This window comes from Gallinula chloropus, assembly GCF_964237585.1.
Source record: "Gallinula chloropus genome assembly, chromosome: 5".
Classification (NCBI taxonomy): domain Eukaryota; kingdom Metazoa; phylum Chordata; class Aves; order Gruiformes; family Rallidae; genus Gallinula; species Gallinula chloropus.
This window is the reverse complement of record NC_140090.1, coordinates 22005828-22125948: the sequence shown is the minus strand read 5'-3', so window position 1 is coordinate 22125948 and position 120121 is coordinate 22005828. Positions and strand designations below refer to the sequence as shown.

The window sequence follows — 120121 nt, the reverse complement described above, 5'->3', positions numbered from 1 at the left end:
GCTGCGGGGGGGTTCGGCGGAGCGTGGAGGGCTCTGCCGCCGCCCCCGCGGGACGCGCTTTGCGGGTGACAGCCTTCAGAGGTCCGTGCTGCTGTGACTGGCCGCCTCGGCCTTGTCCCGCCCTGTGGCGGGATGCGGGGCCATCTTCAGGCGGTGCCCTGACGCTCTGCTGAAGCGCCCTTCCACGTCCTGCCCAGCCCCGTGGCGTGCCCAGCCGGATCGGAGAGCAGGCTTTCTGCCGGAGACCCATCGGGGAGACAGGCGCTTCCCGAAGGGCGCCCGGTCCCAGAGCACCTGCAGCCATGCTGTTCTGTGGGTGCTGCAGCTACCTCATCATTTACCCCTTTAAAAGCACTCAACCAACTTTTTTGTACGTTTGTGAATAAAAAGATGAAATATTCTCTATAAACATTTTTTTCCTGTTACATTTGTTGTAAGGGTTTATGCAGAATCAGAAGTTAAAGCTTGAACATTAAAACTCAAATTATTTTTCATAGAAAAATGTTGATAAAAGCCTTTAAGATCACAGAGTCCATCCATTAACCTAGCACTGCCAAGCCCACCATGAAACCATTGTCCCTGTTACGCACCATACCTACACCTCCCTTAAATACCTCCAAGGATGGTGATGCAGCCCCTTCCCTGGGCAGCCTGTTCCAATGCCTGACAACCCTTTTGGTGCAGAATTTTTTCAATGTTGATTTTTTTATGTGCAGAATTTTTTCCGTGTTAGGAAAATCTAAACCTCCCCTGGCACAACCTGGGGCCATTTCTACTTGTCCCATTGCTTCTTAGTTGGGTGAATGACCCCACCTGGCTACAACCTCCTTTCAGGTACTTGTAGAGGGTGAGGTCTCCCTTCAGCCCCTTTTCTGCAGTACTTGTGGTGAGGGGCCCGACACTGAACAGACAACTCGAGGTGCAGCCTCTAGCAGGAGGAGGTTTTCTAGTTATCCTGCAGCCTCTAGCAGGAGCAGGTTTTCTAGTTATTTCTAGTTTCATTATTTCATCTGCACAGCCAGACTTCATACATTTAAGATCTAAAAGAGCAAACTTTTCAGTAGAGCAGCGTCTTTCCAACATTTTGTGGTACAGGTATCACCTTAAATAAGTATGAAATTAAAATTCTGAAAATTGGTTAATGGTATAACAAAATGCAGGACCAGGAGGCAGTACTCGTTATGCTGCTACCAGCTTTGTAATCACCTGGTTCCTAAGTGCTGGGTTCTTTCACAGACACTTGTAGGTACGTGCCAGTGGTAAGGCTGGAGCGATTCCTTTTGCGTATCAGAAACCAAGAGGGGATCAACTGGATTATGATCGATTGCACTTCAAGAGAACAACTGTGTAATTTTTGCAGCCTCTGGATGACTGCTAAGGTCTACAAACAGTCAACATTCAGTAGTCTCTACTTCATGCTTAGATGCAGGTTTTCTCCTTTTACAAAGAAATACAGGTTTGTTTGGAGCTTTATACCTGTAAAACTGGGATGAGTACCTCAGAAGAGATACACCATATCCTAACACAGCAACCCTGAAAAATCATGCTCTGCCGTGTTTGAGTACTGTCACCAGAAGAATATGTCACTTTTACCTCATGTATATAGTTGTCTTCTGTTCACATTTGGCAATTCCTCTGCAGTGTTCAAGACGAACAGCGATGTCTCAAATTGTCCTGAGCTTCAGGTTCAGAGGCAGCTTTGGTGAAATCACTTCTTTTTTTTAAACACATCTGTGTGTTAACATTCTTCAAGGAGTCTTGCACTTCCCATCTCACTTAGACTGGCTCTGTGCTGCCAGAGTCAGCAGGTTCTACATACCGAATCTCAACTTTGTTTCCTTCCAAGATATTGCACAGGCTGATATTAAAATAGGCAACGGATGTGCTAAGGAAGACATAACACTGGGCTTTTAAATGCAAGTTTGAAAGCAGTCTGCAACAGCCTATAAAAACAACAGAGTTATGCCTTATGTACACATAAAATCTTATATAAAGCAATATAGATACATGCTTCTAGTTTGATTATAGCAGCTGGATACTTCTGGGGTCAGGCTTAGAATGCTCAGACTTTTCTAGCTAAGATTGTCTTGAAATATGATTTAGTTCCATGGCAGATTTTGCTGATAAGGCTGGTGGTATTTGGGTCCCACTCTAATCACAAGTAGGTGTCCTTTTTTCAGCACTGGTGTTCATCTGATCCACAGCGAGACAGTTTGGAGTCCTGAACTTGCCAAAGCCCAAAGCTCTTCTACATAATCGGTACAGAATATATATAACCAGACAGTGCTGCACAATCACATCACAGCTGTGGGGAAAGCAAAACAACATCTTCACGGTCCCGATCATACTGAACTCCTTCCAGGCAAAGATTTCATTTTTCCATGAAAGATTTTTAGAAATATGAACATCCCATAGAGTTCTGAGAAAGGCTTAACTGGATGACTGGCAAGCGTCTAAAAATAGCAGCTACTGAACATAGAATACCTCCTTTATTGCCAGACCATTTGGAAACAAAAAGGGGATGTCAAGCTCTTCCCATTGATCTAGATTTCTTTTACATTGTCTCTCTCCAGCTCAAACTGTGCAGCAGCCATAAATGGAGCCTGTACCTCCTGTATGAGGAATGGTTACAGCGTTTCATTTCTCTAGTTACTGAAGAAAGAAGCTAGTGCTACTATTGGGAAAAAAATGTGCACACTACTGCTCCTGCTATCTGGATTTATTTTTTTTTTTTTTGTAAAAGCAAAGAGGGAATTCTGAAGTGATCTTCCCAAGGCTTTGTCTTCATCATGTTGTTACCTGAGATTCCTTCAGTGTGGGTGGGAGCTTTATATCTGAAATGAGCTGTGAATGGTAGAAGGAGGATGTTTTTCCCCCCTTTTCTCTTTGCTTCTCTAGTCTGGAAATTTTAAAATGTTTTGAACATGGAAATCTGGAAATTGTTAGATTAATCATCCTTTTTATGCTTGCTTGTACTATTACAGGTCTAAAAGGAAGCTCAGATATAAAGCCTGTAGTCTCGTTTCGTGCAGTGCCTGTTACTGAATGCTTTAGCGCAAGGAACAAAGAGCCTGTGTAGTTTTGAGGAAGAAACTGGAATTTGCATTATTTTTCTTTTACATTGTAAAAAAGATTTGAGTGATAGGGAGGCAAGCCCATTCCTACAATTTTCCCTCTGTAGATGTGAGCCAGTATGATGGCAGATAGCATGCCCTGCCTGAGCTGAGCCTGCATCTGTTTGTATCGCTTTGTGTAATAGCCAGCCTTTTTTACTGGTTGCACTAAATTTGTACCCTCACAATTCCAAATACTGCCACTGGTGTGACTAATAGCCTTTTGTAAATGAAACATTTTAATAGATAGCACTCAGGGTTCAATTGAAGTCCTCCTGATCATCAGAGGAAGAACTAGCAGTGTACAATGGCTGGAAATACTGATGGCATGGGAAAAATGTTTCCTGTGACTTTGATTTTTTTTGAGAAAACAGAAATATCTGCAACAGATACTTGCTTGTGAGACACAGATTTTAATATTTTACCATGCTGTCTCTTTGTCAACTTCAAGTCCAAATTATCCTAGCAAGGAATGTTTCACAAAGCAGTAGCATTAGAGAATAGTAATTTTCAATTTGAAAGCTGAGATTCCAAGCTTTTAGGCGATAGGCTTACAAATGTAACAGGTATTTCCAGCTCTAACAGTTTGATACTGATGAAATCAGGTCAGAACTGACACTGGGAGAAAAGGTAAAACGGCAAAATATGCAACCTAAGATTTTCAAGCCTTCTAGCGTCTGACAGTCATACAATATGATAAAGGAAAAGCATAAAGAGCAACAAAGTCTCAGTGAGAGACAAAAAAGGAATTGAAAAAATGATCTATATAAGCAGACGTAAATCCTTCCTATAGACATTATGGGGCTGCTTACCCTCCTGCCGACATTGTGGAGAGAGACAATAGGTCAGTCTGGAATTGCCTAAGTGCCACATAGCAGCTTTGTGTGTTTGTTCATAGGAGGCACAGACATTTACTGCCCAAGATACTGCTTTGGCTACATAGCAGCTGAAGTGTCCAAGTCCTGCAGGTTCAGGTAGCTTGTGTTCTCAGTTCTGAAACTGCAGGTATTCGGTTTTATTTCTTCAGATTATTACTTGTTGGGCTACAAGTTGTTTCCTAGGATCTGCAGTAGGTAACTTTCATGTTTAAAGATATACAAGGGAACAGTTTGACCCAGGTTTCTAAACATACACATTTTTCAGAGCTTGATTTAACTTGTGGGACAAAATCTTGGATTCACACCATTAATAATAGCTTTGCATGGAAAGAACATTTGTCTCTACTGGTTGAACTAAATTCACCATTTTAGATACTCCACTGAATTTTCTTGAAGTAGATTCACCATCGCTGTGACTGGACTAGTAAGTGATGGAAGGGCAAACCAGCTGCCTGATGGCAGCAACATCTATAATGGAAAACTTTAAATATACTTGGAGACCTTATGTACATACTAAAAACAATATTCAAATGCACAACACTTTTAAATGCTGTATTAGTATGTTGTGCAAAGTTTCACTTTATGTTGAAATGACTGAAGAATCTGGATTTAATCTAAATGCAGAGAAGTTAAATTAAATCACATAAACCCATTATTAGTGTTTGCTCTGAGTTCCTTTTAGTATGCAATAACTCAAAAGAAGAACAATAGCAGTTTAAGATAAGAAGCCTAGGATAAGATTATATGTTTGCACAAAAACAATTTTTATCCAGGATTACTTCAGTGTCCTATTGTGCCCAGAATAGCAGAGGGCTCTACCAGCATTCAGCCGCAGCTATCCAATTCCTACTCTCCTAACACCTAGAGATGAAAAGTTCCTACTAAGCCTCAGTGTTCATTTGTCAGCTCACAAATACCACAAAATGAGATCCCGCCAGTACCTAATTGCAATTCTATATAGACAGCTGATACTTGTTCACACGTCCTCACTCAGCATGCAGAAGTCAGACAATACAGTGATAGCTATGCTATTTTCTGTACTACACCGAGAAATATTTGTTTAAACACAGGAGGAGGTCCCTGTTCTTAATTTCCTTAACACAGGTATATAAACAGGATTTACACAAAACTTTAGTACTAAACTTTTATAAACAGCATTAAACTTTTTTATTTCATTGATGTGACTTGCTGAAAAGCTGGAATTGCTGCTGCATTTGAGACTGGAAACCTGCAGTTCACTGGTAGGTGAAATCCGTTACCCTGTTGGAAACCACAGAGCAACATATCCAGACTGGCACGTCAGAAAGCCTGGAGTTTGTCTGGTAGCATCTGCTGAAAGCTGAGTGCTTAGTCAGCTTTGCCATTAACGATTAGGCTGTAAAACGTTTGGTCAAACAGACGGCCCAAGAGCCTGCTGAGCTGCACGGGCACACGCACCCCAAGGAGTTGTGCCAGTTGAACTACACTGTTCTTGAGCTGTCATGGAAGAGATTATTACCTCTTTCTCTCTGCCAAGGGGAAGGATAGCCTGGTCTTAGAACACTTCAGGCAAAGTCAGCAGGGCTAGTTTAATTTGCTGATGAAGGTTGTTTCAGATAATTGGCTTAATTAACTGTAATGGATTAGGGAGCAGTCACATGGTATTTCCTGGCAGCAGTGCTGCAGAAGCTGTAATCTGTTACAGGATGGCAGGATCTCCAGGAAGGACAGAAAGGTTTGTGTTGGAAGGAACCTCAAAGATCAGCCCCTCCCATGGTCAGGGACATATCCCCCAGCTCAGGCTGCCCAAAGCCCCATCCAACCTAGCCTTGCACATTACCAGGGAGGGGGCAGACACAGCTTGTGCCAGTGTCTATTCATAGCTTTTGTGCCAAGAATTAGTAACAAGGTGGTTCCTGTAAACCAGGTTGCAAGTTTTGCTGTCCAACAGCAGTAATCCCAGCCCATTATAGAATGAGAAACCATGTGCAGCCCAAGGACAAGATATCCTAGCCAGAATAGTCAAAACTTCTAAAGAATTTAATAGAAAAATGTAAAAAACACACAATACAGTTTTGAAACATATGAAAAGTTACTACTTCCCAGGCCTTCTGTTAGTTCTTAAAGTTACTTTTTCTCCCAATCATATGGTAGTAGAGAACTGTCAATCTACAAACTCCAGTTTTTAAAGCTGGACCTGTGTCCCTTTAGGACCATGAAATATAGTTAATAAATGATCTGTATTCAGATTAAGCCCTCTTGATGACAGGCCAAGACAAGCAGTTGTTAAGCCTGAAATACAAGAACAGATAGTGTGGTTTAAGAACTAACAGAAGGCCTGGGAATTAGTAGATAGCAGAATAGTCTCAAACTATAAAGGCATTTGCTTCTTTCAGATAGGCATGTTTCTTACACTAGTACAAGTGCTTGCAGAGTCCTTTAGAGTGTCTTGACTATTCCCCTCAAATCATGAATCTGAAAATTTGGGAGTTTTAAGAAGAATATACTCAAGGCCCTTTAGAGGCTTACGTAGAATGCGTGCAGGATCCACTTTTTGGAAGGGCAAAGAGCCTGTGCTCAGGAAGCATGCCAGCCAGACCCTGGAACCAGTCTTCTAACCTACTCATACGACATAAAACCAGAGTACACAGGCCCTACCTACACAGTAGAAGAGGATCCAAGTAGAACAGGCAGAGGAGGATTAAGTTAGGAGAAATGTAAGAGAGATGCATTATTTATATTGCTTGAATTTATGTATTAACTTGCTATTCAGGTACCTATTAAGTCTCAAGGCAAAACAGAAGGGGAAAAGAAAATCCATACAATTGAAGTGATACTCTGTCTGAGAATCTACATCGTTTATTTCAGCAGTAAGTGCCCCCAACTTAGAGTACAACACTTGAAAAAACCACAAGACAAAAATAGAAAATATTCAAAATGCACAGAAACACAAGTCACCTTTAATGTGATTAAAACGTCACATGAGATTTTTTTTGCAGTTAAGTAGCAATTAAGGATGTGCTTTACAACACTGTATAGAAATTTGCAAGTTTCCTGTACAGGCAGGACCCTCATGCTTGTGCAAGTCGTTCTAGGACTCTCCGGTAATCTGTAACCAGTTGTTGGAAGCTCTCTTCTAACTGTTCATGTTGCATGTTTAGGTCTATTTGGTTCAACTGATTCGTCAGTTCCTCTGGTCTTAGGCATCTTCTCATCTTGGCAAGTTCTCTCTGCTTTTTCTAAGCAAACAAACAGTAGTTTGAACACAACCAATCATCATTGAGAATATGGCATTTAAAATTAAATATATCTAGTTCTTTAAGATGTCCCTAACCCTGAGAAAAATGGTAACAGCATCTGACTAGGACATCTGTTCTGTTAAAACCCCCTAGTTCCTGTATTACCAACAAACCAGAGAAGTGACAAACTGTTTCAAAGTTTTTCCTTAACCAAACAAAACCAGTCCCATGGTGCTTGTAATACTGAAGATGTATGGCATGAAAAAGTAGACCTTATCACACTGCTACCCCATTATGTGGCTCTTCAGCCAACTAATTTCCCCATAACTCAAAAAATTAAATCTTAAGGCTCCCATACAAAGAAAAGACTTCACAAGTTAAGAGATATTCACCAGTTACCAGGGATTAGCAGTAACAGCACTGAAATGCAACAAGGTCATTTACAAGCATAAACACACTTACACAGCACAAAGATGAAGAGCTCCCCTTGCAGATACGGTATTTTTGTTTCTTAAATGCAAAAGTATTGAGGTGATTCTCCTTTCCCCAGATACGCTTCTATATAATAGGTGATACCCATTTCTGAACTGCTCAGTTCCTTAGTTACTTTCTATTATTCAGTCTTCCCCCACTTTGTCATTCAAATTTCATTAAAAAAATACATGCATTATGTATGCCTAACAACTTATCAATAAATCTCTGCATTGCCAATAGGATCACAGACTTTGTTGAAACAAAAGTTTTCCCAAACTATTTCTACCAGTCTCAATTAAAACTTGCTGTACTGGATTTAATTTTACACTTATCTCAATGAAAAATTTGTTCTCTTTCTAGGATTGATGCTGAGGGTCAGGAGGAAGAAATGGAGACTGCAGTAAACTATAAATGAGTAAGATCAGAAAAGTATTTATAATCTCCTACAAAGAGGCAAAGTTTGGTTCAGAAAAGGAGGTTCTGTATTGGGAGTCCTGATGAGGCACCCAGGAACACTTCTGGTCAATAATCAAGAAACATATCCTTGTAGTAAGGGAAGAGCAGCAAAGCTGCTCAAATTTTAGATGCATGTTAGACTTCACTAGTAGAAATTACTAGGATACTCAAGGAGGTGATGAATTGCCCAAATGAAGAGAGATGAGTACCTTCTGTCAGTAGAAAAATGAATTCTAAAATTAATGCAAAGTCTGCTTAATTAACAGTAATATTTGTTATGATTACAAATACTAGCTCTGAAAAAAAGGTGCCAGCTTTAAATGTCCATTATGTCTGATACTGTAGCATTAGGCCATCTTCAAGTTTCAGATTTCAGGTAAAAAGGAAACTCCCTCCACCTGTTTCAGACAACCAGTTGTTTCAATCTCCATTTCCCTTGAAATATACTACCAGCATATCCAGGTACACAAGATTCTGAAACCTACAGTGACATTCTACCTGGCCAGTTTCAAGATGATTCTTTGGGAGCAAGTTATTTGTCTGGATAGCTACTGGAATAAAGTATACATTTCAAGTGCAAACAAAAGTATTATGATTAAGAAAAGCAGCATAGCAGAGGTGTTTACTTCCAAAAGGGATGACATGAACAACACAGACATGGTCAAGGAGACATGACCACTGAGCATAAAAAGCAGGTTTCTTCAAGAAGTGGCAAAGCCCCAGCGAAGCTGAAATTTCACGAGCTGCTTGCCCTTTGAAATACCTTAAGAGCGATGTCCTGTTCACTAAGATACCAAGTCCCTTACTTCCTCTATTAGTAGTACTCACACAGAGAGCATTATAGTTGGCTTATCAGTCATTCCAATCTCGTGCCACTCTATACATAAAAATATCACTATTTTTAGCAACAGTCTTCCAGCAAATGTGAAGACTTCAAGAGGAATAGATGTATTAGCTGTTTTGATCTTGGGTTTCTGCACACAGTTTTATTTCTGCTGCTGTTAGCCAGGAAAGAGCTGTAAGATGCAATACCTCTTTTACTAAATTAAGTTAGTGGTAATTCTACATCTGTAAAAATGAAGCCATCAACTGTTTTATATTAAATATACCACATTAGAATAAGATGTAATATTCCCCCCCTCCAAATGACACACTCTCACTCTCTCTCTCTATATATATACATAAGCAATTAAACTGCAATTCTACAAGTCTTGGAGAACAGCACTAAGACTAAAATTCATTGGAAATACCGTTTTAAAGTAGTGTATGAGTAGGCTGTTTAATAGGTAAAGCTACCATAAATAAGATGCCTGTATTTCAGCTATCGTTGTAAAATGTACAATCAGGGAAAAGGTGTTGGCTGCTTTAAGGATTCTCTTGAATCCCCATTGAAATAACGGAAAAAAATTCTATCTCAGTATTCTGAAGCAGCGATATTACATATCTAGCAATACAAAATCCATTCATTATTAATGCATTTATTGCATGCAAAGACTGGTGTGGAAACAACTACTAGAGGCATTAGAAATGAAGCTGCTTATGGGATTTTGTGTTTCCCCCACATGACTTCAGTGATGAATGAACGAAATGAAACCATCTAACAGTCCTGTTAGCTGAAAAATCATGGCCTTATTTGTAGTGGACACTGAGTGAAATTTAGCAAATGAGACAAGACACTCATGAAAGAATAGGGAGTGTTTTGATTAAGGTCCTGCTGCTCAGCATGACATGGAGTTATCTCCAGATCAGGCAAGTATTTAATACAGTGCCAGGTTCTTATTTCTGCTAACAGCCCCCACAAAGTCCAACATGAGTACAATCAGAGCTTTCCTATTTTGGTGTAACCGGGTATATGCTGCTTTAGGAAGCCTGTCAAGCTAATCAAGGTATTCCTTACTCTTTGTGAAACTTTCCCAACAGTGTTTCGGGTTCCTTAGCAAGTATTTGTTCGAAGAGAGTAGCTAACATGCTAGTTATAGCAATAAGCCTGGATTTATTTGTGGTCTTTTGATTCTTAATACAAAGACTGATGCCATTAGCAATAGCTAAATATTTTAATCTGTATCAAAGGGTCAGTTTGAGATATGGACCAACTATACTGAAGATCCTGAGAAACATATTAAATAGGAATTATGATAATTACTTTGCACCAAGTTTAATACTAGCTTGAACTTTACTGCTGAAATTCTTTTATATTCCAACAGCACAGAGTTATATGTTGACATGGCTCAATTAGTTCTAGCAAGCTGTTCTGTTAAGACCTAGCTAACGAGTAGAACAAGAATATAAACTATACCTAGTCTGCAATATAAGTTTATTACAGCATTTACCTCTCCAAATTTTTGGCTTGTCTCTTTGAAATTTTAACCTTTTTGACAAGTTGATGTTTTTTCTCCTTAAGCCTACCTGGGCATAAAGCCCCTTGCAGCTAGATAACATAAGCTCAGTAGTAACTTCCTGCTGGAATTGGGCAGGAAACAGGAGCCAAACACAGGATCTTCAGCGCTGCTATGTATGAATGTTCTCTGCATCTGTATGTGCCAGTTGAACACTGCATAACTAATAGCTGATTGGCAGCATAATTGGCATCAACTACATTTATGGAAATGAAAGTAAAATCAAGTATAATTAGCCTTGAAATAAGTATTAAATGATACTTAAGTCATATACACCTTATAGGGGCCAATCAGTCTTCTTTTAACGTCCAACCGAAAGCTTCTGGACTGTTCTGCATCGCCCATATCTGTTGCACGCAATCGGAGAATCTCATAAACTCGTCTTGTGTGTTGCTGATGAACAGAAAGGAGAATAAAAACCTTTATATGGACATCAAGTCACTGAACAGAACTCAAAGTGGAGAAATACTGAGGTATTAGGAGTAGTTCCTCAGCCTATCAGCAGAGGCATGAACAAAGCCACCTGGTGGGTTAAGTGAACAAACATTCTTGTTTTTCCTTTAAAACCATTTTCTTCCACACAACCAGTTTCTGCTCTCCTGGAGTGCTGCACCAGCTGTAGAGGTGCTTGAAGGACCCGCTGTAAATAAGCAGCAGAAAGTCCAGAAACCAGAGTCCAAAAATACCTCAAAGAACTGAAGGTCTAGAACTAGAGTGGCATTAAACAATACTTTAATGTATCTACTCCGCTGATCTTAATAATCACCAAATACCTACTGCCCTTCACCATCCCCCCCTGGAAATACGAGAATAAACCAACCACATTTAAAGCTTTCTGTTCACTAGGGAAGAAACTTAGTTAATGGAAAAACTGAAGTGCTTTTGGAACCAGGATCAGATCGTATCATAGCTGGGAAGAAAAAAAAACCATGTTGCTATGATATTACTATTATCTGTTGCATCTGTATGAAAACAGAATTTAAGATGAATTATTCTTTTGCTAAGCAACAGAACAAAATTAAGTGTTTGCTACACTAGCAAATGTTTAGATAGTGTTAAAATAATCCAATTTATTTATCCTTTCAGGTTTAAGATATCAGACACAGAAGGCTGCAGATGTAGTTTCCTTACACAAGCTATACCATTTTCATGAACGCATTTGAATGTGGCTTCACATCCCCAGACCTGAAGTCGCAAAGCTTTCACTAAACCACACTGAAATACATTTTTAATTATGCAATGCTGCCTTTTCACCACCATAGTCACTAATGAGTTTAATCATTTAGTAAGATTACCAGCAAATTTAAATTGTTCAATCTTTTTGGTTCTCCAAGTGTTTAGAGCTGCCTTAGTAGCAGTTGCTTGCTAGCGTTCTGCATTCCCAAAACACTGTATTTGTATAAATATACTTGAAAGAGATTGAAATCATATCAAGTTATACAACATCAGAATCAGTAGACAAAAAAAGCATTTATATCTAAAACCAGAGCTAGATATCTCCCTTCTAGATACATCCTGAAAAATCCCTTGAAATAAGCCAGAGTGTGTAAACTCCAAGTCTCCACCTGTATGTTTAAATTGTTATTCTACTAGCTTGATAAGAATATATCAAACTACAACTGTTCTGTTGTAATACCTTATTTATTTTCAGTTTTTGTTGAGCTTCCATCACCATTTCTTGACTGAAGCCTTGCATTAATTTTCCCGGGGAAAAGCAAAGCAAATCTTGACAGAGCTTTACAAGTACAAAGTCTCTTAGCTTCACATAGTTTTCAGATGGATCTTCAGCTAGAAAGAATAAAAGAAAAGCACATAGTAAATATCAGCATTATTTATTTCCTCACCTCTGGTATGTAATTAACAGAACTATGGAGAAGCATTCACCAGTATATGAACAACTATGTTTAATTTTAAGTACTGCTATCGGTTTTAGATGTGACAGTAGACATTATAAAGCCTGCAGAAAGAAAACCTTCTAGTGTGTTTTGTATTGTACACTACTATATAGACTTTTAAAGAGACTGATAGTAAATATGTTTAATCCAATTTAACATCTTAGGAAAAGGCAGTTACTCTATGTATGAATTTTCTTGAGCGTTCTATCTATTCTATATTTGACAGAGTAGTAGAGCTACTAGGACACTAGTTACGTGGTAGAAGACAGGTGAAACTATCTTACTGCATACAACTAAGCTAGCTGAAGACAAGTATTGACCATGAGTTACACAGTCTTTGTTAGCAAGGTAGACAGGGAAAGCTACAAGGATCAACAGACAAGCTTATCTAAAATTTAAAGGCTGGAAATCACTAAGCAAAAGCAGATCACAATTTTAAGTTACTTCAACTTTGCTTAAAATGGCAGCATAGCTACCAGAACTGTTGTTTTAGGAAAAAACCCCCAACAAAATTGAGAACTACCTCCAATGGACATCAACATGGTCCCACACACAACTTTGTCACCACATAAACTACACAAATCGCTTCCAACATTGTGAATGTACTTCTTCCTTACTTATCTGCAGTAAGCCTGGCTAAACAAGAAGCAGGGCCAAATTCCACTCCAACACTCATTTTTGGTGAACTGCTGAATTTATTCCTCAACAGCTTATATCCCAACTGTGTTTTTCTTTAGCTTTGACCACCACTGTAAAGAGTTGAAACCTGCAGTTTAAGGGTGACCAAAAGCAATCAAGTTACCAAGAAGGATTGAGGTAGAAGTTTTTGCTGTGTCTATGCAACACTGCATAACTGGCAATTTATTTTTTGGGTTAGAAAATGCTTATGACTATCAGTTGAAGTGTTTTGTGCATGAGTGGTCTAACCTTGCATGGTAAGTCTCAGAGCACTTACTCTCCAAAAGAAACAGGAGAAGTTGTACTGGAGTTATTTGATTCCATTCCTTTCTGCTCAGGCTAGAAGGACAAGGCCATTTCTGTACACTAAGCACTATCAGCATAAGATTCACTTGTGTCAGGATGACAAGTTAAACAGAAAAAAATATTTGTTGTAAATGTGAAACTCCAAAGTATTTTTAAGTTTAAAAAATTTACATCTTTCAAAGATGTTAAACAGATCTTTATTCTCTTCAGAAAGGTTAAAGGCTTTACTTCACAATCTTAGATGCTACATAACTAAATATCCTGGCCATATCAAGACTGTCCAGTCTTACTTTCTCCCAAAAAGACCAATAATTTTGCTAAGAGACTTCATTTGTCCCATAAACATCACAAGCTTTCTCCTCCTTTATTCCATGTAGAAATTAAAACTCATTTTAGTGCATATTTGCTGTTTGCTACAACCTTCTATTTAAGGTACTGAACCATAAACATATCATATGATTTAGGTTGCACCATGTTAAGACTTTGCTTATCCTCATCTATGAAAAATTACATAAAGCTTTGTACTATTAAAAGGAAAAAGTAAATGCATGATGCATATGATTTCCAATTGTATAAACAAAGTTGTACTTCCTTAGGTTCCTAGGAACAGGATTAAAATTATGATGCGAATTACTTTGTTAGGATTATCCTGCAGCAGTACAATATGAAAGCAAGTGTTCAATTGTAGTTCAATCAGAACAGGAGAGTTATTTCCAACTGAGATAAGGTCTAAGATAAATGGTCAAGTCATGCATTTGAACCGCATTTCTTCCTATGTTGGACTTGAAACCACTGGACAGATGCCATGTTTGTAGTTCTTTCTGTTACATTTAATGCACAGACTCCCTTTCCCCCCTCTACCATTTCCTAAATATTTTTTTCTTTTTTACGTATTTGTGAACATACTTCTAATGTCATAGGTGCCTTCAGCCAGCAATACGTACTCCTGGAGCAGAAATTCTCTACAGATTTTGACTGTCTGTAAAATTTTGGTTTGTAAGCTAATTAATATGCTATTTTAGTTTGGTGTGTGCCCCGTCCCCCCACCCCGATTTTGAGTTTTGGCTAACAGGAGTAAGTTGAACAAGGAATTTGACAAAGCTTGATCTCTTGGCAAACTCAGCTGTGTATCTCACAATAAAATGGCTAATTAGCTGGTAATCCGTTCATGCTAGGGATTGAATTTTCCTGGTGTGCTGTTCTCTAAGTAAAGGATTTAAGGAGCTACATTATATACAGTTCTTCTGTAAACCAGAGTACTATTAATCCTGAACTGGGCTGAAGCTAAATCTTCAAAAGGCCATTTAATTCTGACAAACGAACATGAAAGTTAGTTTGCAGGCTAACAACCCGTGAATGATGCAAGTTGCTTATTAAACAGGTGAACTGAGTTAAAAATTTAACAAACCTGTTATATCAAGTACTGTAGGAGAAGACATATAGTATCTGTGAACTGTTTCAAGCAGCTGAGCACCATGGCCCTCTCCTTGGAATGGTGGCAAGATCAGCATCTGGCTACAAACAAAGGAATGCACTTTCAGTTCTAATGTGTGCATCTGCAAACATTATAATGTAAAGACATAAAAATGAAATGGTCTTTCATTTGAGATTGGAGTACGTGTGGCAATCTTCATTTCAGAATATAATTTTTAACAGTTAAAATTGTTAAATATTCAAAACTTGTTTGAGATTCCCTCCGTTTCAAGAAGGGAACAATGAAATAAATCAGTGCATAGCCAGCTAATAATGGGGATTTTTTTAAACAAATCAACACCATTATAAACAAGTATTGGGAACTTCAGCAGTTCCCTCTTCTGAAATAAAAGGCAAGGCACGAGTTACGCCGCCAATTACCTTACACGTGGCCGGGTTTTGTCTGGGTACACATAGTAATTATAGACTGTCATGTAGCCTACGGTCGCAAAGAGCGTAGCTCCATCCTTATTATACTTCTCAAATCTGCAGATAAAACAGAAAGCCAAGCAGGTCAATTACAGTCGCGCTCCCATGCAGTGTCCATTTTCTTTTCCATTCTCCAACTGAATTTTCAGTGTCAGCAAGCTACTCTGTGAGGGCCCAATGGGTACACCTGCTATGTTCTGAATGTACAATTCACTTAATTGGTGTGCAGCAACTTGGATAAATCAGGCCTCTTTACAGCACTTCAGTGCACTTGCCTATTATAAAGATGAATAGGTGGCAAGTAAAAGAAAACACAGGCAAAGCTCATTTTACTGTTTAAGCCTACATTCAGGGCTCTAACGGACAACAGCATTTAATTCAGCTCTATTCTCAAGCTTTCCCAAAGCATAATGGAGGAAAACTCAAGCCTCATAAACAATGGTTTTTCTTTCCTGGGAAAAATATCATTATACTGCTCCAATAATTGGCCAGCCACAATTAAAATGCAGGCTTTGTGGAGGTAATAAGGTCCACTGTTGCTTTAGAACTGTACTTACACTAGAAAGTAGTTCCATCTTTCATCATCTACATCAATAAAGCTAGCAGTTTCAATAAACCACATCAAGAACGTCTGAAGCCTTTCATGATATTCTCGAAAGCCTGGACATGTCATGTCAGCCTAGGGAAAAAGCCAGGAGAAGTCAGGTGAACCCTATCACAGATGTAAGAGGAAAAAAAAGTAAAACCTAACTAAATACTCCAGTATGAAAAAGCATCTTTATTAATAAACCGGTAAAATTATAGTACTTTCTATTATAGCTGAAGCATTACCGAAAGTGCAACACTGCAAAATAAAGTTTAATTTGGTTGTTCAAAAGCAGAATTTTAACTTATTTTTTATACCTTGTATATCTGATATGTTATATCTTCACCAGCTTCCTCATTATGGACAGAGTATGTGTGTAGCAGCATTCCAAAGGGCTTGAAGTTGACCTCCTTCTCCAACAGAGACACAAAGTCATCTGTGTTTGTGCAAAAACCAGGAGGAATGATTTCTCGTATTTTACTTTCAACATCGTCTGCCTGGAGATTAGAAAAGGGAGCACAATCCGTGGATCATTAGAAAGAGATAGTGCTGATGTCACTATTGTGCTATAAGAAACGAATAAGGGATGCCATGGCCTAAAGTTATTTAATAAAAAATTAAAAGTAAACATTCCTGTTGTTCAGTAGTGACCTTCCAGTCACCAAAAAGCTCATAGATATGGCTTCTACAGTTCATAACATTTTATGTTTAGACATTGTTACATATGCCCAAGTAAAACCTAAAAGTGTTGATAGCATCTGAATATGCTGCAGTTTCAGAACAGCTAAGACTTTCCAGCTCCACAGCCTTGAAGAACTCAGGTTACCAAACGAGCAGCTTACGAGAGGTATTACATGGTGCAGAACTAAGTGGAAGAAAAGAGACTTATAATGGTTGCTCCCAAACAGGAAAGTGACTGCTAGCAGACTTGTGCACACTTATGTCTCCCTGCCTGAAATGTCTGCCCATAATCAGCTGAGAAACACATTACAAACTCAGAAGACAACACCTCATGTTCTAATCAAACAACATTTTGAAAACAAAGTCTGAAATAATAAAAATATAATTTAAACATACTGTCATCAAGTCTGACCTGTAGTGTAACACACTGGGAAAGATGACACCATGAAAAATGACAGCAAAATTAAATTCAGAGATTAAAATTACTCTTTTCAGATAGCCAAAGTGAAAGTTAGAGACTATCAGCTGAGCAGACTTCATAATCCTTTTCAGACCCCAAAAAGACCACTTGATTGAATACATTTACTACTTCTTTTTAACCATGAATATTTGATGAAGTTTCACAATAACGTATTACTGCTTCTCACCAGGCAATAAAACTTAATGAATTGGTCTCAACTTAACAAAACCGTACTCTTCAATACAACCCCTAAAAGCCTGACATTACATTCAACAAAATGAGCTTACATTCAATTCAAACTTTCTTCTGGACAATGAATCCAGGTTTTTACTTAATGGAGTTTGCCGTGAGTTCAGCTGTAATGTTTGTATTGTATCTATTTCCACAAGGACTGACACAAGAACACTTTGTGTTAACTTACTAAGCAGCTCTTTCACACCGTTTACATGCATGATGGGTATTAGTTCAAAACCAAGACCCTTGCTACTTAGCATTCAAAACAGGGAAATTAAGATGCTTAGAACAAAATACACTACAAAAGGCTAATACAACATGCTACTAATTCCTGTCCTTTCAACCATAGTCCCTTAAGTAGAAGCAATGCACCTGCAAATGAATAGCACTTTATCATTCAGTTACATTTTTAGTAAAGAGAAAGATGGATGTAGTTCAGCACAAACAAGTTTTATTCTTAATGGTGTGGTACTACCAACATTTATATTTATATTTGTAGAGAGAGCTATTAGGCAGTTAAAATATAGCTCTACAATACTTCATGTAAGAACACAGTTAAAATGCATACAATCTTTACATTCATTTCATTCTCAAAACAAAGGAGATGCATTTATTGGAACCTTTGCTATTCTTCTTAAATCAATATTAGTTAAACACTTTCTTTACACTTGCTGATTTAACCGCATTACAGAAAATCAGCCCTTTTTTAAAGTATCTGTATAGAACATTTTAAAAATGATTTTGTTTTTTTTAACTGTGCAAGTGCATTGTTTGCACAGATTTTAAGTCTGTGCTGCCAAAGCTGTAGGGAAACAACTAAGAATATGTAGTGACTTTCATTTTATGTACTTGAAAAAGGCATGTAAAAATAATCTAGAATTAAAACAATACTTCCAAGCATCAGTTCAATAATTCAGACTACATGAAGATACCTAATATGGGTGAACATGTAGTAAGAACTACTATACAAATAAGGTTTGAGTAAGTTTGCTCCCGTCACATTTCTAGAGTTTCTTTATTAGCAGTAAGAGGGAAGACGAACCTGCTGAAAGCATGTAAGTTAATGCAGCCATTGCTGGCTGCCACCACAGAAAAAAGTCTCATTTTCCATAAAATAGAAAGAAGCCAGTTATGAGAATAGAAGTTAAGTAGATAAAGCAGTAGATAGTCCTTCTTAGTTCTGTATGACAACATTTTCACCTACTGCTTTCTAAAATTTCCCTTCCCTTGAAAAGGGGCCTGACTATTTCTGAAAATAAACAATGTGTTTCATTAATACTCATACTTTGCAATGGACACATCAATTACTTGGTAGGCATCTTCCAAACACTTCTCTGATGTACTCATAATTCAAGGGGTTACCAAAATTTGTTCACTGCCTTTCCCTTGTGTATTTCTTTACTACTGGTGAGAGCTTAATTTCTTTATCACAGTAAAGCACTCATACCTTACCAATTGGTATGGATGCATAAGATGACACACAAGTTTCTGTTCAGAAGAACAATCCAGCTGACTACTGCAGCAGTGTTAAACATAGGCAAAGCCACAACATGCACAACCCCCAATGAATCAGCTAAGAGCAGCTGAGTTATTGCCTGTGATCTATTGCCTTCCTAATCAGAGTCACTCAAGGTGGTGATAGGGAACTTGGAATAGGCTTGTAAGTAAACTTGACATGTAGTAGGACTACTTAAGTGGGCACTGCCTCTTTGTACCTTCCATTTGACTCTGGGTGCCTTTAACTGAGATCATTGTTGTACTAACACACAGTAATGACATTTTCATGCCATGCAGATGCTGATTCAAAGTGATTTAATTTAAAACTATAGGAACATACTTGAAAGCTGAATTTCTCTAACTACATGTATTAATTCCAGTGAGGAGCAACGGAGTCATCAGTAGTATTACTTTAAAAAACCCAAACACATCCAATATTGAAATTACAATTTTTCATTAATTGTGTAAAGCAGATATATTAGACCAGCTGCAAAGCAAGAGAAATATATTTACAGTAAAGACTGTATCAGAGGTTAGTGAAATACTTTCCCTAACCCCATCATAAAAATATAGATTAAAAGGAAGATACTTGAAGTACTGCAACCCACAAAGCAGCAAGAAATTTAGAAGTTGATGCTCTTAATATTTACACTAGAAGAAAGCAGCTTCTCTTCAGACATTTGAAAGAATCAATTCCACAAGGATATTTACATTAAATGCAGTGCCAGCCTCTGTTCTAAACTTGATTATACTTTGCTGAGCCTTCCCTACTGATGCGGTTTATATCTATCTTTAGGGACCTGACAAAATTGCACAAATATGACCAGAGTTCTGGTTCCTGACATTTCAGAATCTGATCTTACTTGGTATCGGGTCAAATATTTCTGTCAGTCCCTAGCAGAGACTGCAGCAGCTGCTTTAGCAATAATGGAACCAAATTTAGCATCACAGAATAAAACCAACTGCTGTTGACTAGCCTTCATGAGTATTGAGATATAAAATATTAAACTGAATATTTTGCAGAGCATTAAAACTAGCTTCTTACTTGTAAACAGTTATGTTAAAGGCAGAAACTCTTGTCCTTTCCTGAACCCCATCTATTCACAGCACAATGACTACCTGTCAGGTATGGCAGATAGTCTACATCTTAGTATGATTACCCTGAATGAGCGGAGATCAGCAACCAAACAGTTAACTTCAATAAAGTAAATGTTAATTTGCATTTAAATTAACACACTGCTGTAATGGCAGCTTTCATTTTGATATCTGCAAATGTATTAATATCTTAAGGACTTTAAAGTAATGGCAAATATAAATCATGATGACTGCCCTATCTTCCTCCTACTTAGGTTTAGAAATAGCCTATTTGGATGTACCATGCTAATAACACCAAGGGAAGCACAGGGTAAACTACAACATTCTTCCCATTTAGTCAAAGCCTGTAAATGCTCTGGAAAGTATACAGAAGCCTCAACTGAGAAAGAGCCTCTTTTTTGTCCCCATCTCAATCCCTTATTCAATTGGAGGAATAATTCAACACAGTAAACAGGGCTTGAAGGTCGCAAGGATTCTGAGGGATCAAAAAATTTGCAGACAGTTCTTGCTCATACCTCAAGAAAAATGGCTTTGCCATTTCTACAGAAAACAGGTAAGTGTGAATAAAAAAGTGCTATGGTGTGGACTCTTGTAACTTGATTTTGAAATTATATTGGTGAAAAGTTGGACTGTTTGATTTTAACATGATTACTACTTTGCCAAAAGGCTTCCCTTTTTTCCTTATTTCTAAAAATCTTCTACAGATTGAATAGCATGACCGTTCACTCCTCAGACATGTTGCTCTTGCCTCAGACATGTCCAAGCACATGAACTAAGTATATCCAATACAATTTCAGAACAAGGAAGGCTAAATCTGTAAAATTCATTTAACAGTCATGCCAATGGATTTTTTTCCTTTGCAATAGGCCCTTCCTTAAAAATATTTAAACAAACTCAGATGAATTTTAAATTAGGTACTTAGAATACAACTTGAAATCATAAAGATGTTTACTTGTTCATTTTTTTAAAAAAGCTCAGAGAAATTTGAAGTCAGTGCAAATATATAGTAACTTCACACTACAGGGCATTATGAAGATTCACCAGTAACCATGTGAATGAGTCTTTTCAAAATAAATCAATTATTTTTTTTTCTTCCTTATAGCTAGAAAAACTCAGATGATATTAAGTTTTCTTAACACATCACAGACCACTGAAAAACCGAGTTTTCTAAATATGGGCACTTATGTAAGTATTTAACAGTTTAAAACAATGTTAAAAAGGTACTTCATTCCTATTTCTAAATTCCATATACATTTCTTTAGCTGGCCAAAAGTTTGATTAGCTTAAATTTTGTGGGGTTGTATCAAAAATATTATCAGAGCATATTGGCAGAAAGAGAAGAAAAAAACCAAAGGCTTTCCTAAAAGTACTACATAAGCTTGGAAAACCTGTAGGCAAAAAGAAAAAAAAAAAGTAAAAAGAACCCTAAAAAATTCAAACCCAAACATCCTGCAGTCAACTGTATTCTTTTAAGTAGCATGTAAATATATACCAAACCATAAGTTTCTAATCTCTTTTCTGCCTTACTTTCTCTCCACATCTGCTATTTAGGGAGACATGGTCAAATATCCTACCTCATGAAGTGTTTACAGAAACTTTTTTATACTGAAGAGAATTCAGTAAATCTCACCAACCCTAGTTCTCCTCCCCAAAACAGTTAACACAAATACAGACTTGCTAGGTTGCTGTCTTTTTTCTGTAACTGGTGGTGGTATTAGCACCTCATGTTTGACTGCACTGTTTGACACAATTTTGATGTTACTGCTGTCAAAAGAACAGATGGAAAATGTATAGATTAAATTCAAAGCTTCTTCAGCTTCACAAAGGAAACTGTCCAATTGCTTTCAATTTAAATGTTTGGGTGGGCAATTACTAAGCCTAGAGTTCTCATCCATATTCTGACTAATCTCAATAATATTTTAAGTGCAAGTCTAGTTCTGTCTTTACCTCCACACAGTCAAACTTTTCATTAACTTTAGATGTATATTCGATGCGGAAGAGCGTTGACAGGTTACCAGCAATATAGTACAAGAGGATCTTCAGTCCCTTGTAGCCAAAAGCAACTTCACTGAAGAAGGAGAAAAGAACAATCAGGAACTCTTTACACAGTAAAACATTCACATCACAAAGCTTTCATTTAATATGCTTTGAAGTTCACTTCATGTTTCCCAGTGAGGTATACTAAGCTTCCAAACAGGAAAAGGGATGCTGACTATCTGGACAGAGGTAATGCCATATGCTATTTCTACTGGTTATTTTGCTCCTCTCATGGAGAGAGATGCTCCTGAACTCAAGTCAAGGCAGTGCCTGTGCACCTACTGCGACCACTCAAGAAACAATACTTGAAATGGCTAATACTGCATTGATGTTTTCCAGTATCTTAAGCTCATTAACATTTATTTATCTTAATTGATCAGTAACATTTGTTAAAACTTACTTTGCAGTATGGTACAGTATTTTGGAATACACTACTGCAATTAATTTATACTGTATAAAACATGGATAGATAACCACTTCAGCAATAAATGTAGTTTTGGTGGACAGTTTCTGTCTAGTTATCCAATCTAACTAGAACTGAGTAAATGAAAAAAAAAAAAGAGAAGGGTATGAATACAAATACCTTTTTTACACTCTGAAAATGTGAGTTGCCTGAATGTAAACACTACACTGTTGTGAAGTATAGAGAATTTCTTCTCAGGCAAACAACTGAACCACAAAAAGTGGTTCACAAAGAAACAGGTGCCTTTTTCTGTTTATATAATCTATAGAATGGTTTGGGTTGGAAAGGACCTCAAATGTTGTCTAGTTGCTACCCTGCTGCCATGGGCAGGGACACCCTCCACTAGACCAGGCTGCTCAAAGCCCCATCCAACTTGGCCTTGGACACTTCCAGGTGTTTTGTTTGGTTGGTTGGTTTTTTGGGTGGTTTTTTTTTCTTTTTAAATATGTCCAGATTATTGAATATTCTGATGGAAATATAAAATACTTTGGCACTAGGTCAACTTTCCTACATAATGAAGGGTCAGTATACTTGGAAAAACCACAAAACTGACAAAGAAAAAACCCCATACTTTTCTATGTCTTCTGTATCCCCTGCATGTCCAACTGGATAGAAGTGCACATATTACAGAAAATGAATTGACATGCTGTTTCTTGATACTGTTTTCTGGTACATGTTACTGTGAAAGTTACTAGCAAGAACCAAGAATTCTTTCTTAATCTTAAAAAATACCATGAACACAGTACCAACTTCAGTAATTCTGACTGCAAAATAACGCTTTTCATTCTCTGCTAATCTACCTTAAAAACAGCATATAAAATGACTACAGGATCAAACTCTACAAAGCTAGGCAGAGGCCATTTTAACTATACTGTCCTAAGTGATGCATTGCTGTATCATTTAAAATAGCTTGGCATAGCATGATTTCTTGTTGTCTTAACAATTTGATTCTTTTCATTTGATTCTTATTATTTTCTTATTAATTTGATTCTGGATAGTTTAACTTACTCATCTCCAAACACTTGATGGCTGTACTCTGGATTGAATGTCGTGTTGTCATCCTCCAAATCCTCAGGAAAGCGAACTGAGACACAAGAGGGAAAAAAAACCAAGTCACAACAAAGTAATGAGCTTCCGCTTGAGCCACAGATGCCCTGCTAGATGCTCATGCATTCCTTCACTGCAGAGTCAGACAACTTCAGTTATGAACCCATCCACATTAGGCTGGCATACAAATGAAATAAAGGCATACTGTGCAATTTAGATGCATGCTAACTGAAGAGATCCAATCATTACACAGAATGAACCTGAGAAAATGATACAGATTTATATGTATGTGTGTATATACATATATATATTATAACTACTGAACATTACGGCCTTTAACTTCACCTTGAAGACTGAAGACAGTGCCCAGCTGGCTATTCCTCAGTACGCCAGACTGATCATGTATACAACGCTGCCTTCTCATTGTGCCATTCTACTACATGCAGGTGAGAAGACTTCACTCCAGGGGAGTTTTATGGAGCAAGGAACAGAAAAAGTGTTTCTGTCCATTTATCATCACATCAGGGTTTTAGAGAATCAGTATTGATACATGCAAAACAATTGCTCCAACATTATACTGGTACTTCTGCCAATATTACACAAACAATTAGCAACCCCACTGCTGATTCTTCCTCAAGGCCTAGTATGAAACAAGTAATTTCTGGTAGTGTAAAAATATTTGCTATAATGGTATCTACTCAAACCCAGTAATTTACTGAACATGCATTTTATTCAAGCTTATGGAGTTACAGCAGTTGCTCCACAGTAATTGTGACAGGAGTTCTTTCATCATGAAACTTGGGATTTATAATTAGTGGATGAGATTAGAAATTAAAGTGGGATTTTTCTAGGAGGAAAAATTAAGAGACTGAGATACTTGAATCCCAAACATCCTCTGTGTATTTGCAGTTAAAATTACCTAAAATTAGAAGGCTTATAACTCTTAACTTAGGCATTAAAGCAATAGTTTAGCCATATTAATGAGACATAGGTAGCTCAAGACAACAGCTGCAGTATTTTAATACTGAATGAGTCAACATTGCACGCTCATGCTAATGCAATAGTGTAGAAGTTAATAAAGCTTCTTAAAAAAAAAACGTGGAATATTGAACAGCTTCATTGCTGCTTTGCTCCAGCAAAAGTGAAGAAAATGTTGGGTTTTTTTTTTCTGGTATTGGGAAGGAATTAGTCAAAGAGAAAAATGCAAGTGAGGAGTGTTTTAGTGACAAGTCAGAAGTTCAATCCTTTCTGATGCAAAAAAGAAGTGTTGCTCTTGTCTTCTCAGGTTTAATTCAGAAAGCAACATGGTATGCCTCATTCTTCACGTTATTATTGCCACATGTAAGTTTGAGGCATGAACAAGTCCATCAAGAATTCAGTAATTCACTCTGTATTCTAGGTGTCCTATCAAGCAAATGAACTACAGAGAGCAATAAACAGTTCTTAAGTGACATTTTTGTGCTTCAGATTTTAATGAATTTTCATTAAAAGTGTCTTGTGTAATCCAGATGGGGGAGGAGGGAGGGAAACAAAAACCCAATCCAACAATACTTTTCAGTTTCCTTGTTTTTATTTTTTCCCCACTCAAAGAGGAAAGATGTAAAAAGAAAAGATGTTAAAGAAAACATAACACAATATAATTCCAATGCACTCTGGTAGCATGTTAATAAATTGCTGATGATGTTATTCAACAGACAAGACTGAATTTCTGTATCTGTACTTTGACTGGAATAGACTGAGCAAAACTAGACTATATATTCCTATTCTTGTGCTTGTACATTTACACTAACAAGTACATGCTAACACCTGGGTAATTTTAAGTATTCTTAAGAAGGTACTCAAATACTCCAGTATCAAATGCACAATATTTGCAAAATTACATTACCAAGTTTTAGCTGAATTGCTTCATTTGTATTACACTTGTATTCAGCCAGCTTCTTCTCCACAGCAGTAAGTCCTGAAGAGAAAGATTTTTTTAACAAAAGAGTTAATATATATACAATGTACATGCCACTATTATTCAAGTAACATACTTAGAAAAAAAAAAATCTGAAATCTAGAAACACATACACAACACAAAAGCAACAGAAATACTGAGCAAGTCAGTAAAAAAGCTACAACTTGATAAATCTTTGTTCCTTTTACATGTTTTATCTCATACACTTCTCTGGAACCAGAAAGCAGACCACAGGTACCTCTAATTTCTGACAGTGAAGGGCATTACAATTAAAATATTTACATTTCTAAGTTATTACACATAAAACATATTTGAAAGCTGCAAGTAAAAGTTAAGAATTTCATCTAACATGTTTCTTCTAAAGAACATGTTAAGCTACATGTTTCTGGGCATTTCAAGTGTTTGTATTAAGTCATTTTCACAAACAGGTGCTCATGAACTACAGTGGCATGTTTACCACCAGCAATTACCAGGTTACCACTTCTCTTCCAGAGAGGATGTGGGAAGAAATAACAAACAAATTGTATCTAATCTGTTTTTCAAAACATAATCCAGGCCAGGCACCCATGAAGGTATTTTTAAAGCACTTCACAAACTCAACCATCCCCCCTCCTTCATTCCAGGAGTGCCATCAGAAACTCCTTCTTCTTGCTTCAGATAGTAAGCTTTAAGCAAAAAAAAAGTTTGGGTTTTAGATTCCCACGCTCCCTCTATAAACTAGTGGACGCAGAGGTACAGTCTGTCTTACCACCAATAAGCAGAGAGACCGCAAGCCCGCGGATGCTTGCCTGCCTGCACAGCAGCACGACCACAGCAATAGGAGGGAGCACAAAGTTAGCCGCGCTCCCCACCAAAACATCTGAGTCCTCTGTCGCCCGAGCTCACCGCGATCAGCTCTTGTCGGCACCCCAACCCTGGTACCGCCACGGTCCCGAGCTCATGCTCCGGTTCCTTGCTCCACGTCCCAGCCAGAGTTGCAGCGTTCCCTGTCAGCGCCCGCGCGATCCCGACAGAGGGGCGCAGTGTGGGCCGCCACCAGGGCCCCCGCTCTCCCTCAGAGAGAGGCGCCGGCAGCGCCCAGACCTGTTCCCCCTCAGCACCCCAAGAGCCCCCAAGGGGCCAGACCGCCGCCCCACTCCGCGGTCAAGGCGGCAGGGCGTGCCCTGGCGGCGCTCGGAGCGCAGGCTGGCGGCGCTGGGCAGCGCAGGCCCGAGTTCTTACCCGCCATTTCCGAAGAGCGGCGGCCGAGTCACCCGGGCAGAACGAATCAACCCGCGCGCCCACTCACCGGAAGTGAGCGCACACAAATACACTTCCGCTTCCGCCCGCCGAAAAACGGCGGGGAGCCAATAGCTGTACCGTACAAAGCGACGTAGCTCACGCAAACACCCAACACCACCCCGAGCGGCACACAGAGCCGGCGGGAGCCTTTAAGAAGCGCATCAGCGCGATCCGTAGTTTGCATAGCCCCGCCCCAGCAAGCTGCCGCCGGGGGACCGGCCGGGCTTGCGCACATGCGCAGAGCTGTCTGCCGTGGCCTCTACCCGTTGGCGCGGGGCTGCTCAGCTGTGAGGGGCAGGTGGGGTGCCAAAACCAGGACACTCCGCCAGTGTCCCGCTGCCACACCTATTTCAGATAGCGTGCATTGGGCGTGGGCAGTCTAACCCGGCCCCAGGCAGGCCCTGGGCTGAATTGAGCATTACCCCTTAGCGAAGAGGCCCGAGGTACGACAGGCACCTTTCCCTCCAGCTTTGGAGCGGGCAGAGCAACCTCTTTGCTACTGTTCTTTCTTAAGGTACGGTCTGTACCGTGGCCCAACGCCACCGTTACACTGCAGCTGAGGGAAAGACCGGAGCTTTGTCTTTACGAAGAAAGCAAGCCATACGTTGAACCACTTGTTCCAGCCACTGCTGGAAGGACTGTGAAGATCTCCGCAATTTTAAGGGTCTGTGTGCTGATGCAGTTGTCCTGCAACCTCCTTGTACGTGGACTGGCTGAACAAGGTGGTTTAGGGGTCAGATACTTGGCGAATAGGCAGATGGCAAAACTATTTCTGCTGTCAGCTGGCACATCCGCACATACATAGCGTATGAAGTCCAAGTTATCTGCAGGAAGTTTATGTTGACCCATAGCCAAAAAAACTATTGCTTTCGAGAGAAAATTACTTGGTTTAAACTTCCAGAATTGAGTCATTGTTTTGTGACTGCCATTTATAAACCCTCAACTGCTGTGTTGTAGTTTTATGTCGCAGTGTGTTATCTGAAGTATAACAGAAGCTGTCCTTTTAATGCTTTTCAGCAACACGCAATAAAAGAGATCTCGGGCCCTTGAAATACTACAGCAAGACAAAACATGCATTGTTATTTAAGTCAGGCTTTATATGTACTTACTATGATCGAACTGACCAAATGAAGTATAATTTTCCCCTTTCTTGAGGCTACATCCTGTATGGTTTTCATTTTGAGGTATAAAGCAAGTCACCGTGCTCTACTGCTAAAGTATTAGAAAAGTCTGTCAGAAGCTACTGAATTCCAGTCAGAAGTGATTACCCCATGCTGGAGCAGGTGTATGTGTCTGAAGGAGGCTGTGACCCCATGGGAAGCTCACACTAGAGCAGACTTGTTGGTAGGACTTTTGATCCTGCGGAGGATCCACACTAGAGCAGGGGAAGTGTGAAGAGTCCTCCCCCTGTGGAGGAGGGTGTGGCAGAAAAAAAGTGTGATGAACTGATCACAACCTCATTCCCTGTCACCCTGTGCTGCTGCATGGGGAGCAGGTAGAAACATTGGGAGTGAAGTTAAGGGAAGAAGGGAGGCATGAGGGAAGGTGTTTTGAGATTTGGATTTATTTCTTATTTTCCTACTCTGATTTGATTAGTAATAAATTAAACTGATTTCCCCACATTTAGTTGGTTTTGCCCACGACAGTAATTTGTTGCTGATCTCCTTGTCCTGTCCCAACCTGTAAGCCTTTCACAGTATTTTCTTTTCTACCCCCTGTGCAGCTGAGGGGAGTGATAGAGTGGCATCAGCAGGCACTTGCCGCCCAGTCAGCGTCAACCCACCACATGCAGGATGGTGGTGCTACCAGCAGCCCCCAGTAAGGACCCACAACAGCTGTCCTGGTACTTTTGGTGGGGTGGTTGACATGCCGTCCAAACCGCGCTGATGGGGGTAACCACCATCCCCAGCTGGGTCCGTGTGGCAGCTAACGCGGGGGGGGCGAGGGAGTAAGCAACACCGACACCACTTCTGCCCTGGGTACCGACCGAAAGCCGCCGGAGCAGAGGTAGGGGTCGCGGCCGGCTCACCCTCCGCCTTGTGACGGATCATGGGCAGCGGTGTGAGAGCGCGGCGAGACCCAGGCTGGGGCCGCGGCGGTGCTACTGGACTCCGCTGCTCTCGTGTCTGGAGACCTGCGGCGGGCGCTGCCGCCGCTGAGGGGAGCCCGCCGAGGGGAGAGGGCCGCGCCGGGCGGGGCAGGGCAGGGCGCTCATTACCACAACGCTGCGCTGAGGCGGTGGCTGTTGCGGCGGCGCGGCGGGTGGGTAGCGACGAGCGGCTCCTCCTCCTTCTCGCCGGGAGCAGCATGGCGGTCAAGGTGACTCTACCCCTCCGTCGCTTGTCGCAGGAGGAGGCGGGCGGACCCCTCTCGTCTGCCCGCGCGGGGCGGCCGGGTGGGAGGCAGGGGGAGGCGGCAGCTGCTGCCGGGGGCCAGGAGAAGCCGCCGGTGGGGCGGTGATGCGAGGCAGACCCGGGGAGGGGGTAGCGTAGCTTGCCTTGCTCTGCCTCCTGAGGCGAAGCGGCGGAGATGCGGGGGCAGGAGCCGAAGGCCCGACGGGCGCGGGGCGCCCCGGGGCGGGCGGGAACCGGCGCGCGCGGGCGGTAACGGCCGGGCCCGCCGGCCGGTAACGGCTGCTGTCGTGCGGGGCCGCGCCGCGCCTCTTCCACGCAGCTCGGAGCTTGACAGCTGTCACCGGCACCGGAGGCTGTGGAGTCCCGCAGTGAGCACGGGGGGGTCCTGTTTGAGGTTCGCCCCGTCCGTTAGATGCGGGACCCTGCGTTGCTGCCCTTACGCGTGCAGACGGCGTCTTTTATCTGTGCTGTCAGCAGCCTGGCTAGCGAAGCATTAACTTGTTGTGTTTACAGGTGCAATCGACCAAAAGAGCCGATCCTGCTGAACTACGAAATATTTTTTTGCAGGTAAAGAGCTCTGTCTGATGTTATTTGATTGATAGCCTTGTTTTATTCCCTTTTAGCAGTTTACCGTGGAATCATGCATGTGTCATGCTTGTGGGATGCTTAGAAGTTCTTTTTGCAGGCACACTGTGTTGAGAGGGCCTTTGGGCAGTGAGGAGAAGCTGCTCCTGACACAAATTGGGATTAACCATTTCCAAATGATAATCTGAAATAATTTTCTGAGGTATTTTATAATTTCTCATAAAGCAGATAATGATACTAATAACTAAGTACTGTTAGTTTTTAAATACATGTTTGCAAGATTATAAAAAACTCTTCTTCCTTGGCTGCATATTTTGTCCTTGGGGTTTATGTGTGTTCCTCTTACAGATGGGTGGATGACTGGCAGTGTTTTTAGAACTTAAAATTAATTTCTCTAGATTGATGTATTTCACAATATTATCCCTTGCAGGGGCTTAGAATTAACATACATAAATATCAACCAGAAGTTTTCTCCATTTTCCTTGGTTACAGTGAAGCACATTCTCATAGGAATAGTAAAGTTTGAATTGGGCAGATGGAGTAAGAACAGCTGTGTTTTAGGTCCATAGCCAGGCAACTGATATTTCCATCACTAAAGTACCTTCTTTTCCTTTTATTTTATTACACAGTATATTCAAGTATATTTCCTCTATGAAAAAGGAAAGAATACAAAATTAAGTATTAGAGCTATTACTGTAAATAATCAGTTATTTCTTTTTTCACTATCACTGTTTTTTTTGGTCCTACTGTATTATCTAACTGTTTCCACATATGGTAAGTAGACAGACAAACCTTTTTGCCTGAGAGGGAGAAGTTATATCCTAATCAAAGTTTGACAGATAGTTCTTTTGCATACTGAGCCACATTAGTATCATTGAATGCTAAAACATAGAATGTTGGAATCTAACTGTGAAAGCACAGCATTAAGTTTTTAGTAAAATTCTTCTATCACAGGTTCAGTTATTGTCAACATGACGTTTAGCTTTTGTAGGTAAGGAATACAGTAGAGTATGTTAATAAAATAAGCAACATGAAATTAGATTTTTTTAAATACAAATACCAAGGTGTGGTGTTTTGGAACATCGTAGAACTCTCTTCCAACTTTTGCAAGACACTTCACAAAAAAAGTGACATTGTGTCTCAAAATTCTCTATTCAGCTTGGAAATGTGGACTTCTTGTGATGCTTGACTTCAACCAGTAGAAATGCTTTCTTCGAACAATGTACCTTACTTCCAGAAGTCCTTGGTTGTGGTCATGTAGGGGAAACTGGAGAGGAAGAACATTGTACAACTGGATCTTGAAACTGTCTCTCTTGCCATGCATGTTTTATTGACCTAAAAATCAGTTTGATTTTAAAACAGCTTTTTGGTGTTTTCCATGTCTACCTTATCTTCAAAGAAGCATGCAAATTAACATGTAGATTGTTTAGTGCTCTGAGGAATGAAAAACACAGAAGCTCTCCTATCTCTTGAGTATCTGAGATTTGCAGTAAATAAACCCCCAAACAATGCATATACCTCTGGCAGAGAAAGAGAGTTTATATTTCTGTTGGGTTAGAATTAATTATAATTCAATTTGAAATTGTGGGGTTTTGTTTGATAGATAGCAACCAAACTTTTTCTTTTAATAGGGAACTTACTCTTTCCAAGACCAAGTTGTAGAGAGTCTTGTTCTGACATAATGCTAGAGTTGTGCAGATCAGGGGTCAGATAAGTTGTGCTCTTTGCAGAGGGTGCTGGCCTGTTCTGTGAGCTTCAGCTAAAGGGCGTGCATTCCTTCCTAAATTTGGCTTCCCTTGGAAACAGGCACAAGGGAAGATGTGCACTCTAGGCCTCTTCGTCATCCACCTTATTCATAGAGAGTGTGCTTAAATTTCTTTCTGTTCGTGTGTATCTTCTAATGTGATAGATGTCCTCTGTCCATCCAGTTTACGTTGTATTTTAATGGATGCCTGATAACACATCTTTCTCTCAGAGTTTCTAAAGCTTTCTTTGTATTTATTTTTATTATTTTGAACTGTTAAATATTTTAACTTTGACTTGTATTAAAATATGTGATATTATTTGTATGTAAACCTGTGACTATGAAATGCAGCCTTTGAAACTTCATGTTTGTATGCCATCAAATAAGTTACTTCTCAGGTGTTTGCTAACCACTGAGTTCAGTAACAGCCATAAAAGAACAAAGTAGAAATTCACTGAGGGATAAGAGAGTCACGTAGAACAACAGTTACTAGATTTCTTAGTAAGACTTCATTCTTTTTCTTATGCAACACACAGTCAGACCTCAGTGAATATGACTGAATTATTCCCTGCCCGCTGAAGGCAATTGGAACCTGTTTCAGCAAGGTAGAGAAGGAAACAAAACCAATTTTCCAATTTTAATACAACAATCTCCATGCCCCCCTGCCCTTGGTAAAATCTTCTTGAGTCTCTTGCTCATAGCTTAGCTTAACTGAAAAAAAAGTGTTAAGAGGGCCCACAGGTCTCTTGTTTCAGAAATTACTTCTCCTCTGCCCAGATAAAATAATTGGGATAGAAGACCCCCTTAAATTGAAAACCAACTGATTTTTCAAAGAAAACATTATTTGTGAAAGTGTGGTGATACCTAACACTATATTGTACAAGTGGAGTTTTTGTGTGTTTGTGTTATATGATGTTTAAAAAGAAGTCTCTTGCAAATTCATCAAGTGCTTACCTGAGATGGTCTATACGTGTATAGTAAGATTTTTGTGCTATGGAGTGATAATTGGAGCCTGAGGAAAATAGAGATTCAATCAGTGTGTTATGTTTTATATGCAAATGAAGATATAATTTACAATTCCTTGTTTTGTGCTATAAAGCTGTATGGTGAAAAGGTAACTTGAGGACACATGCATGCCAAAAGGCAATAGCCTGGCTGCTTTTTACCAGGGCTTAATTTATTGGCTGTCTGCCAAGCTCTTTCAAAATACCATGACCTTCTCATATGGAGCACAATCTATCTGACAGTTAATTATTTTTGTCTCAAAATTTTTTAACAAAACTTCCCACACACAGCTTTTTCTTGTAAAGACAATTTGCTATTTGTAGTAAATTCAGATAAATCGGTATCTGAAGGAAAACAGATGATGATGATGGTTAGATTTTGACTCTTTCATACAGACTCATACAGTTGGATTCTGTTATTCTTGAAGATATGCTCAATACTCTGCATGGTGGATGGTTCATCATAACATTTTCTTTGGATTGTATGTCTGCAGCAGAATCGTGCGCTGTAATTCATTTTTTAGTCACTTAGGTATCCAACTGCGAAGACACCCTTTCTGAATTGATTCAATGAAGCCACAGTTTCATTATATTGAAACGTTGGCAGTAGTGCAGAATTAAAGGATTCCTGTCCACTGCTTTGTGTTCCTATTTTTGTGGAAATAATCTATTTTAATTCGGGATTAGTTTAGTAGTCTGGTTTACGGTGCAGTCTTGCAAATGGCTGTTATCATAGCTATAGGATGGAAGAGGAAGAGGTGATGAAGTGATGTGAAGGGCTGGTATGGTGGAAGAAATACAGGAGTTGCTTTAGCAGGCATCGATGCTGATGCAAGCTCCTTCACACTAAAACACTGCCCTGATAGAATTGGTTGGGTTGCATACAACCAAAACAAACACATGATGTGTGAATGATCCCTGTTACCCTAATGGAGCATTACACCTTAACAGGTTATGTGTGTAGGTCTTAGTATTCTAATTCCTGTGGGTCTCTGGCAGAGTAGGGTCCCTCTGTGTTACTCTTTCACATAAAGCTGTGTCAGCTGTGTCAAGATACTGCAGTATATAGTGGAAAAGTTAAAAATGCCAGATAAGGCTGTTAATTGAAGTTTGAATTCTCTAGCATAGATGTTGCACTATAGGCCTTGGGGTCATTGCCATTTCTTTTTCTGCAGAGAACACATATGTAGGCAGCTTTTAATGACGAGAAGCTAGAAAGGTAAATTACATTTTAACAAATGAATTAAAACACACTACTTTTATTGCAAATCAGAATTCTAATTAAACAGCTCTGTAATGTTGTAACTTTGCTTTCTCAGATTGAATACAGTTCTATGTATAGTTTTGAAGGTCTGCATCTAAGTCATCCTGTGTGCAAGTAGACTGTGCAGTAGAGAGTAAACAGAAGAGGTGGATCTTAAACTACTAAATAGGCTTGCTTACAGGTTTTTTGAGGAAAAAATGCTGAGAAACAAACTTGGTCATCAAACTGGGTCAGGTCACAGTAGCTTATGGAACTAGAAATCTTTTTTGATCTACTTTCTTGTGTTCCAGGTTGCAAGCATATTTTAACTTTGCAATCTGAAAAATTAGGTTTTATTTATAAGATTACTGTCAGGTCATGAATAAACTACAAGAAATCTTTCCTGCAACTGTACTGCCATCTTGAAACAAGAACTGAGGGGTATGAACTTCCATCATACATTTCCTTTTTATTCATCACTTGCCGTGCTTTCAACTCCGACCGCTTCACGTTCTCGGTTTATGTTTAGTATTACACAGTAACTGGACAGCTGAGGGTGTGGAATCTACTTTATGCTTTTAATTTCAAGTTGACCCACAGATAAGAACCAGTGATTAATGATTTGAAACAGAAAAGTAATCTGTAAGAATACTGATACAGACATGTGATAGTTGTCTTGGTGTACAAGTTTTTTTTTTATTTTTACTGAAATTATATAATTCTAAAATTTCCCAGTGGTTTTTATTTGATAATTCATTGTTAATAAAACTAAAAGTAAAATATTTCAGTTGATGTAAATACTTTGTGTGTCAATTTTTACTGAAATGAAATATGTCCAAATCATTAGTTTCAGGATAAAAAATAATCTGAAGTTACTTTTCACAAAAAGAGAAAATAAACGATACATATTTTCCAAACTAACTATAGGAATGATCAGGAAGAATTACTCAGAAGGTACCTGCTGCTAGAAGTTTTAAGAAAATTTGTGTGTCATGTTTTCACAGTGTAGCTGCAGTTAGAAAGCTTACAGCATAGCTGCAGTTTTATAAATTTGTGCAATTACTTTACAGTTTTCTGAAAATAGGTAATTGTCTTTTTATTGGAAGACATTGGTCGTTATGTGAACACACCTGCTCTACTGGGATAATCTGTTGTGGTAAGCAACCAGTGCAATGATGTTATTAGTTTAATCAAGCCCTTTAGTATCAGAGCAGTTATGTGCAGACAGTTGTGCACCATCTTAAGTGATAGGATAGATACTAATTTGGTAATCACTGATAATTAGCATCTAAATGTATTCTTTTTTGTTTGTGTGATTTTATTTTGTATTATCACTCTAGTATGCCAGTGTTGAGAAAGATGGTGAGCATTACATGACCCCTGAAGATTTTGTGCAGAAGTACCTTGGACTTTATACAGATCCACGTTACAATCCTAAAACAGTGCAGCTGTTGGCTGGAGTGGCAGATCAAACAAAGGATGGGTGAGAATTTTGCTTTCCATTAGAAGCTTGTAATGCATAGGACTCAGTGATCTCAAAGGTCTTTTCCAATCTAGTGATTCTGTGTGATGCATGAGTTTGATAGTTCCATCTTCTAAAATACATTATTGACTTTATTATACTTCAGGCTCATTTAGATTATAAGTTTTTTTCTCAATTACAATAGACTATAAATTTGTGGAAATTGGGGGGAAAAATGTGTTTAACATGCATTTTAAAAATTAAGATTTGTTTTAATGGAGTTCTAACAAATGCAGAGAAAGTTGAACTGTAAGTAGGTTTAACATAGTGTGATTGCCTTGGAAAAATTCTTTTCTGTATACTCATGTCCGTGATTAGAAACTATATATGGTCTTTAGTACCTGTAATTAAACATGGAAATATGGAAAAGCTGTTTTACTTCTGTAGTGTGCAATTCAAGTCAAACCATGGAGGTCTTTTTTTAAAGACCTGGCTTCTAGGAAACAGAAATGCTAATGGCTCTATGAAGGGTGAGGATGTTTGTCTCATCAAGATAAGGTCAAGCTACATAAACCTTTTCCAACTCTGCTTACAGATTATATTACTTGCTTTTACACTGTTCTCTGAAATTAATTTACCAAATGTTCACTGAGATAGTACCCTCAAACCCACTCATCTTCAAACTCAATTCTCATTTTGGCCTTGGACTGTAGTAGGAAGCGTTGTTAAAGTATAATGAGAAGGTTAAGATGGATCAGACAACAGGTCAAGTATGCAGAAAGGACTGAGTATTTTGTAGAGAAGACAGAAAAAGTTGCTGTTAAGTTATTACACAATATGTTTGTAAATATATAGATAAAACTTACTTTAAATGGAAAGTCCTTGGATTTGTGACTCTCAATCTTCAAAGTCGCTTAAAACCTTTTGTTTTCATATGTTCTGCTTTAGAATTTTTGTTAGTTGGCATAGTATCCCGAGCTCCTTGCACAGTGTTTGTACTTTACAAATGAAATTGTGTATGATGTATACATTTTACACTAAATAGCAAATGTAGGGTCTCCTGGTTGATGTAGTGTTACATGACATTTTTTTAATAAAGCTGCAGCATTTTGAAAATACATTAGATGTATACCCACGTTTGGTAAATAACTTGTCTCTCTGCAATACACAGCTGCAGTTTGTTGCATTTTATGGATTGAAAAAGCTATTTTGTATCTATCTGTTGAAATAATAGTCTAATTGATGACTAGTAAACCAAGATGTTGAATAATCTTGTTTCTCTGAAAGCTGTTGGTTATCTTTTACGGTGTGCATTTCTTCAGAAAATGTCTTATAAAGGATCTTTTTTATAGTAAGAAATCAATAAATTGTTTTATTGCTACAGCAGAGCTTTACATTGAGGCACCAGTTTTTTGTTGCTTTCCCTGTGAATGTAAGGTTTTGTTGTGTTGTTTTTTGTTTTTTAAATGTGGGTAATATTTGAAGTGAGATAATCAAATAATGGTAAATGTGCTTTATCTGCTTCTGTGTGGGAACAGTAGGAGTGGGAATTATTACCAAATGGTCTACAGTGCAAAGTGTGTGGCTGTCTGAATACTTGTCTGAAATGTTTTTCTAAATGCTGAAATGTGTTTTTGTCTCTAATCTGTATTTAATGTGACGTTTTTGTTACACTCCCATCATCATCATCAGTTAATTTATTTACTTTTACATGCTCATTCTTCATTTGTAGTGAGCTGTAATATATCAAAATCCATACTCTAATAATTATATCACCTGCATAGAGAGTTTAATCTGTAGCATGAATAATTATTGTAATCTTCAACTGAATTCCAGATCGCATTACATCTTTCCAAAGACTTAAAGTTACTTTATGAAGTCCAAGGAAGTATCAGCAGTCCTATTACCATACATTTGTAAAGTAAGTGACCGCCCAATGTCACACAGCAAGTCTTTGAGAAGCTTTGGGTTCAGTTACAAAACTTCATTCCTGTATCTGCTATCAAATTCTCTTAGCCTTGCTTGCCCTTCAGATAAATACTGAAAGTACTATTCGTAATAACTTGTTAATACTTCTAAATCTCATGTAGGTTTAAATTTGTCACTTCAGAAAAAAAGTACATTTTGGAATTGGCTGGCTGTAAGCAATTTCTTTTTTACTTTCTTTTTTTCTTTTTTTCTGATGGTAACTTGATCCTTACTTAACTGTTCCACAGTACTGTATTGCCTACTCCAATTACTGTGGTACAAGACTGGATTGCTTTAGAGGAACTCTGTAAGGTAGTTCTTAGAACAGCTCTTCACTTTCACAGTGTTTATTTCTTATTGTTACAATTGCATTTTCTGAGAAATAAATGTGATCAGGTCTAAATTAGAATTTGGCCTAAGGACCCTTGTCTGCTGTCTAATGCAGTGGAATTTCACTGAAGCTGTAAGCATTTCTACATCTTCAGACAACAGGAACCAGTTTTGAGATGAAGATAAATATTCTCTCTGAATAATATATATGTGTGTCAAACCCACCCTCCCAATTACATAAATCAGTTACATTTGGTAGGTACTGCAGTTTTAAAATCAAAATCTCCCTTCATACCTTCAACATTTCACAGTAGTCATTCAAAAAAAAAATCTTCATTTTAGTTGCTTGTTTCTGGGTAATGTTTTTATATGCATGCCATTCTTAAAATTTGGGAATGTGTTCTTAAGTGAAGACCCGAAGAAAGAGTTGCTGTTTCACATAATGAGGAGTCACAGCAGAGCTATATATGTAACGACTAAAAGCTGTGCTGTGTGGGGGGAAAAAAGTTGTTGTAAGGAGAAAGGAAAGAGAGAGAAAATTGTAAATACTTGCTTTGTGTGCTTCTGAAGGGTAACACTACAGAAGAAATAAGGGGAAATTTTTTGAAATGTTACAGATAAAATGAAAGGTGAGTAATTTGATATTGTTATGGTCTCTGTAATGCAGTGGGTTCACTGAATGATACTTGAGGAGTGATTGGGTGGGAAGCTTCATTATTCTGTTTAATCCAGCTCCTGTTATCTCCGCCCTAATGGATAACAGAGGACCACAGGGGATATCCCTGCTATAGTCACTGTGAGTTGAATGTATGGAAAGGAAATTTGAATATGTCTGTCTCCTTTTGCTGTAGGCACTGTAAAAGTGAAACCTCTGAAGACGGCTTCTTTCAGGTTCAGGCTTCAACAAATGCATTCTACAGAGATCGTCACTTGATTCTGTCAGTTAGAAAGCTTCCCTATTAGGAATTCATTTGTATGTCAGGTTTCTGCTTGTATGTGAGGTGTATTTTGAAATTATTTTGAAGGATATTCTGTTTCTCTGATGCTAAACCCTTAGTTATTAAGATTATCCTTTGGATTAAATTGACTTTGCATCTGAAGAACCATTCCCTTGTCTTTGATGTTGTTCTGGTGTGACAAATGAATATAATCATTCTGTATTTGACATATTTTAATTCCTTTCAAAATTATTACATTCTTTCTGTATTTTCCATACAATTCATATATACAAGAATGTTAACATGTATGCTTATTTAAAATATCTCAATTCTGCTTTGCATGTATTTTTGACAGAAAAAGACTAGATAAACTAACGAATAGTGTGGCCTGATTTTTCTTTTCCTCTAAGGAACAGAATTTATACTTTGCTTTTAAGCAGTATTGTGTGAAGTAATTTTTAGGACCTAATGATCTCTTATGAAGAGTACTAAATTCAGATTAATTATGTACGTTTTCTAGGAAAATGTACCAACTACAGTGATATTGTATGTTGTAATAGCATCCATTGAAATAGTAATTTTTTTAAAATGAAAAAAATGTAATTAAAACTCTTATTTCCATTGATAATTTTTGATGCTAAAATAGATACCTAATCATTTATTTCTATAAACTGAACTCAGGAACTTGTAACTGGATTAAATATTCTAAATCCCCGATTTTTACAGGGATGAAGACACATCTATAGTGTTAATAAACCAAGTTTGTTGTTAAAACTGAAGGTTTTTGCTTGCAGTATTCTGGACAGCCCATAGTATATGACAACTCTAAATATCATTATGGATATGTGGTTTTGTTCCTGTGTCAACATTATTCTTTACCTTCTCCTGGCTTAGGGGTTACCTTTCTTAAATAAAGCATGAGGATCCTTTCTGAATGTTTTTCCTGTTAGTCAGAATAAGCTGAGTTCTTCTAGAAAAGTTATGTATGATAATCCTAATTAATTAGCTGTGCATACATTCAAATCTGAGGTTTATGTGTTGAACACAAGGCCTTGGATTTCTATGCAGCATTCCAGAGATGTTGTGGGAACTGTAGCCAGAGATACTGCTGCTTCCTTGACTTGCACGGGAACAGCTTTCCTAATGCTTCCCGAGTTGCATTTTTCTGTATGGTAACTGTCTTGCATGCACAGCTCAGAACCTTGTCATCTGCTGTTGCACTCAAATCCTTCCCTGCCTTGGTCACATGTAAGTCCTTATGTCAAATGTTCTTACAGTTTCTGTCTTTCTTGTCCTCAAGTATATGACTTTACAGTTCATGTTATATTTGAAGTGTAATATTTTTCTCTATATAAATAGTACAGTATACTTTTTAATGAACCTGTTTTTTATGAATGTTTTATATAGTTTTAAGAAAATACATATATTTTATACTACACTTGCATTAAACTTTTCTCTCAGTAGAAATACATATATAAATTAGTATTGTAATGACAGCCCTGTAAATTTAATGGTGGTAGAATTTCTGTTTGTTCTTTTATGTCTTAGTTTTTAAGTGCTGTCTACTTAGATTTGTAATTAAAAGGTAATAAAGTGTAGATATTTACTAGGAATTGTTTATATTTTGTTGTTTGATATGAAGAATTTGGTCCTTTTGTAGAGGAAGAAACTGAGTTGCATAAAGTTTAAGTAACTACTTAAATGTAACATACTTTTCTGTAGAGTTTTAACTTTTTATATTGGAATTTAATTTTAATAATTGGATCATAGTTTTCTAGAGCATCAAACACAATGTCATTGGTATTGTGAAATTTCTTTTAAAATCTTTATAACTTTTATATTTTCCTTTGTAGGTTGATTTCCTATCAAGAATTTTTGGCATTTGAGTCTGTTTTGTGTACTCCAGATGCAATATTCATTGTTGCTTTTCAGTTATTTGACAAGAGTGGCAATGGAGAAGTAACATTTGGTAAGAATATCTAAAGAAAAAAAAAAGTAATTATAATACTATAGGTTGTAATAATGGTTCATCACTGTTGGTGCATAGAAGTACGTATCATGCAGTACTGTATGTATTCCTAAGAGTTTGCATAAGTGAAACACTTCTTTTTCTTTCAAGTGATAAAAGTTTAAGAAGTACACAGAAACATATTTTGCTTTGGCTTGAGTCAAATTTTTTCGTGTTCCTGACGTAGTTAATACAGTCCTGTTTTGTTTAGTGTCATCTTAAGTAAAATTCTGTGTCATGGGCTTTGAACTCCTTCAGCGATGAGGAGTTTTTCAAGTATGTTCTGGATCTCCTAATATCTTTGAAGAATTGTCATTCTATACTGTAACAGCTCAATTTAGAAATGAAGGTGGTCTAATTTTTTTAGTTTCTAATTTAGTGTTCCTTTTCTTGAGGAGCAAATCTTACTTAGCGTGTAACTTCCAACTAGGTCATATATCTCAAAAATTAGGAAGAAAATAGAGCCTTTAATTTTTCTACTTTTTTGTTTATTCCTAATCACATGAATTAGGAATTAGACAAAATTCTTTAGGTTAACTGTAATACTTTATGGTATTGCTCAATAGCTGTTATTAACCTTGCCATTTAAGGAAGACTAAGTGGTGGTTGGGGCTTTTTTAAACTTCATATGTTAATGGAAATTAGATAAATCAATGCTAAGAATTTTAATAAAATGGAATGAGAATAAAATGTTATTTCTATCCAAAAGAATAAAGCTCTTAATAAAGAAAATGCAAACTGTGCTTGGATTTGTAGCCACTTGCTGTTTGTACTATTTTATTCTTATGAAAATTGTTGCAACGTGTTGAAAAAAATATGCAGGGGTCTTTTTATGGAAACAAACTGCTTGACTTAGGTCTGTTAAATTGCATTAACTGAAGGGTCAAATACTAAGCTATTTGGATACACAACATCTTGGAAAGAAAATCTTTTAGAACTTAAGAAAGGTGAATTCAGTAAATGTAGTCATTAGGAAATAGACAAACCACTACAATCAGTGTGATCATGTTAATGATGGTATATCTAATAATCTCAAAAAATGGGGACATGCACTTTGTAGCTCTCATGAACACACTTGAAATAGCTGGTTAGATAAATGAACAAAAACTAATTTCAGATTGGGTACAGATTCCTCAATCAGATTGAGGATTGTTATTTCTAGGAGTACATCATTATATTAAAGGCTAAAAGAACAACACAAACGAGAAACTGTAAAAAGGAAAATTGCATAGATTTTTCCATATTTTTATTGATGCTTTTTTTTTAATAAGGCTGATGAATCTTGAGTAGGAAGCTCTTCTGGGAATTCAAAACTTACTATTGTTTTCTTGGTTTTACAAAAATATATTGCTATTATTACTATATTCAATGCTATGTTGTAACATGTAAATAGTAAATATTTTTGTGCTACAGTTACCACATTTAATGTTGGTTTTTGCTTTTCGTTTCTTATTTTTAACATGGGCTACTTATTTTTACTTCACAGTTATATACAAATGAATGCATGTGGCAGAAATGTGAAGGGTATGTGACGTGGTCAGAATTTGGTAACTCTACAGCCAGTTTCCAAGTCAGTCTTGCGGCCCAGAGAGGCTGGTGTATAAATGAGTCCTGGCGCTCTGTCATTTTCACACTACAGAAACAGGCACAGAGTTTGCTTTCATGTGAAAACAGGAGAATATATAAAATTAGGTCTTAAAGTTGAAAGTACCACTAAATAGCTAGGAATATACTGAAATTGAGTTAATTTAGCCCATTAGTGTCACTATTGCTATCAGATGAATTAAGTGTCTTCTATGACTGTGTAAAGGATCCAGTCCATAGACAAACGATGTTGGTTATGAGAGCAAACATGAGTGAAGATTTTTCTAGCTCAGATGCAGTGCTATGTGAATGTCACTGCATTGATTCTAAAGCTAAATCAAGCCAGCAAGTCTTGCCAGAAGTGACATGGATTTATTGAGGTTTTTTCTGCACTGGGCATCTGGAACAAGGGATGGAAATGCTGGAATGGAATGCAGAATCAACTTGGGTCTGTTAGGCCAGTAACTTGAACCGAACACTGGCCCTGCTGGATGTGAGATAATGTCTCAAAATCATTTGGGTATGACTGTTAAGCATTAAAAAAAAAAATCCAAGAAAATTTTCAGTTATTTGGAAAAAGTTATACTTGATTTTTAGAGCTGGCTCTGTAGTTGAAAGCAAGTTGCTCCATTCAGGTTCACAGTTGCTTTTTAGGATTTATTTACTGTCATGGACTTCGACCATACTTGAGCACTCTAGCTTCTTGTCATCCTTGTGAGCCTCAGTCTGCTTTCTCTTCAAAATTTAGCTTTCTCTGATGAGGAAATTATTAAATTGTATTACATGAGAACCTGTGTGTTACAAGTTGAGAAATGGAAGAGGATGAAGAGTTTATGGTTCTTTAGAAACTTTTTGGTAGAAATACTTGTTTTGCTATGCTAATCAAGGCCTTTGTAGAGTATCATGCACTAATTGGGATTGTTGAAACAGGAACCCTGTGACTTTATTATCATTTATTTTCTTACTGCTTTAGGATATTTTTTCCAAGAGTTTTGGACATCCAGAAATTGCGTATGAATGATGTGTAGATGTGCAGATAGTATGTTACAATATTTGTATAGGAGGTCCATTGCAAGAATATGAAATTGGACCTACTTTGTATTAGCAAACTATACAGCATGCTCAGTACTCTCTACATGTTTCAGCTGCACCAGACTTGCTGTCAGCTTGATGAATAAAAAGGAATAAAATTACTATTTTAATCACCCATTGATAAAAGTGGCCGTAGGGTGTAGTGTAAATGACTTTTTTCCATGGAGAAATAGAAAACATTTTTTTTCCTGATCAAATGCTTGTACTTCTTCATAAGTTATTTTTAGGTGTGTATTTGATAAAAAATGTGTGGCTGAGAGCCCTTACAATATAGCTTTAAACATAAAATATTTAAAAGATAATGGCTAAAACTGATAAAGAGAAGTGTTTCCCCCCAGTTGTCTTTGTTACAGGTTTCTGTCTGTAGTCAGAGAAGACTGATAACCTAGCTTTTTTGATCAGGGGATGTAATTGACTAAAGCTACTTAATTAACATCGGTGAAATATTTAAAAATGCTCCATAAAATTAATGCTTTTGTACTAAGGAAACCTCTTTTTATTGCTGTTCTGTGGAGGTCTTTTGTCCTGAATTCGCTTCAAAGCAAACCTGAATATCAAATAGGCTCAAGGTATTTGGTTTACTTCATTGTTGAAGTAGATAATCATGAAGTCTGTGGTTATCATTGAAACTTCTCTCAAAAATAGGTGGTTTAACTGGAAGTAAAAGGATTCTTTATAATTTATCCCTTTGGCAGACCGACCATACAGTGATCTGGACTGTATCACTTTTAATTGGCATGTACAATTTCAAGGCATTTTCCAGCTGTTTTTCCTGGTAGAGTCACCACAAAGAAAGCCATTCTCTGATAATCAAACTGGAGAATTTCAGAGACACTTTTTCAGTTAAATACCCATGTTGGTATGGATAGATACAGCTAAAATAATGACATTTTGAAGCAGTATTACTGCCTTCATGTTTGCAATTCTTCTGTATTCAGAATTTTTACATTGTTTTGGAGTAATTGGAAAATATTTATGGAACTGAACATAAGGCTTCTAAAAACATCCTGCAGCTCGAAATCTAATTAAAAATATTTTGCGGAGTATAATGGCCTTTTCTTTAAAGGCATGGTGGGTGGAGAGTAAGGGGATTGGATTACCTAGTAATAAAACTATGTGAAAATTACCATGATATTTGGGAACCGAAATGAACATCAGTATAATAGTTTTGGAAGTTGGGTATATAGTGATACTGAAATCTTGTCAATCCATTTTCTTAAATTTTAATCTGGGAGATAAAGTTCAGATGTCCCTTAATCAGGATGTAGAGTTTGAGAACACTGAAAGAAGATAAGTGAGAAGAGAGAGGAGTTGAATATATGTTGTTCCAGTTTTTTGCTTTTGAGTAGTATTTTTCAGGAAACAAGATCACTCCTAGTACTCCCTCCTCCCCCATTTCCAAAAGAGCAATTGGTTTGAAAATTCTAGGATTAGGATTTAGTCTTAAAAGTTCTGCTTTATAAAATATTATTTGCGACCTTAAAGGCTGGACACCTGTTAAAATGTAAACAGGAAAAAAATCTCATAATATCATGGCTACAAGATCTGAGGATACAAGAAAGCCATCATCTTTTTATCAGTTGTATTGTAAATTAAAACTATTTCTTGGCTTCCTGATAGCGACACATTAGTTGTCTGTTTTGAAGATGTCTTTTGCTTAACACATTTAGATAATGCAGGAAACATCACTGTATGTTACGACTTCCCTTTGTCCTCGTGCTTTTTGTTTGTTTCTTTCCTGATGTATGGCTCTTCAGGTTTAAACTGCAGTTTTAAACACTTGTGAGCAGTATAGGATGGTAGCCATTCTTTTGTAGTAATAATAATAATATAGTACTAAGTTTAAAGACATAGTTCAGCAAGAGGGAACAGAAAAGAACTCCACATTAAAATAATGTGTATCAACATTTGTTGTTATGGCTGTCACTAATTTTAACCATAAACAGAATTACTAATTCTTTTAAAATAAGAGTAGAAATACTATGTAGCTATTTTTGGCTTAGTTTTCTTGCTTTTCCTGCCACTTGTCATATTGCCCTCACATGAAAGTAATTGTATTATTTACATTTGGATCACTCTTAATATCCTTCTGTTGCATAACGTACTGAAAAAAGTCTTTTCACCTTTAACTGTGATTTTAAAAAATTTTATACTTGAAAGTGAAAATATGTAAAATTTGCTGTTAGCAAAAGTAGTGAAAAGCAGCAACATAGAATACATTAAATTGAATAATGTACATTAAGGCAGAAATACGTACAAATGGGACTGCAGATCACTGAGAAGATAGATTTAAAAAACCCAAACCTGTTAAACAACAAGCCTTTAGCATGCTTATGCTGGTACTTAGAGGGATCATGTATTTTTGTGTCTCTAACAAGCACAATTGATGTTCCATCACTAGAGGAAATGGAAAACTTAACAGACTGGTGGCACTGGAGTTGTGTAAAGTTTCTGGTCTACTGCTTGGGGAGCTGATAAGTCAAAATAATAGGTACTATCTCAGGGCTTAGTTGGGGTATGGAGCTCATCCCCACCATGGGCTATCAGCAAGACATCACAGTGTTGATAACTTAGTCTTCTGTGAAATTCGGGATTGCCTAAAAACTTTGGTTTACTTATAATTCCTCTGAGCCCGATAGGTAACCGTGTTTGATGGAGGTTGAGCCAGTTGTGTGTATGCTGCCTGCAGATGGCTGCTCCAGGCATCTGTAATTTGTTTAAAATGGTTGGGTGGGGAAATTCTGAAGCAATCTGGAGAGAATGTGTGTCGCCTTGGAGGTAATGTGCTAGTGCACTAGAGTAGTAGGTTTATTGTTCCTGGGGCTGATGGTAAGTTGAATATGTCATCAGGCTGCTGACTTGTATGCCTATCTGGGAATAAAATGCATTGCTGTAAGTCTGGAAAGAAAGTTATCAGCTCAGTAGGAAAGAATTCCACTGCGGAAAGGTGAGCAAAGAGTAGGAGAAGACATTAATAAATGAGCAACATGTATCGATGGGGACAATGAATGCATTCTGTAAAATGTCATACTAAAATGAAAGGGTTTAAAAATAATTTGCTGTTTGCCCCCTGCAGAATAGCTCTGTTGGAAATCTGAGGTAACTTGTAGTTTATCTTCATTTAGAAGCATTACTGGGGTTTGACTGAACGAGATAAAAAAAAAAAAAAAGGCAAACAACCCCCCCCAGCATCTATACCTTAATGTTACCTGTTTTCTTTGTTGTCAGTGCTTTGCTTCTGCTGTGAAAAAAATAAATTAGTAAGACATTTGATCACAATTCAGAGCGGTGAAAGCATAGGTGATGGACACATTATGTATAATTTTTGAAATGTGATTGTCCGTTTGCCGCTTCTCATCACGTGAGTTGTTAGTTGTGGTGATGGCTATTTCCTTTAATGCAAGAGAATAGCCAACAAAATTGGATTAAAAAGGTGTTCTTGATACATTGTGAAGAAAGCATCGCTACTCTTGGGTAGAAGAAGTAAATGTTAGTGCTTATCTAGAGATATTTGAGAATCCCAAATGGCTTTGGAAAATTGTACTTTGAGTTTCAATGGTTTTAACTATGTTGGTTATCCACAATAGGTACATGGTTTTGCTCCTGTGCCAAAATGTCTCATAAACAAAGCCAACATGGAATTAAGCATTAGATGCACTAGCATACCCTTAAGCCCAAACTACTGCAATGTGTACAGTATACATTACTGATGGGCTGTGGAATAAAAGGTGGCACCTCAATTTTCAAAGAAGCAACAGGCCAATCTGGATACCGTTTCTTTATTTAGCTACTGCTGGGATTCTTCAGATACCAATACACTCAACTATTGAGTATAAATTTATTAATTTATTTAGCAGTATTATTTTTACGTGCTAAAGAATCTTGACTTGTGATGTATTGATGACTAGTTGTAAATTATTTTAATGAGGAAGAATCAACGTGAAAACGATTCTTGTACGATTAAATGTTTGAATGAGAGTTATTAAGACCAAGGGCTTAAGTCTCCTTAAAAATTATTGGAAGATCTGTCTACATGAAATTGTATGAATAATTTCTTAAGAGGAAACCCCCCCTTTTTTAACCTTTATCTAAGCTTAAGAGAAGCAATAATTGGAAGCAATGGAAAAGACAATTTCATGTTTTGGCATGTTCTTTCCTAAGTTTTCATTAGGAAAACTCAATGTGTATTAAAGTGCGTTTTACAGATGTTTAAGCAGTCGGTTTGGCACCCTTTTAGTACATGAGTAGACAAGTCAGGTGAATTTAAGCAGTCCCATCTTCTGTTCCTTTCACACTTCACTGATCTGTTTGTGTTTACAGCACACAAAGGCTGAACCAGTGGTAGGTGGGGGATTTAAATTTACTTCTCCTGGTTCTTTGATCTCAAGCAATGATGAATAAATCTACTACAGCAAATCTTCCAATAGAAGTATGGCAAAACAAAATAGTTTAGCACAGTGCGTTGGGGGCTTTATTTCTCATTTTCTTAACCCTCACGCTGATAATGGTGAATAGATCTGCATGGACAGGTACAAGTAGTCATGGTGGGTTTTTAAGTTTCTTTTGTACCTAAACAACTCCTTTAGCCTACCTTGCAGTGGAAGCTGTGGTTTAAATTGCATAATTTTTTTTACCGTAGTCTATGTTTGATGTTTAAGTATGGGCTAAATAACAGTTGAATCGCTGACTAGCCATAATATGCCCTTTGAATATATAATCTCCAGGTAACTGTGAAGCAGGTGATCTAGCCATGGAATCTCGCTTTGTATGTCCCTGTTTTGAGACAGGTTTGTTCTGAACACTCCCCTTTCCTCACTGGAAGGATGAAGCCATATAGTGACTTCCCTAGATCTGATCTAGAACTAGTAGAATGACTATAGAATTGAACTGATGAATGAATCGAGTAGTCCGCTAGCATAGTGAAAGTAATGCCTTTACTGCAAGTAAATAGCTCCTCAATGAGTTACCAAATGGTGTGAAGTTGTTCTCACTGTATGTTGTCATTTAGCAGAAGTGTTTAAACCTAGAAAAGGTGTGTGTCTAGCTAAAATATTTTGTACTTTGTTTTAAATTTAAGCTAAGTTTTATTTTTGTTGTTAGCAGGTTCTGTTAGTTGCTAAAGCAAATTGGGTACTTTGAGGAAGATTTTGAAAAGTATTCCTGTGGTATGGAGAGATGCCCAGTTATACTGTTTATGTTGTTGGATAATCTGCACAAACCCCAGACTTGTATAGTAGCATGACAGTGCTGTATATGAATAATGCATGCCGGTTTTTATCTAGATGAGGTTTTTGACTGAATTCAGATAATACGTTTAGCATAGAGATTTCAGTTGTACAGTATGAAGAATTCCATATTCTGAAATGACAGGTTTTTTTCTTTGCTTCATTTAAAAGAGGACATTTCTATCTTCGCTTATCTTAAAACATTTTAATAACTGAGACTACCAATTATGTTTTATAGGATTTGATTTTTGTGCTAAGGCCTTATCAAAAGCTTTTAATAAGGTGCTTTCTGCTGAGTTAATGATATGTTTTAGATGGCATTTCTTATACCTATCTTCAATAGACATATTCAGACAGTGTGATTGTAATAAGTTTCAATCAAACCATACTTAGTATGACAAATATTGCGTGAGATTGTAATGCAGGTATTCGTGCTCTTGATAAAGGGCTTAATTTGACTCCTAGCAGAGACAGAGAACCACTATTGATTTTCATATCAGAATGCAAAATAGCTCTTATTTGCCATGTATGAGGGAAATTGCTTCTTAATTAAAACTAAATAAAACACTCACTCCAAGGTTTTATATAGTAATACAGAAAGTATCATGTTGTGTTGCAAATGTGTTCTTACACAGGTCTGAAAAGGTTCGGTTAGCAATTATTCTTAACAAACTAAAACACTTCTTAAACAGCTGCTTAAAACAATCATTTATTTGTATCCTTCCTGGAATGTTTGTAAATTTACTGTACCCCAAAGCTCACTTCTTGTTTTTCTCTCCCCCAAAGCAAATGTCAAAGAAATATTTGAACAAACTATTATTCATCTTCAAATCCCCTTCAACTGGGACTGTGAGTTCATTCGACTGCATTTTGGACATAACAGGAAGAAGCATCTTAACTATTCAGAGTTCACTCAGTTTCTTCAGGTCAGTTATTAACCGTCTTTGAAAGTAGCACTGAATTGAATTTTCACTTCTAATAGCATACTGATACCATTATAATATTTGAGCTTATTCTGGTAATCATTATCTGATACTAATCCTGACAGTTGCTATGAACTGTTTCTTCTTCATACCAGTTCTGTAGGCAGTGTGTACTCGTGCTTTAAGTATGCTATCCTATAAAATAATGTGACTAAATAAACTGTTTATGAAATCAACCATTTTACTGATTACTGTTAAACTAGATTGAGGTTCCACTTTTTCTATCATAGGAATTTAACAACACAACTAACCTCTACCAGAGAAAGATTGCATCTTTAATATAACCATTTGTTATTAACCGTATAACCTGCCATATAAAGGTTTTTGCTTCCTTAACATTTCTTCTAGTTTTATAAGCTTTATCCGAATACTTAAGGTTTTTTTTGCTCTCACTGGCATGCATGCTACCACACATATATTGGGAGTTGGTCTTAAATGCAGCCAGCTTCACAGGAGGCAAATCTTTCCTGAGATGTTGCTGAAGGACCCTCTTGGGATCAGGCTTTAAAGGATCTCTGTCCTAGAACTGGACTTTATGCTAAGCACCAAAGTTACAATAAAAACATGGTAGGAATTGAACATTATACTAAAAGGAAGTAAAGGAAGGCATCAGTTACAAAGTATGTAGGAAGAGGAAAGTAGGAGAAATGTGAGTTATAATTCTTGAGCAAGTAGTTCGTAGAAATGTAGGTAATTGTACTGAATTTCATAAATGAACATACAGTAATTACCTCATGATTTGCTTAGTTTTCTGTCCAGTGAAAAAAGATTGTGTACTTCCAGAGCTGGTCTTTGGTAGACAATATAGTTTTGGTTATACTGTCTTAAAAGTACGGGGTGATAGATGTGCTTTGATATAATCTGTACTTACAGATGAAGAGCAGATTCTAGAAAAATGTGTAACAGGACAGGATCTGAAGTCTACATTGTAAATTGAGATACTGGAGTTTGACACAGTCTTTCAAGGAATAAATTGTCCTGCATTTGATACTACATATTTTAAGTGATCCCAGGTGCAAATTTGGGACACTGGTGCACTAAAACCCCACATTTCTAATGAGAAGAATCTTTTTGTTGGGAACCTAGAGTAAAGTGATAAATGCCTATTCTGGATTTATGTTTATTGTTGCAAAATACTGTCATGTTAGATATGGTAACCTCTTACTGTTGTCATAAAAGAATCTGTATAGGGAATTGTAGTATGTGCTGCAATAATGGATACTGCTGTTCCTCCTTTTAGATCAGGCTGGTTTTCTTATTTGGTCTAAATAGCACCTTGTGGGGTTTGGGACTTGGATCAGAGCAGGTCTTGTTGCACCCTGATCTAGAAAACCTTGATCTTGGGGTTATAAGACTTGAGAAATTACTGTAAAGGTGATATAAGCTAGAGAGTTTGCTCTCTTCTTATTGTCTGTCAGAACACGGTTATTATTTTAGCTGCTTCTGGAGGTCGGAATGACAGCTGAATGTGCTTTATTGTTTGCTTGAATAGAAGGAAACAACTTTTTCTGGACATAGAATTTACAACCATCATTATTATCTCGAGGTTAGGTTACTGCAGTGTGCTTTATATGAAGGTTTGTACAGATTGTATAGGAGTTTTAAATTGCCTGAAATGAGTGACCATTTCTGACATTATGGGAGGTAGCTGTTGGGGGCAATCTAAATCTATATTATATAATTTTCACTGTCCTCCTGTTTATTTTCAAGTGCTTTTCAATGAGTTAGTTTATAATAGCCCAGCCATATTTCATCTTGGATGTGTAAGAGATCAGCTCGCGTTGAGTCCTTAAGATCAATATAAGAAGTTTCTGTAGCAGTTAAGTATTTAATAAAGGAATAGATATCAGACAGGACATGAGTATGTGAAGTTTCTTTTTTAAATCATTTAGTGAAAGTGTGTATTTTCTTACAGTTGAATTGAGGCCATTCTTTGACAGAGGAATGAATCTATGGATAAAATCACTATGCAGACTTCTTGTTTTAGTTGAGCTGGCTTTTAAGTTTAAACTGCAGCTGTGCTGTGATATACACCCACAGCCATATTGAGGCATGCCCTCAGAATATTAAATTAGAGTTTTGTGGACAGTGAGTTACAGAATTTGCTTCTAATTTGCCATTTCTGAATATTCATTCTAGGAGCTACAGTCAGAACACGCAAGACAAGCTTTTGCACTGAAGGACAAAAATAAAAGTGGTATGATAACTGGGTTGGACTTCAGTGACATCATGGTCACGCTTCGCTCACATATGCTAACTCCATTTGTGGAAGAAAATTTAGTTTCGGTAAGTGTAAAGAAAAGTGCCTTGAATTCAGCATTTAATTCAGATGTTACAGCTTGTCTCCCACTTTGTCTTCTCCTACCTGTTTATCACTGCCTTGGTGCTAGAGATTATCACCTTCATAATAGAGTGGGCAGGGTTAAACAGGGCAGCGCTCCAGGGCTGCAGTAGTGGCAAAGTTTGGCAGCCTGGTTTACGTGCTTAAAGTTCTATTGGTAACAGTTTGAGTTAGTCTACTGTACTTTGCACTAAAGTAGGACAGACTGTACTTGGCACAGGAAGAATGTTCATTTAGGACAAAAGCATCTGATTTTTGTATTTGAATATATGACAGATCTCAATAGGTGAAGGCTGTTAATGGTTTTTTCAGATCAGGATTTGGAAAATCAGTATGTAGATTCTAGAGGTAGAATGCTTACAGCTGTGGTAGTCTGGCAAGATCTGTAGGTAAAGTAAATGACGTAAAAGTTATTAACTAAAAGGATATAGTATACAAAAGTATATTAGAAAGCAAGTTATATAAAGTAGTAAGTTTTATCTTACTGTTTTACCTAGAAATCTTGCCTTGTCTAACTAATAAGGCATACTGTCTTCTGTAAAATTTATAGGATGTACTAACTTTGAAATAAATGGCCACTGCTGTATGTGGTGCAAGAAGTCAGTGCCTTTATCTAAAGTAGCATTTACATACATTTCTCTTAGGAATAAAGAACATTAAAAAAATACTCGATGACACATTTAGTGTGTGTATAAGATAAACTGAATCTATTTATGTGATTATTATTCCCTGATTATTTCCCAATGTTCGGTTTTTACCAAAAAGTAGTATCCTGTCTAATATTTCTTCCCTCATGTTTCTATTAAAAATATCTTAAAGGAATATAAGAAAATATTTAATTCTTCCGTTATTTGCCCAAATTAATATTTCTGTAATTTCTAATAAGATGCTATAAAAGGACTTAAGTCACTTCACTGCCTTTGTTTCATTTTTAAAGGTAGCTGGTGGAACTGTTTCACATCAGGTCAGCTTTTCCTATTTCAATGCATTTAATGCCCTTTTGAACAACATGGATCTTGTTAGGAAGATATACAGTAATATAGCAGGTACAAGAAAAGATGTTGAAGTCACAAAAGGTAAAGTATATTTCCTACATTTTATTAACTTTTTAGTTCAGTGCAATTTGTAATCTAGTGTTGCATATGGGTTAAGGCAAGTCAGAAGTGCAGTAGTATGCAAGAAGCTTAGGGCTACTGTGAAAATGTTTAAAGGATGATTTTTGTTTTCACAGTCTAGTAATGATTTTCAGCTAGCCCATTGAGGAAAAGAATCAGGATTCTGGCAGAAGCTTTGTTGACCTTACTAGTTTGTATGCGCAACATCACTGTATGATTAAGGATTTTACCACTCCTTGAAAGGGATGCCTGGTTTCTTAGAGATAGAAAGTTTCTAGGAAATGTGATAGAATGGGTTAAGTTTGAAAATCCATCATCGGTCATCTCCATGTTGTTTTAGCACTAGTTACTTTTTCATGATTAAATCTTTTTTAGGAAAATGATGATAATTTATAATTTCTTAGTGCTTACCTGCCTTGGGAGTTGTATATATAGTTTATGTCTGTTAGGACATAAGTAATCCTGTTGCATATGAAAAGTTGCCATATTTCAGTCTTCCCACAGGCATGGGTGGATTCCTTTAGTAGTCATTTTATGACAGATTTTATCGCTGTATTTTGTACCTGGATGGGTGGGATGAGCCAAGCCTATGTATGCCACGTTCCTTGTTTTTCTTCTTTGTTTGGCTTATGTTCATATGCACTGCATTCCTTTGTTCCTAAAGGAAAGCATAAAATGTCTGTCCTCATCCTCCAAATTGCCTAGCAGTGTTTTTTGGTGGAGATGCATAAATACATCTTACTCTGTTTTCACCGCTGGACTTGTTTACTGTAGCTTGCCAGTGATGTCAGAAATGTGTAATGTAACTTGGCTAGATGAATACCTAAGCTTGGGGTCATTCAGAGCTAGCAGGGAAAGAGATGTGGACATGATGGCAATTGATGAGTCAGGTGCCCCTAAAATTGTGAATAATGGACCAATATTTTGTTCCGTTTTGCAGAACTTCTGAAACAAGAATCACAAATTGTGGGTGTGGTTTTATTAAGCCTGCTAGTATGAGATTTTTTGTTGACTTTGATGCATTCTTACTGCAAATCAGAGTTGTGGAGTCAAACATAATCTGTGTTGAAAATGCCTGCTGAAGATAGATGTTCTAAAGATATCTTTTCCCTTCGCATTATGGATTTTGCATCTTGGTGATAGATTTCAGTTTTATGATAGTAAAGTTACTTGTGAGCATTTAAAGAGGAAATTTGACAAATAACACAATTGCTTTATTTCTCTTTCCCTTTTAAATCCAGAGGAATTTACCCACTCTGCAATACGTTTTGGACAAGTTACACCACTGGAAATAGATATTCTCTACCAACTTGCAGATTTATACAGTGTTACTGGGTAACATAATAATTTTATCATTTTACAATCATCATTTTGCTGTTTTCTTTGTGGAAACTGCTAATTTTTTTCTTAATTTTAAAAGGTTGTGTCTTGCATTGTATTTTATTGCAGCAGTTTATTCACTGCAAACTGTTGGTGTACACATGGGTTTTGTAAGTGAATTGTGTACATCAAGCACAATTATTAATTTTCATATTGTAGTTATGCATATAAACCAGCAAAGTACAGTACTCCTGAAAGGCTACAGTAGAGTGGTATTAACTTAAAGTATTGATGATGTTTTTCGTAGGTCTTTAATGCATCTGAAGTCTTAGATAGGAACACCCAGCAATTGTTTGTGTGTTATATCCTTTATTACTAGTAATCAAGAACTTGCTAATAATCCAAGCCCCCTTTATCTCCACTTACAAGCTGCAAGAATGGACTTTTAACTCTAAAGATTCTTCATTGCAGTGCAGCAGACTTAGATATGCATTCAAATATGACAGGTGTTCTTTTTTAACTTTGGATGTATTCTATGGAGTGTGGCCAGGAATAGTGTGTTGAATGTTTTTGATGTTTTAGCTAAGAGTAATCTTTTCTCTGCCTTGTGTAAAGGCGCTTAACTTTGGCAGATATCGAGAGAATAGCACCGCTGGCTGAAGGTGCATTGCCTTACAACTTGGCAGAACTCCAAAGGCAGGTAGGTAGTAGTAATATATGCAATAAAATTGTTGAAGTTAAGTGAATGTTTCCATGTAGTTGCATATAGAGAGTAATCCACTTAACAGATTCCTAACAAGTGAAATGTGCTGTATTGATAGAAAGACAGAAATGAAGCAAAATATTGAGTATGTGCCTTAACAAGATGTTAGATGTCATATTGAAGGATGGCCTGTTTAGGTATGAGCATGTGTCTATATACTTGGATTCCTTACTGTGAATGCATATGTTCATTCTTGAAAAGGCCTTCACTCAGTAATCTAACTCTGCAAGTATAAAATTATTTTAGTTGGTAAAAATAGGACTTTTAAATGCAAGGCTTATAATTATGTTCTTTTTTGAAAAATTCAATTATATGATTGGCTTAACCATTTATCTAAAATGATAATTGAATTTACTGCACTTGTTGACTGTCCAACCTAGGCAGTAGAAGGGGAATTAAAATTTATTTAGACTGATGAAAAAGGTATAGTGAGAAGATGAAAGATACCATAGTAGAATGTTAAACCTTTGGTCAACCAGAATTTTACATTCATATTTGCTAGCTTTGATTTTATCATAGTTCTCTTATTAAACATATACATGTACAGTACAGCACAAGAGTCCCAGACTCTGCAGTAGGATTTTGAATATAAATTGTTTCTTACTTTGATGGCTTTTTTTGAACTTGTAAGAAGTTCTTACTTTAAGACCAAAGGTTATGCTGCTGTCTAGCTGTTTTGACCTTCTACCACAGTTACTGGGTACCATACTGCTTGCTTTTAGGACTTTCAGGACTGCTTGCAAGTTTTCGTGCTAGAAATAAATCCAGATTTTGGGGGCTTACCTTGACCTTATTCTTCGCTCAGCTTATAATTGGAGAGGCTTTATTTTGCAGGCAGATCTGTCTAACGCTAGTGAAGCTGTGAATTAAATTTTGCCTTAACCTGCATCCAAGACTGAAGCTGAAGTACTGATAACATTGAAGTTTGCAACATAATGGGGCATCTGCTGTGCTGCTAACAGAAATATTCCAATCTGTTCCATTCCATTCCAGAGATATTTTAGAGAAATAATTTTTCTGGAGCATTTTGTAGGTGTCTGCTGTCACAAGAGTAGTTTAGGGTGAATTAAATCAACTGTTTAATAATATAAAGATAAAAATGCACTCAAGAAAATCCTTGAAACAGTTACACAGCAAATTCAGAAAGGAAGACACACGTACATGGTGAATTATATGGCTGCATAAACATAAAATACATAGGCTGGTTGCAGGTTGGTGTTTATTATTTAAAAAATAGGATCTGATCTTAAAAGTTTCTGATGTGCAATCTTTCCTTTTTACTGTTAAAACTTCATGAGAAATTGAAATTCTACACAGAGCCCTCAGTAAGCTTTACAAGAAAATGCAGTAGTGTTCATTTGAACCAGTACATTTTATTCCATCCCATTTTCCTCTGTAATATACAAAGTGGAGTAGGATATCTTAATTCCTAAGGTTTTGTGTGAGCATATCCCATAGTTCTGACTAAATACATCTGTGTCTTCAGTAGATAAATATAATTTTTCGTCCTGAAGGTTCCCATTTTCTTACAGTGTCTAAACAACTCCAATTCTCTCTCATTCAGTCTGTGTTAAAAGTTTTTGGGGCGCCTACCAAGACATCCAAAGGCTCTGATTCCTAAGTGGGCATAGCCTGGCTTGGGCCTGGGTTCTGCTCCCAGCTGCCCACACCTCGCTTGGCACGCAGGCAGCTGAGCTTTGTATGAATTGGCTGCTGCGTGGCCATCTCTTGCAGCTCAGCATGTATGGCACTCTGGTGCTGGTGATGAGTTGCAATAAAATGCTGCTCCTGAATCCCAGTGATTCAGTGACTGATTCCCAAGTAGCTCAGCCATCTGGGCTGTTGGGGCAGGAGGACATGCAGCTGGTAGCAATAACTTTGTCAGCCATTCCAAGCTACATCATCTCCAGTAAATTCAGATTCCCTATTCTGGTGATGCCAGTGACAGATAGTGCTGCTGCAGGGTGGTTTGAGATGTAGAAGCAGCATAGTGACAAAATCACCTGTGCCTTGTTCACCATGAGAATGTCCTGTGTTTGCCAGTACACGAGGGGTCCCAGGAGTCCGTCTGAACATGAAAACTTCCATTTATAAAGCCTTTTATTCTCAGATCACTTTTTAAATTACAAAGAGGTCCATTAAGCTGTTATGTCCACTACAAAATCTAGGTTATGTATTGTTGACAGGAAGATTTTTGATTAGTTCTTCTTCTGTGGTTGAAAAAATTCCCTATGCAGAATATAGCGAGTTTTCCATATGTAGGACTTGGAGTGTATTTTGATTGTTATTACAGGTGGATTTGATAATTCAGTTCTCTTTTAAACTGAGCATCTGATCAGTTCTTAATGTTACCTCTCTGTTGTCCTGAGGTGATCAGACATATCTTACCCAATGAAATAAGTTAGGTAACAGCTACAGAAATTAGTGGTAACAGGCTTCTATAGATTCATCAAGACAAGAATGATGGAATGGCTGATGCAAAAATGTGTATACAACATATATCCAGGCTAATGAAAAATATTTTTAATGAAGTTTGTAGTTACATTCCAAACTGCCAACTTTGGTTTTATTTTGTGTATTTGTGGCACTTACTTTCTGAGTTATTAAATGAGCTTACTCATTAAAGTTCTACTTATTACTAGAACAGAATATACTGTTTCACACTCTTTGAGTAATAAATTATATTTTCGTCCTATTCTACGTTCTGTGTTAAGAGAGCACATTAGAAAGCAATTTTGTTTGTTTTGTAAGGAACAGTCTTTTACTAGACCTTATCCTAAGCTATCCTTACATTACTTTATTTAAACTGTAATGATAAATTGAAAGATAGTCTGGAATAGAAAATATAATTCCAGTCAGGTCCAGCTGTCCCTGCAAAATGAAAAAAAATCTGTAATAACTTTTGTGAGATTTAAAAATTCCCTTTAAAAGGAAAATCTAAAATTTTACATGAACTTACTCTATCTTTGTAGATTTGGTGGAAATGGAAATTAGCCTGCTTTCAATCATGTTTACTTTATTGTCAATTCTTTCATTGTGAAAGATTTTCTTAAAGCCTAGCAGCTGAAAATCCTATGAGTATGACAGCTACAGCAATTTTCTGTTTATAAATATTCATGATTTGAAAGCTATAGCATTAATTACATTCATTTACATATCCATCTGAACACACAAGTAAACTGCAAACTTTGTGGACACTTATTTGATAATATAAAAGTGCCATTTCCTTCACAAAGAATTTGATTTTTAACATCCAGTGACATATTCATTAAGATTAATGTCTGAATGTGATGATTGGCAGTTAGAAGAAAAATAACAACCTTAAAACAGCTAAAAGGAAGCAGGTGTGCAAAACTAGAAGAATTTTTTTGTGGAATGAAGAATAAGTCCTGTTTCTAAGCCTTTTTGGGGTGGTATTATTGCATGTGTCTTTTATTTACATATATCAAAAGAGCTATCTGTATTTTAGAATTTATTTTTGTGGTTTTTTTCCTTTTTTATTGCAAATTTTTTTTTTAGGTCAAGAAAATTTAGTGTTTTGAGACTAGTAAAGCCGTTCTTCAGGTTTATTGCTTCTCTTTGCTTGTTTGATTTATATTTTTTATGCTGTTCCACATGTACACTTTAATTTTGGTGCTATCCAGAATTTCTCTGTTCTTTTGTCTTATGGAAAGAAATGGTAGCTGTTTCTCTCTCTTCTGTGAAAAAAACGTATAAAATAGAATTCATATTATTTACAGGTAACAATCTCCTCTTAATCTCCTAGGCTTCTCCTTACACTGTGTACATGCAGCATAACATTATGCAGGTTTTTGCACGTCTAGTGTAGTAGCAGTCCAAACAAAGTAGCTTTCACTGAGGTACAAGCTGTCTTTCTGTGGATATTTCACTTTCCAGAGCTTCAGTAAGCTGAGCATGACTTAGTTAAGTAGACTTGGTGAGTTAGCTGTGAAATGTGCATGTGGTTATCTTTGTGGTGAATTCATAATGTGCATCAGAGCAAAGCCTCCTGTAGCAGTTTGAGGTCTGTATACATGCCAGCTGTGCTTTCAGGAGTGCATCTCCTAAGGTTACATGGTGCTTTTTAAGAAAAACAAGTTTATGTTTGTGAGATGGGTGTTAGTATCTGCTTTAGTGTGGAATTTAACAGGTAATATCTTGGCCACTTTTATAACCCAGACATGTTATACTGCATAATACAGATTCTTCTCTAATGCCCTTATTTATGTTTGGAAGAAAATTTGGCCCATCTTGCATTCTTTACACAGTGCAAGTTTGTGGACAGTTACATCTTGTTTCCAAAAACTATCTAATAATATGAGTCTCTGCAAATATTTTATATGGGGACTTGTATTTATTTAAAACACTAATACATTTATTATGTATATCATTTAAAACACTAATACATTTATTATGTATAATGATTGAAGTCATAATAGTGTCTGTAAATTGCCAACTGACAAAAAAAAAAAAATCCTGTGGAGAATACTTTGTGTAATGACTTTTTGAAGACATGAAATGTCACACTTATGCTATGTATTAATGTATATGTGATCCTTAAATACATACCATGCTGATAGATGCCATCTGTGAAGATAATTTGTTTTGTGATACTGAGTTTTATTTGAGCCAAAAGGGGGTTCCATGCCTTACAAATTCAAAGGCAACAGAATAGGAAGCAGCAAAGTTGATTTGACTTTGTCTACTCTTTCTTGACTATAGTTGTTTCAGTTATAGTAGGAATATGTAAGGAAGAATATTTTCTGAAAGGAATATTTGAAAAATACATTTCATTCATTAGGTGTAGTGAAAGTTAGATAGTAATTTCTTTCTTTATTCCTTCTTAACATGAAGCCAACAACTTTTATCCAATTCTTTCTATAATGTTACAAAAGCCAATTCACAGCCGTCTTTGTTTTCCCATGCAGATTTTCAAGCATTCTTTTTTCTCTTCTTTTCCTCACACAGCAATCTTTTGGAGAATTAGGCAGGCCTATCTGGCTCCAGGTGGCTGAATCAGCTTATAGATTCACTTTGGGCTCAATTGCTGGAGGTGAGTAATGTTTCTGGTTTTAAGCTTGGGTTAATTCAAGACTGTCTTGCCAGACTACTTAATGTCATCTAAGGTGCATTTCTGGGTTATACACATGAAGAATTGGAGGGTGGAACTGCTTTTGGTTGTGCTATTCCCATTTTTTCCTTATTGCTTCTGTTCTAGTATTGCTCTACAGTCCTCTGAAATTTTACTCCAGTAATGAATTTCCTTAGTGGTAAAATCAGATTTTTTGTTGTTCTTCTATGCAACTTGGTTTATATGGTAGCATAATCCATTCTGCTTGAGATGTTTTTCTAGACTTTCAAGTATTGTCCTTTCCTTTCTTATTTCCAATGTACTAGAGATCTTGCCACTTCATATATTCTTTGTGTTTAAATAAATCTTGTAGAAAATTGTTGTAAGAATTGTATACTATATCAGGAATGATGCAGAAATAGTACTCCAAATGCTTTCTTACAGCTGTTGGTGCTACTGCGGTGTATCCCATAGACCTGGTGAAAACCCGTATGCAGAATCAGCGCTCCTCTGGTTCTGTTGTGGGAGAGCTGATGTATAAAAACAGCTTTGACTGCTTTAAAAAGGTTTTGCGTTTTGAAGGCTTTTTTGGGCTTTACAGAGGTAAGCAAATGAAAATTACATATAAATCAAGTTAGAGATTTCCTGCCTTTTTTTTTTTAATACCTCAACAACTATTTTTTTATGGGAAACCCAGGAAACTTGATAGCATGCACGATTTTGCTTGTTTCGTAGAGCTGGGTATTTATTTTATCTCGACCGTTGTTTGTCATAAGCAATTGCTGTGAAAAAAGTGGGCATATTTTTGTTGCTACCGATTTGCTGCTTAGGTTGGGAAAAGCCCTGATTTCTGGGGTGTGACTGTTACGGACATGATTGCCACTTCACAAATCGAGGATTTTAACTTTTGGCTGGGGACAAACATCAGGAGCAGATCAGCATCTGAGAAATAAAGATCTATTGTGCTGCAAATATGTTTCATTAAAAGAGGTGGAAGACACTAATTTTGAAATGTACCTCTAAAACTGGATGCCAGTCCTTATGCCTCGTGCTCTTCCAGGTAGTGGGACTTGTTTTATAATTTTCTCCCGTGAACAAGAAATTGCATCCTGCAATGCTGTTGTATTATGTTATTCTATTTTACTTTAAAGTATCAACAGTGGAACTCATAAAAGTTCTAATTTGAAAAAAGAAAAAAAAATCCTCTAAAATACAGGTTAAGAATTAAGAGAAACTTACCAGTTAGACCGAAAGCTGTCTTAGATCTTGTTTTAGCTTAGAAGATTCTGAAAGGGGTTTTGTCACATCGATAACAGTCGTTTACATAGAGGGTACGTGCTAGTCAGTTCTCTAAAATTGGTATTTAGTTGTATTCTTTATTTTTAATTGTCATTTCACATAATGAAGAGCACAATTTTCATGAGGATCAGTAAGGTATTTATTAATTGGCACACTTTTTTTTTAGTTGGAGCAAAGTCACTCATTTCTCTGGTGGTCACAACCTCTTCTGCTTGGCAATGTGTTCTGTCACAGTGAAAGGACAGTGTCCTTTAAGGACAGTATTTGAGATGTTTTTGAATGTGAAAGTCTGTGGATTCTGGCTAAAGAGTTTTTTGTAATCTTGCAGGATTTTGCTATGCAAGTAAGTAGAGGGAGGAATATGTCAGTGAAAATGTAAATGAAATAGCTGCAGTCTCCGTCAATTACATTTTACTGGTAAATTGTTTTCCTTTTTTTGTTGCTAAATCTTTGACAGAAGCAAATACTCCTTGAGTTAAATTTATCAGGTTATTTCTACAGTGCTACTGTACAGTACTGTTATCTTCCTCTCACACCCCCACCCCCTCCAGCCACATGGTTTTGCACAGCAGCTTCTAATTATTTTTTTCCTAACATTTCTCAAACATTTTTAAATCGAGGAAGATTTCACTGATGAGTTAAAAACAATGCTTTACACTTGAGAAAAAATGCGCTTGTTTGAAAGAATGACAGCTTGTTAAACCTAATAGTCTGTTTAATAAGTGTCTTCAACATTTGGTATAAGTTCATGTCGTTGGCTTTAAAATGTTACACTTAATGGTCAGCATGTTACTCTAGGTCATGGGCCCAATGAACAGAAACATTTATGGCATGGTTTCTGTGGGTCTGTTACTGGGTTCTTACATTCCTGAGCTGGATTATCCTAATTGTATTGTAATATGACAGTACCATGTAGTCATTTACTGCAGTTTAAAAATTAGATCTGAGTGCTTACTGGAAAGTTAATACATTAAAATAAAAACTTAGAATTTTTGGTCCAGAAAATTACACCACTTCTGAATCCTGGCATCCACCTTCAGAACTAATGACTCACTAGACTTTGCAGGCTCCCAGGTTTTCTGGCACACTGAATGTGTGCCCAGTGAGTTCAGCTGCATAAACAGAGGGGTGGGGGGATTGTCTTGTGGTGTTTTGTCTGGTAGTTTTGGGTTTTTTAAATGTAGGCATTGCAGAGCTGGATTTTCATTTCATGGTAGATCAGCGATTCAGGCTGGGAGGGCAGCATTTCTTTTTGTTATTGTCAACCTTTCTTTGTATTTAATAACTACCTTTCCTCAGCATAGTAAGTCTGTAAATCGCACAGAAAGTACTGTGTTGGAAGAAAACACTACACTGCATATATTAGCTGCTGCACTTTATATTTAGGCACATTTGCACTGAGCTTCCTTTTAAGGAAGTAGCATAAAAATTCTGCAGGCAGAGTACTTTTTGGAATTTTTAACATTCTTTATGATTTTTTAGCTATTATTCTTTTTCATTTAATGGATAGTGGAAGGCTTCATCGATACAGTTTTGTTGCTGTTATCTGATATTTGGTACAATTAGAATGGGATTTTTTGTTAGTTAAATGGCAAACACTTTTGACAAATTGATATTCCATAACCATGGAATGACATTAAGAAGTGGTTACTTCTAATAAAAATAAGCCTTTTAAGTTTTATAATCTATACATATGCCAAAATGACTATGGAGAAAAATGATTTAAAAATAACATACTGTTATAATCTTGTATGTTAGAACGTTAAGACTGCCATCTACTGATTTTTTTTTTTCTTAAACCTACTAGTTCCAAGAAAAGTGTATGTGCTTTTTGTCAAATGGCAGTTCATTTTGATGAATTTTTCTGGGAGCAAGGGCCTTTTCAAAATTGGTTTCTGTTCACTAATGCTTCCTCTGGGTGAGATAAAAAATAATAGTAATAGGGTTTAAAGAAGTTTATGCTATCATGTTGGACCGATCAAGAGAAAATTCTTTATATCCTTAGTTGACCGGAGCCTTCAGAAAACTCAGGTTAGTGAGTCGGATAGAAGCGAGTTGATAATTTATCAGTCGTTTGTATCTCACAATTACTCTCCTATTTTAAAAAGTAATTGCAATCTTGATGGAAAAATTATATTAAGGAGTTCAGATGAACTCGTGTAGTAGACATATCCAAGGTGTGTGTTCGGTCCTTGCCCTTTTCTTCCTTCTGCACAGCAACAGCATCAGGCTTCACTTGGTTGTGGAAGGCAGATCTGGTCACCCTTATATTACCATTTTCAGCAGAAATCTTAATATAAAATTATACTGGTGTGAATATGCAGTGCTCTAGCAGCATCACATACAAAAATGCCATCCACCTCAAAGGATATCCCATGTGCAGAAAGGGATTACTGTAGAGCACTAATAAAATACTATTTTCTCTAATAGGAAGATAATGTTGCCTTATGATGTCTTTGTTTCTGTAGGCTTGTTACCACAGCTGATAGGTGTTGCTCCAGAAAAGGCTATTAAACTAACTGTACGTATCCTTTTTTTTTCCTTTTTTTCCCCCCAGCATCCTTTTGTTTGTTAACATGCACAGGATGTGTGAAAGATGGCCACTTACAAGCACTCTAATATATATATATATATAATTACAGATGCACTTGATAATGTTAATAAGGAGGAAAAATAATTTAAAATTGTGTATAATGTATTGTATCTTTATTAGGTTAATGACTTTGTCAGAGACAAATTTACCAAGAAGGATGGTTCCATTCCACTCCCCGCAGAGGTCCTTGCTGGAGGCTGTGTAAGTGTCTGTTCTGTATTCCTAGGAAAAATTGATTCTCAGTCACGTGTGGTATAGTTGGAATGACAGTTAATGGGTGTGCTTTGTCCATTTGAACACAACTGTTCTTTTTTTCTCCCAGTCACAAGAACTAAAAAACCAATAAATACTTTGTCTGTTTGGAAAGCTTTGCATACTTCTGAGTTGAGTTCCCTTGGAATTATGTGTTTGAACAACTTCTTTTGCCACAGCTTCTAATTTTCAGTTTCAGCAGTGGTATTATTCACAAAAAGCTGAAAAGAGGATGGGTGCCTTTTCTCCCTTTTTCCATACTTTTTCTTGTGTTGGCATTCATGGTTAGTTTGGAAAAATACAGGCAGTCCTTCAGAGTGGATTATAGAGATCATCTTTGAGTTTCCTTTGGTGGGTGAGTGGATGGGGAGAGCTAGAATAGTTTTAAAAAGTCTAATTTCCTGCTGAAGATTTTGGGAAGGAAAAGAAGCACACTCGTCAACTTGCTATCTGTGAATTTTTATGAAAATCTGGAAAAACTGACCAGTGTAGTCTTCCTGTTCTGTTAATGGGTATGAATGATTTTTCTGTTTAAATGCCTTTATATAAAATGTAGCTACATTATTCCAGATGCTAACTAAATCCATCACCACAATACAGTTCAAAACCAAACTGTGTGTTTGTTGAGATTGAGGGCTGTAATTCAGTGGATCTCTTGGCAACCTGTAAATGGCTTGAACTGATATTATGATAGGTTTTGTTGTTGTTGTTTTTTGCTTTGTTTTGTTTTGCACATTGGGTAATTTCATTTGTAGGATTTCCCAACAGTTGTTAACCCTATAAAATGTTTAAGGCTTGAGTTAGGTTTCTTTTGTAGTGGAGAACTCTAATAACTTCCAGTTGAGTAGGCTGACAGGCTGGTATAAAACCTCCTCATCTTACAACAAAACCTGGGGCAGAAAGGTTGTTGACCTCTGCAAACTTTTAATTCAAAGAAGCAGCCCTGAAGGGAGGCTGCTTATAGTTCTGCCTGATTGAATTTGGCAGCCTGGTACATGCTTGAGTCTTCACCTGTCAGTGTACAAAGTTTATTTTCTGAGAAATGTGAGAAAGCAGCTGTGATACATAGCTAGCAAAAGACTAACCTTTTTCTGGAAAGCTCAAAACCACAGCACATACAGGTCATTCCTAACAGAAGTGAATGTAATTAATTGGTGGTTTTCTCTGTGTTGGGCCGAAATACGTAAATAAAATACAACAAAACTTACCAGATGTTTTATTACATTATTTTGTAGTGAAATGTATAATACTAAATTCAATCTACACTAGAGGGTTTTTTTTTTTACTTCTTGGTAGGTAGTTTTTTTCAAAATAGCTTTATTGTCTTAATGCAGTGAACATGCAAAAACGGGGGAGAAATCCGAGTTTCAGATCAGCTTTCAGAAGTGTGGACATTTCTGTGAAGCTGAGCGGATTTGTAATCTACTGAAATACAACCCTTTTATCTGACTGTCTTAGCTGATATTCTCATCTCCTTTCTCAAGTTAATACTTAGTCAGTTTGGGAGAATTTTAAACAAGGTTGCCCTTTGTAGGTGAGGCCATGGTGTAGCAACCTCAGGGATGTTGATTTCTTCGCAGCCTCCTCTGGATCATCCAGTATCTTACCAGTTGATGACACTTCCACCTGTACTGCTGCTTATTTCCATTTTAGCAAGTTCACATGTTCCTAAATACCAGAATCTTTATTAGCAAGCCTGTAAAGTTTATTCAAAAAGTCTGAAAGTATCAGTTAATTAAAGCAGTAGCAAGTTGACATGTTAGCCTTTCTCATCCTCAGTCCTTTTCTATGGTGACTTGCTTAGAAATAGTGTTGATCTTTGACCTCCTGGAGTTCATTATATACTGTTTCTCTACAAAATGTTATGAGGCATAACCAACAGTTATGTCCAAGGAAGCACCACAAGTAAGCTCAGTCCATTTCTATGTGCAGGGCATGCCAGACTTTCGGCTTGCTACCTTTCTTCTTCATTTTTTCCTTTATTCCTCCTCTCTCTGTTAGTACAAAATGATGGGTTACTGTGGGACTGCTTGGGTTTTATATATGCCAAAACTATTTTCAGCATCTGGATTTAGGTAACTTGTTTTTTGTGTTTTTTCTTTGTTTGACACTTAAATATTTTCCCAATACTACACTGTGAATATAAGCTAAATTTAAAATATGCTCTTCACCTTGTCGTAACATCAGAAGAAATGGAATTATACGCTTATGTAGTTCTCAGAGATGTACTTACTATCTCTGACCATCACTTGTCTGTGTTTAGTGTTGAACCTTCTCCTGATTAACATGAATAATGCACTTTTTTCATCATTCCTGGTATGGAACTGGTAGAGGATGAGCAAGATGAGAAAGCCCTGTTTTCAGCCGTTTTACAGAGTTTCCTACAGAGGCCTTCCTGACCTTTGAAGGCCCACCCTTTTGCAAGCCATACAAAAGCACATTGTGCATGGAACAGTCCTCAACCAGGAACAAAAAACATTCTTGTGAGGAAGTGGAGGCAGCCTGGGAAAGTCTCCAGAAAGCACAGCAAATTCTCCTCTCTGGATGGCAGCACCGTATCAAAGCCTCTGTATTGAGTTACAGTCTTCTAGGACCCATGCGTGAGGACAGGTGAAACCTTTGACATTAAGACAGTAGCAATTCAAGAGAACTTGCATAGGCTGTGTAACTCTGGAGAGTCTGCAAAAGCATGTGCCTCCTCCAGAAATGACAGCTACAAGAGACTGGATCTCTTTGGTTGAAATCTTAACTTCCAGGCTCCGATTAGTCTCAGGTGCTGTGAGGGTTACGGAATAAACTCCTGTTCTGAGCAAGAGGAAATGGCTTCTTCGCTGTTAACAAAGACATCTGTCCAGGCAGTGGCCTGTTTATGTGGTCAGTGTTGTCTTTCCTTCCTTACTGCAGGGCAGGGACCTCCCGCAGGCAGCATGTGCCCTGTGCTCCTTGAAACCTACCTGCTAGCTGCTGGGCAGTGTAAATGTCATTGGGAAGTGTAGGGTCTGCTCTCTGAGAGCCCAAATATTCCCAGCTGCTCCCAAGCTGTAGCCGTATTTGAAATGTGCAGAACAGCTACGTGGGGGCAGCTCAGTTACAGCGGTCAGGTCATACCTGTCAGTGAAAGGGCTTTGGTCCCTGGTGGATGAAACCGATACCCCATCTCCCTGCCTTCCCCAGAGTACGCTGGCTTGTTAATCATCAACAGCACTATCCACACTTACACATGTTCAGAGCAAATAATTTCTTTCCCTACTGTTACTGTAATTAATTGAATTACATTTCATTGTAATTCAGTGATTAGCCTGCGTTCCTGCCTTTGGAATTTTCAGCTACCGTTAGCTTTGAATTGCAGGGAGACTGAGGGAGGCTTTGGCAGTGCTTTCCTGTATCCTGACAGCAGATGGGTAAGCAGAGCGCACACACCTGATACAGCCAGTGCTTCTCAAAGGAACTTACATGCGTGACGTGTGAGTACGTCGTGGAGGGCAAGGTGCTGTAGGGCAACTGTGTGTCTTCAGTTGGGAAGTGATGCTGAAAGAGATACCTAAGGCTGTGTAAATGATTCATAAGCACTCTTAATGGTAGGCAAAGATGCTGTGATTTTAAGTTGCAACTCCTATGAGTTCCACAGGAAGAAATGGATCCTTCCCATCAATGCAATGTGCATGGTGCTTAAGATTTTGAATGGATGAATCCGGTTTCATCAGAAAGACATTTCCAATTTATGCTTCAGGGAGGAAGAGGATGTGGGGTGCCAGGCAGAAAAAGGGTCCAAGAACCCTTTCTGGCAGTGCAGGCAATGCATCTGTTGATGATTAGGGGTTGGGGTGGGACTATGTGTCAAATATTTCCTTTTGAAAAAATAATTTAAAATGTTACTGGGTTTATTTAACAAACAGAAAACAGAATTACAGCTGCTAGACGACTTTTCCTTCAAAATCTTGAAGATACTCTATTTCTTTTAATATGCTTCAAACAAAGTTAGAAGTAAAATTAAACTTTACTTCTTTTTCTTGATCTCCATTATGGACATTTAAAGTTAGGGAGAAAATTACTGTTTTGTAAAAAGAGACTGTAAGCTTATGGTAGGTAACGACAGCAGCTTTGCCTTGAGAAAGAAGTGCAAGTTCTTTTGATGTTTTTAAACCAAACTGTTTTAAGTAGCATCTTCTTTTAGCTGCTTGTATGGGACATACTTGTGGTCCAGGATGTGGTGGTTTCAAAAAGGAAGGAAGGAAGGAAGGGCTTGAAATAGGCCTCTCCCCCTTTGTAGCATATGCCTCTCGGGTGGAATTGGAAAGGGCAAGAGGTCTCATGTTGCAGGGTCATTTGTGTATTTCCTTCAGCCTTTGGCATGTCATGGGGTGTTTGCTGTGGGATCTCAAACTACATCTTTTCCCTCATAACCTTTGCTGTCAGATTTAGTTCCTTTATTTGCTCCTTGCAGAGTTATTTTACATGACATTAAGGTTAAGTAGAAGCTTTTATTACTGGTATTTCTGATGTGTATGAATAACCTCCATTCAGAAACAAATTTGTCAACCTTTTTTAAAGTGTCTGTTGCAATTTATGTGTGAAGAGAGGTTTTTATGGGGGAAAAAAATCTAGGTTTAGTGCACCTTCTCCAACAGAAATTAAAGGACTGCAATATATACCTCTGTGTGTATATGCACGTGCACGTGTACTTAACATACATAGCTGACAGCTGAAGTAAGATACTTTGAAAAGGACTGACGATGATTGCCAGTGATTTGAACAGAAGCATGGAGGTTTGTATTGCAACCCTGCACGCTGCCAATTCAAGTTTATTTGGAGATCTTTGTGTCATTCTCCTCTGCACCCTCTTCTGGGAAGTGCGCTTCCTCTGCTGCCCAGGCAGCTCTTTCTGCCTCAGTTGTCCTTCCTCAGTCAGGTAGGGAATGCTTTACTTAAGAAGAAAACACAGACAAAATCCAACCCTCACGTTCATTAAAATAAACCCCCACAATGAAAAAGTGAATTTTCTTGTGTTACATGTTCTGTATTAAAGTCAGATGCCTGTACTTGTGATATGTATAAGGACCTGAAACCACGGCTGTGCAGAAAAGTTTGCTGAGCTCCAAGTGTAAGTGAATGAAAAGCAAAGACCTGGACAGCAGTACGTATTGCTGATAGGGAGTGTTTAACTGGGTATCTGGACAGTTACAGCTCTTGCTGCCAGTCCAAGGTTTGTCACTGCTCTGAGTACTCAGTGTTCACAGTGTAAATGTAATTAAAGTGCTTTTCTGCTGATAAGCATATGTTAGAGTTTTATAATTTATTTTGCTCAGTAACCCAATCATCAAGTCATATTTTAATATTGTCCTAATATATGATACTATATGAACTATATGCAATTTGTAACATTGTAAATATAACTAGTATGGCTGCTAAATTATGGAAAAGTATTGTGTTTAGTCTTTTTTTTTTCTGTGTCAGAAGAGGGCTGTTGCTGATTTTAACAGAAAGGTAGGCAGTTGTGTGCCTCAGAGAGGAGGATGTTAATTGCAGGAAGATTGAATTCAGGGTAGAAAATAGAAATGTTTACAATTGCCCTATTTATGTTCTGTGGTGGGTGTTAGGCGAATAGGAAGAGTTATTTTGGCTGCTCTGCAGGATGTATTAATTTCTAACATTAAAAATAAAAAAGTGGAATTGCAAATATATATGCAAACAAAGAATGCATATTCAATAGGCAGGTAGCTGGCAATTGTCTAAAGAAGTGAATTTCTAGCTCAGAGTCTAAATTTAAAGTTACTTGACTTTTTTGTGTGGTGAATTGTATTATATAGTAGGAGCATTCTGCTTAATGCTTTAGCTGCCAGAAGTATTTTTAAAAATTACGTAGGAAAATAATGGTAAACATTTGAAATTGGTTTTCTGTTTAATGCAATATGAACAAAAAAAATTGGTTATTGTTTAACAGAACTTGCCAGGTGTGAATTATATACATTTTATTTGGAGTGGAACTTTGCCTGGCAGGGCAGCATTTCATCTTGCTTGTGTAGGTGTGTTTGAACTGGGAAGGTAAGATCAGGAGTAAAGAGGCTGAAGAATGGCTTTGGGCATGAGTAGTGTCAGGTAATGGAGCGAACACAGTGCAGGAAGTCCAGGGAACAGGGAAGATGGGATCAGTCTGGCTGGGCTGGGAGCTCTAGTGATCTTGGTGGGTGTCCACCAGATTTTTGCTGTCAGAGAGTTGAAGTAAGGGAATAAAATAAAGATTTACAACCCAGACCCATTATTTGAGTGGCAGTTGTTAAAGACCCACTGTTTGGTTCAAGGTGCCTTAATAAAGCCATAACAGTGATGATTTTAAATGGCAGTATTGAGTGAACTAATAATCGGGGCTTGCAGCAGGATAGCAGTGTGGTCAGTAAAGATGTGGTGAAGTGTTGGGTGCTTGGGCAGTGAAGATTTTGATGCTTCATGCCCCCCATCCTGTTGATATTACCTGAGTCATTCTTGGTAAGAGCTGTGGAGGTTTGCAGTGCTCTTTTGTCTCAAGTCGACAATAATTCATGTTACTGACTCCTAAGGCATGCTTCAGGGCTAATCTGGTGTTTTTTCTGCCTGCTACTGGAGAGAGGAAGATTGTGCTACAGGCAGAAAGGATTAGTGTTCATTAGTTCTGAATCAATTAGCAAAGAACACCATGCCTGCTGTCCAGGCGGTGCTGTAGCAGACCATTGATTTTCCTTCACAAACATCCACCCCCCCAGCATCACAAAGAGAGTTTATTTCCTGGGCAATTTAGAAGTGGGAATAAGCTTTAATTGCAAATACTGCACATCTTTTTCCTTCACTAAAATTTGACAGGTCTTAAGAGGAGCTTCCAGATTATGAAAGAAATGCTTTTAAAGTTGGCTGTACTCAAGTAGTTATATGTCGGTTTTATAAGGAACTAGTTTTAATTTTTAAGTGTGAAAGGTGGCTTAGGAAGAGGGGAGAATGCAAGCCTGGTAGAATTTAACTGGTTTGTGATGAACCACACACTCCTGCAGAAGTGAATGGTGGTACCTACAGCAAACCGTGGAGAAATCTAAACATGTCATTTTAAATAAATTTACATGCTTCTGAAACTGAACTGTCAGACTGAATCTCTCTCAAATCTGAAATACAGCTCTCTGAAAGCCTTTTGTTCAAGTGCAGAACCTCAGGCAGCTCAGCAACACTATTGTTAGGAAGTACATGAAATAGTCCTTCAGCACTGCTAACAGAGGATTTCCCACATGAAAAATTGCTATCATGCTTAGCTCAAAGATACGACTCCTGTTTCTATCTAGTATCATATTTGGAAACGATACCTTTCCTATTTAAATTTTATATTTTGTTTCCACTTAGGACAATTAAAGGCTGCAAAACAAAACTCCAAACACCTTTTCTAATAATTTAAAATTACACCATTAAATGCAAATTTACCTTTTAAACAGCATCACCACTAAATGCAAATAACATGTCTACACACTGGTGATGGATCATTATTGAATAAACATAAGGGCTTCTTTATACGTGTTTGATGCTGTAGTAGCACAAGTCTAATGATTATTTAATATCGCGTGTAGTGTCTGATAGACTTTTGGAAAGTGGTGGCAAGGAGGGAAACGGAGACAAACTGAATTATTCCACCTTTGTGGAATACATCTTTTTTTTTTTAACAAAACTGATTTCTGCTTTGGGGGTTTTAATTTCTGGACAGGTGCTTTACTAAGTAGCTCTTGTATATTTTCACACAAGAATATCAGTGAGTACAGAGAGAAGTGAAGGCACGTGGCCCCTTGTGACAGTCAACCTGTCGCCACATGCTCTAGTAACACAATTTGCTTTCTTTTTCCTTGTGTTTGCAGGCAGGAGCTTCTCAGGTCATCTTCACTAATCCTCTGGAGATTGTAAAGATTCGGTTGCAGGTAGCAGGAGAAATTACTACAGGACCCAGAGTCAGTGCCCTCTCTGTTATAAAAGATTTAGGCCTTCTTGGACTTTATAAGGTATGTATTTCTGCTTTGAGTGGCGTCATTGTTTTACGTTTTATGCTAAACTTTTACATCGTTGAAACAAAAACTGTTAAAAACAAAGAAATCTTTTGAATTTAAAACCAATCTCTTCCTGCAGGGCAGCCCCATGGTGGAAAAACTGAAGAAAACCCACTTCTATATTAATGGCAGTGGGATACAAAAAAATACTCCCCCATTCTATCCTTTGGGCTTTTATGCCAAGCTACAGGGAGTCCTGTATTGCAGACCTGCTGGCTTCTGGCACTGATCATTTCATTTGGTGGGGTTTTGTGAAAAGTTTCTTTAGCTTTCCCTGTGTGTTTCTCTTACATTTATTTTGAATCTCTGTTATCTCTATTGTTATCTTTGCAGCAGGGTATTCTCTTTGTCTTAATAATTTGACGGCAGTGAAACAGTAGTGGAGTTTAGTGGGATTCTGATTTTTAAGAAGTTAAGTGGTGGGATTTGTCAATAACAAATTCCACTAAAAAAAGCCCGTACTGTACTGTACTGCAGCAGAATGCCAGTCAACAGATTCCTTCCCTGCAGGTATACTTGCTACCATCATTACAGATCAGATGTAATGGAGCAGAAGCTATTAGTCTTCTTAAACAAGGAAGAGTGTTTCTTCCTGTATCTTCTGCCAGTGCAAGGGGTAATGCGGAAATTCAGCAGTCGTGTTAGCTCTGCGCTTAGAAAACATGGTTTTACATGCTTTGTCCATAGACCTGCAATAATACTATAAAAATGTGCAAATTTACTTTTGGAGCTGAAGCTTTTCTTTTGAATTTGGTAGATGAGATTCATGGCCATTATGTTTCCTGAAGATCACAGGTACTGTGGAACAGGGGACAAAATTACCATTGCTATTTGCATTAATTAAACAGTTGAGCTTACTAAAAATTCTGCTGTTCTTTGGAATTGCATTGTCATTTGTGAATAACTGTAAGAACTCATTTTAGACCAGAAAATCCAAGTTTCTCTTTATCAGGTCTTCTGCATAAGCCACAGAGTGTTTGTTATGTTAAGATAGGTGCTGGGGGACTGGCCTCAGGTGGGGCTGTTGTGTGGAGGCTGCTGGCCTGGGTCTTCAGGCACAGAGTGGTGGTTTTGCAGCCAGCATGCATTGCCGTTCTGTGACTCTGTGAATGTTTTATTACGGCCATTTCATTGTTTTTCCAGTGTGTTAAGGAACTCCTGAATGGCCAGGAGCTACTCCTTGAAGTATTACCACAGGCTGCTCGTGTTGTCCCCCTGTACCTTCCCCTTACTGACTAGCTTCCATTTTGCAGCAGTTTGGCTCCTTTTGCCAACCTTCCAGTGCAGCTTCTTCAGTCAACCAGACGCCGACGAGCGGAGATCAGTGTGAGGCCTTGCTGTCCTTGCTTTTATTTTAGTCGTGCTTTCATGTTTGGTGGAAAAAATGGGATGCAGGGGACTGTTCTTGCTGCTTCCGTGGCTGTGGGCTCTTGTCAGCAAGACATAAGGACAGACCTTTGTCGCTTTCTACATCGCGTTTGGACACATCAAATGCAAAATGTACTGATGTCAGCATTGATGTCATGTGTTGCCTACTGAAATCAGACCTGAACCTTGAATCCTCCTCATTCTAGAAACTTATTTTAGATGTGCTTTATTCTTTTTTCAGGTTCAACCCTACATCTTCTGTTTCCTGAGACGTTTTATTTTCGGTGTTATTTACCTGGTAGATCAAAAGAGTCGGTACTTCCTGGGCTCAGGCAGCTTGCTGGATATCAATTTAAACCTTATTTACAAAATTTATTTGTATTATGCCTCTTTTCTGTGTGACAGGGTGCCAAAGCATGTTTCCTCAGAGACATTCCCTTTTCTGCAATCTACTTTCCTGTTTATGCTCACAGTAAACTGATGCTTGCTGATGAAAATGGCCACGTGGGAGGGCTTAATCTCCTTACAGCTGGAGCCATCGCAGGTAATTTTGCAGAATGTTTTCTAGAAGTAATTTTTTTTTTCTTTAGTGAGTAATATTTAATATTCATTCAGTAGCCCCATATAAAGGAAGGGTACTGTACCATTGTATCTGATTTAATCTAAATTTGATCACTGTTATCCTTGGTGGGAGGCGATGTAATTTTGATGAGAGCTAATTACATTTGCATAATGTGGATAAACAGCGTAATGCAGCTCAGCAACTTGTAGTCAAATTTGATCTGTCTGTCTCAATGGGGTTTTACTTGTTACTGTGCTCTCAGAGTTGAAGGCTAATTTGAATCTTTGATGAACATAAAATGAGATATCATAAGAGCTAAGAAGAAAATGACTTACCTAGTTTTGGATTCCTGAATAACTGAGAAGAAACTTTGTTCAAATGTAATTGCTAAAAATAGGGCATTAGTTTGTGAAGAAGCTGAAGTATCATCCTCTGAAATTTAAAATATTTTAAAGGCTTCTCGAAGATGCTTAGTGTGTGGAGAATACGCAGCTGTGATTGAGAAAAAGTTGTTTCTACTAAATGACAAGTGGCATTAAAATACTTGATGTAGGAATGGTAGTGGTGGATGTGTCAGATTGTGGATACAAATGGCCAGATTCTGCACAGCTGAGTTGTTAGATCACCAGGGTGAAAACTGCTTGTCTGCAGCCTTGCAATCGAGAACTACTCAGTGTTGGGAGCTGCAGTCTAGAAACATCATTGGATGATCAGAACTTTGTTACTTGTTACAGTCGTAAGGAATCACTATATACACACACACACACACACACATATATATACACACACATCAGTCATGAGCTGTGTGTACAGAGTTCCCCATCTTGGCCTTGGTACAGAGCCTGTCTGCACCAGCTCTTGGCCTGTTGGTGTGTGCCTCCTGCCAGGGGGAAGGGAGAGGCCAGCTCGGAAACTAGGGATGAGGTTGTAGCCGCCTTTGCCCTCAAGTAATGCAGAGCTGCCAGAAATGGAAAACTATTTATTATAGAAGCACTATAGGTATCATCATTTAACTTGTACCTTGTATGCAGACGTGCTGGTTTTATTTTAGATTGCAAACTTCACGGCTTGTTTGGTGTTTCTGGGTGGCATGAACTCTGTTACAAACGTGTGTGAATCTTGTAGGAATCTGCCTTTCAGAATTGCAGATTTCACATTCCCAATGGCTCCATCTATTCCTGCTTTTCCTGCACAGCAGGGAAGAAAACAGGCTGCAAAGGAAAACCTGGATATGGTTGCTATTAGCGTATGCTTGTACGTTTAACAACATTGCTCCTGTTTTCCTTTGAAACCTCCTGCATTGGTCAGTGACACTTCAGACATCATGATCCCGTATGGAAATCAGTGACTTGTTAAACTTTGAGTTCAGTGGTAGCCACTAGTTGTTGCTCAGCAGAAGTCAAAACCAATTTGAAAAGTCTAAGTCAGATGCTGATTCCTCTTTTAAAGAGGTCATGTCTACAGTATTCAGAGGGATTCAGAAATAGCTCAGATAACACAGTTAAATACTGTGGAGTACATTTCTGAAAACTTCTTCCTTTCCTTTGACTAGAAAGCTGAGAATGGTGCCTTGGGAGCGGAGATTTGTTCTTCCCTCACTGTTGGCTACTGCTGTTGGCACTAAGCAGACTTGTAACACCTTCATTGTCCTCAGTCTTTTTATGGCTTGCCTGTTAACGTAAGCAGCACCTATTCTCCTACAGAACAGTCCAAACAGCAGTACAGATGTATCTCTGCAGACTTGGTGGTTGAAGTAGTAGTTTTCTTATTAACACCTTTAACAAATGGATGTGTAGGACTCAAGTTTGTGAATCAGTTTTACATGTAACTTGCAAAATCTGTTGTAGAAGGACAGCAAATACAGTAAGGGTGCACAACCTTCCCTGTAGTCATGGATATTCTTTTATATGCATCGCATGTGTGAATTTAAAAATACCTATCTATCTGAAACTGCTGTTAATGACAGACCACTACAAGATACTGAGAGAACTGCTGGTGATAGTAAAGAAAGTAGTAGTAATAATAATAAACCTATCAGGGCCTTCAAATTCAGAAACTCAAAAGGATTATACCAAGAACAACAGTTTAAATTAGGATCAAGCATAAGAACTTGCATTGTTAGTAATAACCAATTCTTGCAAAAAATACTGAAGTTTGCTATTGTATTTTTTCAGCATTTCATCTTTTACAAGATTCTTTGTGCAAATTAAATGTGGCTTTCTTCTAAAAGGTGTGCCTGCTGCTTCTTTGGTAACCCCTGCTGATGTCATCAAGACAAGACTGCAAGTGGCAGCTCGCGCTGGTCAGACAACATACAGTGGAGTTATCGACTGCTTCGGAAAGATTCTGAGGGAAGAAGGCCCGTCGGCTTTCTGGAAGGGAGCTGGAGGTGAGAAACACGCTCTGAATGTTGAGCCTGACCCTAAGTCTGTAAACGAGCCATTGCTTTGTTAAGGGCTCGAAGCAGTAGAACATTATTTACCATGTCCGATTCAGAAAGACGTAATTCCTTGTGAGAAGTGTTCAGCTGCTCTCCTGAGAAACTCTTCTCTTCGTTTGACACTTTGATTTGTAATATTTAACAGCTCGTGTGTTCAGATCTTCGCCCCAGTTTGGTGTTACTTTGGTCACTTACGAACTTCTGCAGCGATGGTTTTATGTCGATTTTGGAGGCCAGTAAGTCAAATACTTGTTTTTTTTTTTAGCTTGCACAAAAAAACTACCAAGTTAAAATAAATATTACCTTTTGTCATCGTGGGACTGCTTAAGCTTAGTGCCTTTGAGGAGCTATACTTTTTTGCAGTATGCAAAAAATCCCTTCATCCAGATACAACAGAAACCTGGGTGCTACTTCTAAACAGATGAGGAGATAAGGAACCATTGTGCATTTACTTTAATACACTACAGAGAATTTATCCTTCCATTACAGCAAGGTATCTTCTTATTGTCCCTGGAATTTAGAGAGATTTTACAAAGCCATTTTTGCTTTGGTTTTCTATTAAGTAGTGGTCTGAATTCAGCTTTACTGTACCACGGAAGTAAATTAATTAGTCAGCTTTAACAGTCTTCCATACTCAGTCCAAAGCTATAAGTATTTAGTGTAGAGCTCATAAAGTTATTCAGGCTTAAAAAAACAACCCTCAACACTTTAAAGAAAAGGCTTTCTTCTTTCTTTTTTCTTCAAACAGCAAACCTTCTGGATCAGAACCTACCCCCAAAACTCGGATTTCAGATCTTCCTCCTGTTAACCCTGAGCACATAGGTGGATACAGACTCGCTACAGCTACTTTTGCTGGTATAGAAAATAAATTTGGCTTATATCTTCCAAAGTTTCGATCTCCTGCAATCGCTTCAGCTCAACCGAAACCAAGCAGCTGAAGCCCAAACAGACGTTTCAACCTAACACAGGGATGCAGTGGACAAAGCTCACATGAGTAGAACTGTATTTTCTCCAGTCAGCTGCATGTTGTTCTAGCTGAACTGGGCTTTGCAAATCTAATTACTCCTTTTGAATATTAACACATACCTGCATTTGTTTATTTGCACACAAGGTCTGATTGAAGCTGTGGTTCTATGCCTTGTTTTAACCAGTGGCATGAATCTGTAGCCTAGACTTTGCCTTGCACAGCTTATGGTTAATGTTACTGTACATATTGTACATCTTTGTACAGAGACATCACAGCATCCATACACGTACATTTATATAATGGGTAGTGCAGTTCAAAAGAGTTTGGAATGTACAGAATGTTTGGAAGGTGTTTTGTTAACAATCGTGACAATAAAATATTTTAAAAACACTGAATTGTGGGTTGGTTCATGACTTTGTTTATAGAAAAGTTGGCCAGTGTGACACCCCCCACCCACGACCACAGATCAGATTAAAAGGTAAAGGTGAGCTGCACCCATCGGGTCAGGACGCAGAGCCTGCTCCAGCCCAGGTGCTACACGGCGCCATGCTGGCTTGTGAGCGCAGGAGGACACAGCGGGTAATGATGAGCACATGCAGTATTTTATTGTGCAGCAGTACTTGGTAACAAGGAGCTCCCCTGACGTACATGGCAATAACCTGTAATAGGTCTCACTCTGTGGTAGCATATTTAAAACACAATGAGATATTTGCCAGTTATTAGTGGACTCAGGAGTTTTTACAGGAGGGGGGAGTCAGAGGGCTTTTTTTTCCCCAAAAGGTAAAGCTCTTTATAAAAGAAATTGAAGGTATTCTCTTTATTTCTGGATTGTTTTACCATGGAAAACAAAGGTTACTCTGGGGAAAAAAACCTGCAAAATTCCTTTTGTATTCTTTTTTATATGGAAAACTGATTGTTTAGACTTCCAGGTGAGTGTAATGCCATGTTAGAAGAGAAAGGAGAAGACTGAACTATTTCTGGCTTTGGCAGATAGTATCTGCTGTACTTTTTAAACACAGAAGTGTCAGAGGAAATAAGAGTGTCTAGATTTTCCTTAGAGGAAAGTAGTTACAGTACCCATCCAGCCAGGGAGAAGGTGGGTGGGGCTCCAGCCTTCCTTACTGAAGCATGGCAGCTGACAGCCTTTAGTTTTACATGGTTCTTTCAGAGTTAAACACCTCAGAGTACAGCGTGCTCCAGTGGCATGAACCAGGTTGAGGCTCTGTTAGTTCCCTGCTCAGGTGACAGCAGGCCAACATGGAGAGTTCTGGCCAGCTTATGAAGAAAGGGCTTCTTCAAACCTGAATGCTACACCCAGAGACAAACCCTCCTCCAGGTGTAGCCTCTAAGCAAGATGCAAAACCTTTTGGTGCTGAACAGTATTTAGTGATCTAGAGGTTGTAAGACACAGAACGTGGCAGTTCGATTGCTATTCTGCATTGTGCATCTGTGGAACTCCATCAGAAGGCATCTCTGTCTGTGGGGGGGTTTTTTTGGTTTGTGTTTCTGTTTAAAGACTTCCCTGTTCTCTGCAGACAGGCTTCCCAGGAACTCTCTGCCACATCTTTGTACTTTGTTCTGCACTTTTCTAAATAGATACAAAACTGGCAGGTACCCCCTGGTACTTAATCTTAGTCACAGCTTGTTGACTGACTTGATCAAGGCCTTAAGAGACTCCACAATGCAACACAGCATTTGTGTTTCTTACAGCTCCAGAACCAGGCAGGGTTTTAACCTGTACTCAGCTATTTTGTCAGGGAAGAACAGAAGCAGGAATGAATACAGAACAGTTTTGTTGAAAACTATTAAAAGGATGAAATGACTTTAACACTTATGAACTATAAAAGTTATGCCATATTCCACTGAAAGAAAGCCTTATCTACTGGGCTTCTAAAAATAAAAGTCAGATGGAAATGCATTAAATGAGGAGTAACAATCTCAGTAAAAGAACAACCAACCGAACACAAAACACCCAAAAAACCAAAAACCCAGTCAGACAAGGGAGGGTTCTGCTCCTTAAAAGTTACTGTGCCCACAGGGTAAAAATCATCACATGATGTGCCAGTTCTTTATATAGTTTGCATGTTTCTCACGGAACAGATAGCTGCTGTCACACAGTTGAAGAAAACACACAAGGCAAATGTCAAGCTGAACAGCATGACTTTGCTTTTGAAAGGGGGGGACTCCTGACAAGCCAACACCAACAGAAGCCTCAACACGTTATGTTCAAACCCACTGAAAAAAAGAACCTGCTGAAGACAGAACAGCTGTTCTGCTGCCTGTGACTCTGAGCTGCTTGATACAGCCTAGACAAGGAAAAAACCCACAACCAACCATAAAACCAACCCACATTGAAACAAAGAATGAAGAAACAATAAGAATGCTTGCAGACATAAAGCTGATTAAGGAAAATAAACGGATTTCCCACTTTTACGCATATAAAGCAGCTCTTTTAGCAAATCAATACGCTTGTAGCAGATTAAGAATATCAGAAACAAACAGAGTCCTAAGTTAAAGGCATCAGTACTGGCAGAATATTTACTAAAAAACTGCACAAAACCAAGTAAACCCCCCAGTCAACACAACACCTCCCCCCAACCCAAAACCAGCCTTGATGGGAACTTCTGTAGTGCCCTAAGAAAAAAAGTACTCAAAACCCCTCTAACAGAAGTACCAACCATTCTGTTTCCCAACATCAAGGGGTTTTGTTTCAATAAAACTGTTAAAAAGCAACAAAAACATCTTTCTTAAGTATAATATGGAAAGTTAGTAGCAAGTCTGCAGTTAACAGAACGTGATCCTTCATGCTATAGAAATTAAGGCAAAATTGAGCTCCTTTGGATAAGGGAAATCTGACAACCGTAGCTTCCCTCCTTTGGGCTGATGCCATGGTAGGAAGGAGAGGCTGGGGGTAGAGAACAACTCTCTGATGGGGGTATAGTAAAATCAAAGCAGCAGCTCCCACAATTTTCTACTCTCCAACTACTGCAGGGTGACAGATGAGGGGTCAGGTGACAGCTGACAAGTGCTCATATAATATTTATTTACGGATCAGTCTCACCTTCTAATGCGCCAATTCAAACAAAAGAACTTGTTATTAAATATGTATTTCATTAATTCAGGTCCAGTTATCAGATAACTTTGTAACTACAGACAAATTTTTATTCACATATATTACCCACTACCAGAGTCTGAGACTTATCTATTTATAAACAGTGAAACTTACTGGGAACATATGCATGCATAGCCATGGGTAGTTTGAAGAGTTCAAATTAAAGAACGCTTCGGAGATTCATAAGCTAAGGAAGGTTAGTCTGTGTAATATAGAAAGTTTAGTATAGAAACAGAAGTTTTACTTTTCAGAAATAGATACTGTTACAAAGTGGAAATTTTAGAAGCTCAAGAGCAAATTTACACCAGGTTAGTGCTTTAGCAAAAGTAGTTCCTTGCAAAGTCAAAGTTAACTGTATTAAAAGTTACACAAATCCAAGAATGTGCTTGTAATTTATATATAAAAAGTGACAATGCAAGATCGGATTTTCAGTGATCTTAATACATTTTTCAGGTCCATAGTTTAATCCATATATTCCTCCCCTATGAAATTACTCGAACTGACACATGCTTACACAGTTAGGGTTTGCATCGAATCATTCACAAGGCTACCACCAGTGCTGCCTGCTTCCTCAGGTCTACGCTGGTATGCGGGTTGCAGCTTCCTCTTCTGCATCAGCTCTGTTGGCATTGATTTCCGCCAGCGTTCGACCAAAGCGCGTCCACTCATCGCTGCGAGGAACCGCAATTTGCTGTCGACAAAGAGAAGGTCATTTAACCCACTGATAAATAAAACCTGAGCTCATTCTGAACGGCAGAGTGCTTAAGTAATGTTCAGAGTGGGTTCCAGTGGAGAAGTTTACCTCTGTTTAGTGTAACTTTGAGAATATTCTGAACATCAAAAGCTCTAACTAATAAAAGCAGCGGAATTTGAGAGTCCTGTATTTAAGCATGAGGTGATACTGTTACAAGCTTGCACACTACGTCTCCACTGAGACCAGCTCCAGAGGGGAATACTAACGTGGTGTCCTCATCCAATCAGTTAGTTATGTAGTACCACAGTCCACAGTACCACAGCTTCCCCGTAGATACAAAGTCAAGACTGCTTTGCTGCAACATTTTTTGTTTGGTCTCTCTCAAGCTACAGTCAGGATTCACATATACCCCAGATACAGACAAGATAAAAATCTCTACAAACAAAACCATTGACTTTCTCATTTTATTTCACCAGCTTTAAAATAATGCTCTTTTGATTGACTGACAGATGGCATTCTAGAAAATTACACCAGAATACCTGAAATAGACACAAAAAGGAAACACTAATTTGAAAATAAAAACTAAATTGCTAATCACAGGGGAAGAAAGTGAAAAGCAAGCTGCTAAATAGGAGCACGAGTCAAAGAAACTGAAGTGTTTTGCAATTTACTTTGCAGGATACATGGCATACATACCTCCCCCACGTCATAGATCACTATTTGTCCCTCCGAATCACCCACAGCAATCTCTCTCCCGGAATGTGTCCATCTCACACGGTTCAGGGCAGGATTGCCCTCCACAGTAATACTCGCTGTTGGCACCTGCATCCATTTAAAACACATTGCTAAAAACGAGCTCTTGATTACAGAACACACCTAGTCCCACTTCAGCTGGGGCAGAGTATGCAGATCCATCTCTGACTCTCTGTGCTCTTAGGCAATCACCAGTGATACAACCAAAACACCGCATCCCCTGCCCCTTGGCTGAGGCACAAACATCCTCTGTCAAAAAGCACATCTGCACTCTTGTCATGAGGCAGGAGGCACAGTCATGCATTCAACCAGACAGCAAGGAGGAGCCCAGGGATCTCCAGAAAGATCACAGCAGAGGGCAGGGATGAATCACCTGTTCTGGCAGGTCAACTCCTGTCCTGCAGGTCCTACAGCTAGAACGGGACAATCCCAACCTGAAGCCACAGGCTGACCTGTGGCCCTACAGAATGACTCTTCCTTTGATGGGATGTTTTAAGAAAGCAAATGTCTCAGGTTCTTCCTCTCACCTACCTCCAACAAGTTTAAGACTCAAAACCAATTTATCCTATAATGAAGTTTGTAACTCACACCAGAAATCCCAAGCACTCAATTCTCTAAGCTGAGGGGCAAATAAATACAATTTCTCTGTAGTATTACTATGGCAATAGGAACAACAGTGCCATGTGGGTAACAGGTTTGTTCACACTGTTAAGCTACAGGTTGCTGAGGCTGTGTTGGCAGAGATCTGTCATCACTTTCACATGTTGGTGTTACAGCGACAGATGTTTTCACTCTTGGTACAGGTAAAACAATTTAACTACCACTGTTATTCATTATGAGGAGTCAATTGAATCACAACCCCATAATCAAAGAATGCTATCTATTATCCAGGAACCAGTAGAATATTGAACAACAACAAAACCCCAAAACAAAATGCTATGGCAAACTCTTAGCATTGTTTTCAAAGCATGCAAACAGTTTTCCAGCTGTATTTGACTGTTAACCTGGCTGCCTCACCTCAGTATCATTGTTGAGGTTCCAGAGGTCAAGCCTACCCATCCCATCCACACAGGCAAATAAGGCAGGGTGAGTTGGAGACCACATCACATCATACACATAATCCGAATTGTCTTCAAAGGAGTAGAGAGGTTTGTTATTCTGAAAAAAAACCCAAACAACTCAACAAAAACCAAACAATGCAATACCCAAACTCTGCACTGCTAAATTCTAAAGCTAACAGGTAAAGCAAAATACAGAACTTCTCAACAACATTACCAACAATAACTAAAGAGTGATTCACATTGACTTTAAAAAATTCCTCTGCAAAACACAGCCAGAAGTTAATGCTGTTATTAAAGGGATGCTTTCCAAAGCCTGCAGTCTGTCTGCTACTATAAAACAATCAGTAGCAAGCCAATAATGTAAAAGATTGAAAATCCAATGCATTACACATCTTGTAAATCAAGCCTAGGCCAGTTCAGTGACAGCAGTTTGGACTCTTACTGGGAGACTGTAACTCTGCTTCCTCTGGGTATCAAAGGGGTAATTCTGGCAATGGGAATTACAGATAATACAAAACTCATGGAGTTTAACTGACACTGGTTTTGATGCTGTCCCTTGGTCCTCTATAAAACTGTAGCAAAACATCTGCTTTGTGCATAATATGAAGTAACTGATTCTACAACATGATTTACATGTGACTACACTGTGCTCACTGGTAACAAAAGGATGAATGGAATGAATCAGAAGTTCACAAACGATGTACAAGCTGAAAGCAAAGCTTGATGTCACTGACTACAGCTTTATTAATCGTCTGTCTCTTCTTTGCAGACTGCCGCCAGAACCTGGAGAGCTTCACACGGGATGACTTCAGTTTACTCAAGTTTCTTAAGTAGCTTACATTACAGCACCACCTTGTGTCGAGGACTACGAAGAAAGCCACTGAACTTTATTTAAGTTACCTTAGTTGTCCAAAGCTTTACTGTCCAGTCGAAAGAAGAGGTGACAAAAAGATGTGAGAAGTCTACAGGACCAACTGCTGCATGGCAGTTGATACCTGTGATTGGTCCCTGGTGCCCTTCAAACATCTCACTGATTCCAGCTTTGCTGTTTAGAATACATGACGAAGGTTAATTTATCTGAAAACCACACATCTGCAGACAGAGATAGCACTGAAATGCAATTTAAATGTAGCTGCCAAGATTTCACCACTTTTTATGGATGTTACCCCGCTGTGAAAGGCTTCATCACAACAGGATCACACACCAGCCTGGCATACAGACCTTAACTTTAACATCTCTTCTCTGCTAACCTTTAGTTAGTACCCCAGGGAGAAGAGACTCACTTTGGAGGAACCAGCCCACACATTTAATTACATTGCTCTTCAAGCAATAACTTCAACTCCCATTCATACAAATAACAAAATCCAGTCCTCAGGAATGAGCATGAAGCTCTCACCGACTTAAGGGAAGTTCCATGTACTTTATGGACACCAAGTTCAGACATAAACCAGTAACAATATAACCCTAATAGTCTCCTATCAGGAGCCATGAGAAAGAAGGGGGAGAAGAGATAGGAAGGATGTTACACAAAAGTGATACAATTTTGGGTATTTTGGAACAAAAAACACCTGTGCAGCAAGGGTGATGTGTATTTGAGATGAAACCTGGGCACTCAATTATATTTAAGAAAGCAATTGATAAGATACAGTCAGACAATTTCAAAATAGATTGAACAGCAGGAGAAGAGCAAGCCAATTTAAGATTGTGCGTGATGTTACTGTACAATTATCTACAGAACTGATACAAAGTTTGGGATGTTCTGCTACAATTCAAATGAATAAAGCTGCAGTGACCTACGCTGCCCTCATCAGCACCAGCAGCTCCCAGTCACTGAAGGCAGCACAGTACCAGTTCAGCATTCCAACTTCTGGTTTTAATGAAGCTCTTCCTCAGGAAAACATGCACACTTGACTTCATATACATCTGTTTGGAACTCTTTAAAGACAAAGGACTAAACATGCCCTATAAATCACTATAACAGTGTCAAGCATGCAGGGACTCATCCTTTCACTACGTTAATTTCCTCTGAGTAATTACAGTTTGTGCTCACCTGCCATGGCGGCAGGCAGTGTACACTGAGCCTTCTTCACTGCCAACAACAAAGTTGTTGACATCTCCGACAGGGAAGGACATGCAGGTAACAGCCACGGCCTTGGACTGTTTGTGAACCAGCTCCATGCTATCCTGTGGTGAAAAGAATAGCAACTTACTTTAAAAAACCCCAAAACTGAAATATTAACATCTACAAAGTACTGCAGATTTCTTAATGGTAGGGTTGGGGTTTTTTTGTTTGGTGTACAGAACTGTTATTTCGTGTTACAATCGTATTCACCACTGACACAAGTGCAAGAAAAATATACAAAGGGATCAACAGACAGGATTTATTAGTGCTTTGTAGATTCATTAAGCTTTTACACAATATTAACCTGGAAGAGATACTATATAAATATATATATGTAAAGTTAACTTACCTGTGGTTGGGAAAGCATGTCCAGACTCCAAGAGCATATTTTCCCATCAGTTGAGATACTAATTAGATTATGAGCATTCTGGGTCCCAACAACGTTTACACAGTACACTGGGTGCTAAAAATTGTAAAACGCTATCAGAAAAAGGAATTTCCAAGTAACAACCAATTCTGGTATAATTAACATACATTAAAATATATAACTTCACCATTTAACAAAGCACAGAAGATCAATCACAGTCCGGTACAAAGAATACTCCCCTATAAAACTGATACTTGTTTTGCTAACACCTTGATTTTTATGACTAGCCCAGTTCTTCAGTGATAGCATTGGCAGAATATGGACATAAGCATTATCAATCAAGTGCACTGGACAGAGTTTCCTAGAGGTTAACTACATCTCAACAGGGAACAGTCCTTGAAGATATTTCACCCCCTACCGTGTGAGCAGCAGCTGAAAGTGGAGTTCTCTGCACTGGGGTTCTCTTATTGCTGCGATTATCCCATAGCACTATTTGGCCTGAGTACGTGCCTCCAACCACCAGATTGGGATGAAATTTTGCAAATGTAGCAGACATCACTGCTGACTGAAAGGAAAGAAAATAAATCCCAATAATGAAAGACGCAAAAATCCTACAATGCAACAACGCTAAAGCTAAAGCTAAAGCAAACTGGACCAGATGTCAGGGAAATTTCTTTGCCTAGATTTATTCCATACACTATTTCACTGTCTAACTACTCGAGGATTCACAAGCCCTTTGTGAACTCCCAACAGTCTTTTAATTTGTATTTGTGAAATGAACCTCTCCTCCTCGTTTCTTTCGTAGGTATACATTTGTATTCCTCTTTGCATAGCTCGTTAGCAAGGCAAGGCCCAGCAATCCACAAGATTTTAATCATGTTTTTCATGTGCTGTGATCATTTTTTGAGAGAATGTACAAATCCATTTTGATACAATAAAGTTACTTTTGCAGTCTGGGTTTTGACACGAGTCTGACACCAGCAGATGAAATTTTGATTCAACTTTATAAATTTTCAGAATGATGGCATTTTGAAAATAAAGTGGCTATCCCAGGCTTGGTATAATAGAAGAGATTTGCATGCTTTCTCTTTCAGAAAGTACTAGAAACCCCCCCATCTGCCTTTTTCTTGATTCGTATGTTTCTAGTTTTCATCCTTGCTCCATCTCCTCAGACCACCTTCATTTCATTCAGTGCACTAAGCTCTAGTAGTACACAATCCCACTCAATCCCTCCCCATACAAACCTTCTCTGTGGTTCAACCATAACACAAGATGGGTTTTCTGGTTTGTAAATAAAATAAGAAAATGAGTTCACAAACAAGACTGACTTCGATTGATCCCTGAAATTCTGGAACAGAGTAACGTTTCTAAATTGGCATCTCTAGCTATCAACACCTGTGTGCAGGTACCTATGGGTAAAGGGAATGCCAGCCCAATGAAATCACAAAGTTCACAAACACAAGGAATGCACTTGTCTGAGCTCATCAACACAAAAATCTTGAGCCTCCTGAGATGGAATCATACCTGGCAGTGAAAGACGTATTCTGGGGTAGTTTTCTTGTACTTCATATTCCATACAAGGGCCACCCCATCAGGCTCATGAGGTGCATCCTCATTGTTGTTGTAAGAGGCTACAAGTAATTCTGGGTACTGTAAAAGAAGTGAAAGACTCAAAGTAAGGAAGATGACTAGCTACTGGTCCAGACTATCCTAGAATCTAAGCCCTATTCTGGCAAAGGAACGAACACCAAAAACCAACTTACATATATATAAAAATATATGAAAAATTGTCAGTGAAAACTGTAATTGTTTCAAATTTAGCTTAGAAAACAGCATTAACACACATATTAGTCTTGTTCTGATTTTCACCATAACTTGTTTTAAATATAAACCCCAATAATTTTAAATGACCTTTTATCAGTGAAGATAACAGTTGCTTCTAAAAAGTAGTGCATAAACCAGAAACAAATATGCCAAACACATCATAATACAAACTGTTAACTACTTTTCACACAAGATTAACAGCTCTGCTTATTTTTTGCAAACTGTGGAGCCCCTATGGAGCACATTTAAAAATACAGCCTGTAGTAATAGTACTTACAGAAGAGTCATAGAACCAGAAGGATTTATAAAAGATAACTGCTTGATGCAAGCATTATTTTTTACCTGAGATGACCAGTCCAAACAACTGACAACACGGTGCTTTGACCAACGTTCATCAAAAAACTGCCTATTCAAGGACAGTTTTGCTCCTGCTTGAATCTCCCTATAAAGGCAAGTAGCAGATATTAATCTGAGATCACTCCTTCAATTACAAATATTGCACATTTACAGTAAAGTATTCAACATTCACGTTACCCTTCTTTGTCTTCTAAGTCTCTTCCACTGTAGTCAAAGAAAATGTTGATTTGCTCAGAAAGGGCTCTTTCGACAATCCTCGTGGAGTGGTCAAAGAAACTTAAAAATTCTTCAGAATGCAAAATTTGTTGTTTTTCCTCTTCTGTAAGTTCATGTGGAGCAGCTGAAAAAGGATTACACATACATTGTCTGTACCGCATGCTTTCACCAATTCTTTCCAAGGAAAAACAGAGAATTGTTCATGATGCTAGAAAATTTGTTTCCCAATATCCATAAATTTTAAATAAATTTTTACATTTTATGTTTTGCTAGCTTATTGTTAAAATGTTAACCACATTAATTTCAACTTAACGGAAAGAAAAGAAATAAAACATTTATTGATGCTTTTCTTTACAGAACTCTCAGAACGTCTTCAGAACTGTACCTTCTTCCTCTTCCTCTTTTTTTAGTGTTTTTTCTTCCTCAGGTTCAACTAATGGTTTTGGTGCAACCACATCATCTTCATCTTCCTCATCTAAGGAGAAAGATTACAGTGAGGCCGTCAATGTTTTTAGTGAGGAACAGTAACACTCCATGTGAATCGCAAGTAAGCGGATGTAAAATGGTATCATTTAGCTAAAAATGGTTGTATTTGTAAAGTGTATTCTCCAGGATAGCATTACCTCAAACCAAAAGATGCTGGAGCACTGTCTACACCTGGATTTCAGTTGCACTAAATTATGTAGTTGTGTAAACTGAAATAAGACACATAAGAAATGGTAAAGAATCCAAAGTGGAAACCTCTCTTACAGGCATTTATGATTCCACACATAACCATGTGGTGGATGCATGTTCTGTGTAACATACTGACACATTAATGCTGCAGAATAAAGAAAAATCAAATGTCTAAAATAGTCTACAGAGCAGCTGCTTACTTGTGATCTGAAACCATCAGAGTCTAATGGGACTTCACATGGCATGAAGATGGCTTACATTAGCTTTCAGGTTGCTATTCTGAGAGGCAAATTTTGCTAAAGATAATAGCAGGGAGATTACATTTTTTCTGTCATTCTAAATGCAAGTCTCATTATCTGTATCATGTTTGGCAATGAGAACTTTACAGCAAAATGTGTTTTCCCTAATTGCAATGAATAACATAAAATGTTAATGTTCGGGAATACTGACAAGGTTTACAGCACTTTCTGCATTTCTATATTTTATTCTTTCAATACTGTAAACCAGAAAATAACTTTAAATTACTTTAAATATGCGTTTCCTGGGTTTTCTTCATCCACTTTTTAGAATAAGCTTCTGAAAAGACTATTTTTATTGGTTAAACAGCTATGTCATCTGTCTATAAGGGAATGGCAGCAGGAGGCTGCTGCATGCCTCATCACAAGTAATGAGACAGTATTCAACAGGGACTAGGCTTGTTTGTTGCAGCCATCTCCCTGACCCACGTTCAAAGTTACCTAACAACAAAAAACAAAGTAAAAAGAAAAAAAAAAGCACATGCACGCACACACACACAAAAAGCAAAAGCAAAAAAAGGAAAAAAAAGGGGCCAAAGGAAAAAAAAAAAAAGCAAGCGTGGTCAAGGGATGGGAACCAGCTGCCAAGCCATGGTCTCAGCAGCCCGGCCAGCTGACTAGATAGCAGCAACCAGATGGTACTGCTAGGATTGTCTCTCTGCTATGAGGTGGCAATGGGATGGCACAACATTTTTCTGCCTGACTGCTTCCAATCATGTCTTTCCCCAATGGCAAGCCTGTGCAATTACCAGCACTCCAGGAGGTCTACAGACAAGCCTTTACCCTGCAAACAAAATACAGCTTGTAGGCCATACCAGCTGCCAAACCACACACATAGTGATAGGTTTAAAGAGGTCTGAAAATCTTTCTAACTCCATAGTATAGGCAATAAAAATATAACTGTACCTGCAGGAAAGAAAGCTTTAAATGACACTGTATAATGCACACAATAATACAAACTCCAACTTAATCAAAATGATAATGACGTATGCCAATCCTACATTACTTGAAATTGAGCGATTTTTACGTTCTGACAAGTTTACAGAACTAGGATAAATGGCATGAATGATTTCAATATATGCTCATACTTTTGAACCAAATGGTGAAGGTTAAAATCTTTCCTTTCAAGGGCCTCAATCAGCCACAAAGGAAAACAGTAATCACTGTCTTTTCAGCCAGCCCAACCGCATTTGTCAGCCCTTTCTCCGTCAATGCAGCCAGAGCAATCAACCTGCCAAACATTCAGAATGGAAAAACAATCTGAAAATACAGGGTATAATGCACCTGCCAGTGAAAATGGCCATTTCAAGAAAAGCTAGTGATCTCAGTGACCCTGCTGAGGAGGCGGTGGTGCAAAGGGGAAAGAACGCGTAAAAGAATTCTTAGTGATCTCCACTCTCTTGCACATTGACACTTCCTTACAAAGCATGCCAATTACAGCTTTTGTGCTACTTAAAAAAAATGAAAGCTTTTTTGGGCAAAATAATCACGCAGAGAAACAGAAAGACACTGCTCCTTTTTAGATGGATCCGCATGCACAGCGGACCAGTAAGCTGAAAACTGGGTAACTTGTAGCAGTTCTAAAGAAGGGACGACTTAAATGTCAGATCACTACAGATGTGAACACTGATTAATTAAAAATGTAACATGAGTTAACACACATGATTTGGGGGACAACAAATACAGGACCACATATTCGCATTCAGCCCCTTGGATAACCCCCCTCCCCGCCCCGCGTTTGCCCTGCCAATCAATCTTGCAGATTTAAGTGATGCCTTCAAATTCAGAAATTTGGTTTTGGGTCACCCTGGATACATTATTCTAGCTTTGAAAGTCCCAAATTAGAAATTTCAGCCCAACCCCCCATTAGTCATACTACACTGATTCTAAGTACCATTTTCAGTGACAGGAGTCAAATTCTTGTCAAATGCAGATGGTCAACCCCTTAGTGCTAAGTGACCTTCTAATCTACATATTTTATTCAAAAGATCATATAGTTGATTGCTCCTGCCTTTTAATGTTTGAAACATAAATGGCATATATTATAGAGAGATCTAAATTCCTTCATAGTACTTTCACTGCATACAGCCAGCTGATATTACTGCATTTAAATGCAGGATACAGCACTTACTTTGCGAATATTAAAATATCAGACTTGAAATTGAACATGTCATCTCACTGTGATTTATCTGCAACTACATAAATCTAAAACCTTCTCTCTAAAAAAGAAAAACCACATGGAAACTTTCTCATTCAGGGATCTGGAGAACACAGAAGAAAAAACAAGCAACACAAGATATCCCCCTCACACACAGAGAGAAATTCTCCACCTCACTATCCCAAACCAGGATGCTTTCTTAACTGAAATTAAGATGCTTCCTCACAGAAGTTTACAATTTAAAAAGTCAGAATAAAGCTTTTAGACAAAGAAAGAGATAATAAAGTTGTATTTTAATTACTTATGATAATTTGGTTTAATAACAGGCCAGAGGCTGGCAATTGCAATGAACTGATGTAACAATAAGGTATTACCCAGACAGGACATACTGCTTCTGAAAGCTTCCATATCTAGTAAGTCAGGAATGTCAGATACAGTGGAGTACTGCGGTAATTTCAAGTCAGCTACATAAACTTGGAAACCTTAAGGGCTCTAACTTCCTCCTCCTTATTCATTACTGACTGTACCAACTGGCATGTTATGCTGCTTCAACTGTCAGCATAACAAAACCAATATCACACATTAAGGCTCCTAAGACTTCGAAAAGTCCTAACGCCAAAAAGAGAGGAAATGGGACTCTATGTCACATCAACATTTTCATGAATATTCAGTATAATATGCTAAAGTATTAACTACATGTTACTTCTGACAGGCAAACAGGGGACCTAAGGTTACAAACCGAGCAATAAAGATTGTGTAAAAACAGCAACTACTTTAATAGCAACAAATTTCTTGCCAATGAATGCTAAAAAAACATGTTTAATGAACCACTGAATTTTTACTTTGGAGTTAACATCAAAATTGTGATGTATTTTGGCAAGACAGAAAGAAAAGCAGTGCTGGAAATTAGGCTGCACCTAGCAATAACACTATAGAGTGAAGTTCCAGTTGTCTGAGTAATCTGTTGCTGCAGAGTAGGTTAATCAAAGTTAAATCATCTGTGAAATGGGTGGCTTTTGTTAAACCGAATGTCTTCATATCAAGTTTTCCCATCTATATTTCACTGTACACTTAAGGCATGTACAGGACAATACATGAACATAAGGGGCCGTTATTTCTTTTTAAAATATTAAATTGTGAAAAAGGCTACGTTCACTGTAAGAGCATCCAAGAAGCCAATCCTACACATCAAACTGTTACTACTCTGCTTAAGTCAGAATTAAAAGAACAAACACGCTTAGTATTTTCCTTCTGTGTCTTGGAAGTTTTACCAGGCAGCAATTCCTCAAAGAGTGGTACTGAAGCAATAATCCTGTTTGCAATTAGTTGTGACTGCACATGCACAAGATTGTACAGCACCACTAAGTGACACGTACACCGTTAGCCCAGGGAAAGTCTTAACCGTGACAGCTGAGGAGCATCCTATTCCCCTTCATGCCTACCTTTCTTTGCGTTAACTACTTTAAGGACACATCTTTATCAGTCACTCTAGTGACAAATTTCTTCCCTGTGTGAATCTGAACAGTACAGTAGCAAATCAGAAAGGAAGTGATCTAACAGTAGTAGATCATAATGCAGCAAGACCTACAGGTCTGTGTGGTGGCCAACGTGGAGCCTGCAGAACATTAAGACATACACCAGAGTTCACATCTGAATTGTAACTCCGTTGCTGAAACTGCTTCTGTTGCCTGCTAGAAAGAAACCAGTGTATAAAGGGAACACAATTTCAAATGCATTTTCAGAGAGTAGACCTGAAAATCTACTGGCTGATAAAACATGCCAAATAGAGGCTAAATAACAGCCCTAATAACCAGCTGACCGCATTAACTAAACAAACCCACCACAACACCCGCGTCCTCAACTGGACAGTGAAAGAAGCAGACAGCAGCATTATACACAGCATCCTAGGAAGACAGAAATGGGTTTAGATAGTAGAAAAGGGGATGGAAGAACAGGAATGCTGGGGAATGGAACAGCCTAAATACAGGATGTTCGTGTTATGATGGTGACAAAAGTTATTAAAGCGTAGTAGTGACAGATGCTTAGGCTCATTAATTATGAAATAAGGGAGCACTGAGTATGGCACAACACATAACCAGCCAAAATAAGTTTATTTGGTCCCTTAACAAAAGGGACAGTCATCATTATTGTAACACAGAATCACAAAAGCCCACAAACCAGGAATATACATGCCCAGAGAACAAGAAATAGAAAAAAAAAGGAAAAAAAATAAAAAGGATGTATTTTTGTATTTTCTGTCTTATACATCTTCAAAACACTGAACCACTTCATCTCCTTTCTTTTACAGAGTAAATACAGCTGCTACAGAAACAGTAGAGTTAGAAGACTAAGCCTAATGAAAACGCTGGAGAAAAAAAAAAGAAACAAAAGTGTGAAAAAGATTAAAAATTACAAACATGTCAGTAATTTCATCAAACCAAGGAGTCAAGACCACCACCTGACAGCATTTCTGATTGTGTTCCTCTTCTATATCCTTAGCCACTTGTATACATGGGGCCTTGAGGAAAGAGCAGCTCAAAGAGCAGCTCTGGGTTGCACCATTATATAAAAAGCCCATGAAACAAGCATTGCACATTTACCTTCTAAGTCTACTTTGGATGTGGGTATCTTCCTGTAAGAACTGTGCAGCGTGTTTATTAACGTCAGTTAATGGGGAAATTCAATATTCCCCACTGTTCAGAATACAGTGAATGACATCCTGTGGCAAAATACTTGGTGCTCTAAAGATGACTCAGTCTATAATCACAGAGTCAAACTGATTTCTAGGAAGGATCCTGATGTTATTGTTTTACTATAATATAAAAGGAATCAATCTTCCCACGACAGACAGTTTCTCAAATACTTTGTGGTCGAAACAGAACAACATATAGTAATATCATATACTCTGCAATAATATAACAGAAATTGTGAGAACTGTTAGCATACTAAATACCTGCACCTCCTAAGGAAGCTGTTTAATTTCAGAATTAAGAGCTAGGCACTTTAGAAGAGAAAGATAAGGCTATCTACTTGGATATAACACTTCAAAGGGGCATAGATGAAGAATGTGAAAAAGTCGTAATTCCAGCAGGGATACTCTTTGTCTTACCATAAAGAAGCTATAGTGCCACTAGCACTGAGGTCAAATTCTAGCTCTAGCACCTGGGACTGCACAGAAACTAGTAATTCTCTCATTATAAATGGAAAGAATCACTGGCTCAGAACAACTGCAGCCAAGAAGCCTCATATCCATAAGGTATGTGGGGGGCGTTCCTTCATGTTTGAGTATTGTCTATGATGGTGCAACACATCTGCACTACCCAGAAGCATGACCATATAAACAGTCTACCTCCCTTCTCCAAGTATGGATTTTTCCTGGTTTGGATCTCTCAACTACTGAACACAGTCTTTTCTATCAATTGAAATGAGTAACCTCCACAATTTCAAACCAGAACTGTTCAGGTGAAAAGCATCCATTATTTAATTCAACTGTTTGTTACAGTAAATCCAGAACGGGCATCTTCAAAGGTCAATTTCGATGTTGAGGACATGAAGCCTCCTCTATGTAACTGTAATTTTGTTTGTGTTACCATAAATATTTCCATGACAATTTGGAACTGCTTTAGTTTAAATGTTCTTTTCTCTTACTTCTTACCTGTCCCACCAGACAGATTAGGTAACTCAAAATCTCCCTTGGCACAATTCAACCTTCAGCACAAGTGGACCTAAACCTGGAGAATGACTCCTCAGCATATCTAATAAAACAGCTTCTGTTTTCCTTTGCTCAAAAGCACAGCTCCAACAGCATATTAAAACCTATGAAAATTAACAGTCCATTTTATAGAAAAGCGTGAATACAGGATCTAACCTAGCTGAGATGCAACTTGTTGCTGTACAAGGGAGCTACTGAACATTACTTGTATGTATAAATTTAGTTGCAAGCTCAACTTTCATGTGTACTTTGTAAGATTATCTTTAATTTATATTACTTATTAAACTAAAACTCCACAACTCAGATCATGAGATTAAGAATCAACAAGGTTAATTAAAATTAGATACATTCTATGTAATTGCACCCTGAGAATTCAGTATACTGCTTTTGTCCATTGTTTTCAACATTTCTACATTTCCTTCCCATAATAAAAATCTCTTTTTGGCAATGTGATTTATTTTTTAAACCCATGTCCTGTGTCAAATGTCATCATAAATTGTTAACAGAGAGCCTATTTATTAATGCGTTTGGGCATTCTTAAGACAGACCTTAAAAAGATCCTTGACACTGAAATGATGAAAAAAATCTGTAAGTGACTTCTGTGTGGTAAACATCATAAAATAATGGCTATGGCCCCCAAGAAAACCATATTATTTTTAGGGTGGAATGGATCAGGAGACATCATCTGTATTGAGCGCGCCTTCTGGTAAACACAGAAATACAGACCACCCACCTTTCCAGCTCCACTACAGTTAACCTCAACTACAGCCTATCCACTGAGTGTGAAACCAAGATCATACAATCCCAGGCAATTTCCACTGACAGCAGGCAGAAGTAAAACTCTTCAAGCACATAAGCTATGAACTAATCTTCAGATTCCATGAACCTGACAGAGAGGACAAAAATAAGGCCTGAGAGATTAAAGAAAGGAAAAGGCACGGGAGAAATGAAAGCAGGAAAACCTGAAACACCTATCTGGGCAGGCATACAGATAAAACAAGGAATGGAAGAGAGATGTGGTTAGAGAAAAAGCATATCCTCTGTTATTCTGGCTCAGAGAATAATGAAATTTCAGAGATCTGTTTGCTGTTCTGAAGACACACTAATCCCTTATACTGAATACCCAGAGATAAGAAGGCCAGACAGAAACTTCTCAACACAAAGCACTGTTGCAATTTCTTCCTTTCTTCCCCCCCTCCCTACTTTCCACCTCACTTAAACTCATTGACAGTGTCATTTGCATCTAGTTATGCTTGTCTGGAGTGTATCTTGAAGTCACTTTGTCAGGAGCAATGTAGACTGGAGCAAGAACAATACTTCTGCATCATTTGTATTAAGCATTACACACTATACAATCTGTATTACACTTTCAGGTAAATTATGCAGTTTCTGTAAACACCAGTGTAAGACTTCAGTTGAGTATTCTCTTCAGGTTTATCCCCTTGCACAAACACCCAAAACTTCATATACCAAAGAGCAGAATACACAGAATCACAAATGTAGAATCGGGTCCTAAAATTGTTAGCAAAGACACATACTCAAAGTATAAATTATGAGACTTTTGTTGTGGAACTACGTGCAAACTAGGTCAATATTAGTATTTTCACTTGCATCCAAACAAGTCTTTCAACACTGCAAAGCAATTTTGTTAACCAGTATCTATGTTTTCTTCAAAAAGTTTTTTTACTGAAAAGAAACCAAGTATGGCAGAAAGAATCCTACATTCCATTACTGAGAACAGCCATTGCATGGGTTAATAAAGAAATTAGTTTCCTCCTTTAAAACTCGATGTATAAGCTCCAGGTATAAAGAAAAAACCCAAATTCTTAAAAAGTTGGGAGGGTTAACTGTTAACTTTCTTATAAGGACACACAGCCTTCAAGTAAATTGCAAGGGTATTCTTAAGTATCATAAACGCAAGATAATCCCACTTTTACTTATCAGTTGTCAACTAATTAAGCAACTATGTGTCTAACCTGAACATATGTTAGGAGTGAGAAAATACAATGCATTAGTAATAAGGGTAATGTTAAACAAAATGCAGAATGCCAGTAAAACTCCTAAACAAGTCATATATGAATTACTAACAGAATTGATATCAATTATCTCACAGATCAAACTTTATTCTACGTTAAGTTTCAAGGCCACAAACGTCGGCTCTAATTCAGTCAGTCCTCATTACTACAATTTAAAAAAAAAAAAGGGTAGTAAGAAGTTAACCATTCACCTTCCTTTGGCTGAGTCATAACAGGTGTTTGTGTCTCCTTTGTGTAAGTAACAATTTCTCGAGGAGGAAAGTCGACTTGTGTAATTTTCGCCATTCCAAGTTTAACAGGTCCACGTCTAAATAAAATTAATAGAAAAATCAGAAGATGTATTTAACTTTATGGATTACTTCACATTTTGCCTAAAATAATACCCAAGTCATCATGTCACAGCACTGCTTAGTCAAGCTTAAATCCACCAGAAACTTAACTTTGAAGTCACATGATTACAACTAATATTATTATTAAATCAACTGCGACAAAAAATGTGCAAATGAATATGCATGGACTACAGGATATAATTTTAAAGTTCTGTTATTTGTAGTTGACTAGGACACTGCTACATACATGACACATCCCTATCTTCAGTGACCTAGATCTCCTCACAGGAGTCATGTTTGTACAATGATGGTTCTAGAATTTTAGAGCTTAAAAAGCAGCTTAGTTATTTGGAGGGAAAAAGTATTTCCTAGTCCTTTTAACTTTGCTGTCCTTTTTTGTCTACCTCAAAGACACTATTTAGAATGCAGGAGTCCAAGTCTAATCTGCAAGTCACACATCCATAATATGTTACTCCAGAATAAAATACTGCAAATCTCATGATCTTTCTGATTTTAGCTTATGGAGGATCCCATAAATGTAGAAATGGCCAGGATGAAACTACAATGCATAATGCACTCCCAAAACCATGCAGTATTAATTCACTCATTGTAACTTCCTAAAAAAGTTAATTTCAGTGTGCATTATTGTTAGATCATTGCAATATTATTACAAATTACCTATATCAGATTTGGTTCTTATTACCCACCCCTTTTGAAAGATAAAAACGAAAAAAAAAAAAAGAGTAACTCCTTTTGAAAAGTTTTTGCAGGCAGAGTAATTTCTTATAGCATGATAGTGGTTTTAATAAGTACTTATAATTAACTACAGCTTTTATAAACACATTTATAAGAAAAGATGGAAAGCACTCTGTTTTTAAAGTTAATCTAGTATTTTTATTTTAAATTTTACATTTTCCCAAACAAAGTCTTAAAGAACAACAAGAATAAGTAAGTTTTATTATTAGAAATAAGCATTTTATGTACATTAAATAATTGGAAATGTTCCCATTGGAAGCAAACTGCACTAAGTCTAGGGATAGCGAGCTTCTGCTACTTACAGAACAGTCTCTTAACAACAACTTGGAAGTCTTAAAGAAAAAAATAAGCTCTTATTATCCATAAGTACATGAAAGAGGGAATATAAGAAATCTATGCAATACCCCAGATCGGAATCAGAGTGGAGCTGAAGAACTGATGGATCAGTATCCCAATGCAGCGTCCTGATACCCCAGGTTGAACAATCATGCAGCATTAGCAAAAAAGGCCAGAGATTAGTGGAGCAAATACACACTATGAAATGCTAGAGTTACAGTAAGCTTGTAGTTATTTCATTGTTCACAAGAAACAAAGCAATGTAACATCAGTTACAGGAAATCCAGCAAACATTCAGCACAATAATACATGCAGTAAATACAAAAGTTAAAAAGCAAATGCAGAATTCAGAGCTATTAGAAAAGAATTAAATTATTTTAAAGACTGAAAGTAAGAGCTCGCTAAACAAATGCAGCTTTTATGAGAGGCAAATAAAACTACTGACAGGAACTCATTGAAAACATAAAATTCTTTTTAAAATCTGTTCAGATTTGTTCATGTCATAGAAGACAGATTCGTTAACGTAATGCAGTCTTGCCCAGAGCAGTAAATATGTGGAGGAAACTGTCATATTGGTAAAGGAAATGAGTCAACATGTAAGCCTTTTGGTGGAGGGGCAAAAATGCATTTCCACTGGGACAGAGAACTGCTAGAGTTTCCAACATGTGACATAGCAGCAATTACGGGTTAAGCACTGCCTTGGGCTTCTAAGTGTCATCTGATTTACAGCCAACTCTGTTTAAGATACTTAAATCTCTTAGAAATAGTGGGCTTTATATTAATAACACATTTTAAAGTTGTGGAATAATGAAATAGATCTGTTCTGTTCAAGTCAGTTTTGTAAGAAATAAATCCTCTTTCTCCTTTCATTTCTAGCCTTCATCCCTTCTCCACAAATTTTTGTCTAGTCTTCTGCCAGCTACCAGACTTAGGTAGAATTTTAAACCAAGCCTGTAAGAGAGATCAACAGATGAACATGTGTAGTTTTTCTGAAGTCCTTGGATGCTATTATATTTCTTTTAAAAATAACGGCTTGTAACAAAAAAATCAAAACTATGTAATATTTTATTGTAAGTAAAATATTTTTGTTCCATAGACAATAACGTTCTTATAAATCAGGTGCACAATTCCTAAAGGTAAAGTTGACCTCAAAAATGTACAGACAATGCAATAAAACTTCATAAATATGGGTGTGTCATACACTACCTTTTTGAAAGTATGCATTAGAAAAATAACTATAGTTAAATACAAATCCACTGTCTTCATATTTAGCAAATAATTCTACATAACTGCTATTGCATCCACAGCAATAGCATAATACCTAAATATCTAAATTCTGTGCATCTGAAAACACACCATTTCACCATAAAGGTAAATACTTGGAGCTTACTTATTCTTTAGGTCTCTGCTATTTATCTTGACTAAATAGACTTAAGCTTGGAGTTTAATTTAGAGCCTGAGACTTCAGACTGGATATTGCTTGTATGTTGTTCAAGCATACATTCAAAAGAGAAAGAAAGCAGCAAACCCCAACAACCACCACTTGCATCTTTGCTTCTGCAAAGGATGACTTATCTACAGATCCAAATGCTGCATTATGACAATACTTGTCAAAGATTTTCTCAACTGTATTAGTCCCACTTGAGAGGAACTTGGGGGAATGGGTATGAATTTAAAAGGCTCTGATCTTTGTGCCCACTTAAGACTTAGCCCTTACTGAGGTTGCTTTCCTGCTTTCAAAGAATTCCTTTAACTTTCAGCAGTTCTTCAGTGTTATCAGGGATAATCTGTCTTTTAAATCAGTTCAAGTAAACCAGCAGTACAGGTTATACAGTTAAATCTCTCAGAAATGTTCTTTTAAAATAAAGAATATATTCTGAGCTAAAACTCACCTATTATACATGTACCAAAACAAATGTAAAACACTGTTCCTTTTGCTTTCCCAATGTTTGTTACACCTTAAAAGTTAACTGAATTTACCCACAAGCTTCAGTGAACAGAAGTTCCTAGTCTTTCACACATACCCAAAAGTCTCTGTATCTAGCTATGTTCTGAACACTTACTACATCTCAGAAAGTGTCTTCTGCATTTAAACTAATCCTGTGAAGCAACCACCTAATGTAAAAGTAAGCCTACTGTATTAATTTCCAGTCTTGAATTTATACTCCAAGGAAAATAGAGAACGAATAGTACCAAACTGGGAACCAAATCTCTGTTGACGAAAACAGCAAGACAGATGGAAGTAACAGCAGGAACAGAGTCTGAACACTGCTCTGCTAATTACTAAGTGAAGTTACTGAAAAGACTCAGCATCACAGAGGAGAAAAGACTAAACTAACAAAGGAGATCATCTTTGTATAGCTGCAGCATGACCAGAGAACAAATGGTCACAGGCCAGGAAAAAAGCCACCACCACCACTACCCCAAACTCCCCCCTCCCTGAAATAACACACTAATATGAAAGCCTTTAAGACTATCAAGCATAATGGAACAACTTTGGCTTTCTAACACATCTTGTATTGATAAGAAAGTCACCTGTGAAATGCCAGGTATAGCTCTAAGGGCTATCACACAGTCCCAACTTTCCCACCAATGGTCAGGTTCAAGTGTACATTAGGAATGCTGTACAACTGTGTACTAACAGACTAGGTGATAGACATCTGTTTACTGGGGGAGGTGAAGAATGTTATCCAGTGGTCAGAATCCCCCCGCTTATTCCCTAACAGCAACTCTACCTAGCCTTCAGTTTAGCTCTACATTCATACCTCCATGCCTTCAAGACCACAATCGTTCCTTGTCTGGGAAATTGTCAAGAGATGGAGTTAGCTTTAAAGCTTGCAGAAGCTTAAGATGCAAGTCAAAGCTTCCTAAGAAAATGTATGTGTACAACATTGTATTACTGTGCCCAATGAACATACAGAGAGCACAGTACACCGAGCTGGAGATTAATTCAGTACACAACATGTCATCACCCAATAAACCTGGCTTCTTCCAGGTAGTGATTTTAAATATAAAAGAATAACAATTTAATAAGCAATAATCACATAATGAAAATTTGCTTGTTAATCAGCTATGGAACAAGTATATTCATTCTTTACTAACGTAACAGGTGACCTTCAGTTGTATATTGTGCATAAGCTATACACAAGACCACACCTGGGCACTTTTTTAAAAGCAAAAAATGTCTGGGTTCATATCTGCTGCCACATGTATTCTGTTGTAACTCAATGGTTTGAAACAGGCATCTTGTAACCTTTGTTTGGGTCATTAAAATCTTAAATATTTTCAGACTAAGACTGTGTATTGTTACACATGCATAACCCACACATATCCTGGCTGTTACTGCAGTTTTAAAAAAGGTATTTCAAAGTATTCTAAGTATCATTTTTAAGCATTCATTTTCTCCAGAACAACTACTCATATAAGCACAGAAGTAAATGATGATCACTGCTTTAGTTTCACCCACGATGCATACTCAGTAAATTTTAAGTAAATTAATTTAATCTGCCAAGAAAATAAAAGTTACCAAAATTAATTAGGCAAATATTTATCTGATGCTTTTTAGAGCGGCACTTCTTGAAGCATCATGCACTAGAAAATGGTCAAATAGAAGTGGCAAGTACTGGACAGAAAGAAACCTGTGGCTGTACTAAGTCATGTTTTGGCCAAATGGAAGAGATTGTAAGTGTGTACAGGGATGGCTGCAAAGTGAAATAATAAGAAATACTGTTCTGAGTTAGGAAAAAAAAAAAAGAAATCCGAAGCAACGCAAAGTTTGTAGACAGTATCTTTTATTAGACCAGTTAGAAGAAAAATAGGAGACTGCCTGTCATCCATAGGGACCCACCTTTAGAAAAAAGTGGAAAGAGCCCCAAAGTCAGACTTTTCCCATTTTTTACTGTAATGAGACATTCATGCTTACAAGGACATTACCACAAGACATTCAGACTCATTTTACTTTCAACTCACAAGTTTAAACAACTCCACATTAATGTCACCAATTTCACATTAGGAAGTGTAGTTGCACTGCAAGTTTGAAATTACTTCCATAAACCAGTCACTGTTCACAGATTCAGGAACACTGTAACCTCATATTACTATATTATAATCAAGTAATTAACCTTGATTTTTCTAAAACTTAATTCTTCAGAAGACAAGCGTTAAGCAAATGAATATGAGAAGGAGAGTGACATACCTAGATCCAACAGCGCCATCACCAGAGTCCTGGCTCCCAGCCTCACTTGGCGTACTCACAGATTTGGAAGATGGAGAGGTAGGAGGAGGGACTAAATAGTGAAACAGACAGGTATCCGCTGTTACTACTCGCAGAGGTTGCACAGCTTAGGATGTTTTCAAATTAATTTAACATGAAGTATCAAAAAAAAAAGTGATGGCAAACAAAAAAATACATGGATGAAAATGAATAGTAGAAAGAGAGGGGAAAAGACAATGTTAACAATTCATGCTGGACTTTCATGCAATTGCTTGGCATTTATGCTTCTGGAGCATAGAAAAGGACATGGAGGGAGAGACATTTAAGAGAAAAATGAGTGGAAAAAAAGTATTTTTAAATTGAACTTCTGACAAATGATGGCATCAATTTTCAAAGGGTAATTTCCACTCAATCATGTTGGTTACATATAAAAGGAAGACAGTTGTTCATATAGTTTTGACAACAGCTTTCCTTAAAAATTAGATATTAAGTATACTTCACTAGTAATGTGATTTCAAAATATATAATCACCAAGAGCGGACCAAAAGAAGTGGCTTTGTTGGACAGCAAACTGTTATTTTTGTTCTAGCCTGGATCAAATGAACAAAAAATCCTGTATATTACAACAAAGTTTCTGGTGCTGGGTTTTGGGGAATTTCTGTGTTTTCTTTCTTTTTACATACTGTCTAGTACTTTTTCTTAAAAGCCAATTAGTTTTCATCATGTAGATGAAGATTGCAATTACCATTTAAAAAGCAGGATTTTTTTACAAACTGATATATAATAGTGAGTGATAGCATGCAATCTGATACAAACACAAAGCTATTTTAATATTCCTGTTTAGAAATAGTGAAACTATTCAATGGAACTTTGGTTTGTGCTTAAGAATCAGGGTGTGTGTGGAAGGCCCTTATATGCTTCATTTTTCAGTGATACATAAAACATTCATAAAACACAGTCACTCCTTAGCAATCCCTTAAGAGAACCTTTAACCTGCTGAACACAAGTTGCATACAAGTTATATACATAAGTTGGTATCCCCTCTGCCAGGGGTCAGGCAAGGGAGACTTCTGAATTGAGATCTGCCACTTTTCTAGAGAGATTCCTGAAATCACAACTATGTTGTGAATTCTGAAGAATGTTTCCATCCCACCCCAAAACAGAGACATGACTCTGCTTGACAAAAATTCTGCCCTAAATTTACAAAATTATAGTCAATACTTTGATTTATTAAATATTCATTACTCCTACAGGAGAAAGTTTTATATAGGTCTAGAATAATAGTTCAGAAATTCATACAAATTCACACATTTTACACATATATCTAAGTAAATATGGTTGTATATATAAAAGTACATATATGCTCTTCAACACATCACTGGCATCTACTGAATAATCTATACTAAATGTCATGCCCACAGGCCTTTATATTCCTACATAATTTCTGTGCATGATCAGAAACGATGACACTTGAAATATCACCCTTCCTTAACTGAAGGGGTGCCATTACAACATACCTGGTTACCAAGTACAGAGCCAGCCAGCTCTGTCCCGCAGCAGCGCTGGCCAGAAGACCCCAGGAGGTTACCTTTGATGCTACAGCACCCTCTCGTGGGGCAACTGCTTTACAGACACCCTCCCCTGAGAGAGGGGAAACCTATTTAAGGGCCAACAGTCTCACGGAAAGACCAAGTAAAATTCCACCTGCCCCAGCAGAGGATGAAAGTGTTAATACCTCCCAGAAGGTTATTTTGGTTCACTAACTTATGGCTTATGTAACAATATGGTAGATATCAAAAGCATGCTGACACTGTTACGGCCCCTTCTCCTGTAAGAGAGCTACCTCTCTCTGGCAGTTAACAACTTAGGAATTTTTAATACAACTTTCCATGAAGGAATCTAGTCTCAAGCTATCCACCTGCACCTACAATGCGAGCTCAAGCTATCTGCACGCCAAACTGGTCAGCTGTGAGGTAGCTTCAAGTAGAATCACTGTACTGTCATACTTTGCCAGCATCCAGACAGCAGGTTGAGCCAGTGCCTCAGGCATGCTACTCAAACGTAGCAAGTAGGGTGTCTAAGCTTAATATAGGATCCGGACCAGATCTGGGTATTCTGAAAGGGAACAACATGAATTCCCTACAAATCTCTGTTCATTGAAGGGTGCGTCTAAGTAGATGCTCAATGGAATTAAATACAACACTCACATGGGTGTGTAACAGCTACTTTCAGTGTACGCAATGACTTGCTTTGAGGACTGACTATCCTGTGGGTTTTATGTTCTCTCTCACAGATTAAAAAAAAACAACCTAACAAAAACCATAGAAATTTCTGAAAGTGTGTCATCAGCTGCCTTAGAAAAACTCACACAAGTGTTCAACTTTTATCCTGCCAAACAAAACCTCTAATAGCTAAGAATTCAGACTGCTGTACACTAGTGCTAACGGAGCCTTAATCTGTGAGAGCAGTTCAAACCACTGAAAATGAATGCTGTGGCTGCTGGAATGGGAGCCGCCATAACAGTGTTTATTCCACATTCACCTCTGAACACCTGAGAACTATGTAAAATCAATTATGAAAATGTAGTCACAGATAAAAAAATAATTTCTTATGGATATAGTGTGTTTGCAAATGCAGTGGAAATAGACCCTTACCATTGAGCCAAACTGAAAAGTAAGTTTTAAACCCCTTAAATTTCAGAGTTAGAGACAAATAGTGGAGTTGAATTATCACCCTCTTCACTTCCATCTCCCAGAGATGTAACTATGTAAAGGCAAAAAGCAACAACCAATATGCTAACCCATCCAACAGTGGCACAGACATGAATCATCATCTTTGGTAATTAAATTTTATCCTTAGACTTGCTATTACTCCAACGTCAGTCAGGTATTTGAGACAAGGAAAATCAGGGTGTAGAAGATGCAGAAAAGAAACAATCCAACTGCACAAGAATATCATAATTAAAATTTGGGATTATGAAAAAGAGAAAGGAAGAAAACAAGAGAAATAATGCATGGGGAAAATAAGAGACAAAACAAAAAACCAAACAACAAACACATGATAACAAAAAGACCCCAAATAATTCACTAAGCATAAACAGCATGTTTAAAAGATAGTACTATTAATGTCTAATGAAGCACATCACCTGACATTTATAACAGAGATCATGCAGGACAATAATAAAAAAACCTGACATGTATACCCCCAAAAAATACTAGCTAGAGAATGTTCATGCTAGTTATATAAATATCACAACCCTAGCAAAAAAAAACCACTCTAAACAAACCAACCAACTACCCACCCACCACCAAAATACCCAAACCAACCCCCCCCCCCCCCCCCCAAAAAAAAAAAACCCAAACCAAAACAATCCAAACAGAAAGCTCCCAAAGATTTATCTCAAACTATGCATTAACATTCCTACCAACAGGAGACTCCGGTGTCAACCCCATGCTCTGAAGTAACGCTTCAGCTTCTCTTCTCTTCTTTTCAAGATCAGATTCTTCTTGTACAGGAAGAACTTCTTTCTTCTGATCAGTCTAAGAGTAATTCAATAATTATAGCATTTAACAGGTATTAAAACCTGGTTTTATTTATTGTTTTTTGGTTTATTGTTTTTACTTGGTTTTTATGCTACTGAAACCCATCATCATACAGATTAGGTATTCACCTCTAGTAAGTCTGATGGGCCTTTCTGTAGATAAAGTAAACAGAAATCACAAAATTTTGTGGCTTTATTACTCTCTTTAAAAGACATACAACATGCAAAAAGTACCTTATTCATCAAAATGACTGACACTTCATAAAATCAGTACCTTTTTTACAGTAATACTAAGTGTCATAAAAAGGAAAGACTGTAAAAAAAGTATTATTTACCTGTGCATAAAAGTATTCTAAAGACACAAACATATTTTTCCAATTGTAAAGTGACAATAACCTTTTCAAAGAAAATATTACATTGTTAGAATGACAGTATGAGTCACCTCTTTTTGGTCAAGAAAGTATTAGGACACTTGACTAGTAAGAGGACATACTAAAGTGTGTAGCAATTTATAAAATTATAAAAGTAATTATTGTTTATGTGTACATTTTAAGCTATTTTTAAAACAAAAACATCAAGAAACTGTTCAGTGAGAAATCTTTCTTTTGAACCTCAGATTTTACAAAAAAAAGGAAAAACTCTTAAAACTTTGCAGTAACTTCAAGATTAGAAGGCATTTAAGTAGTTTTCTTTAAGTTGTGTTACTATCTGCTAGATTTCGGGAAAAAAAAAGGATAATAAAAAGTACCCTCCATCCTCTTAATTTGGAAATAACACAGGCTCTTCTGTGAAAGATACTGAATGCTCCATATCCTTTCACGCTCATTTAACTGTAACTCAGTCACAGAAATATAATTCACAGCTTATGGTGTTCACAAGTCAGTCACTGGCAAGTGAGTATTCTTGTATTTGTATCAGTTGATATTTACAAGCCTTTAATAGAAGCAGCGAAATCTAGATGAAGCTATTCCTTCCCTGTGCCACGATTAAAGCCTTAATTGCTCCTGGCATGACTGAACATTAGGCTTCTAATGTACTGCACAATTCCTTTTCAAAAGGCAATTCCCAGGTTTCAGATCAAATTCTCAACTGATAAAATATTGCATCACACATGGAATCTCAGATACAGACAATGCACTGTCACAAGATCAAAACATAATCTGAGATATTTCCCTCTCCTTTTTGACTGAATCATGCAGCTGGCAGTGGCCCAGTCTTCAGTCATACGCTAATTTAGAACACCAACAACATCATCACCAAAACATAGAGGAGTATTGAAAAAGTACTTGCAAACATTCCAGCAAAAGTTCATTCTATGAGGCATAATCTGCATTCAGGTGAAACACACTAATAAATCACTGATTGTCACATACTTCAGCAGAGAGCAATCCAAAAGACTGTTAACAAATCCAGTCTAACACAGCATACACATCCTGAGAGTTGCTCTGATTTTAAAATCCAGGCTAAAAATGAGTCAAAGAGCAGAAGAATGTAGCACATTGTTTGTACAATAATAACACTGAGATACACTTCATACAGACATTTCAGAACTGCAATTCAGAAGTAAGTTCTGTAAATAACACCATCACAACTCACTAAGCAGAGCTTTTGTGCAATAATTCACAGTGATTTCATTATGTCCCATGTACACAAATAGTTTTAAAAATCCAAACTTTATGCAAGCATAGGGTTTAAAAAAAACATCTACCTTATTATGTGGATAATTCTAAAGAAGTAGAAGTAGGTGTTTGCTCTTATCAGAAAAGCGCTGTGTTTGCATCAGCAACCAACCATTAAATAGACACTCCATGAATAACACGTAGCAAATGATTAAGTGAACCTACTCTTAAATTCTGCACAAGTTACATATGCAAAGTCAAATTTCAAAGAGAAAATTATTTCTTACTTCTTTTTTCTTTCTTTCTTCCTCCTTTCTCTTCTTCTCCTCTCTGATTTGAGCTAATCGTTGCTTCTTACGCTCCAACTCCGCCTTCAGTTCACTTTTGTCAGACATGGCTGAAACACTGATTAACAGAGATCATATCACTCTTTTTTGTTTGGTTTGGGGCTTTTTTGTTGTTTTGTTTAATAGCAGCTTTCCTTTAAAAAGTGTGTTATTAAAGGAATTACACTAGCTTGCCAAAACCAAAACTCTGAGAAGCCTTAAAATAAAAGTTGAAAAAAAAAAAAATCACATTCCTATTTCCACATTTCTTTCACTTAATACAATCTCAGTAGTAAAGGAACTGATGTAATACGAACAGAAGTAGGATACAGTGGCAGCATCCACTCCTAAGGTAGTTCTGAGGCTGTTTGAAGGAACTGCTTTGAAAGAAGCATTAGGTACAAAAGATGGGGCTATCTCATCTTGCCATAGGTCTCTGTACAGCTGAAGAGCCAACTACGAGACTGAAAACAACAAAGAACTGAAACTGTGTGCCAACTATGAGACTGAAAACGCATCTGTGCACTGAAAAGCAGGAAAAACGATGCAAGCCTCATACATGCAGCTCAATATGCCTAGTAGGATGCATACTTGGGTAAGCACATGTATTCCTCCGTTCTGCAAACGATTAAACCCTAGTCAGTACATTTAAGAAATCCACTGCCAGCGTTATCGAGTGGCATTGCCGTGTCGCTTTCAAAAGGCGGTAGGCAGGTGCGTTGTCACCGCACCACGGATCCCTGCCTGTCTAATGGCGAGCCAGGCAAGCAAAGCGGCACCAACCGAGCCCTCCTGAGGACAGGCGCGCCCCGCCCGGGCTGGCCGCGGTACGGAGCGGGTACCGCCGGGACCAAGTGCCCCGCCCGAATCCCACGCGGGCGAGCGCAGCAGCGCACTCCCACCCTGACAGGGCCCTACCACACCCCGAGGCCCAGACGGCGGCTACACTGCCTAAGCCCGCCCGTCCCCTTCTCCCACGGATCGAGGAGCGAGCCCCGGCGCGGGCCGCACCCCCCCGGCCCCACCCCGCTGCCGCGCCCCTCTCTCGACAGGGCGAGGCCGAAAGACAGAAAGTTCCCACAGGCAGGCAGCGAGGCCAGGCCGGGAGGGACCGCAGCGCCAGGCGCGGCGCGGCCACCGCGGGACCCCCGCGCACCTGGCAGCTGGACCTCCTTCTGCTCCGACCGCCCCTCGGCCACAGCGCCCCGCTCCGCTTCCGCCGCTTCACAAAGGCGCCGGCAGCTGACAGGCAGCAGCCTACGGCAGGCGTCGAGGGCCAAACCACGTCCGAAAGCGTTGCAGGATGCGCAAGAACTTACAGGAACTGCGGAAGGACACGGAGGTAAGTACAGAACCGCTGTGCGCTCAGACACCAGCGCCCCACTCGTTCGCACCGTCGGGGGAAGCGGTCTGAAAGGAATTCGCCTGGGGAACGAGATAGAACACGTCCAAAGGCCTAACACCGAATCCCTCCCGTGTAGCGCTGGTGAAGCAGCTTTGAGAACAACGACGCCCGACAGGCAGCGCGCCGCGCTGGGCGGGCCTCGGCTCAGCGCCCTACGGCTCGGGCGTGGCGCTGCCGCGCGCTGCATGATGGGAGATGTAGTCCTTTGGGCGCCCGGCCGGGCCCCGCGCCCGCGGAGTCTGGGAAGCGAGCGCCACCGCGTGCCGCTGGGCGGCTGGCAGGCGCGGTCCCGCATGCGCGCTCTTTGGTTCGCTGTTCGCGGGGGCTCGCGCGGTGGCTGGAGCGCGTGGGTCGTGCCTGTGGCAGGATTCGCCTCACGGGGAGGCCAGGGCGGCATGCTTGCGCGGGGCTTCGCTTTCTCCTTCGGTTGGGCTCCACGGGGAGCGAGGGTCCAGGCTAGCCACCGCCGTGCCTGGAGACCAGCTGGTTTTAAACGTAGGCTGGACAGGCGGGTAGCCGGCCTCCCTTCGGTGACCCGAGGGCAAGGTGTAAAAGGCTGGTGTGCTCTGAGTGACGAGACTGCCCGCGCTAGATCTGGTTTGCATGGATGTCAGCAAGCAGAGTTGGGTTGTGGGGTTGATAATGGCGTTACACATTATCAGACTGCTCCATCATCTGTGAAGAATTGGGTAAAGCAGTGCCAAATGTGAACCGCACCAGTGAGCATCATGTGGGAATGGAGTTCCACGGTTAACTTTGGTGCACGTGTGAACTGGTAGCAAATGACTTTGCTGTTTGCCAGTTCTTCTAAATTAATAAGTACTTTGCCACTTTATCCTATGGAGACACGTATCACGTTTTCCTAGCTTTCTTCCCTGGCTGCTGAGTTTGTGCCGACTGATCATGATCTCAGGGAAGTGCTTGATTCCTCTTACTGCTGATCCTCCAAAATGGCACTTAACCCGAACAGAAGTAATACGGACATGTGTGGTTCAAACTGAGCATGTCTTCACGACACTCCGTGAGATGAAGCTTTTAGAGGCAATAATTATCAGCTCCAGTTAGGGCTAAAGTTTCTACTATTACAAATTGGAAGATTTTCTTTAAAATCACTGGATCATTATGGATCGTTTTTGCCTGGTGAGTATATCTTCTGAACTGGTGCGGACGAGCACTGGAAAAAGACTGCACTTGCAGTCAGGCTCTGTCAGGCCGTGATTCTGTTACCTGTCATAAGCGGAACAGGTTGGTTGGTGCTCTGCTGGGATAGCTTCTAGCAGCTGCAGGAGTCAGAGTTGATTATTCACTCTTCTGTAGTCTTCAGTGTGAGTTAGGGTCCATACTGTACCTTAAGAAAAATTAGAAAAGCTGACTTGTCTAGATGGCTGCTGATCACTGAATAACCACCCTGCATTTTCTAGGAATATGGGTGTTGCCATTCACAAAAACTGAAGTGAAACTACCAAGGCAAATTGTATAATGTGCAAGAGAAGGAGTTGCATTTTTCTTCAGAGGTGGACATATGAAGATGATAGTAATGAATTTCTAGAAAGACCTGTTGTTTTTCAATTTATTTGCCAACATTTTTTAATATCATCTGAATAATGTGTGCATCTGAGAACAGGAATATGTCTTATTTCGGCATTTTACATATGCTTCTCCTTTGGCCATAAAATACTAATTTTGTATTTGAGGCTTTCCAGTAATATTTTTCTAGTTTACAGCTAAAATTGTGAATGTAGGAGTCGGATATTTCACACTTGTAATCAGTTCAGCCAATTGATTTTTGGTAATTCATCTTCAACACTGAAGTGTGTTTCTTGGTCCTGAACCTACATAAATTTGCTTTAATTGCTTTCATTTTTACATTAGTTTTTCATTTTAGAACACAGCAACTACAATAGCTAATTTTTGCAGCAGACACCTCTCTTACTCTGTGTAAATTATAACTATAGTTTTCAAATAGCTGTTTCTGGGTCAATTTAGCAGTCACACTGACAGAATGCAAACTCCATACAAATACATTTCTGATTTTTTTTTTCCAGCAGTCATTGATCTCACAAATAATACCAGTTTAATTTAAATAATCTGATACATTTTTTACCAGCTGGAAAGAACATGAAGCTTATAATGGGACAACAGCTCTGAGAAAGCATACTGGTTGTAGGTGTTTACAAGTGAGTGTTTTCTTCTACCCTCAGCTTCCTGGTGACAGTATCTTTTGGTATAGTGAATCCAAATCTTATATTGATCTCTAAGAATGTGGAGAAGTTATACCATGAGGTGGGCTCTTTCTGTATCTAGGAGTAGGAAAACAGGTTAGAGGGTATTTTGCGCACACGTCCTATGCATTGTGTCACAGATGAACACAGCTTAAGATGCGAACACCAGCTTTAACAGTCATTGTGGACACAAAACAGAATTCATGTATTACTGAGAAGTTATTTTTAGACATTTAAAGGAATGATAAAGATAAATCAGGTTTCTTCTGCGGATGAATGGGAATCCAGACTAAACAAGAAGATAGCATGAGATTCAGAAGAGCCTCTACTTATGTATTTTGGATAACATTAGACTTCTGTGTTGCTTGTCACGTTATTGTGCTGCTGGAGAACAGTGACTTGCTCTGGAGTATGAGCCCAAGATCTATGCTGGAGAAGGAAGTTCCCTCCTCAAGTAACTGCCACTTGCTGCAGTGTCCTCTCTAGTATGAGAGACTGGGAAAAGTCTGGCCTACCGTACTCCATTAAGGCTCCATTTTAGTTTTCTTCTTTTTTTGTAAGTTTTCAGGAAAATTAAATCTCCATCTTACAGACTTACTGGAATTAAAATAATCATGAAGATCGCATCCCACATGTCCTGGTTTCGGCAGGGATAGTGTTAACTTTCTACCTAGCAGCTGGTATAGTGCTGTGTTTTGGATTTAGGATGAGAACAATGTTGATAACACATTGATGTTTTAGTTGTTGTAAAGTAGTCAAGGACTTTTCGGCTTGTCATACTGGCCTGCCGAGGAGAAGGTGGGGGCATGCCTGAGAACCTGGTAGGAGACACAGCCAGGAGAGCCGGCCCCAACTGGCCAAAGGGATATTCCATACCATATGACCTCGTGCTCCATATGGGGGTTGGCTGGGAGGCAGGGCAGCTGAGGAACTATCATCATCATCATCATTCTCATTTCATCATCATCATTATCATTCCCCTTCTGTCCTATTAAACTGTCTTTATCTCAATTTATGAGGTAGGTTTTTTTTTTTTTCCTTTTTGATTTTCTCCCTCATCCCACCAGGGAGGGGAAAAGCGAGCAAACAGCTATATGGTTTTAGCTGGTGTCTGGGTTAACCACACCACCATAATATAAAGATACAACTTGTCTAGTATCATGTAATAGTCATGCTTTTTCCTTAGAAAATTTGCTGTATTGCTAATATAGGTTTCCATCTGTCCTTCTCCCCCCTTTCCTATTCCTGCTAGATAGACATATGTTTTTTCTGTTGTGTGGAAATAAGGTGATGGTGAGTGATGGATCCTTTCTTAGATGAGAACACTTTTGCAATCTGGTCACCTTTGGCATAAAACACATACACTACTGAATGGCCCAGCACTTAAGAGTGATTCACTACTAAGCATTATAGAAAATAGGTTTACCAGTTGAAAAATTCCAAGGCAAATTCTCCTTCCTTGGTGTGGTCTGTGTATGGTATTCTGTTCTTTTCTATTATGTGTTTAAGAGAGAAGATAATGAGAACTTCTCAAGGGATCCTGTAATGCACCAAAACCTGCACTAGTTCTAATGGTTTTAAGAGAGAGTATGAAAACTGCCAAAGAATCAGTCAAAAGGAGCTAATTTCAGATATATTGTATGCCAGGCTGTATTCTATCCTTGGTTAGTGCACCTATCTCCCATTAACCTGTGTGCAAGTTTTGTGTGTTAATCAAAGGGTGAATATGTTTGAATATTTGTTAAAATGATAACAGAGTTCCTTTTGTTTGCATTATGTTAGCATTATTAGCCAATAAGATAATAGGATAAATAAGGAGAGATAAAGCATTTAGTTTTCAGGGGCTTTTAAAACCTTTTATTAAGTAGTCAATTATTTTTCTGTATGTAAGCAAAATGGGTATCTTATACAATTTTAAAGTATATTGTAGACTAGAATTAATATGATCAAAGGCACACTAAAAAACTAAGTTTTTACTAAAAATTAATGTATTTTCATCCAGTGACATCAAATTACTTGTTCTAGGAATGTTAAATAATTGCCCATGTCAAGTACTTCGTAATTACTTACAAATTAAATAAGAGAGTTAAAAAGATTAAGCGACAAGACCACAGGGATTCAAATTTAGGATTTCTAGCTTTCATTCTTGCCACAAAGTAATATTTAGAGTTTTCACATTCTTTTGAGAGTTAAGTCACTGACTCATGGCATTTGTCAGTTTTGTTCACTAAAGACCAGTGCCATGGAGTCATTTTACTGGTAACAGGAGTGTAAGGTAGAGGTTATTCCTTTTTTAGATCTTGCTAATGAGTTGGAAGGTCTGAAAAGTTAGGTGGAATTAAGCTATAGAGCAAACACATAACCAGCCATTTTTAATATAAAATTTTTCTCAGAGTATCTCTTACTTTTTAACTTAAATTAATATTTACTTTTTAAAGTAAGTTGCGAGGCGGTAGGTAGTTGGAAATTTATTTATTACTAGTAGAACCCAGCTCCTATGCTGTATTTATAAAACACCTGTGCAGACAGGAGATGTCATAGATCTCCTGGATCAATTACTGCAGCCATCTGGTTTATAGTAATCACCCTGCTGGAATGTATCACAAGTGGCAGAGCAAATGCAGTGAGAAGGGGCAAGATAACAGGGATGTGTTCCATATCCCAAATAAAATGGGATAACCTGGTCCCAAATGGAAGTAGTCTTTCTCTGTCTGAATATTTAACAGAGTATGATAGAACTTTATCAGCTTTATTCACATAGGTAATGTGCTAACTGTAGTGTTTGTAAGGGGATTTTGTGTGGATCCTCCAACAGTTTTTTTACATAAAAACGTCACTTCTGAAAATCTGGTTGGCTGTCAATGAAGCCTGTTGCTGCTAAGCTGTATTTGAATTTGATTCGGATTTTTGTTGTATTTCAAATACATTAAAATCTGTCACTGAGACTCTCCAAAATATGTGTGCATTCCTATGGAAAAAATAATAGAAACAAGTTATAAATGCAAACCATGTATAATGTTGGTAAACATGATTTGGATAGCTAAACCAATCTACTTGCTACTTAAGGGCTAATGTTAGTTTAATTTTGTGTGCTCTAAACAAACAAGATTTCCTTTAGTTGATTTTTAGATTGTTTTTCTAGACAAACACATGATATTGCTGGTTTGTTGTTTTTTTTTAAATCAGGATAAATTTTATCTTTCTTCTTTGCTTGAACCAAGTTTGACTGCATTAATATCGTGTTATTTAATCTCTTTGGCAAGTGTTTTGGATTATGTTTTCTTGTGAAATGGTCTGATCTGTGCAAGTAGTTTGTTTTTCAATAAACACATTTTGAACAAAAGTAATCTGCTTAGGTTTGAATGGTACATTATTCAATAGCCTTGATTACATTAGTGCCTCTGTATTGAGACAGAGAAAAAAATGCAAAAGGCCTTCTGTAAGGCTTGTAAATGGAATATGTTTATGTGAAGTATAGACTTAAGTAAGTGTACATCATGTTTCCCATGACACGTGATTTTAAGTCTCAAGAAAACCATAAGGCAATGAAATGCACACATTATATAGTATTAGAAATTTAAACAACTGCTGAATGCAGTTTTTTAGAGGCTGAGATAACTAAACAATGTCCTGCAAATACGATGTATTTTGCCGCTGTGAGTGTATATATGTCTGTGAGTGGATACTCTACCGCTGGCAAATTTTTATCCAATAAGAACTTTTAACCATACGCATCATCACCACAGGCCTTGATGGCTGTCAGTGCTACGTTTTCCATGGAGGCAAATCTGTCATTTCTGGCAGAAAAAGTTTTTGTAAGATATGAGTCTGTTTGTCTCAGAGAAAGCAGTTTGTGGGGGTTTTTTGGTTTGTTTTTTTTTTCTTTTTTAAATTTGCTACTGAAATCTCTTCTGTGTGGATATTTTTAACAGGAGGTTAAGAAGTTATTGTATGTTGAAGTACAATGATTACGCTAAATCAGGTTGGACTTTATCTCTGGATGTCCTTTCCCAGTCTCGTCTCCTATGGGGCTGGGGTTTTTTTCTCCCTGTATTCACAGCACCATGTAATTCTTCTTATGCAACACCCTCCTGTGAAATAGAAATCTGGAATCCTATGCAGTGTTAGTAGTTTACAATCAAACTCTGTTTTTCTGCAAAAACTGAACTGTTTGAAAAAAATAAATACTTCAACTATGTTAGCCTTGCAGAAAAGTATTTTAATACTATTTTAATTTCATTATAATAAAATATTAATTATATGCTTATAGCTTGGGCTTTGCTTTTATTTTTTTATAGGAAATAGAATGTGTTCAGATATTTTTTGAAAAATCTACATACAAGATTTGGTAGGTTCTGTTTTGTATTATGTATACAAAGCAGGTCTAACCTGTTAGATCTCATTTTTTATAGTGATATGATAAAAATTAAACAACATTATTTTTGTATAGCATTGTGTATGCTGGTAATGCTGTAAGCTCCAACACATATTTACACATATGGATGTAGGAGCAAAATGTACTTCATGCTGTTTTCAAAGTCAGTGTAAATATGTGATATTTAAGAAAGTCTCGTTAATCAGGAAAATAATTTTTCATTTCACTATATTTATAAAAAAATATATTTTTATTGTTATTAATTATCCTAAAGGTGGATGCAATTCAGGAGTGAGGAAAGAAATCCATTGTAGATGCTTGCCTAATTCGTTGTATATGTCCACTGACCAACTGTTGTGATACGTTTGCAACAGCCAGAGTTTAAGATGAAGTAAAAAATACAAATCCATTAAGTTTTATATTAATAATTTTTAAGTTTACTGATAAATCAAGCTTTTTGCAGAACTTCTTGTGCTTGTGGCTAGTACATAGAATAACTCATGTTAAAAGGAGCCATTTTCCCAGCTTTGTCCTTGCTGTGGAGGTATGGGGGCAAGTGACTTAAGTTATGTGTTTTTCACCTTGTCACCAAAGGAGGAAAAGCGGACTTTTGCCACCAGTAGTTTTTGGCACTGGTTCCTAGGTTACAGACATACTATTTTCCACAGTCTCAGTTTCTTAATGTGTCAATTAACAGCATTTATTTTAATAACAATACTTCTTACAGCTGTGGTTGATACTTGAATGGGAGCTTTAAGAATGAAAGGTACCATAAGTAATTTTGAGTGTTATTAAAAATTCTATCTGCATGGCACCATTTTTAACTTCTTTACTAACAAAGGAATCAACAAAACTGAATCATACCTGCATGATTTCTGAGCTTTTCCTCCTGCCACCTCTAATAAGATCACAGAATTACCTTCATGATACAGGTATCAAGTAAGAGTGACAAATATTATCTAGAGTTTTACTGGAGTTAACTTAAAATCAGTCACAGATATTCAAGTGACAGTTAAAACTTGCCCTTCCAACTTCTAGTTCCATGATCAACTCAGATGAACACACTAGTTTTCTTAAATATAAAATAATATTTAGAAGGAAACATTTTAAATGACTGCAAATTCTAAATCAGTAACGTTAGAAAATGACCTCTGTAGTGTGGAAATGTCTATGGGCCATTGTTTGAACTCCTGAAATGTACTAAAGCAAATTTCATATTTATTTCCATTGAGGAGGCAAATTACTTTTCATAGGAAAGGATCAAAAGCATCAGAGTGGATATGGTATGTTAATAATAGGAGGTGGGACAGTGAGGGTAGAGGAACTGATGGGACACTTACGGTTCAAGGAATTCAGTACTTCATTTATGCTGGAAAAAATGTAAATGATGTCACCCTCACCTCCTAGTGCAAAGTTATCAGACAGACATCACTAAGTGATATCTCTGACATTAAAATAACTGGGATGTTATTTCCTTCTATTTCTTTTCTTTTGGAAATCTTACAGCACATCTTACTGAAAATAAAAATCCACACATAATGGTGTAAAACAAAGATCTGTCTGTAGCCTCAATGCTGGATTATTGCTGTTCTATCTCAAAGCTAATTGAAATCCAAGATGTTTGTATCAAAGCTGTAATGAGACACTGACAAATACCTTTCTGCCCCACTGGAAATGTAATCTTTCTATTGAACATTTTGTCCTGGTAAATTCCATCTGCAATAGGAATAGGCATTTTGCATTTGAATCAAGAAGGTCAGTACTTTGGATCAGATGATATGGTGTACACTCCACTTACCTTAGATGAAATTGATCCTTTACTGTGTTGAACATAAGACTGTGAATTTTTTACACCTAATTATCTTGTTGTTTCATCTAGATGAATTTGGAATGCTGGCACTGCTGCCACTTTTTGATCTTTGCATATATCAGCGTGAAGTTGTCTTAAAAGCCAGTTATTCCCTAGATAGTAATATATTCTAAATCTATTTTAAATATTCAGTTGCATTTCTTTACTAAATCAGAGTGAGATCAGCGTTTCATTTACCGATAATGTATTTGGCTATTTTACACAACTGAATAGATGATTGCATTTGCAGCATGAAAACAATACTTCAGTGTATAATTGAGTAACTTGTTTGAGTAAACTTATTTACTTCTGAATACCTAGAAACTAGTCTATCTATCAAACATTTTGGTTGATTTGCTCATAAATAATCCTATTGACTTCAGTGAAGAGAGACACCATAAAACTGAATGGCAGTTGCAGTGTGTTCACTCATCTTCAGCGTTAAAACGTTCATTACCTTTCTTTGCAAATGTGGCTTGTTATTTTTTTATAATGTAAGGTAAATTGCACTGAGAGTATGTACAAAATCAGTATTTGTTCCTCTTCTGTTTTGACATGAGTATATGGTCTTAGCATTTTCACTTCACATCAAGTGTGTAGATTATTTGTGAAATAAAATGGGAAGAGATCTCTAGCTATGGAAGGGATAATGTGAAAGGCATAAATAGCAGCTAGTCTCTGCAGGTTATGAACTTGTTCTTATTTAAATCGATGGAAATTTCACTGCCGACTGCAGTGAATGCAGGATCAAGTCCTCAACTCTTATCTGAAAATCAATTAGATGCCTTCTTAACAGGCTTTCATACCTTTCAAAGTCTGTCTCTAAATTACTATTGGAACCCAATCAATAAGATATGGGAGTTCCTTTTATTAAAATAAATTCCACAGTATTGTGTAAAATGAAAAGAAAGGCTTTAATTTACTGGCTTTGTATTTATCCAAAAGGATTAAGCGGTATCACCTTGTGTTATTTGCTGAAACGTGTAGGACTCAACAGAATGCTGATGGGACTCTTGTGTATTTGAATTGTTTCTGCACTGTAAAGAGTGTGCTGGTAGGAGGAAGCTGAGAGATGAGAAATTGCTATGTCAGGCATTGGACTGAAATATGTTTTAAATAGATTTTTTACATGGTACTGTAGCAATTGAAAATTCTGATTCATTGCCTGCTAAGAAAATGTTGGGAATGCTTTTAGAAGTTTTTTAACCAATGCTAAAATTGTTAGTTCAGTAATGGTGGATAACCCAAAATGTAATGATTTAGGATGACTAAGCAATTTTTATGTAAAAACTATGGCTTATTCTGTTTGGGATTTATTTTGAATCTTCCATTGTTCACAGGAGATGCAGTGATGGCTGAAGAGTACATGACACAAACTGGGAGGCTGTATATCATAAGGTTTGCATAAAGCTAATTTTCTCATTTCTCCCATCTTCAACTGCTGTCTTTCAGGCTCAATAATCTGTTTCGTTAAACTGAGTTATATGTCATGTTACATATTATGCTACAATGTGCTGTATTTACCTGGAGAACAGCATATGCTTTTGAAATCCTAGCTAGTTATATAGCTTTTATAACTTTAAATTTTAAAATTTTAACATCTGTTTATGTAATTACGATATGTTTTAATGGAGATATTACAGTACAGTATATTTATTACTATATAAATTACAGTTGTGTAATGTAGGTAATATATCAATACATGCACTTAGTGCATATATTAATTTATGTTTAATTCATACAATAGAGATCTTGAGTTATTATTAGTTTTATTTAATAAATTCAAACATGGATCAAGTCAAAAGATGTTCTAAATACCTTCTAACTTGAACAGAACCAGAGGGAGTACAAACTTCAGAAGTAATTTCAGAACAAAAAATTTTAAAACTGTTTTTTGAGGAATTACTGTATATTAATTATTTAATATAGGAGGGGAAGAATAACAAGTTTGAGTGGAAATAACAGACTATTGCAATTGGTAAGTATTTAATAAAAACAACTGTATCTGTATATATTCGAAAGCCCAATCCTTGAAAACTACTGAAGGCATTATCTACAAACTAAAAATTATAAAAGTGTAACTGTTAGTCCAAGAACAGTTATAAGAAGTATTGGCCTACAGGTAATTGTTTTTAAAAGTTATTTTAAACTAATGAAAAGAAGGTCATAGGATGAAAATGCCATTTCAACCATAGAAATGCACTAAAATCAGCTAATGCAGGAGTGCATTCTGGCAAGAATAAATAAGCATTGCAAAGCCTGATATGGCTAGTATGGAATACAGAAATGTATCCAAGTGAGTAAACATCAAATGAAGGATTATCCCTACTTGTGAAGAATCCATTCCAGCAAGAAATTGAACCATGGACTACTGCATCTGAAATGTGTATGGCTCCCTAGAGAGCTGAAAGGGAATCTACAGATTCTGTCATCAGTACGCAAAAGATCTCTGTA

General features: G+C 37.8%; 3 protein-coding genes across 4 annotated transcripts; 1 reads left to right on the top strand and 2 right to left on the bottom strand.

Annotated features, from left to right (window-relative positions):
* Positions 1–6910: 6910 nt before the first annotated feature.
* HAT1 (histone acetyltransferase 1) lies at positions 6911–26635 on the bottom strand. The gene is made up of 11 exons (XM_084265716.1): positions 26595–26635; positions 25302–25373; positions 23378–23453; positions 21817–21937; positions 16220–16399; positions 15874–15995; positions 15269–15373; positions 14823–14929; positions 12172–12323; positions 10812–10928; positions 6911–7209 (listed from the first exon to the last, which is right to left on the bottom strand). Exons 1-11 carry the CDS (start codon positions 26599–26601, stop codon positions 7042–7044), a joined length of 1227 nt encoding a protein of 408 aa, XP_084121842.1. The 5' UTR covers positions 26602–26635; the 3' UTR covers positions 6911–7041.
* A 2259-nt stretch (positions 26636–28894) lies between these two features.
* SLC25A12 (solute carrier family 25 member 12) lies at positions 28895–77701 on the top strand. Its single transcript, XM_084265715.1, has 18 exons — positions 28895–28973; positions 29522–29575; positions 34925–35067; positions 40136–40251; positions 48978–49117; positions 51314–51460; positions 52453–52591; positions 53872–53965; positions 54566–54650; positions 59682–59766; positions 60229–60387; positions 63552–63604; positions 63797–63877; positions 71791–71931; positions 73750–73888; positions 76137–76295; positions 76492–76582; positions 77095–77701. The coding sequence occupies exons 1-18, from the start codon at positions 28962–28964 to the stop codon at positions 77282–77284; spliced, it is 2028 nt and encodes a 675-aa protein (XP_084121841.1). The 5' UTR covers positions 28895–28961; the 3' UTR covers positions 77285–77701.
* A 2635-nt stretch (positions 77702–80336) lies between these two features.
* Positions 80337–109298, bottom strand: DYNC1I2 (dynein cytoplasmic 1 intermediate chain 2). 2 transcript variants are annotated; one of them, XM_084264258.1, is made up of 16 exons: positions 109136–109298; positions 107778–107895; positions 105755–105869; positions 102313–102403; positions 96888–97003; positions 88205–88294; positions 87781–87943; positions 87589–87688; positions 86947–87072; positions 85841–85987; positions 85405–85518; positions 84984–85117; positions 83834–83978; positions 82890–83030; positions 81816–81941; positions 80337–81116 (listed from the first exon to the last, which is right to left on the bottom strand). In XM_084264258.1, exons 2-16 carry the CDS (start codon positions 107883–107885, stop codon positions 81003–81005), a joined length of 1830 nt encoding a protein of 609 aa, XP_084120384.1. In that variant the 5' UTR covers positions 107886–107895; positions 109136–109298; the 3' UTR covers positions 80337–81002. The 2 variants fall into 2 exon arrangements, with proteins under 2 accessions (XP_084120384.1, XP_084120383.1); XM_084264257.1 differs by lacking the exon at positions 109136–109298 and adding an exon at positions 108973–109125.
* Positions 109299–120121: the final 10823 nt, after the last annotated feature.

What these genes read in the sequence shown, in the direction of transcription:
- DYNC1I2 (XM_084264258.1), bottom strand. Translation starts at nt 107,885, where the DNA reads ATGTCTGACAAAAGTGAACTGAAGGCGGAGTTGGAGCGTAAGAAGCAA. An exon ending in AATACGTCTTTCACTGCCAG is followed by an intron (nt 85,988 to 86,946) that starts GTATGATTCCAT and finishes CTTTCCTTTCAG; the next exon opens with TCAGCAGTGATGTCTGCTAC. An exon ending in ACATGCTTTCCCAACCACAG is followed by an intron (nt 85,118 to 85,404) that starts GTAAGTTAACTT and finishes TTTTCACCACAG; the next exon opens with GATAGCATGGAGCTGGTTCA.
- SLC25A12 (XM_084265715.1), top strand. An exon ending in GCAGATCAAACAAAGGATGG is followed by an intron (nt 35,068 to 40,135) that starts GTGAGAATTTTG and finishes TTTCCTTTGTAG; the next exon opens with GTTGATTTCCTATCAAGAAT. An exon ending in CAATGGAGAAGTAACATTTG is followed by an intron (nt 40,252 to 48,977) that starts GTAAGAATATCT and finishes TCTCCCCCAAAG; the next exon opens with CAAATGTCAAAGAAATATTT.
- HAT1 (XM_084265716.1), bottom strand. An exon ending in TAACATATCAGATATACAAG is followed by an intron (nt 15,996 to 16,219) that starts GTATAAAAAATA and finishes CTTTTTCCCTAG; the next exon opens with GCTGACATGACATGTCCAGG. An exon ending in GACTGATTGGCCCCTATAAG is followed by an intron (nt 7,210 to 10,811) that starts GTGTATATGACT and finishes TTGTTTGCTTAG; the next exon opens with AAAAAGCAGAGAGAACTTGC.